Genomic DNA, 105,925 nt, shown 5'->3' on the forward strand with positions numbered 1-105,925 from the left:
CAGCTGCTGCCAAACTCATTCAGTGAACACAGAGCGAAGGCCGGGCTCGGTCAAGTTACTGAAGTGGCACTACAGCAGTCAATTTTTCTCTCTTTACCTAAAGTGTCTGAATGTATGGCAGACAAATCTGAGCACTGATCCAGCCTGCACTTTCGGTGTGGCGGATGAAAAGGAAGTCAAAAAACATCAATTCTGCACCCTGTGTGCCCAAACAACAGCCTGGAGGAATTGACCTGATCAGAGAAAAACAGCAAAAAGTCAGCGGCCGCTCTTGCTCTGAAAAGTGACATTAGCTCGGTCGTTCTCCATCCCGGTTGTCCGGAGATCACAAACCCTCTGATTCCTTCATCAAAGGCTTGTACTGATTGTCATCACCTGTAGACACACTCCAGTGTGAATGGGGAGTGTCGGTGCTGCCTTCACAGACCTACGGTACGTTTGCTGACCGGCAACGCCACGCGTTCCACACTGGCACTTTTTTTTTTCTCCTCTGGCAAAACATCAGAGGGCAACGTAATGTAACACCCTCTTGTAGAGAAGCTTCTTCCCTTTGATTATGTGTCACAGCTGACAACGAGGAGGCATCTTTTGATATTTCCTTCTGTCTGTCTGTCTTTCACACAGCCAGCCAGCATGGTATGCTAATTGGACACATGCACTGGGAGCTCTGTTGTGTTGCCCCTGGTTTGTGTTTGATTATGTATTCACTGTATCTGGTCTGTTATTGACGCGATGACAGAGGAGCCAAAGCAGATTTTTTTTTGTGTGTGTGATTATTTTTTTTGGAGTAAATCTTATTCAAATGAATCTGGATGACTTAGTTATATTTGCGACAGGTGAGCGCAGATAGAACAATATGTGGTGTGGTAGATTCATTCAGGCTTTCTGCAGAGCATCACATTGTAATGCGACTCAGTCTCAGGACCAGTTCAGGACTTTTCAGCCCTGCAAACAAATGTGAGCAACTTTTTTTGCATTCAGGATCCTTTGTAAAATAAAGTGCACCGTTGATCAAATGTCGACAATGTTGGTGTCGAGATGCCGAAAGACAAACCCAGTGGAAACTATCAGATTTCTCTCATTTTAAGAACTTCACCAGATGTGTTTGTCTCCTGCAGGTAGAGGCTGGCAGGTGCTTCGTTTATTCCCTCAGCAGTTGTTCCAGCTGCAGAGATTGCCTTCACTTACGTCTCTCATCTGTTATGTTCTCCGTCACCATTTTTCATCAGTTCAGACACAAACTTAATGTGTTTTGTCGAGTAAATGTCACCCATTATTTTCCTTGACTATTATGCCGACCTCAGCGTCTCGTGTGAGTAGCCCTGTAGTGAGATGTCACATGACAACATGAACAGCAAACATCTGTCATCTGAAGAGCTTCCCTCTCTGACGTTCAACAACTTTATCTGATGTAAAACTATTACATGTATCACTCAAATTCAAAATGAGGTCGTTTCAGAAATACTGAAGCTATGCTGCCACCACGTGGACGGCAGCGCTTATTACATATTTCGGATTTAATCGTCAGGGACGAGTGGAGAAAGACTTGAGGAGAGAATAAAGAGTTGGTTGGTGGGAACATAACTCGAACATATTTCGAAAGAAAAAATGTGGGTTTTGTAAAGATCTGAACCCCAACAATCACCTTCTGAGTGACTGAGAGCCTGAGGCCTTGTCAGCAAACATCAGGGATGTCACTAACATCTGCTGCCGGCGTCGAAAAAGCCTCTGACACTGCTGAGCCATTGGTTTTAATGTACGGGGTTCAACAACCGCACAAATGTGTGAAGTAGTATAAAGTATTCCTTTAGCTTTCCATCCTACTATTAAGTAACTCTTTTCTTTTTGTCGTCTTTATTTATCGGTTTCATTTTTACTGCAGTGCGGACAGATTTCACTTAAATACACACTTTTTTTTATTAAAAAAAAGCACTTAACTCTCATTTATTTACAATGAAAACACTTTATTCCATCATGTTGTAAGTATCATTTGATTGAAAATAAACAGACCAGTAGAAAGGAAACAATACAGTTTGAAATTCATATCCTACTCCTTGTGACATACCAGCGCAGATATCTATTGAATGGCTTTTTAATCAAGAGTCCTTCCTGCAAATCACAAAGTCATCGTCATCTGTTATCACACGTTCTATTCAATGTTTACAGTAAATAGTAACACAAAAAACCACAAGTCTACAGTAGAGTCTTGCCATACTGGCGTGGCGGGCGGCTAAACTAGCGAAGCGTCACTTGCATGCACGGTTTATTGTCTACGTAGCCGGGATGAAAAGAGAGCGTTACAGGACATCAAAAGCACCGAGAGGAAAAACAGAAAATCTTCTCTAAAACTGTGCAACTCTGTTCAATACCAACGGTCTATGTTAAAAGCTTTGCATTACACATTGTTACAGAGGTCATCCTTCAGTGTGTGTGCTCCTAGGACATACAAAATAGGCAGCTATTAGAAAGCACGTGGCACATATAACAGCTAAGAACTCTTGAAGTGATATAAGAGCAGTAACATGATAATAATAATAATAATAATAATACAGTAATAGGTGCAATCGGCCCTTCGACGTGTCTCTTTCCAATCTGTGTTAGAGCATATTTAACACACAGATCTATCACATTTGTATGATGAAGGAACTGTACATGGCATTTCAATAAAACTATTTAACAGATAATGTTGATGACTCTGAATAAATAGAGTACACAATAAGGTTATTGTTTATTTTGCTCATTCTCAGAGAGAGCGCTCAGTTTCCGATCCCCTTCCAGTTTTCACTCTGCCGGCTTTAAGAGTGTGTGTGCTGTTGTCGATGTTCACACACACACACACACATTCACACAGACAGAGGAGTATGTTGACAGAAGACACCAACTTAGTTTTTGAGAGGAAGTATCTTTTGTTTCTCTGAACTTGGTGAGGATGTGTAGCTCACCTGAGATTTCTTGTTACGTTGTGAAAACATGGTTTTCAATTTGTCATAATTCACTCTCAGCAAGCCATCAGTTAATCCAAGCTCTCTGTGAGAACGAGGCAAAATGAAATCTAGAAAGATTCTCAGCGTTTGTCTTCCCTCGTCCATGCTCGACATGAAAAATGATATGAAAGCTCTCAGCCGTGATCCATCCTCTCCGCTCGTCTCCAGCGTGAGACGAGAGCGCTGATTTATCAATAAGCAACGAGCAGGCTTATCATTACGCATAATCTGAGGATGGACTTGAAGAAATCTGGACTGTACAAGGAAATGAAACGCCACCAGGCCAAGCTTGATGTTCCAGTATAATAAGTTGAAAGGACAGGAGGTGTGCCATGCTCTTAAAAATATGGTTAAAAAAAATTCTGGTGACTGGTTTTGAGTCCAGCGATGTGTTTGTTGGTTTTACCCGACGGGCCGACGGGGCCGCTGATTTCCGACATGGTTATCCTGGGGAAGCAAGGCAGCGGCTCTCCCGCTGGTCCTTTTCTAAACGCAGGTTTTGTTGAGGTCAACTTTCACCGGCAGAGGCCCCGCCTCCTGGCTCTCCTCCGACTGTTTCATGGACACGACGATCGCGGGACTCATGTGGTACGGGTTGACTTTGTGGACATCATCCAGAAACTCTTTATCCCCGTTGATACTCAGCTGAAAAAGACACAAAGAGTGAGCAAGTTCACCTCCAGCACTTCGCCAAGCATCTTTCGCTCTTGGAGTGCTCTGCGAAGAATGCTGCAGAATGCAAAGCATGCAAACCACTGCAGACGGAGAACCCTTGAATTAATGGAGTGGAGCTGAAAGGGGGCATGCGCTCATTTGCAGGTTCATAGTTGTACTTTTCATGACAGCATGTTGACATGCTTTAATGTTTCTTGTACTGTCTGAGGGAATATATCTGTATTCCACCGCTGTCAGAAACGTTTGGTTTTAGCGCCGGCCTCTTTAAGGACCCCTCTCGAAAAAGCCCACCGTGCTCTGATGGGCTTGTGAGAAAAATATGGTGCACCTTTGCAAAGGTAGCTCTCAGTACCCGGGTGAAGGTACTCAGATGGAGGCCGGTGTATTCTAATGAGCCTGCAGTGACGCAGGGAGGGGAGCCAGATCCGAATGGCTGATCTCGGCAGCCCACAAAATAAAGTAAGTGGGTTGTTAATTTACAGTTTGTGGGTTGGTAAACACTCAAATTCCCCTTTAAGCATAAGAAGTTGCTGCATCCCTCACACGGGCATGCGTGTAAACATTGGTTGCGGGTGCTTTTCTGCGCGTGTACCTGCGTCTTGATGTGCTGCTCTGGCGCAGTGACGAGGCTGGCGCAGCTCAGCCACAACATGACCATGATGGACAGGAAGAGACACGCCGCTAAAATCCACCGCGGAAGGCCCGAACGTCTGCAGAACGAGAGGTATGGGATGAAACTGAAGACGGCTAGAAATACTGGGAAACTTAACATGAAGGCAGCAACAAATGGAACGAGCAATGTAAAACAATTACACTTCAAATCTTGTGAATTTTCGCATGTTGCATTTCATAACTACTGAAAATCACTTCTCCAAGCGTGTACGTATATAAATATAGATATATATGTTTGTGTGTGTGTGTGTGAGTGTGTGTGTGTGTGTGTTTCTGTGTGTGCAGGTTTTAGATTTTTGGATTGTATTTTTCCGACCAGACGTGCAGCTGTTAGTTTCCTTAATGTTAGTGTGGGGAACATTAAGTGAGATTATCCATCTCAGTGGCTCCATATCAATCCATCTTGTTAAATTTGAAGCTACGAGATCATCGCAAAGTAATGTGTTGGAATATGTGGATTGATTTGTAAAGCTGGCATTGCACATTTAAAGTGCGGGAATAACACAATCAGATGTGTGTGATGGAACAGCTAAATGTACGTCTCTGCAAGTTGATTGTCTGGAAACCAGACAAAGGAACCTGTGATTTGCTTTAGAAAGGATCAAAAATTATAATTCATGGGGAGAAAAAAAACATCGCTTCTCTCATTTTAAGTCTTAAATTCTCAGCAGGGCAACTCGAGCTCCAGCTCACCTTGACATGCAGCCCAGGAAGTCGTGCTCGGCTGTGGGGTCGTCTGCGTGCTGGACGGGGTGTTTCCCTTTGCCTCCCGCTTTGGATGCTCCCCTCTCGCCATGTCCCCTCACACCTGCCGAACAAAAACAGGATTTCAGTTGGACGCTGATGAGTGAATATTGCAGCAATATATGCATGTGCTGCTGTACACGGGTACATGTGTGTGTGTGTGTGTGTGTGTGTGTGCGTGTGTGTTCCCACCGTGAGGTCTCTGGGTGTGAGAGTGGACCTGAGGCCAGGGTTTGTCCGCCACGTTGGATCGGGGAGCCTGCAGCTCGGGCAGAGAGTACTCCATCTCTGGTTGGCTCTGAGGAGACAAAATAAACACCATCGGCACCTTTTGGATCCAGCCAGGCGAGCTGTGTCTCCTTGTTTTCGGACGTGTGTGCTAAGCTAGGCTAACATTTAGCCTTCCGACATAGATGGGGGTCAAACCTTGATTCTCAAATAGTCAAGCTTTTCCTTTAACATCACATCATTGTTTAAAAAAACGACACATTTTATGAAGGACTTGATGAATGTGACATATTTAAATGTAACACCCAGGTAATCGCGATCAAATGTTCAGCAACAATATTAAATCAGGACAATATGAAACCCAAACTGCTGATTTTGTTTGCTCAGACGTCCGGATTGGCCAAAAGTCTCCAGCCCTGGCGCTGGAAAAGTGTTTGACGTTTTCTCAGCCTGAAGCATCACAGATCATGATGAGGTGGCCAAGTCATAATAAAAAAGAGAAGAAAAATAATGTATGATGATAGCTATAAACATCAGCTGAAGGGATTTTCTTCCTGGCATTCAAAGTTAGAGCGCTGCAGTTTGTAAAATGCGCTTCTTGTTTCCAAAAGCGAGATGATTAATACTGTTATGAGCATTCAGTATGTGGCGTAAATTAACTAACATCCTTTGTGTATGTTGGAGTGTCTCTCGCAGTTTCTTTCTCACCCATCCAACCCAGTTAAGTAAAACCCCTTGAACTGGGACCTCTGAAAGAAACGGCTTTTAAAAGAACTGCGACACACACCCCGCTGTCAGCGAATGCGCTGTTGTGGGTTTCATTATGTGCTCAGTGTTTCTGGTTCCCCCTGGAGAACTCATTAAAAGAGGATTTTGGATCCCCACTGTTGACCCTCCCTCCGCTCGTAACAACACTATTGCTGGCCTCAGCAACAGCACACACACACACACACACTTATTTAAAGGAGTGCAGTATGTCCCACTGCAGTCGCGTCAACCTCCCAATATTTATCGATTCGGACACTAAGTGGATCGATGAACTTTGAAGCCTCTTGCTGTGTCATGCAATCCAATGCGAAAGCAGCTCGAAATCATTCCGTTTCTTTCATTCTCATGACATGAAACGATGGATCTGCTTTCTACTGGATGATTTAAATCACACATCCGGACCAAGAAAGCAGCATCCTGCAGCCGGGCCGTGGAGGCGAGGCCGTGGAGTTGGCTTCCCAAGACGCGAACAATCCTTCGAACCTCTTGTGATGAAAAAGTTATTTCACAAGCGGGTTTATTACCCCGAGCGAGCAATGTTTTCTGACAGGGCGCATTGAAACCAGATGCAGCGGCAGTGTGAAGGTTTGGGGAGACTGAGTCTCATTGGCTGCAGACTGAAGAGCTCTAACCGTCAGAATGAGCGGAGCCTGATCTGCATCTGTCATGAATTATGAGAGAGGGAATGCAAAAAGGTGCTTTTCAGAAAGAGTCAGGAAAGACAAAGAGGGGAAAAGGAAGGAAGAGGGGTTTGAGAGTTCAGAGACGTAGAGAGAGACGGGGGTTTCAGGCGGAGGAGTGGTGGATGCAATCAGACTGAATCTCACTTCACTCACGTCGTTGAATTTGGGATTGGAAACAATCTGTTCTTGAGCTTCCATGAAATAAATTGAAAATAACTTTGACTCTTCTTCACAATGGAACACTTCTCCTTACATCTTTGCGAATCCATCAAGACTGAGAGGAAGGAAATGGCGTCAAAGGGTATCCGAGGGTGTCCGGCTGTGCATGAATCATCAGACACCTCGGGGAAATATTTAGAGTAAATTTAACTTTGAAATTGGAACAATGGCGTCAAAATGATGGCCTTTAAAACCGACATATCACATACTTTTTCTCATTCATACTTGTGTTTCGGTTTTCTTCGAGAACATGTTTACATTAATGTCTAAAAACCTATTTTTTCCCCTCATACTGTTGTTCTGGGTATGTCTTCACACTATTCGAGTGTATTCCACTGAGCCGGCATGTGACACAGGAAGGCGAGTCAAAGATGATCGGATTGTTGAATCGAATGTTTTCTGTTCGGCAGCCCACAAATGAACCAACTGGGTGGTCTTGATTCACAGTTTGTGGGTTTGTAGGCGATCCAAATCTTTCATGACGTGTCCCCCTATTAAAGGGTTTAAATCTAAACGTTTTATTACAGCACCCCCATGTGGTCAATTAAGACCACTTTCCATTTCCATTTGGTGCGTTATATCATAGTAAAGAAATGACAAAAACAACAACAACACATCTTAAAGGGTTTAGCAACTCAGCACGAAAGACAAATACTTCAGGATTAAAAGTCTTGTGATATTCTGAGTTTCTCTTTTTGTCAAAACAGCTCGTGAACATACCAAAACTCACAATAAATGTATTCTACTAATAAGTATTGAGATCCTGACCTAGCTTCTACCTCCATTGTTGTCCAGACCAAAAGACATCTTCCTGCCCTAAGATGAACATGGGCTCTGCCATAAATGCTGCTTATGCTCCAGATGTGCATTCATCTGTTTCTGAGGAATTGTCTCCCCAAAAATGCTATTTACTTTTGTTTAACTGTCATTTATTAAAAACTACAATGCCAAGCGGTGTGAGGACATTAGTACGTGTGTAAAAATGTAAAAAAAAACATTACTGTGACACAATTTTGTTTGCAGTAGGAACTCATTTGGGCTGAGGGCAACAGACACAAAACAAACATCGACCATAATGAAATAACTGTAATACCATAAATCATGGATCACGTGCGTCATGCTTAAGTCACTTCAGGTCTCTCGCGCCTGGATGATGAAGCGTAGATGAGAAAGAACACCGACTTCCTTCTCAAAGTAACATCATAAGTCAAAGTCACGCTTTCTTCAAACACCGTTATTTCACTGGATCGCTCCATCCTGTTCAGGTTGGGGTTTTTCTTCTGTTTAATTAATTCGGGCAGAATGACTAATGCAATTTCCAAGAAGAAATGCGGTAGGGACTTCTCTCTTTCTATTCATCCGGGTTGAGTTTGCTCTTCAGGCTGCAGCTCGCTAACAGAACCGCAGCTCAGTTGGAGGAAGTCTTTAATCGACTCCAACGCTCTCGCTCTGTCGACCTATCGCGGGCTGATTTGTCAAAATAACAGGAGGGTGGTGAGGAGGAAATGGCTGAAGTAAAGCGCTGTGTTTTACCAATATGTCCTCAAAATTACAAGTTTTCTTTACTTCTTTTCCTTCCTTGGGGGACCAACCCTGGCCGTGACCTAAACGTGACTTACTGCACCCGTATACTGCCACGACTGTTTGCTTATGATGCACAGACGTAGTTCTTCCCACAGCAAGCACACATTGAATGTATGAAGACATTCAGCTCCTTTATGGACGTTCTCATAATGTTGGCTCCCCCCGCCCCCTCCTCCTCCTCCTCCTCCTCCTCCTCCTCAACCCTCGGCTGTCTCTCCATTTAGCTGGACTTTTTCTGTTGTTTCAACTCTCGGGAAGTCAATCTGTCAACTCGGTGGCGGTTTGCCAGCTGCCCACTAAACACAGGCCTGGTAGTCTTCTACAAAACCCCGTGGAGCCTGGCTTCCCCTCGCCGCTTCAGCCTGCACGTCACATCCATAAAGAGCAAACATCCATCACCGCGTCCGAAAGAAATGCTGGGGATTTCATGTTCTGTGGCTGCTGCGAGTCTCTGTGAGGTCAGGGAGCCCAGCGCGCACACATTATACCTAACGGTGACGTTTCAGCATATAAAGGACTCCCCTGTTATACAGTGGCTCATCTGGGATGGTTACGGTGCATAAATATACTGTCTCTTTCCATTGGGCCCTTTCATTATGGAGCTAAACATGCCATCACAGTCACAACGGGGAAAAGAGGTGGAGGACATGGTCGGATAGACCGAGCAACTCTTATTATAGCTTTAATGTATAGGTGGTTCACCTTACGTTCAAGTTCAACAAGAGAGCGCCATTTCTGCCATGGCTGCAAAAAAAAACCTGCACATTTTCCATTTCAATAATAGAAAATGCAACGAAATGTTTGATCTGCATCTGGATGAAGATTCGCATGAAAGGAGACATGAAATGACTCAAATAATTACTTTATCGGGAGCGAAAGTGTTCAAAGAAAAAGTTCAAATCCTTTAAAAAGACATCCTTGATCCAGAGCAACATAAATATCATTGGCCAAACTTTCAACCTAAAGTATGACGTCATCGGTCGGGTCTGTCAGCTCAAGTCACGTCACCTTTTTTTTCAAATTTCAGAAACTACGTCTGAAATATTTATCTGTCAAAACCAGAACGTTACTCTTTCGTGCCGTCCACTCACTTCGAAACCTAGCGGTGAGTTTTCCGACCTGAGGCGAGCCCACCACAGCCAGCCCGGCCGGTTATCAAATATGCATGGTGCTGAGGGGAAGGGACATAATATGAAAGGACATTTATAAACAATTAAAGCGCGGAGAAAAGAAAAAAAAAGGAAAAGGTTTTGCGGCTCTCTGGATTCAGCACCTTGTCCGCTCCCCGCCGTGTGCCCTCGCTCACTCAACCTTCACAGATGCACCGGTTCCAAAATGGGCTGTGAGTAGTTTTGGCGGCGGCCCAATGAATCTCCACTGCAACGCATAGCCGGCAGGATATATTTCACTATCTCAACAGGAAGCAGAGCGCAGCTCAACTCATAATCTATAAAGGTCTACTGGCTTGCTTTTAACCTCCAGTAGTTCAAATCATACCGCATGAAAAAAGCTTTGGAGATATCAATCTTATAATTTCCCCCACCATCTTGACTCAGTGAGCCATAATATGTCGTGTCGGATGATAGTTGATTCATGGAGATTACAGAATTAATTTGTCTCTGTCTTTTCGCAGCGAAGCACTTAAAAGGCCCAAATCTGTTGAATGTGCAGATATTCAGAATGACGAGGGGAAACTCTGCAGTTCTGCAGCTTCATTTGAAAAATGTTGGATGTGAGCCACAACATATGACTCTTAATTTAGTTCTGATTCATTCCGCATGGACAAAGTCTGTTACAAAACACACATATTCCCACATTCAGAGCGTAAACTGGTGGATTAGTTTTTCTCTTTGCATTTCTGTCCTGCTGATGTGTGGATGGAACAAGACAGGCTCACTTTTAAAAGTTGACTTTGCTGCAAGTGCAGAAATCATAAGTCAGCCTATTTTCTGAGAATGAAGATTAGATCAGCGGAGGTGGATGTTTTTTTTGGTTTTTTTTGTACTTCTTTTGTTTTTCTTCAGCCACAGGAAGCGTTGCTGCTCACCGCAAACACATCGTTTTTTTTAATCTCATAATTATCAGCAAACTGTTGCTGCCAGAAACACAAAAACAGGTCTAGCACATGTGCACACTTTTAGGATCTGGTTTCAGGTTAAAGCACCGTCACATTATATAAAATGTCACACGGTGCGGAAAGTGTACGTTTACAGGAATCATTACCCGCATTTTGCGGAACATAACTTGAACCATTAATCTACAAACATGGACAAGGTTTCTGCTTTTTTTTTTTTTTTTTGCGACACAAAAGAAGGATCACTGCTCGAGCTGCCGGTCCTGGACAAACGCTTGGCTGGTTTCTTACCTGAAAAACCACGACCTTGCCATCATCCGCCTGCAGGTAGAAGGTCCAGGTGGAGGAGATGAAGCTCTGGGCAGAGCTCACGATGTCGTTGCACCAACCGGAGACGGCCTCCATCACGGAGGGCGGCTTGGGGCGGAGAGTCATGGCCCTGAGCTGCGACACAGAGAGAGAGAGAGAGAGAGAGAGAGAGAGAGAGATATACTTCAATACAAGGAGATGTATGTGTGTGTGCTTCAGTATACTGTGTCCACCTTGTATTGATTTTAACACTCAGACATCCGAAGACACTTTGGCTCTTCGAGCCGCATTAGCATTTCCCCTCACCTTCCTCCTCTTGAGCTCAGGTTCAGAGGGCTGGCTGGCACAGCCGGTGCAGCAGGCCTCCTGCTCCAGCAGCTTAATATATGCCTCCTGGCAGGCTGGAGGGCGAGAGGGAGAGAGAGAGAGAGAGAGAGAGAGAGAGAGAGAGAGAGAGAGAGAGCCATAGTTGTGAAGCATGAAAGAATAAGTATGATGAAGAGGGGGGTTGAGAGAGTAAAAAGAGAGAAGCACAAAAGCGAGTGGGCACATGGATCACTGCAGTCAGCCGGGTGGAAGATGAGGAGGAATGAAACAGGTACAGGCTGTTTATGTGGGAAGAAAGATGAAGATGCGAGGGAGATGTATCTGTTGGCGCCCGCAGGGCGGTTCACTCCACGGCGCTGTGATTAAAACAGGCGAGGGGGGGGGGGGTTAGGGGGCGGGGTTGGTCCGCTGTCTGGACGGCAAATCGCATCATTGATTTCCAATACAGCAGTTCAAACAGGGCGAATAGCCTTAAACAGCCAGAAAGTACCCATCGAGTCTGCCAGCTTTTAGGAAACGGAGAGATATTGAGTGAGCAGAGCTGCTGCGTTGGCAAAAAAAAGAGTTCTGTCTTGTCAAAAGGACCAAGAGCACTGACTGGAATAGGGAGTAAGGACGCACCGACATCAGATATTGGTCTAATATTGCCTCAGAGAGTCGGATTACGTATCGGTGACAATGGAGCCAATCAATTCAATTCAATATGATATACATTACATAGGAATTTAAAATAAGTTCACACTCTAACTGCTCATGTGTTGCTGGTGTACCTTTTATTATTTTCATAACAAACAACAATGAATATCCATGTATTTATTCGTTGCATTTAGTTTTAAGAAGTTAGGTATAAGAATGTTTGAGCCTGACGTCCAATGATATCACAAATGATCCCATTCACTCCCACACAGTGAGGCATTGACACCAAATATTAGGGGTCGAGGCCTCGGCCTGCTGAGAAAAGCTGTAAGAGTCTTTCAACAGACTGACACACTGACTCACCTCCCTGACACTCCTCCCTGCTGGTATTGAAGCCGGCGTTGCCATTGACGAACTGGCAGATGGAGTAGAGGCGACAGCCGCGGTAGCAGGCGTTCATTATGGAGTCCTAGCAGCCGGACAGGGAGGAGAGAGGGAGAGACACAAAATTAGAGACGTCTCCTGCACTCTTGGATGAACTCACGGTGCGCTTGTGAGAAAAATATGATGTGCTGATGGGATGTGGCATCTCCAGATGACACGGTGCAGCCGAGACATTACAGCCTGTCATAAACAGTTGACAAGAGGGAGCGGGAGAGGAAGATGCACATTACTGTACTTGTCATAATGCATTAATTATCGGGTTGAGACAAGGAAACAGCGCCCTCTGCTGACCTCTCTGGGAACAAAGAGATTCCCTGACCGAGGACCATGAAGGTTTTTTTTTTTGTTTTTTTTAACAGCCTTGAGCTTGCCATCATCTTCACTGCGTGTCCCTGTTTATTCTCAGAGGGGTGTTTATCTCAAACCATGAAACGTTGCCTCGGAGGCGACGGCTTATTTTAACTTGTGTGTAGTCTGTTGGCCCTCAAACTCGACACACTGCTATGTGTGCATGCTCAAGTGGCTCGTTTTCAATCACAACCTTCAAAGCAGAGGACTGTGGGCCGCTTTGCAGCTCTGCTCCTGCTGCCCTGCAGGATGCCTGAACCACACCTGAAGGCAGCAGCGGAGGAGGGGGAGGAGGAGGAGGAGGAGGAGGAAGAGGAGGTGGGAAGGAAAACATCCGACACTGGAAATCTAAAGGCTCTAAAGCACAGAAACTCCTGGGGACATTCACAGCCCTGCCAGGGTCCAGGCTGGCCTCGTCTCAGCAGAAAGATGCTGTGGTATCTCTGCCAATAAAGGGTCATTCTCTCAGGCTTCACAATAGTCTCAGTGATCCTCCACAGCCCGCGCTATACGCCTTCCCCGCATGGCCCCTCTTAATTAGGGATGGAGGAGCGATCAATTATCGTCGCCATCTAATGCGAGAGCATCTCGAGACGAGCTGCATGGATGCGGCTCACTTCTTGGACGAGTCTGGAAGGTGCAGAAGAAAATGAGCTGCATCCATCTTTCGGCCTAATTGCGCGCCGTATCGCTTCCGAGAGGGATGCAGGGGGAAATCGGAGCGGGCATGAGCATTACGCACGGACATGAACACATTCCCTTTATATATTTCATATGAATACGGTTTTGTTTTCCTCCCCCCACGATGCCAAACATAATTGCGTTCGCCTGTATGTCGGTGCAGGCGATGAAATGTCGGACAGCGGGATGCTGACAATGCGCTTTCTGCAGAGACAGCCGACGCCACAGCACACAGGAATAACTTACTTTAGCGGGGCTTTTGTTTTTGATGGTGAGCTGGCATTGCCTTTTGCAGTAATTGATGTCGCCCAGCTGGTTGTCGAAGAGATCCGAGGATGCCGCCGCGAGTCCGGCCAGAAGCACCGAGATCAGGGCCGAGAAGCCGCACATCCTGCCGCCGAGCCGGAGCATCTCAAACACCGGAGAGGAGGAGTGAAGAGTCGAGCTTCTATAGCAGCACTGAGCTCCCTTTTGTGGCGGCGCTGCTGCTGCTGCTGCTGCTGCTGAGCTGCTGATGCTGCTGCTGCTGCTGCTGCTGCTGCTGCCTCAGCCAGGGTCCTGTCTGCTGCTCCACTGATCCGCTTCTGCTTGTGGCGTCACGTGCATCATCATCACCACCACGCAGAAGATGCCCCCCCCCCCCCCCCCCCGCTTCCTCCAAACACACACACACACACACACACACACACACACACACACACACACAACCTGCAGAGCTGCCTTCACTGCAGTGCACAATGTGGCAGGGTTGACATTCATAAAACATGTCTCAGATTAAAAAGGACTAAGATGCGGGAGGCAGATGTCCTGCAGAGCAGACAGATGGGTCGTTTGTTGTATTGACAGTTCATACATAATCAATGTCACAATTATCGATTGGATGTAAAGATCCTGCTGGAACACAGGAGGACCAACATATCAGCTGAGGAGGGACAGGAAAATCACAAACTGATAAACTGTTTTCTCATCGTTTCATTGCCTGATGGTTTGTTTGTGATGCACTGCGTAACTTTGCTGGTGCTTCAATAATAATACAAAAGTAACGTGATGATTATGGATATTATACAGTGTGTACCTTAAAATAGTTATCAGATATTAAAGAAGAAGAAGAAGGCTACAGCAGTAGAAGTACAAAAGGTGGTGGAAAACTTTAGTTAAAAGTTAAAGTATTAATTATGTAACATTGTCTCTTCGAGAGTTATTGTTATTTCAATTAATTTAAAAAAAGATAGATTTGAACTGGGACCAATATACAGCGATGTGTCTTACAAACACGAGTATACCTGAAGGTTTTATTTTAGTCGTCACAACCTGAAGTTTACACGTTATAACATCATGAGGAATACATAAAGTGTGTGCGTGTGTGTGTGTGTGTGTGTGTGTGCGCGCGCGCGCGCGCGCGCGTGTGTGTGTGTGTCAGGGAGGGGACACACTGAGCAGCACTAATGACTTGTAACTTCGGAAACAAGGGAGGAGGAGCGAACCGAGAGTTGGAGCAGCGAGTCATCGCGCAGCTAAAAGGACCTCCGGCAGCCAGCGCGGTGCTCGGGCTCCAGACTTCCACTGAAGAGCCAACCGGTCTGGCCCCGAGAAGAGCCGCCGGAGAGAGCGAGGCTGCTCGGTCAACCCTCCTCCAGCTTCGCACTGCAAGTCTGCCCCCCGCGCGCGCCCCCCGGAAGCCCGGGAAGCGGCGAGAGAACCATGTTCTGCTTCGCGGTTCTCCTCCTGCTGGCTCCACGTGCGCTGCTGTCCTCCATGCGTGAGTACCGCGCGACGCGCGACCCCGCTGGACGCGACCGCGTTTCTGTCGCTGCGCACCGGATGTGTGTGTGTGTGTGTGTGTGTGTGTGTGTGTGTGTGTGTGTGTGCGTGGGCGCGCGTGTGCATGTGCGCGTGTGTTAACTTAAAGACGGAGTTCCTCGTCGGGAGTCGCTCTCTGGAGGCTTCAGACCAATGACACCAGTTTAAAACCAGTATGAAGGACTTCAAAAAAAAACGTTTAAAAAGTGTCCAGCTGCTGTGTCACCGATTTTATTAATAAGAATAATGATGATAATAGATAACCAGAGAGGGTGTTTTTTCTATTAAGTCAGATAGTAGGGGAGAAAATTGATTAAAAAAAATCCTCTATCACAGTATATGTATATATTGCAATAGTCATATAGTATATTTTGACTTTGATTATGGGAAATCAATATATGATGTGTCTGGTTAAAATAACCAAATAACAACATCAGCGTCTGACCTTATGGATATTTGAATGAATATCACTATTGATTCAAGACAGACCAATATCCATAATTACCATCAACATTTCTGATAAGTACTTCTCAGTTCTGATGTTTTGTAACCAGGTAAACTCGTCTGTGCTTTCTGGTGGACAAGTTATAGGAGAAATATAGCCAAATCATATCATTATCCACTAAAATGAATCCATATGCAGAGCCCCCTCGTGAGAGATATGATTAGATGTGATTGTTTGCGTTGGTTTAGACAGAGCAAGAGCTATTAATGCGCTTTTCTAGCCTCCCCGACCACTCGATGCACTTCAACACTACGCACGCTATCATTCCCACTCTTCAACCAGGACTCCAACTCCCAAGCGCACACATTCACACACCGTGGGGTCAAGTGTGTCGCCCCAAGGACACACCGACACACCGACACACCCACGCGCTCCTCTGGATGTCCTCGGATCGAAGGTCGGCCACGGTCGCCTCATAGATGTCGCTGATGAGACACATTTAAATAACCAGCGTTCGACAGCGCTGTCGCATGAAGCAAATGCGGGAGAGATAATGATATTGCAAGTTGTTTACGCGCACCTTTCTAATCATAAGACTGAGGAAATGATCTGCAAGTGGCGTGTAAATCATGTAAGGCCCTTCGCACATTTGTAATCTTTCCTCATTTAGATTTCACACCTGTTTTATATTGAATATCACGGGAGGCCCCGAGGTCGAGCCCTCGCGCTTCCTGCACGTCGACACAGTTCTCATCGTTTCACATCAGTCTTGGCATTCGGTGCTGGAGTCGGCGCAGTGGCACATGTGTTGGAAAGCTTTGTCCAGCGGCCACCTGGAGCCGAGGTTAATACAACTCTGCCCTCGCCGCTCTGAGAGGAAGGAGCCCAGTGGTGACGTTTCTCATGGGCATCAATCATAAAGGAAAACTTTAAGTGTAAGAGGGGTCGCGGGATGGAAAAGCGCTCAAGGATTTTACCGACACAACCAGGGTGACCTTTCCGACAGATTCTACCGGGGCTCCATAAATCGTCTTCATTACTGGGTCATAAATATGTGCTGAGCCGCTGCTCTGTTGTGCTGCAGTGCCGCCGCACTCCTCAACACAAACACAAAGTTGTGCTCACGGCCGGAAAGAGATTTGGACACGGAGAGTGTTCGACACGGAAAAGAAATCGAGCTGCACAGCAACCGAGTGCGTCTGATTGAAGGAGTGGCACATCTATGAAAATGAGAGGTGGAGACGGGGCGAGGAAAGTAAGAGAAGCTGGTTTACTGCATCTCAAGGCTTTGGTGTTCTTTGCTTTTTTGTTTTGTTTTTTTGGGCCTCAAAAAAGATAGAAATGAATTTACATCTGTTGCATGTTAAGTAGGAGGCACGTAGCAGAATCAAGAGATGGAAAAAATAGAAGAGAAAGAAGTCTTCTGCACACTGTCGGCTTCTGAAACCACCCGAAAAGGAAACAAAGGAACTGAAACAATATTTAAAATCAATACAAAGAATTGGTTAAATTAGCTGTAATCTAATGAGTTGATCAAACATGTATTATGTTGAAAGATAATTACATTAAAAACTATATATATATGTGTCACATTTGCATCTTTTAAATTTGGGGATTTGCAGCTTTTCCTCGTTTTGTGTTTAAGTTAAATAAATACCTTTTGTGTTTTAGACAGACTTGATCAGGTCAAACACACAATTGTAATGTGATGGGCGTGTTGCACTGATGTACTTGAGACTTAAAGGTGCATTAAAAGAGAAAGAGAGGCTGATGTAAGATACTATATTCATGTCCGTTCCCACCGCGCAGACGTAGCGGTCATCTCCCCTCAGGATCCCGTCCTGCGTATCGGCTCCAGCCTGACCGCCACGTGCACGCTGAGCCCCGAGCTGGGCCTCCACGCCCGCACGCTGTACTGGACCCTGAACGGGATGAGCCTGTCCATCGCCACCTACGGCGTGGTGAGCCCCGAGGCCCTGAGCGTCACGCTCCACAACCTCAACGGCTCCCAGCAGCAGTCTGGAGACAACCTGGTGTGTCACGGGGCAGATGGACGCGTCCTGGCCGGTTCCTGCCTCTACGTGGGCTGTAAGTGGAGGCCTCTTCGCCGCCGTCTGCGCACTCCCATGGAAACGTCTCATTGAGATGCACTTGGGCTCAGTGTGTGTGTGTGTGTGTGTGTGTGAGATTCAATGAAAAAACACATAATCTTGTGCTCAGTCTAATAAAGTCCTAGTTTGTTAAACTATGCTGGGTTTGTTAGTTAGCACAAGCACATTTATTATGTTGTTAATGTACACCGACATGCAAACCCTGTGAAATAATAAAATAATATGTTGTTACGCACTCTGGACAAACAACAATGTTCCTGAGTTCGAAAATCTTTCAAATGCAGGTATTTAAAAAGATCCTTTCGCTCTCAACTGGTGTCACACAACCTCGAAATAACACATTTGTTGATCTGTTTATCTATTTGGGGAACCTTGATATGAAAACGTTGTGATGTGAACCCTTTCTATTTTTAGCTGTACATAAAAGCATACTTGATTATAATCTGTAGTTGCAGGTCTGTTGCTCTAGCGTTCTGCTCCACAGGAATGGAGCACATCAGCCATGTGTTGTTTTCGTGTGAATGTCAGAATAAAAGATTTTGCGTCTTCTCTTTTTTTTTTTACTCCAGGGCCTCCAGAAAAGCCGGTCAATGTAACCTGTTTGTCCCACAACACAAAGGACCTGAGCTGCAAGTGGAGCCCGGGGGGGCGGGGCGAGACCCACGTCCGAACCAAATACACCCTCAAGTACAAATTGAGGTGAGCGACCCGGACCTGCTGCCGCTCACAGGTCGCTCACCTCGTCCGACGCTCGTCCGCCTGCAAACAGAGCCAGCGTTGGTTTTTCCCCCCTCGCGTGCTCGGTGTGCAAAAACAGCCCGGCTGCCTCTTGGTGAACAGGCGTCAGAGTTTATTTTGAATCCCTGCGTTTGCTTCCGTCCAGGTGGTACGGGCGAGAGAAGGAGTGTGAAATGTACAGCACGGGGAAGCAGCGTTACTCGTGCTACATCCCCCGCAACCTCGCCCTCTTCACGCCGTACGAGATCTGGGTGGAGGCCTCCAATAAGCTGGGCTCCGCCACCTCGGACACCATCACCCTGGACATCCTCGATGTAGGTGGGTGGGCGACGGTTTTTAAAGGAGGTCTCCTTTGCCCGGTCCTTTCCCCCATGTTTTATTTCTCCTTCTTTCTTGTCCTTTTCGCCCGTTCCGTTTGTTGGTCTGCAGCTCGCCTGCATATGGCGAACACACTTCGTTAGGGGAGAGGAGGGATTTGTTTTTATGGTGCGCTCTCTCCAACCCGCCTCTGCAACAGCGTTATGGGTTCAGGCTGCTTCTCTCTAAAGGAACTGTAGCGTTGTAAAAAGTTAACCGCACATCCGATGCCTCTCCGGGAAAAGGCCTCGCAGGTTTCTTTGCGAGAAATTTAGGTCATGTGCAATTTGCTCTCCCGGCGCTGACGCCACCAGGCCTCCGGCGAGCCGAGCGCCCCGCTCTGAAAGCGCTGTTTGTTGTCCGCGGCCGGGGCATCCGCTGACCATCCATCCTCACCCCGCACACTGAGGAACAGTTGGAGAAGGGCCGGAGGAGAAGGACGAGCCTTGCCATATGGATGATGCATTGCACTTTCCCAATAACAGAAACAATAAGCTGGGAGTATATTTGTTCTGGCTTGGTTTCCCCTCTCTCCCTTGAGCTGAATGCTGAAGAACAAATAAAGCTGAAAAGCAGCGTCACGCACGCACCAGCAGGGAAAGATATCTGAGGCAGGAGGTCACGAGCGGGAAATACTTTTACAAGTTCTTTAATAAGTTCCTGCCTTTATCTCTCCGTCCACTTCATCTTTCCCTGCGTGTTGCTCTCCTTTTTAAAGCGCTTGATTTGTTTACAACTTTTTATTGCTGGAGTTTGACTGAGGGAACAACACCCTCTTTATTCTGTTGCCTTCCAACGCTGGAACCTTTTGTTTATAATGTATTCTCCCGTGTACATAAATCTGTTAACGGATGAATTAATTTGTATTTATTTTGCTCACAGCTGGCAAGTGTTCAGTCGACGCGTTAGTGTTTGCATTTATGGTTACGAGACCTTTCAATTTGTCTCCGGTTCTGGTTTGCGAACACGTCGTTGCAGTTGGTTTCGCCTCCTTTTACACCATTGCCACATTTTTCTGTACAAAAGGCAATTTCATAAAAAAACAAACATCTTTCTCATCTACATTCTCTTGTAAGTAGCGACAACCTCAGGGTAAAGATGTCTGACCAGCGTTCCACCTCCACGTCGCTCATCCTGGTTCTGGTTCTGAGGTTCTACAGTCGATCAGAGCTCCATTTCCAGGACCCGGAAACAAACGTTCTCGGGGGAGGCTGAGCGGCGGGATACCAACGAGAACTGGAGCACCCTCCCCGGTCCTGCCTTTCTCCAATGGGAACCACCGCCGAGACAGCCGAACAATGTCCAGAGCCTTCAACGCCTCAGGACGGATGTCCTCCTCGCCCTGGCGCCGAGGTGCATTTGGACTACCGCCGGGATATGAACGGGTCTTTCCCCAGGTCTTCCTCCTCCCACGTCGGTCGGGTTTAAAAACGAGCTGACCACAACTTGTAGCGGACGCTGCCACAATGGAGGCTTTGAACATGGCCCGCTCGGATCCCGTGTCCCAGCATCCTCAGCGTTCTAAGCTCAACCTCACAAACACATTGGGATTACGAGGTCTGTCCGGCAACCGCCCCCCCACCCAAACCGCCATCCGATCCAACTCCCCACCAGGTGGGGATCAGTTGCTGGAGCTGCTGTTTGATGCACAAGCCAACGCAGCAGCGCTCAGCTGGGGGCTCGGGATGAACCCCCACATCCGCCTGGCACCTCTCCGCCTGGGCGAAGGTCCAGCTCCTCTCCAGGAGTTTGGTTCCAGAAGTCTTTAGTTGGTACCGCTTCATCTCCCGCAGCAGCTCCAGGTCCCTCTCCGCCATAGAGGTGATATTGCATATAGAGCCAGTCTGCCATGGCGTCAGTAGGTGCATGCGCTTGCCGGTGAGCTGCCTTCCCAGGTCTGGCTCCAGAAAGGGACCGTGGTTTGAGGAGTTGAGTTTAAAACAATGAATAATTGATTGACAACACAACATTTTGACAGTATTTTTGTGTTGTTGTTGTATAAGAGAAGGACAGTTTGCCTCTTTCTTTGTACGAAGCACCAGTTTGACCTACACTACATGTAAATATTGTCTCGTTCAAAACATAAAAAAGGGTTCATCATTATTTTCATGATCGATTTTTATCATTTATCTTATTTGTTTTCAGGAAAGAGGAGTCAGTCAGAGAGAGGAATTAAAGAAAATGATACAAGGACAAAACCATCAAGACGAGAGGAATGTAGTTTAAAGAAATGTGGTCAAAAAACGTTGGATTTGTCAGGAAATAAGACGTATTAAACTTGTATTTGAGACAGATGGCAGTTTGCTGGCTCAGCACTGATAATCATAAAGAATGGTGAGGTATGATGCGTGTCTGCTCTCGGTGTTGTGGAACAATATCCGCTGCGGCTTTTATCTCTCTTCAGGTCATTCAAACCTCTCGTGTCTTTGCCCTGATTACTGTCCATCTGCTGCCTGCAAACCTTTCACACGTGTCCTCCTCCGCGCAGTGACCACCGACCCGCCTGCCAACGTGCAGGTGAGTCGCGTCGGCGACCTTGAGGACCAGCTGACGGTCCGCTGGGCCAGCCCCCCCGAGCTCAAGGACATCCTGTTTCAGGCCAAATACCAGATCCGCTACCGACTGGAGGACAGCACTGAATGGAAGGTGGTCCGCACACACAAACCTGCAGCCTACGCACACTTAGACTGTCGCTGTGACACCTCCGAGGCAGCCGTGGAAACATTTGAGGTGCAGCATTGACTGATCCGTTCAAACGATGAACATAAACGTTGCTCCCGCTGCATCTCGGGGCTCCTGCATGTGGCTTTCATTACAAAGCAAATCACACTTCCGTGAAAAACCTTCGGTTGCTGGGACATGTTGAACACTGGCTTTCATCCAGATGTGCAGTAGTGGAGCTTTAGGAAAGTGGTATTCTTTCAAATTGAGTCTTTTGATATTTTCTGTCCTCGGCTCCTTCTATATTTTGTCTCTGCTGTGTAGGTACTTGCAGTATTCTTTGAGTTATGGATTCAGCATTGAATGACAAGGTCAAGCTAAACATGTTTAAATATCTCGACTACAAAATATCCTTTCCTACTTGTGCTACAGGCAGATGGAAAAAAAATAAAAACACTACGAAAAGACCATAAAAATATCTGGACGTGTGGAATAAGGAAGGATTTCTTCTCTTCTGCTCCGGTATTTATTTTTTTTATCACATCTTTTTGTTCATGTTGTTTTGTCGCACAGGTGGTGGATGATGTTGGCAACCAGACATCGTGTCGGCTCGCCGGCCTCCGGCCCGGCACCGTCTATTTCGTCCAGGTGAGGTGCAACCCGGTGGGCATCTACGGCTCCAGGAAGCCGGGCATCTGGAGTGACTGGAGCCACCCGGCTGCCGCCTCCACACCCAGCAGCGGTGAGTCCACTGCAGAGAATGTTTTTTTTTACACAAGATTGAATGAACAAAAGAGATCTCTGTGTTCTCGAGACACTCAAACTTAAATCCACCAACTATTGAAAAAAAAGCTACAAGTGAAGTAGTTCCTTTCAAAGTCCATCTCGTGTCTTTAAATGGCTTTTAAATGCTTCCCGAACGTCTGTGACGCACATAAATCTAGAGCATTTGTTCCTTTCTAATAATCAACCTTTCATTGCCAATTAAAGCCAGGGGAAAAAAAAACCAACAATGTCCTTATCCCCGTTTCAACATCCTGAATAAGCAGATCCAAACCGCATGCGACTCGGGAGAAAGGAAACATCAATAGGCGAGATACCGTGATAGAAATCTCCCAGCGGAGGATTAGAGGGAAGTGAAAGAGCCACGGGGACACGCCGATAGATTTTTGTCGTCTGCTTCAAAGATTGATCAAGTTAAAAAGCTGGTTGTCAGTCCGCGCGGCACACACCGGGCCTATAAAGCTTGAGTGGAAGCAGGTTTCGGGGGCAGGAGGAGCAGATAATGAGTTACATAGGTCGTGCGGTATTTACTCCCAAAAGGGAGGAAGTCGTTATCGGGCTCTGTTGTTTGCCACAAAGGATTGATTGTAGCAGACGTACGACTTTCAGTAGACGTTCCTCCCCAGAAACAGAAGGATGGGAGATCAGCACCGGGGTTTTTAGGCGTTACACGGATAAACTGTAGCCGTAAAATGAAATTAAGCGACATGAATCATCAGAAATGTTCGAAGCGCAAGTGTTTTTGTTTCTTTACTCGATTTATTTGTGAAACTGTGCCGGAGCGTGATCTTAGGGTTTGAGACGGATATTAGAAAAGTGTCATTTCTAGCCTACTAAAGGGTGTTTGATGTTTTTGAATTAGTTATTGTCTTTTCTTCCCCCATATACGCCATATTCTCACAGTGCCCTTGTCAGGACTCCCCCCGGGGGGCACGGTGGTCATACGCCTCCTCCAAGTCCACGAAACACATGTGGACTGGACGGGCGAGCTCTCGTGACCTCTCCAACACCCCTGTGAGGGTAAAAGAGCCGGTCCGCTGTTCCGTGGCCGGGACGGAAACCGGCAGACAGAAAAAACAAATCGAACAAATGAAAAGTTTGGCGCCAGATCAGAAGCTTGAATGCGTCTGCAGAATGTCACGGCGATCCGGCCTGGCGTTGTCGACACGTTTCAGTCCGGGACCAAAATGGCGCGCCAACCGTCAGACAGACTTGACGTTGCGATCTGCCCGACAGCGGAACCGTTTTCCGGAGAGTCTCGTCGCACTTTCGGTGTTTACGCCTCGAAAACGTCGAGGATCGCTACTGGAAACAAGTGTCCAAAAAAATAAGAAGCATATCAGTCCCACTCACGCTGACACATTAAAAAGCAGCTGGTGCATAATCCATGCACCACCTTGCACTTACGTCCTCACGATAACCTTGATGCTGATCTCCCATCCTCCCTCCTCACTACCTCTTCATCCCCCCTACCCCCCTCCTCCTCCTGCCCTCCCAGAGAGGCTGCAGAGCGGCTCCTGCGACCCGAAGCCCGGCGAGCAGAACTCCACCCTGCGACGGGAACTCAAGCAGTTCTTCGGCTGGGTCCGCAAGCACGCGTCCGGCTGCAGCGGCATGTCAATCAAACTGTACGACCAGTGGAGGGTGTGGCTGCAGAAATCGCACAGAACGCGCAACCAGGTAGGTAAGCAGAATCTCTCCCGCTCCTTCTTTTCATTATCTCTGCTGAGCACACGCACACACACACACACACACACACACACACACACAAACAGCCACTGCTGCATTGGAGCACTGAACTGAATTTCTGAACCCTGCCTTTGTTTTTTGCCATGTGGTCATCATTTTGACAAATCGCAAAGAGGACCGATTCCTCTTGAACTGGCTGGCTCTGGGAAGTTTCAGCCCGTTTACTTTATGATCAGGTGAAATGTGCGGTTTTCGACTCCCAGCGGTGGGAGCACCAAAGTAGACGCTCTCTGATTTTTATAACATACTTTAACGACGTCGGCTTGGATCTGAAGCGGAGGACCACAACAAAGAGAAAGGAGCACGTACATGCAATTAACGGCCCGCTGCAATGTGTTCCCTTTGTTTGGGCTTGGCGAGGCACGAAAAAAATAACTCGGGCCGAATAGGCAGGCGGAGCCTCGGCGTCTTCTCTGCGTTGACGTGACTTCGCGAGGAGTTCAGGCGCTTCGGCCACATCCTCTGCCGCCCGCTCCGTGAACTCACAGCAGAAACCCGTCGCTCTACCTGACTCTATTAGCTCGGCGGGCTCGAGTGTTTCTGTGCTTTGCGCAGCACACCCGGGCCGTCGCCTGAATAACGTCTCTCTTCACGCGCCGTGACAGCTTCCCATTGATTACCGAGAGAGAGAGAGAGAGAGAGAGAGAGAGAGAGAGAGAGAGAGAGAGAGAGAGAGAGAGAGAGAGAGAGAGAGAGAGAGAGAGAGAGAAAGAGGTAGCAGGGGGCTGGGAGCGGTACGCGGAGAATAAGAAGGAGCTGACGCAAAGAGAGAAGAAGAGTGGAGGGGGGTGGGGGAGGAGGGGACGAGAGAGAAGTGGCAGCCAGACTGAGCGATTATCGTGACGATTGTAAATTACTTGCTTCATCCCAGTATGAACCATCTGCTTTTTGTCTTTTCAGATTCTACAGGACGATAATTTATAGCAGCGCCGCTCGGCACCGCCGCGGTGTTTAATTCGAGCGCAGCATCAAGAAACACTGACGGATAACGGGCCCCGAGGGTCCCGGCTATATGAGAGGTCCAATGCCCCGTCTGAGGGATACTGCAGTGTGTGGTCAGACAGCCTGAGCTTGAGTTTAAAGGGCCCGAGTGGAAGATAACTGGAGAGAGACAATGCAACCCTTTTTTCGGCCTTTTTTCGCTGGCCAAATGTGTCCGTTAGTCCTGCGTATACAAAGGTTAAAAGGCCCTCAGGAACTGCACTTTTATTGTGAAAAACAAAAGTTAGCGTCACAGTTTAGACCGCTAATCTTGTGTAAGACGACTCATATATGATACTTGTATGTCAAGTGATACTAAAGCATTACTGTAGGAAGTACATGTAATGGGAGAACTGGGAAGGAAATGTTCAAAACAACCCAAACTCAACTTATTATTGGGAATAGTATTTTTTTAAAGCTGTGGTTTCCTCCAGGCAAATCTGAATCTGTGAGGTTTACTCTTATTATTGGTGGCCTTTAGGATAGTTTGTCTCCAGCTTTTACTGTTGGAACTATCACTTTTAGTAGAGCTGCCTTAACCATCTTTTTCTTCATCAAATCATTTTCTGATGAATCTCAAAGGGTTTCTTCTTCTTTTTTTTAAGAATCAAACAATATGAATCACTTTCTAAAGGCCAGTCTTTAAATATATTGCCTGACAAACGTAAAGTACAAAGATATTCAATTTCAATATTTGGCACTTTGCTCCTAAAGAAATAACTTTAACAGCCGGCAATTCACTTTCTGTCCTTCGATTCAGATGAAGGTCAGTGGAAAATATCTTTGTGAAATCACTAAGGAGCTGTTTGACCACCGCCATATAAATATTATAGATAATCACTTCATTGAAGGTTTTGCTTGCAGCAGACAAAGGGAATTAATGAGCAGAGTGAATGTGAATTTTGTTACAAAAAAAATAAAATTCAAAGACGACTTTCAGCCTTCGTCGAACATGAAGAAATAAACAGAATTAACTTAATCCTTTTGGAAATACCTCGTTTGTGAGCGGTAAAGGATTACGTAATTTTAAACTCAAACTGCCACGCCTCGTAGTTCAAAAATGGCTCTTCCAGAAAGTAATCAGACATCTAGTGGCGAGGTATCTAAACGGTTGCGTGTTGACGCCATTTATAAAGTTAAATTGATATATTTCATACTGTAGCAAGTGTTTGTTCTATCTGTAAAATGCAGACTCGGTTCCATGTCAGTAAAACTTTTTTTAAGACATTTTCATAATGTTTATATTTTTACAACTGCTTATTGTAATGTTTTTTGTTTAAGTTATATTCTTTTACTTCACCCAAAGTGCCTCTGAGAATACTCTGTAATGTATAAAAACAGTAAAAGGTCAAACGTCTCTTCTTTATTTAAAAAGAAATTACGAATCATCAAGTAAACAAAGATTGTGGGTTTAAACCAACAGGGATTATCGAACCTCTCGAATATTTACATTTCTTTCTTTTTTTTGCCGAGGTATGCATTAACAAAAACACGTGACTGCAAATAGAAACACACAGAGCCAGAATGAGAAAAGTCCCCCGGGTGGAGTAAGACTGCTGCAGCGAGCAGGGCGGAGCCACAGAGATCGATAAGCGCAGCCGAGGAGTCAAAGATGGAAGTTGCAGCAGAGCCGATTTGCCCCCGCCTCCCGGGAGCCACCTGTCAATCAAACTCCTCAGCGTCATAATTAAAGTCCTCCATGATTTCACTCAGGGCCTCTTTGTTCTTGATAATCCTGGAGGAAGGAGGAGAAGAAAAAAACACATCGGGTGTCACGTTACAACCATTCGTGAGCATCTTTTGACAGTGGCAGTCCGTTAAAAAGTATCCGAGGAAATGGGAAGTCCTCCAGAGCTGACAGCGGTTTGATGGTGAGTGAGTGGCTAGGTCAGCAGGGAGCGGAGGCAGTAAACGGAAGGTTGGTAATAGCTGCTCTTACTCGTGCTTGATCTCCTGAATCTGTTCTTGACAGCCCTCGTCCTCCGGGTGATCCTGGGCCCGCTGCCTGGCCAGCTGCAGCTTGGCTGTCTGTTGAGAAGGCACATCAGATAGGATTTATGCAAACCATTCATCAGCGGAGGACGGAGGGGAGACGAGAGAACGCTCTCTGAGATAATAGGAGCTTTATGACATTACTGGCAGAAAGGCAGCCGAGTCGGTATTATGGGAAGGAGTGTCAACCTTCGTACAACCTCTGAACACCAGATGTACGAGATGTGGACCGTTCAAGAATGTGGGAAGCGCCGAGGCGTACTATTTTAACACCGACCTCAGACTGTCTGTCCAATCACGGGGAGCGTCACAGGCGTACTCGCGTGTCACTGACTTGAAACAGAATCCCAAAAATCTGAAGCCTCATGCATTATTCCTCCATGTAGTGGAGACACTTTATGACTTGAGCTGCCAGCGTGATGAGAATCTCTGAGTCCTCAACATGACAGTGGTGAAAGCAGCACTTGAAGCAAGAGGGAGCTTATGAAACGTTTTGCATTAGAAGTCTGCCTCCTTGTGGTGGGACAGAGGGATAGCATCACGGATTTAAAAAAGTGTGAACTTGTCATAGAATACTTACATTATGTGATAATTATTTATTATAACATTATTGGGGCTCAATGCATGGGTGGAATATGTTGTCAAAAAATGTAAGTTTAAATAGAATTATAATTGTCAACAGCTGCTATTATTGTTTATGAACCCCTTTTTTACAGGGTTCATACACATTTTGACCAATGGATTTTCATGACTTAATTAATAAATGACACAAATGAACGAGAGACAATAGTTTGATTAAAAGAATAAACATTTATATTAGATGCCTGTATGTGTGCCTGCTTATATTTTGAGCGTCTTTCTTTTAAAAGCATATTAATTACTTCAAACTCAGAGTAAATGAATGTCATGAACATATAATTATAACACATTTACATGACTTTTACAAAACGTTTGGGATTAAACATTTTTCAAGGACTTTTCCAGGTCTGGAAATAACTATTTTAAAATTCCATAACTTTTCCAGGTTTGCAATGACTGTACGAATCCCGTTTAATAGTGTTGTCTCTTAATTATAGATAAGTTAAAAAATAAATAGCCTCACAACTATGTCCATGTATTGGTAAAAAAAATTATGCGTGTGTATTTGTCATCAGTCTGTATAGAGATACACTTATTACTACAAATATTGTTATTGTCTTGTACAATGGTGATTCCTGGATTCAACATAACGTTCTTGTCTTTTACATACCAGTTCTAGTTTCTGCTTCTCTTTGCTCTGCAGCTTCTCAATGTGCTCAGAGAGGGCCGGCCTGTCAAAGTCGTGGTGCAGCTTTCCTTTGATGTCCAGCATTTCCGTGGAGATGCCGCAGAAGGCCTGCGTTATCTCATGGACCAGCTGCCTGTAGTGGTCGAAGTCATAATGGGGCCCTGTCCTCAAGTAGGCCTCGTGTCCTCTGGAAGGCAGTAAACAACACCCATGAAAAACACACGCGGAGATGAACGAGGCGCACAATTCAGATGTATATGTTCACGTGCCCGAAATCAAGGACCGTGGTCCCTGGAGACGTATGCGGAGACATAACAAGAGTCAGCGTGGTGGTGGGTCATACGAGATACAAACGTACTCTTCAAAGAGCTGGTACGTCTCCACGCGCTCAGACTGAAGTTGATAAAACCTCTGGATCAGAGCTTTGAATTCAGTGGGGACCTACAGGGATGGGAAAAGGGAAAGTTAACACATAACATGCAGAGAGAATTAACAGCAGAGGAGTTCAGTCACATGACTTGGTCTCAGACACACTTCAGTCACAATTGATGACTTTAGACTTGACAAAATCATTGGAGACTTGCAACTTAACTTGGAGGTTAACACCAATGACACATGAGGTCATGTCTCCTTGAGCTCTTTGAAATAAAAACGCTAAAAAAGTATGTAATGTAAAAAGTGTGCCATGAATCAACTTCATTTATAAAGCAACTAATGTTTTCAGCAAGTCAACACTCAATTCTCCACATCCATTCAGTTTGAACTAGTCCGATAGTATAAAATAATATGTAATATAGTATTACTCTGTTGTTAAATAGGCATTACGTTCAGTGAAGAGCTCATTGTGACTTGTTAAGGACTCAAAACTCAAAAATTTGAGACTTGGCACCTGACTCCAAGCTGTTGTTGTTATTATTATTATTATTATTATTATTATTATTACTGTGGTCTTCACTTAAATCAAACTGAAACAAGTATGACGATTATAGTTAAACTCTAGCTCACAATCAATGTATCCACATAATTATGAACCTTTAAAAATACTTTTAAAAAAGCACTTTCCAGGCTCTCTTGTACACGTTATTCTAAATTTATATGATTATTTTTATAACTTTGCATCATGTTAAGATACTAGATTTGATGAAAATGAAGGCTTGTCACAAGTGACTCATCTGCTTAGCTTCAATAAAGTTAGAAGTGCGTTAGCCTCCACTTAGCTTTCATTAGCTTAGCACATGTGGAAGTCTTAGTTCGAGCCTCTCAGACATTGAACAGAAGTATAAAAATGGCGGACACTCACCATCGTAACCTGCCAGGAAGTACTGTCGCTAAGTGTCCACGGTTTATTACAGTGGCATGTTTATATTTCATAAATACAGGACGCTGTTTCACTTCAATGTGTGAATCAGCACCCAACTGCCCTGCCACCCGGAAATGACGACACTACGTAGCGTAGATCGTTGGTTTTCAAAATAAAAGTTCTTGAACAACAGCAGACTTGCACAGTTCCTGACGTATTCGTTATAAACCTGAAGCTCTTCCTGCAGCTGGGACAGTTTTCATCCATTGAAGCCAAAGCAGCTCGTGAGTTAAAAAGCACACTATAAGTCATAACAGAAACTATATTTACAAAATAAGTAAAGAATAAAGGGTCCTAATAAAACAAGTATGCACAATTGTTTAGATTAGATTTCTTTATTTGTCTCGCAGTGGGGAAGTGCATACAAGAGTATGTGTGTGTGTGTGTGTGTGTGTGTGTGTGTGTGTGTGTGTGTGTATGTGTGTGTGTGTTAATACAAATTTGTGTTAGGTGATGGTTGGTTGTAAAGTCTTCAGCAACCTGTTGTTTATTCAATGTCATTAAAAGACAGTCAACATATCGTAGTAGTAGATTAATAGCACTTAATTTATTTTCCTAACTCGTGTAATTAAGGGGAAGATAGGCGCTGTAATTAGGTAATTAGTTTCGGAAATCAGTGTAACTGTCCTCTGTAAATGAGAAGGACAACAACAACAACAACAACAACAACAACAACAACAACAACAATCTCACCACAAAAGAACTGCTTCTGGAGCTTTCTTTTTTTTCAATCAAAATGATTATGTTTTGCCAACATGGAGGATAAGTCCTTTCAATAGATTTAGTTTTTAGTTGAACATCTACAACTCCCATGACAATGCATTAACTAGGACATCAATTAATGTACTTTCAGCAACACTGAAGGTTTTATTTTGAAAGGGGTAAAACGGATTGACCGCCACTAACCAATCACATGTTTCTCTCGTCCACACAATGGGAAACAGTATGCTTTTATATTTAATTACAGAGGATGTATTGTAAAAAGAAAAAAAGGATCAACAATAATACATGGAGTAGTGTTTTATAAGCACAATATTTTGGGGGGAAAACAATCCTTCCTGCATGCAGCAAAGACTATACCTGTTGCCTTTTCATCTTGCATCCCCATCACGCATAATTACACACCATCCATCCCTTTTAATCGATTAGAACACGTTATTCCAGTTTGGAGGAAAGAGGTCGCGAGGCAACTCCTGTGCAGACGCGGGCACTCCTACGCCTTCAGCCTCCCTCCGCCGCTCATTGGTCCATTCAGCATCTTCAGCACCACGCAGGCTGAACAGCGACACACAGCCGTGCAGCTTTCATCAAATGAGGATGGCGCGCGGCGGATACGCTGCCCTGCACGGTCACTGTGGCACTGTTTTACTAACATCATTTAGCCGCGATGCCGTCGCTTCGTCATTCGACGACATGTGTTGACGGTCGGCTTATTCGTAGCTCGTGTTCTCCTTGGTTTTGATCGGGAGCGAGCCGCCTGTGTCGTCTCAGTCCGCCGGAGGGAAGCTGCTATTCCTGTCAGAGATGCTCGGACTCGGATGTTTTGCTCGTTTCACCGGGTTCCCCTCCCGTCGAGTCGACAGGCATGACGGACGGTAACGCCGCCGCACAGGTTACAGGCAGCAGCAGCAGCAGCAGCAGCAGCAGCAGCATCGCATGCACAGTGCCGCATCAACAAGCCTCGCCGCCCGACCACCGGGTCCCCCTGCCGGCGCCCCGGTGTCCGCCGGTCCCCCGACGCCTGTTGTGACATGACAGCTCGGGGAAGGAAGAAGAGGATCAAAGGTTACGGACAGGGGTTCGAGCAGGAGCGCACACGGGTCGGATCCTTGCGGAGAGGGCCCACGGAGACGCACGGTGTGCACTGTTTGAGTGGAGAGGATACACCAATTCCCGTGTCAAAGATCCATGTGACGCGTTATTAATCCCCGCAGGGTGTTTCTCTTGGGGCTTGCAGCCTCCAGAGAGGTCGGAGCACCGGGGTTAGCACACGGAGCAGCGCCCCTGGAGCCGGTTGACGTGCCCATACATCGGCAAGGCGGGTCCAGGGGGATTGAACCTAAAGGTCTTGGTCTCACTGGACCCAGTTGCCCCCCTCGTATGAGCTCACTGAAGCCTTATTTTGATTCGGATCCGGGCCTACAGCGTGGAAGCACCCACCTTTGCCTTACAGTTTCATCTGATGCACGGCCTCATAGTTTTGATACTGGTCGAGTCCCAGTCAGCCGTGCGGTTCCCCAGGCCTGGCAGGCTCACTTGGCTGCTCCTGACCGTCACCTTCACCTGCACAGCCATGGGCTGCATCCAGAGCATCGCCTGTAACAAGTCGCGCATCAAACGGGAGAACATCGTGGTGTACGACCTGTCCGCCACCATAGACCACTGCCCGACCGTCATCGAGGAGAACTCGCCCATAGTGCTTCGATACAAGACGCCCTACTTCAAAGCCTCGGCGCGGATTGTGATGCCCCCTCTCCCTCGCAACGAGACATGGGTGGTGGGCTGGATCCAGGCGTGCACCCAGATGGAGTTTTACAACACCTACGGAGACGTCGGCATGTGAGTGCAGTTCACACCTCTGTCACCTCTGCACCCCCATTACGCTCTCGTGACGTGTTTGGTAGGGGATATTTAAAAAGGAGAGAGTGCGCGAGCAGCTTTTCCCGCACACTCCGCGTCCGTGCTTGTGCATCACACTGAGTTGCAGAGGGGGAGCGTTTGTGCACGCAGCAGGTTAACTGTGCTTGTCAGCCTCCTTCATTCAAACGCCCACCGACAGATTCTGTTCCTGTGACTCTGGCACCCAAATAGAAAAGCTGCTATTAGAGGAGCTCAACAACAGTTGATGCTCTCACATTCAAATTGTGCCCACGGAGACATGTCCTCCCCCACACCCCGACACACACACACACACACACACACATTATCTGGAGGGCATATGCGTGGGGGTGTTTAATCCTGCTGGGTTTAGGGAGTGGGTGTGTTTCGGGGTGAGAGATTGGGGTTTAGGGGGGGGTTGAGGATTGGACATGAAAGCACAACACATAGATGGTAGGGGGACACCAGACGACAAAAAGTGTTTGGCACAACAATGAGATAATGGTAATCCACTGACATACTGAACCAGTAGATATCATTTACAGGCGGCTGTTGTAGGCTCGTTGCCAGCTGGTGTCTGGATGAGAATCTTAAAGCCTTTCTGAAATGATCTTGTTACTTCTGTTATTTTCCTTGTAAGTAGAAAAAGCGTCACAACTTTTCACACCTCAGACACACGAGTGTAAGCCAGCAGTTCCTTTCTCCACATGTGACTTAGAGAGTCACCTCACCACCAACATTGTGAAAAGTGGAGGTGACATCGGGTTAAAATGAACTGGCAGCTCATTTATTATTGTGTCTTGCTGTGAATGGAAGGCTGACACGAATGACGATCTTTTAGGCAAAAATATATATGAGACAAATAACATTTTCATTTCCCCTTGCTTTATTTGGCAAACGAGTCTAAAAAAGTACAAATTGACAGAGTCACAGAGAAACGCAAGATAAATAATACAAGTTAACACAATAGTTGTCAAATGTTCTTTTGATTGAGTAATCAACAGTGTCAGCATTATAGTGGAAGGGGTTTTCTGAGACGTCAGGATTTATTATATTCAATTATCAGATGGGAAACTCACAAAGTGCCGATTATAACATCTGTAGGTCCAACCGTATGAGAATTTTCTGCTGACCTGTTTAAATACTCACGTTGCTGCAGTGCTGCGATACATGTTAGTAGAATAAATACATTTTTGGTTTATGGGATTTTTTGATGTTAGTGAAAATATAGAATATCATCTGACTCTTTAGATGAATGGCACAAAAGTTAGAAGACCCCAAAATGTCTTTTTTTTCCAGTCTCACTTTTTGCCTTCCAATGTACACTATCATACAATTTAACATGCCAGAGAAAGATTTAAAAGGTCCCAATACACAGTATATCAAATGCAGAATGCCAAAAACAATACCAGGACGTCCTGCTACATCTGGTCAGGTTTTACAGTATTCAAGCCAGCACGCTTGTCTCGCTATTCTGACCCACAATCCTCTGGGCAGCAGAGATATACGGGCTTCAATATATGGGTTCAAGTTGCAATGTAATGACGCAGTACACGTTCTATTGAATGCATACTCCGAAGAGTACTTTGTGAGGGCAGCTTCTGTACGCACTAATAAGAAAGAGTATGCGATCGGACACTCAGTGATGTCTGTCTCCCTCCAGGTCAAGTTGGGAGCTGCCTCAGCTCCGAGAAGGCCTGGTGAGGGCCATCAGCGACTCAGACGGCGTGAGCTACCCCTGGTATGGAAACACGACAGAGACGGTGACCATCGTCGGCCCCACCTCCAAGCCGTCGCGCTTCGTCGTGAGCATGAATGACAATTTCTACCCCAGCGTCACCTGGGCCGTGCCGGTCAGCGAATCCAACACGCCCTTACTGACTAACATCAAACGAGACCAGAGCTTCACCACCTGGCTGGTGGCGCTCAACACCACGTCCAGGGAAAAGATCCTGCTGCACACCATCAAGTGGAGGATGAGGGTCGACGTGGCGGTGGATCCGTCCCTGCCTCTGGGCTCCAGGGCCCGCCTGTTGGGCCGGGTGCACCAGGACCAGCCGCGGGTGCTGAGCCGCATGGAGCCCATCCCTCCTAACGCCATGGGGAGGCCCAACGCCAACGACGCCCAGGTGCTGATGTGGAGGCCGAGGAGAGGGCCTCCGCTGGTTGTCATACCGTCCAAGTAGGGCGCCGAGAGCATCTGATTGGCCGTTTGTTATATCTCATCGTAGTGGGCCATTAAGCAGTGGAACGGCTCAAAGCGGAATCAGAAGACAAAAAAACACAGACAAAAGGAAGCTCTCCACGCAGGCTGAGACTTGTGACAATGGCACGAATCATAGGCGCAGTCTTTTTGCGTGTAAACTCTCGAGGGGACAACTGCCTTAATTCCCCACCGCTGCCTTCGACGATGCAGAAAGTGTGTTGGTGCGTTGGGTTTCGGGGCCTTCACTGGCGCCCAGCACAACTGCGCAAAGCGAGCTTTGAAAAAAAAATATATATAAAAATGCGCCAGTAGTGCTGGAATGTAACGCAAACCTGTACCGTAGCTACTCAGGCCCAGAGCGCAAACCACCGAGCCCAAACACAGACCCTTCTCTGAAAAAGGTTGTTCAGCCTTAATGACGACGTACTACTGGCCTGCCCTGTGCCGTGCAGTGAAGTGCTGTGTAAGAGTGTAACCAAGGAAAGGCGATTGTGTTTATATGTGTCATACAACACTGCTGCGGGGTGTATTCATTACGGACAAAGAGAACTATAATATCAGCTGAAGTGTTACTGGATGATGTGCTTTTAGAGATGATGTGAGTGTGGTTGTGTGTTTTCTATAATGGAGACCCAGGGTTGGGTCCAGGCTTGCTGCTTTGTCACACCAGACTGCCTCACACACAGACACAGACAGACACACACACACACACACAGACACACACACTATGGGGCCTCATTTGTGATTATGTTACAAGGCGGGATATTTTTCACGATGATTTAAAATCAGATAGCTCGCCAGCATACAGGCATCCTCAGAGCTACTTTGCTTTTTAAATATCACAGACAAATGTACAAATCACAGCTTTTTCCGGATTTCATGATGTGCGCACGATTTGTGCATTGAGAAGAATCTTGAATGAAGCCCTGCAGCGGGATTTTGTTTTGTTGTTTTGTTGTTTTTCCAAATCACGAATGGCCAGTTCATCCAAGCTGCAGAGCGCCTCCCTCCCTGCCTTTTGAAAGCCAGTGATGCCTGTGTTGGCGCGAGCCTTCCACAGTAAAAACACAACGTAGTCTTTCTAATGTCCCATCAAATCAGATTTGTGAGGGTAAGAAGCAAGGTTGCTTTGTTTTACAAGAAGTGAAGTGAGTCTGCAAGCGGACCAACGGAGCTATACGGCATCCTTATCCAGTCAGTATTTGTCTTTTAAGAGCAAAGATTGTGGCGAAGGACAACTGATTTTACACAGAATAGGTTACAAAGAAAAAGTATCTAGCCATGCGGATTTGGGGGGATTTCATTTGCCCATGTTTGGAAATAGTGGTCAGTGAGATGTGTCCCTCCCAACCAATACAATGGAGGTGAATGGATTTTCTCTGGTGTGCTCACCGGAGTTCAATAAACCGCAACAAGACAAAGGTGTACCGCCACGCCAGCAGCTCATAACGACAATGCTTACATGCGGATGTTTAGCCACCATCTTACTTTAGCGTGTTAGCTATAGTAGAAATGACTTGTTAGCGCGCAGTCCGGCCGAGGCTGATGGGAATCTCGTGCTTTTTTTGTTGTTGTTGCAGTTATTAGATCATAAAACAAAGTGATGGACAAATACAAATTTGGACGAGGATGCCGGTAGAAAAGTATTTTATTCCTCTGGGCTTCATGAATACCTCACTATTATTATTATAGCGGTCACGATTTATTTGATTAAAAGCCAAATATGTCGATACCTGGTCGAGCTGTAGGAAGCGTTATTTAGCAATCGGGACATATGGTCTTGGAACCATGAATATCTGGACAGAATTTTTGCTGATCCATCAGTAGTTGTTGAAAGTGAGCTCATAGTGGTGGACCGATTAGGGAAGTGGCAGTTGGCCACTTCCCTAAAGTCGTGGCTCAAGATTTATCAGCAATTTGCTTTTACAAAAACAGCTTCTCCGTTACTCTGAATAGTCCACAGACTTTGTTATCAATAGTTCTGATAGGAGGAGTTTGAAGTAGAAAGTATTTACACTAAAGGTTCTGGAGAGATGTGTTGTATGGATCTTTAAAAAGGAATTGGTCAAATCATTCACCTCCATTGTTCTGGGTGGGAGGCAGACATCTCACTGACGAATATCTGGAAACCTGCAAACATAAAACTGAAGCTTTCTACACGTCCAGATACTGAGAGAATAAGAAAGTGGTCTTTTTGTCGTTAGCGTGGAGTACAGTATTTGGTTTACACACAGTCTCTTGTGCCATTATGATTTTTTTATTTTTTATAAAAACGTGTTTTTATGAAGACTCACGACTATGGAATATTGTGCTGAGTCTGAAAATGTTGCGTATTGTTTCCCAGACAGGTCTATACGTTGTATTTCTGTTCATACACACTCAGCACTCGATGGGCCGGAGAAACAGGTCACGCTGAAGTGCTGAGCTGGTTCCAGATGAGACGGAGATGAAGAGAGACGGAGGCTGTAACCACGTTATCTTACCCATGCTGCTGCTCATTACTCCTGGTGCAAACCGAACGAGCCTTCACACACACACCCACACACACACACACACACCTCATCCGGAACGAACCCCCGGTGTGTCGTACGCCCTGATACACACCTCCGAACAGAGACACGGACACTGGATATCTCAACAGCTATTGTAGCCACGACAGGAGCCGTCTGTGAGGCATCGGAGCGCCGACGATGACAATCAAGGGAAACATCTAGAGCAGCACTTTTACCCGGAGGATCAAAGTAGGGGATTATCAGAGGATTGAGGCTTTTACAGGGGGAAAGAAAAGCGGAAACTTTTTTTTTCCCCCCCACACGTTGCCCCAATTCAAATTTAAATGTTGTCGAAAAACACGTTTATACTTGACCACGAGGTCAAGGGCCTCAAGTGTCTTTTACAGTAACAGATGTGCCTGAGGACTGGAGGTAGATGGTACACGCCCCCTCACGAGGAGCTGGACTCATCAGTTGGAACTTGTTCGGCTGGAGTCTAACGCCGTTATCGGTTTAAAAATGGCTGGGTAATCGTGTTTCACAGTGTTATAATGTGAAGGACATGAAACTGTTACATGAAACTGTTACGGTCCGTTCTCTCAGACTGTCTGGCTTTTGCATGCAGTGTTTTTAAAATCATTAAAACAAATGCCAAAAATATGATTCAAAGTGTGTGATTTATTTATGTCATGTAGTTTAGCCGTTCAAAAGGCAACGCGCCAAGCCATAAATTACACAAGGTAGACTTGTTATTGTGCAAAAGAATTATCTAGAAGACAGACAATGTCGTTGAGACAATTGTGTTTGAATGAATGACTCCGAAGATGTTTTTTTTAATATATATATATATGAAAAGAAAGCTTTTCAAGATATAATAGTGCACGTTTTAGTGTAGAGGTTTGGGGGGTATACAGTGAAATCAACGCAATAACACATTCAGAAACGTTCTAGGAAATATTTTTCTTTTATAAAAGATTCACATTTTGATAATCATAATAATAACATTATTAACTATACCCGCTTTATCCCAAGAAAAAAAAAAAAACACCCTAGAAGAAAAACAAATGTAGTCAAAATGTACACCGTAAGATGTAAATAATGATGTAATCAGTTCACTTTTGATTAATTTTGCCACAAAATCAACAGCGTATATTGTTCCACGAGCCCAGGACATAAAAAGCTGGATGTTTATAATCAGTGGCTTTGAAACGTGAAAGGCTAATTAATGAATAAGTTAAACAGACAATTCAATTCGATTTTTTAGATCATTTAAATGATGCTGATTATTTACGCCCCCAGGTTAACATAATTTCAAGTTGTAAAAAATGATATTCACCACATAATCACTTCATCGCTTTTATTCAGGCATTCCTGTAACACCCAGAGTGTAAAACATTGAACTTCACCAGACACAGACCGGTCATACCCGTCTGTCACTGTATTGAACCAAAGACGTCCCAATGACGACACGTTGCTTTGCAACAAAAGCGGTTTCCAAAAATAGCTGAATTTTTTATTTTTTTTTAACATGGGAGCCGTTATTAAGGAAACAATACTAATTATGCTCAAAGAGACGACCCGTGGTGTAAAAGTGAGTAATGCCTCCCGGGCATCCTAAACCATTTGACTGTTAGAGCCACAGTTGTACACAGAGGACTGATTCAGCGTTGGAGGCGGGGCCTAATTCCAAAGGAATTCGCTCTGTGGCGCTTTTAGCGAAACAAAGTTTGAATTACTCCGATCCTCTGGCGATCTGCTGGATCCATATGGCCCATAGAGCAGGTGCACTCGTGTTTACGTTGGACCCGCCTTCCAGCCTCATTTACATGAACAGTGGAAGGAAAAACAACTCTGGATTCATCTATTGCTGAATTTCAGGACCTAATGATAAAAAAAAGAGCTCTTTAAGTTTTTGTATTAGAAATTTTGCGCATGTGTGACCGTGCCTTTAGAGCAAACAATGTTTGAGAAGGCTTATTTTAGGGGAACATGGCTTAAAACATGCTCTGACAGCTCAAAGTGTGACAAAAAAAAACAAAAGACTGCACCTCTGGGGTGGACAAGCCAACAATGTTGGCTATAAATCACACTACATCTTAAGAAACTGCTCCTTTCATCCTTTATCGTTGTGTAGGTGCGACTGATGCGGCAGTGACCGTGAATGGCAGTCAAACAGGTTCGAGCGAACACAATCACTCGGTCCTGCTGAGAATTTCTCTCAAGATCTCCAGACATACAGGAACCAAAAAAAACAAAAAACATACAATCCGGTTTCGACAGTTTTCTTTTCTCATTGGGTTCCCTTCTCAGCTGAAGGCACTTTTGGTGTGTGAGACCCATCACAGCGTTGCGCTTGCTTTTTTGTTTATTACAGTCTTTTCCCCACTCTTCCCGTCCTCCGTTCCCAACCTGCTTACCTCCTCTCATATATGATAAAGACCTTTCCCCTTCTTTTTCTCCAGCTCTCTGTCCTCCTTTCAACTGCACGTCTTGTCGCTTCAACAGGACCTCCTGCTGCGGCTGCAGTGTCAGCCCCGAGTGTCCTACGCCCTGCTGGGGTTGGGGGGTGACCTGCCCTCGTAGCCGTAGAGGAAAGTGGCCGCGATGACCAAAAGGGCCCCCAGGAAGAACACGCTGTGGACGACAGCAGACAACACCGTCAGCTCGAGAAATTGTGATTATGAGAAAGGAATGAGACGGACGGTGACAAAGAGGTAGTGACTGTTTCCTCTACCCGGTGGGGTCGAAGTCCTGCAGCCAGAAGTACGATATGAGAGTTGACAGGATGATGGAGAGCGAAGTAGCAAAGCCCTTGAGGATGTTGTCTGCATACTTGATGACCGCTGCTATGACCAGACCACCCAGCGCCTGGAGAAACAACAAACACACGGACACAGATGGACAAAGGCATGACCTGAGCGGGCCGAGAGGGAGTCTGAGTCATGAAATATAAGAGTCTGTTACCCCAGAGGCTTGGGAATATATTTGGCAGTTAGGTGGGAAAACATATTAAACTAGAAGCCTTCTTATCATGCCAAATCGGGCCAGGGGCGTAAAGTGGCCCCCTTCCTCATTTCCTACCTCCTTTTACTGTGCCCTTGCGCTCCCCAACCGATCCCACCCATCTTCTAACTCGACCAGTTTTGTGATTAAATCTCTCAGGTCAGACAGACATGTATATACATAGGAGTCAAAACTGCAGGCAGCTCCTGCAGGACCACGTTGATACACACCCACACACAAACCCACCCACACACACACACACCTGCAACGCTACAACAGACCAGGTGACCGTGTTGTATCCCTGGAACATTCCCGATTCCTTCACCCTCTCTCCGTCGTAGGCCAGCATCCCAAAGAGGCCAAACACCAGGCCGAACAGCCCTGGGAACACAACACATCAACTCATTAAAATAAAAAACTAAACTTCGGTTTGAGAGAGAAATACTACCAATAGTGCCGTGTGTTAAGACAGAACTTTAGTTTAGCACGTTAGCATGAAAACCATCTCAGAAAATATCACAGTAATACATCATTCATTTTTATATGATTCGTATTAGTTACAATGATCCTATTGAGAACAGAACGTGCCAACTACTAAATAAAAATATCAGCTGTGAGCTGTTAAAATAATGTCCTATTATTATTTATAATGTTCATGTACTGTCGCTGTGCAGACTGTTCCTGTCTGTTCCTTTTAAGTCACACACACACTCTCTCTCACTCACTTATGTCAGTTCTTTTCACGGATAAGCAAACGTACAGGGTGTCATAACGGTCCATTTTAATGCCGCCGTATCCAGTTACAAGCCGAGTTTGCCGTCAGATGTTATAGTTTAGAACTGCACTCTGAAATTGCTTTTGTACGACTAAATGGGAAATTAATTTAATTGAATCCCAGGTCACGGCGAGGCTTGCCGTTTTCCCGTTTCCAGTCTGACCGTTGGAGTAAACAAAGCCAGCGTTAACCCTCTCCTCGCTCCAGCGTCTCATTCAGGGGAAGTGAGATATTAATCTATGTCTGGGCAAGAAAGCAAAATAAGCATTTTCTGAAAATATCAAACTAATTCTTGTAATATTTTGCCGCAGCTTGTAATCCAACAACGTGGCTTTTCTCATGTACTTTCAAAATAAGGTTGTAACCGACATTAAATCCGTTATCCTCCTTGTACCACTTTTACAACAACAACAAAAACATGCACAACATTTTCTTCGCTGCCCTCGTTGCAGATTTAGGCTCCAACACTTAAAGCAGGTGAAAAAGCTGCGAGCTCACGCCAGGAATCGCAGGAGACTTAACACACGCCTCACACGCTCCGGGGTAAAAATAAACTAGACAGGAACATTCATCTTAGCAGAAACCCATCGGAGGTAAAAAGCCCAGCTGTCTCTGTGTGCAGGAAAGAAAGGAAACTGTGCGCATACACACACACACACCCACATACACACACACACCCACATACACACACAATAGCTCACTTCAGAACATGGGCGGAGTGCCTTTTTCAATTGGTTTTCACCATCTCACAACATTGTTCTTCCGCTGATGGACATTCATTGATTAAATGTCGTGAACTTTGGTTTCATATAAAAGATAGCTGGCCGGCTCTTCAAGACTGATATACCGACCTAGCTGAATGTTGCGGACCCAGACGCTCTGCTTGCTCTCCTTTAGGATCTTCTCAAAGTAGACACCAGCGAACCCACTGGAGCAGCACGCCACCAGAACCGCCGCCACGCCGACAAACTGGGAGCCGGTAGTGGGGGCGTCCTTCTCTGGCGCCGCTGTAGATTCAGAGGGCCACTGCGAACACAAGAGAGATACTTGGATTTGAATAAACTTATGAGCTGCAAAGTTAATCCCCCCCCTCCTCTTTCCAGATAGATCATCTGCATCCAGCAGTTTTCTCCAGATGAAGATAGCTCAGTTGTCATCACATACTTATAACTAGAAGGAAGCAGAAGGAAACTGCACCATATGCACCCTTTTTTGCAATAGGAGATGATCAAGACAGAACTTATTAGGCACTAAATGTCTGCGTATGAATAAATATGCCAATGAGACTACAACTATTTAGTACAGCCTGAAATTCATACAAAAGGCATCGTCACAGCTTTGCAGAGTTGTAGAAATGCTGCGGACTGTGAGTTTTTGCGTAATGTGCGGCTGTAAGCAGGAAAAAGTGGTGTACATGCAAAAAATAAAAAAAGGTGATGATCTCTGGTCAGGCAAATTCAGAAAAGTAATGTAGCTACACTGCACTTTTTCCCTTTGGATAATCCCACAAAAGATTATTTTGGAACAATTTGCCGTTCGCCCGCCACCTCTATACTTCCTCCAGTCGCCAAAACAAACCCCGCTGAGTGAGAACTAACAGCGTAAACCTTGAAAATGAAAAGTTGCCTCGATTCAAAGGGGCCAATTATTTCTTAGCAGCTGTCTTTTTTTCGCCTGTTTGCAAACAGGCTCCGTGTTAATATCATATGTGATGCGATGATCCGTTAGTCGAGCCTTCCGGAGGCGCCGTGGACGAACCGCTGTTACATCCACACACAGTTTAGGAGTAAATGTTGCCACCAGTCTGGTCCTGTGGATTTATGAAGGTGTGTGTTTTCGTGTCCTGTTCCACCTCCACCTCCCGCCCCTCCTCCTTCGCTTTCATTGTTCTTCCGTCTGAGTGCTCAGCCAGGACTAAGATCACATCCGGCTTGATACCGACTGACTGGCATTTTCTTTGTTTTTCTAAGGAGGCGGAGGAGGTGATACCACAACAGTCTTTCCTTTTTTTATGGCACTTCATCATCAGCACTTCCCTCGTCACCACTGGCGGCCAATATTTATTCAATGTTCCAGTAGAGGCGTCATTATTTTTGTTTTATTTATCGAACATTTCTATAACCACATGACTCCCACTGAGACTATGTTCTTCATCTGGCCACGAGAAGAAATTTGAGATCCCAGAGTTAATTAAAAACAAACAATAGGCACACGTCCAACACACAGCAGAGTAAACGCTTAATTAGACAAAGTGACACATTCTCTTGCTTTTTAGATTTAAAAAGGCACTAATGAGATGGATTTTCGAATGATTTTCAGTCTGTACAAGCATAAAAAAAGCAATGTGAGCGCAAAGAGGTGGAGGAATAATACTGAGAACTCCACATGGAAGAGTCCGACAGCAATGTTCAGCTCTGCATGGGCCAACTTAAGAGTATATTGACTCTCAATAAGATCACAACTCAGCTTTAAATGCAGTGTTTAATAAAGTGTGTAGTTGTTTTGTCTGTTTCACCAACAGTGAAAAACACAAAGGTCTTCAGTTAACCCTGATATATAGAAGAAAGAAAACAGCATTCCCCACATACGAGAGGCAGGAACAAGAGAAGGTTTGCCAAATATGGACGTTACAGAAAAAGGAAGACACACATTGAATGTGTAGCTGCAGCTTTTTCTTTTTTTGGAAGACGCAAAGCTTTACGTTTCCCCCTTGGGGAACCGAACTACAGACTTGTGTCTCCTCAAATACAAGCTACCTAACGTTAGCAGACGTTTTTGAGGAAACAATCGATAGTGATTAAATGGTTTAGTGCTGAAAACACAAAGTTCAGGTTAAAAGGACGGTTCAGACATTTGTTCATCTCATACTGTCTCCTATCAGCAATGAAGACCACTATCTATCCCCAGACTGAATCATTACTCTGAACAAGGCCCTCTTCATACCAAAACGTTTAACCCGATTATTAGTGGAATGAAAGGCTCTGTTTAAAATGCTCATGAGTCTCCATGTGCTCACAATTATTTGTCTATCAAGACGAACCACCGAGAGGATGTTATGCAGCCTATTTCTACATGATGGAGAAATGAATGTGATTTTCATTCAGCAGTTAACAGACAAGAAGTTGTACTGGACCTGCACGAGAGCCACTCCGCCCATAAGAATCAGCAGCGACAGCCACTGGTAGACGCCAAGCCGGCGGCCCAGCATGGACACCGAGAACAGAGCCGTGGTCAAGATCTTCAGCTGGTACGTCACCTGATGGAAACGAAGTGAGACGGACCTTGAATATTATATGAACAAGGACTGGGTTGCTGAAAGGCTCACAAAGACACATTCGGTCGTGCACCTGGTAGGTGGCTGCGTCCAGGTTGGACAAGGCGACGTACAGCAGGTTGTTCTGCAGCGTGTAGATGCCGGAGGGAATCGCCAGCTTCAGCGTCTCGATGGGTTTGTGGATGATTTCCTGACGCAGAACGCTGTTGAGAGCTCGCATGCTGTAACCTAAAGAAGACCACGGTTAGTGAGTTAGTTAGACCGCAAGATAAATAGGAATCCAGTCGGCTTTGACAGAATGTAAATAATCTAAAACTTGCTGTCTTTTGCATGTCTGCATGTTTGTTACATCGTTTAATTGTTACAGATAATAAAGGCTGTAGGACAGGTAAAATTCAAAGAAATTTCTGAAGTTCTGTACCTTTTTGGTACTGTATTCTTTGATTAGACCAATTTGGACCTAGCTGCGTTTTTTTTGCTTCAACTGCATTTAACACGAGACTGCTTTGGATTATTTCTTCCAAAGTTTTCTACACCATGTTTGTGTTTTCTAAAAGACAAGTATCACAAAAAAAGTGTTTTTTTTTATAAATATCTAAATTTGGCTATTGCATTGACATTATAATGTAAAAAAAAATCAAATTACAGTATATCAAGCTGTAGTTTGTGTTTCATCCCCTTCAAGTTGGTTGTATTATATTATTAACTTTGTTTTTAATGCAATATTGCTGTGGCCGTTTTTCATGTTTTTATATTTGACATGGTTTTATAAATATTATCAGATAATAAAATCATGCTATAGTTTGGGGCAAGATTGATTGAATAAGTGGAATGACATAGTCAAAAACTATTTTGATATTTGAATGAGGACTTCTGAATCTCTCTCTCTGTATGTATGTATGTGTGTGTGTATGTATGTATGTATGTATGTATGTATGTATGTATGTATGTATGTATGTATGTATATATGTATGTATGTATATCTCAATGTGTTCAGGTGCACTCACTGTGCTCCTTGAAGACGAGCAGCACACAGGTGAGGATCTTTATCACCTCGGCCACCACCACCGCTGAGGAGGCCAGGTACCGCGGGCCCTCAGCCTGCAGGGTGCGGGAGTACCGCATGGTGAGCACCAGGGACGTGGTCTGGAACACCAGCACGCCCAGAGAGAGGTACTTCAGCCGGGAAGAGGCCATGACCTCTGGTCGGTGTGAGGCTGGACACAGACACGGTACAAAAAACAAAAGAAATTAAAAAAAAAAAAAAGCGATAGTTACAAATGTAAATAATGTATGGAGTTGAATACAGAGCTATAGTGAGAAGTGGAGAGGAACAAAAAAGACTTTTAAAGACAGAAAGAGGTTTTTACTCACAGATTAATACACCGGTGAGAAGAGAAGTGGCTCTCACCTCCTCTCTGCTTTCCTGTCAATGGCGCTTTAGAAGCTACTTCACGGATGTGGGGATTTGTCTCTGTATTCAAATAATAACCACTTTACGGTTTAAACAACGGCTCGTGTCTGGTCTCTGCAGCTCTCTCTCTCTCTGTCGGGCGGACGGACCAGGTACTGGAGGCTCAACCCCAGCTGTCAAAACAGCAGCTCTTCACGTCCTGCTCTGGCGTCCATTGACCCGGACTGGATATCCGCCGTCTGCTGTTCACGCCACGTTATCTTAACGGGGTTTCCACGCCGACTGCCCCATCGTTAAGCGCACTTAAGGCTGACCGACAGCCGAAGAAACGAGTTATTTACACCAAGAAAGTGTCCAGCAAGAAAGCAAATCTTAAGCATATGACATCCTGGATGACTTCCGTGTACAGATTTCTTCCTCGTCTTTTTTTTTTGTCACCGTGCGACACAGCGCCCCCCGCTGGGCTGGCAACAGACCTGCAATACTTCTATTTATCTGAAGCTGAAGAATGAACTCAATGTGGAATAATAAAGCACCATGAAGAATTACGAAATATTTATGAGCAAAGTCACACTACATAATTATATTTGAATGCAAACGGTTAGTTGAACATCTTTTAGCAATTAGTGAAACACTAATAGTAGTAATTTAATGCTGCTGAAATATTTTTATATGTTTAATGATGTCTAAAGCCAAGCGATGCGTTTCTGTCGGCAACATTGTTTCCGTACTGTAGTAATATAGTAAGTAGTGGTATCAATATCACTGTCCATGATATTGAATGTGTTTAGAGGTCATGGCTTAACCACTGGCCCAAGCACATTGGATTTTAAATTATCAGAAAGATGCAGATTTATAGAAGGATATAAAATATTAAATCCGAGGCTCTGAAAGGCAAAATAGTATTAGTTCAATACTGTTTTTTTTCTTCGCAAAACACAACCTGCTTCCATTAAATTACTAGATTACTCATCAAACCTGTATTTGTACCCTGAGAAAGCGGTAAGGAGTAAGGAGGTTGACATCTGCAGATCTGAGGCTTAGGGTGGGAGCGTGTCGGTGCAGGAGGTCAGAGAGGTATGAAATATGGGCTTTTTAGGTAATGAGGAGAATCTTGAACTGGATTATTTGCTGTATAGGGAGCCAGTGGAAGTTTTGGTGGACTGGGGTGATATGATCTCTATGGAATGAGTTGTTGTCCTGAATCTTTTTTCTATACTTTCGAAAAGTATGATATTTCCATCCATTTAATTTAATTCTGTCATATTCGAATGTTCCATGTGAAAACCTGACAAAACTATTTAAAACACTAGCTAAGTGTCTGAACTTAAAAATAAATACATAAATTACATGACATGACAGTACACAATTAAGACAAAAGCAAAAGTCTACGAAGATCTGGGCTTTATTTCAGGAAGCACATTTGGTTGATCATTTGGGTTTTTTGACAACATTTTTTCATCAGTTTTAGTTCATCTACCTTTTACAAACATGGTGACAACTACTTCATATAGCATGTTTATTATAGGCTATTTGGTTAACAGAGGAAAGTACAAAAAAACAAACATTTTATATACAGAAAATAGACACATAGCCTTGCATATGAACGGGAACTGACATGCTCAATTCTTAATAAAAAGGGCCGACCGACACTCCAACAGTACACATGTTTCGGTAAACTACAAGGACATCATGAGGAAAGAGAAGAAAAAACAACCCTGGTGAATCCTTTGGTTTGTTCACAGAGACAGTTGGAGTAGTAAACCAAACCAAAACATTTATTGGTATTGGATGTGTGTCATGTGTCCGTCGTCAGGGCACAACAAGGTCAACAACTGATATATTTGGACATGATGGACATTTTTTGGCAGAAAAAAAATTGGTCTAAATTGATGTTCTTTTTTCTTCTTCTTCGAAGTTCAAAAAAATAAAACCGTGAAAGATTGTCTGTGTTTACAGAGCAGTCACACAAAGCTATGACCAACATCAACTTTAACAAGGATGACGAAGAAAAAAAATAAAAAATACTTTATCAAACCGTACTTGACTTGGTTTATGAATCATTAGAATTAAAAAAGGTGCAGAGATACACTGATTGTAGTTAAGCAAAATGGCCAAACTGGTTAAATGATTTTGGAAGAGAAAACATCTTGCAAAGGAGGCAGTTTACAAGTCAGAAAACATGCACCTCTGTAACATTCAGAATCATTCAAGAAGTGCGAACACAAGTCATATAAAAAAAACAGAAACAGACGTTTTAAAGTCGACATGTCTTTGCCAAATCGAGCTCAGTAATAACAAGCAGAATGTGCTTGAGTCTATGTACATTTTTTTTTATCCTACAACATACTAAAACTAATGTATGTTTTTGCATAAAGTTTGTCAAGCTTAATTAATCCCTCAACAACACATGAAATATAGTGGTACCGCCTGTGGCAAGACATGGTGTAACTGCATCCACAGTAACTTTCTTTTGTTTTTCTGTAACAGTAAGTGCCTTCAGCACACACACTGTTCTCACTGCTCCTCCAGCATGCGAGTACACACTGCATTCATTGAACCGTCTGTGTGTTCAGACATTTGATGGGAAACACTAAGATCTAGCAACTGTAATCAATGCAGTAAATACATTTAAGTTGTTAGCACAAGTGGAGAGCCATTTAGTAACAACATGCATGTGTGTCTGTGTGTGTGTGTGTGTGTGTGTGTGTGTGTGTGTGCATTTCTATATCATCTGTCATTTACTTGATGTTTGTCTTTCTAGTCATGCAACAGCATTAACAAAAATTCCCCCGTTAGCACATTTAAAAACAATGCATGAATAAAAAAAACAAAAACAATAAGGCAACAACTAGGTAGTTTGAATGAATTAAAGAATCAATTGAATGTGACCCATCGTATATAAAAAAAGTAGAGTGAACGGTTGCGACGACGAGTTAGTAATCACATTAAACTACACGGACGAGGAGCGACTTGCAGAGAGAAGTGACACTGTCCTCCAAAACCGGCAATATCAGTGCAGAACGCCCTCTGCCTCGTCTCAGTGTCGTCTGAACAGTCTGTTTTTCTGATGCAACACCAGCCGGTCGCCATCTGCTTGGCACTTCCTCGTTGATCCCTCAATAAAACAGTTTGTGTTTGGGTGCCAAAAGGCCAAAAAGAAAAGTCTTGACTTCGGCAACTGAGAGCGGAGGATGCTTGTGCTGGCAGCACAGGATCGACATGGAAACAGATTTTTCCCTTGTGATGGGCAGCTAACTGCTTTCTTTTGGGATACTTTTTCATATCGCTGATAATACTCAATGACGTTTTAGAAACTACGCAAACAGTTTTCGTAAGTGCAAAGAGGAGATAAAACATGAAAGGGGAAGTGACCAATTATTATAATGAAGAACAGAAAGAGAATAAACGAGACACGAGAAAAAGCATTGTATGAGTCCACGTGTTGTGAACGACACAGATCCCCAAAGTCAGTCTGTTTATGCTTCCCTCTGGCCGGCCTACGCAAACACCTGCATGTTACCGAGCTGAGGCTGTTGAGAGGCCTGCTGCATCTGCTGCGACTGCGGCTGCAGCTGCACCTGCTCTGGAATGTGTGTGTGGTGTGAAGACGGCAGTGCGTGGTGGGGGTTCCCCAGAGGGGTGGGGCTGGTGGTGACGTCAGACCAGTCCGAGTTGGAGTGCGGCGAAGAGGACGACCAAGGGTCCGGGGACTCGGGCGAGGGGGTGAGATACGGGTGCTCGCTGGGTGGGTGGGCAGAGTGGGCCGGGGTGGTCCCCTCTGAGCCAGTGGTGGTGTAACTGTGCTGGGAGGGCGGGGTGGGGTACTTATCCACAGGGCTCTGCATGGGTGGATAGGAGGGCAGCGGCCGAGGCTGGCCCTCAATCCCCCCGTGGCCACCGTGGCTGACGGTGTGGGGGTGCTGCAGGGTGTGGGAGAGCCCGTGTGCCATGCTCATCTGCTCAGGCATCTGGTACATCATACCCTGGGAGCATCGCAGGCGGCCCGGCCCCTGCTGGGAGTGACCCTGATTCTGGCTCTGCCCCTGGGACTGGGTGACCTGGACCTGCCCCGGCTGAGGCTGCTTCAGCATGGCCTGGCTTCCTCTAGGGGCCATCATCTGGAACGTGACAATGGGCGGCAGCTGCTCTCGGCTCATGGTGACATTCATGGGAGTCAGCATCGGGCCCTGGCTGTGGTGTTGGCCCATGCCCGGGTGAGATCCGCCCATCTGGTGCGACACGAGGCCGAACATGTGGCCGCCGTAGCCGTGCTTGGTCATGCCCACCCAGCTCTGCTGCTGTCCCAGCATGTGGCTGACGGGCGGCAGCATTGGTCTGGAGGTCGGGCTGCTCAGGAGGGGAGGGGAGTTCGCTGTGGTGGAGACGGCGCCGGACACGTCGCCTGTGTACGAGTGCGGTGATTCCAGGGAGTCAACAGGTGACATGGTGACAGAGCTCTCTGGAAGTCCTGCTGCCGCCTTGACGCCATTCGCGTTCCCTCCTGCTGTACCTCCTCCTCCATTTCCTCCACCTCCTCCTCCTCCTCCTCCCACTCCAGCAACCACACCCGGCCCCTCTCCTCCAGCGGGCTTCTTTCTTCTCTTTGCCTTCATGTCTTTTAGCTCCTTAGCTCCGCCTCCAACGCCCCCCACCTTCGCTCCACCTCCACCCCTCCTGCTCTTCTTCCCCTGCGGCCCGGGGCGCATGCCAATGAAGCCCACTCCGTTGGCCCCGCACATGACGGAGGAGTTTCCTCCTCCACCCATGTGGTTCGGGCCATTGTGTGGACTGTGAACCAAATTGTACTGGTCCAGCAGGCGCACTATGTCGTGATGCATGCGTTCTTGAGCGGTATCGCGGGGCAGCCGATCCAGGTGGTCGGTGATGTCGCGGTTGGAGTAGTGGTCAAGGAGAACCTGAGCCGCCTCAAAGCTGCCTTCTCTGGCTGCCAGAAACAGAGGAGTCTCCTCCTGAAGGAAACACAGCAAGCAAAAAAAAAGTCAGATGGGAAAATATTGTATGGATTAGCTATATATTTGTTTCAGTCCAAGTAGGTTTTGTAAAGAGTGCATTTAACTTTTATTTGAGTCATATTCATCAGTACAGCAACAAAGAACCAACCTTATTGTCTTGCATGTCCCGGTTGGCTCCGTTCTTCAAAAGCACGAGTGTTGCCTCCACATTATTAATTGCAGATGCCCAATGAAGAGCAGATTTGCCTAAAATGTTGGAACGGTGAGAAAAGACAAAGAAGCACACCCGTGTTAAACAGAATGAAATAACTACGAGTTGTTTTTTTCTCTGTTACATTCTATTCAACAATCTTTCTGTGGTTAGTTAGCGCTTCAAGTCATCAATGTTACCATCAAAACAGATTTTGAAGGACTGAAGCAGTGTCTTAAAGGTTTACTAACATGAACACGTGAAATTTGTATGGACGGGTCTAATGAGCTTGTCCTGCTTACCTACGAGCATAATTCCTCACACTAATAATGCGGTGTCAATATGTGTGCCTGATATACTGTAATTTATACACCAGATTTACAGTAAAGGAGGAGTAACGATATGAAAAGGTTGCTCACCGTGGTCGTCTACAGCGTTGATGTCAGCATGGCAGTGGATCAGCTCTTCCACCATGCCCTCCACAGCCAGCCGGGCTGCCAGGACCAGTGGAGTAGTGCCGTCATTCATCCGGGCATCCAGTTCTGTTGCACGATTACGGATCAGTATCTGAGAAGACAAAGACACAGGCACATGAGATATGATGAAAGGGCACATGAAAGAAGTTAGCAGTGTTGCAGATTTCACATGCAATGATCTGTTAGTGATCATTTTCTTTAGCTTTTGTTTATTATTGCAGTTACTAAGTGTCCAATCACAACATTGTTTTGGTTGACCAATATCAAACTCAAAGTTTAGAACCAATTCTGATCAAATGGTTTTCTCACCTGGAAGACCCCCTGGGCATCAGCTGCCACGGCAGCATGCAGAGGAGTTCTGCCCATGTTGTCATGAGCGTTGGGATCAGCTCCAGCATCCAAAAGTCTCTTAGCGGCGTCAGCCCTGGCGTAGCGGGCAGCCAGGTGGAGCGCCGTTTCCCCCGTACGGTCGGTCTGAGCCATCAAAGAAGCACCCTGAGCGATCAGGTCTGAAATGACGCTCGGACCCGGTTCATCTCCTCCGCTCTCCTCCTCTTCCTCTCCTCCATGCAGGCTGCAGTCCGGGCCTCCACCATTACGCAGCGATGCCAACATCAGTGGGGTGAAGCCATCTGAGAAAAAGAAAGAAAACTGTTATATAAGGAAGCTCTCGGGGGTTGATCAGATTTAGAAGTGTAGTTTTTATTTCTTCCTCACCAGGTCCCTTGACATTAACATCTAGACAATCAGCATCCAGGTCGGCCTGTGGGGGAGTGAGCGAGATGTCAGCAGCCTTGCGATGCTGCAGGGTCCACTCCCTCCGGTCAACACCTCCATCCATAGCGATGGGCAGCAACGGTTTGTCTTCAGTCTATAAAAAGCAACAGAAACTGAAAAAACACTCACAAAAAAAAAACTTTCCTAACGGACATTACCCAATGTAATTTAAACTACTCCAATCCATCAACTTTCTTTTTTAACAATGTTTTTCTCTCTCTCAATTCACTTACTCTTGGTTTCTTGGGTGGGCCCTCGTCTTCCAGCCACCTCTGACTCTGAACTCCATCCATCATGGCTCCATCCTGGGTCTTGAAATTCCTGAAATGAGAAAAAGACAAAAGTTCAAGCGATAGTACAATTTTCATTTCACTCCACTTATATTTATTCCAGGCCACAGAATGCACGCTTTGTTCCAGCTACGCTCTGTTTAACACTGAATCAAACAGCAGTATTGATCAATGGAAGCTGGACAGTACAACCAGTGTTCTACTGATGCATTTGAGCGCTCAGCTATTTAACATAGAGTATCGTACACAAACGTTTCTTAACAGTAGCAGAAATACTTGTTCACTTTGCATCTCCCAAAGATCTCACTCTGGTATGAATACCCACACAGTAGCCGTTGTTAAATCTTGTTTTAAATACTTTCCAACACAAGATTTTGGTCTGTATATCCACTCACTTCATGTCAAAGTCATCCTGTCCGACAGGCTCTCTCCTTTTGTCATTCTTATTGGCCAAGAAGCCATCAGGCAGCCACAGGGCGCCATGTTTGTGCTTCCTCTTGGCTGCTAGCATCCCAAGCACAAGGATGAGCAGAATAATAACCACCGCCACGCCAACCAGGTACATCAGAGGCGTTGGAACTGGTGGGTCAATTGTCGGCTCACCTGGAAGATACAAAAAGAAGTCTGGTTGTTTTTTCTAGTTGTTTTAACAGTTGTTTTGTCTTTATTTGATTTAGGTTTTTACCTTGAAAACAAACCATTAACTACTTACTGTTAACAGACACCAGAGGATAAGGCAGTTCAGCCTTGATGTGTGCTGCTGCAAGGAATGACGCGGCCTCATCAGTGTTGGAGAAACAGTCGACCGAGCTCTGGGAACATTCACGGTTATCGAGTTCCATGTGCACCACAGATCTGCGCAGATGTGAAAATTCAAAGACTGTCAATGACATGCAGTTTGCTCATTTCAAACTCCTGAGTATTACAAGAGAGCTTAAAGGAAGAGAACTTATGTGAGAATCCCATCATTAACTATTCTTACCCAATAACCTCCCTCTCCAGCTCCCGCCTGCTTCTGCTCCTCTGTACATGTCGTCCATGCTCCTCCCCATAGTACGGGTAAACCATTGGCTTATTATTTTTATCGAGCTTCACTTGCAGGTTGGTGTGCAGCAGGGCTCCCAGGGAGCGCAAGAAACCCTTCAGATCTCCAAGCAGCTCCTTCGGCTGCAGCCGGACCACGATGACCAGCGTGCCATCTATCACTTTGGCTGGAGTGTCAGTGGAGCAGTCCAGGCCGTCCCAGCCACAGGCCTCCGTGTGGCAGCTCTGGTCACAGATGCCGTTCCCAAAGTGGTCTGCGCAGTACCTGTCATACCTGAAAATACACAGTTTAAGGACGATGGCTGTTTAGTGATTTGTCTTCAACGTGGACTTTATTTATCTTTTGAATGCAACAGCAATGACAGCATGAAGAGAAGGGTCACATACTTGCAGGATGCGGGGGTCTCCTGGCACTCAAAGCTGTCAAAGAGGCACCCAGGGTTGTCACACTCCTTATCACAACGTCCGTTCTTAAAGAGATCCCAGCAAGGAACACTGGCGGTGCAGTTAACCCAGGGCTTCTGCCAGTTGAGCGAGCAGTCGCCGCCATCCCACTGACATTCATGGTTGTTACATTGATCGTCACACACTTTGTCCCCTGAATGCTGCTCACACTGCACGTATTGGCACGCTGGAGTGTTTGATAAGACTAGTTTGTTATCGCAGTACGGTCCTGAGAAAGTATTGGGACAGCGGCAGCTGTATTGGAACGGGTTGGATGGGTCTTTGATGCAGGTTCCTCCATTCTGGCAGTTCCATGGACATCTCTGTTCATTCTCACAGTGTGGTCCACTGAAGCCCGGCTGGCACTGGCAGTACAGGTGGCCAGGTGACTCCACACAGCGACCACCATTCTGGCAACGTAGCTTTGCACAACTGTAGCCCTCTATTTCGCCACAGTTAAACCCAGTGAAGCCCTATAAGAACATAGCAACTTGTTTAAGCGTGATAGAAATACAGTCAATTTAAAAGTTAGGCATGGCTACACGTCTGTAATGGGCCAATAAAACGTTGCAGCTAATGGTTAAAGAAACTAACGACTAACTCATTTACACCTAGGTTTTACTGAAAATCTGCTGCGTGTCAACCATACCTGAGCCATGGTGTGGCCCTCTGAAGCAAGCATGAGAAAAAGAGAGGGAGCAAGAAGTTAGTGCAGAGAAAAACAAGAATTTAGTGTGAAGAGATGGATGCTCTAGTAAGAGAGAAAAAGAAAAGATTAATTGTTTATATATATATAAACAATTAATCTTTACAATAAGCAGACAGATTGACGTCCAATGCGTCACAAACTTAAGTGATGATTAAGCATCAAAAACACTCTGAAGATGTTGTATTCTGTGGAAGACTTCATGGAAATTGGGGGATTGTTTCACTTTTTTGTAGAAAGAAATCATAATGATGTATTTAACATAGTTCTCAGAAGGCTGTGTTACTTATTAACTTAAGCTGACATTTGTGCTGAGATATTGTAACACAATCCCTGATAGTCCTGCAACCTAAGTGTTTTGTTTTTTCTTGCATCACTGCTAGCTATGGTGCTTATTCTTCTCAGACGCGCTAGCTCGCATCCGGTTCACATTGTGAGCTTTGTCGGATATGTGCCAAGATCCAAACACAGAACAAAAGGCAAAATGATGCAGATATTATTGTCTCTTTCAATAGTTACTTGAAAGATTCACAAGCGCAGCACTGTTAATCAAGACCTTAATTTAAAAACAGAAAAGTTTGAAAAACAAAGAGCAATGAAGAGAAAAGGTGATATTCACAAGGCAAGCACAAAAGAAGAAAATCATTTGAAACCACTTTATCTTCTTCCAGCAGAAAAAGAGTGGTTTTAAAGAAACTTACAGCAACACAAGAGCAGGTGTAACCATGTACTGAGCTCATGTTCATGGAGCAGACGCCCCCTTTGTGGCACGGCTTAGACAGACACAGATCCACCATGGACTCACAGTGACGACCTGGGAAAGAAATAACAATTACCAACTGAAATACTTTGCAGGGTAAGCCAAATAATTTAGATTAGATTGAAACAATTAACACAAAAGCACTGACGCCGTGCCGCTTTTCTAGCATACAAAATGTCTCAACATGTTGCTGTTATGTCCCCGGGAGCGCTGGTACGAACATACCCGTGTATCCAAGGCGACAGCGGCACTGGTAGTCGTTGACCAGCTGCACACAGTCGAGGCTGCCGGGGGCGTGGCAGGGCCCAGACAGACATTCATTGAGATCCCCCTCGCAGTGTTCCCCAACGAATCCTGGAGGGCAGGAGCATGTGTAACGGCCCACGCCGTCCACACACTGTCCTCCATTCAGACAGCGAGGCTCAAAGGAGCCGGGCTTGGGGGCGCAGTCATCCTCGTTCAATTCACACTGGAGCCCTGCGCAGCAGCAAACAGACGAATATCACTCACGGTATCAGATGAAGCATATCATCCGCTCCATGAGTATCAACCTGTGATATGTCGACTTACCATGTGCTCCAGGTCGGCAGGCGCACGTGAAGCGGTTGATGAGGTTGATACAGGTTCCACCATGGAGGCATGGCCTAGAGTGGCATTCGTCAACATCATACTCACAGTTCACCCCCTGGTAGCCTGGTTTGCACTGCAACAAGAGACAGAGGTTAGCTCATTGTGTGCTTTAGTAACGCTAAAACACATAAACCTACACAAACAGCTGAGAATGTACTTACTATGCACTCGTATGTGCCCTGATAGTCCTTGCATGTAGCTCCGTTGCGACAAGGGTTTGACTGGCACTCATCCACCATCTCTTTACAGTAGCTGCCCGTGTATCCTGGCTGGCACTGACACTGGTGGGATTTGCCCACATTCACACACCGCCCGGCGTTCTTGCACACATTTTCCACCTCCAGACCTACAGTCATTTGGTAAAGGAGGCACATAAAGTGAATAAAGTGTGAAGATGCATCGGATTTTGTCTGATAAAACTCGAGGAAGGAGTTTTGCAACTTCCCTCTTGTGATGACTTGTCAATAGTAAATATTGTGTTGTTGGGCCTCACCCTTCCTGGCAGCAAAGTCCTGGCAAGACATGTTTGGGACGTCACAGTACAGTCCCGTCCATCCCATTTGACAGTGGCAGGTCCAAGAGGTTGATGTCTGAGAGCAGGAGCCGCCGTTGTGACAGCGCACTTGGCTGCAGAGGTTCACAAAGTTCTGCAGAGAACAAAAGGAGAGTGAGTTGCAGTTGGCTGTAAATGTTACACAGACAGAAGGAACTACACCACATCCAGCAACCTTCTTGAGTTAAAGACTTTCAGTTTACGGCATCTAACCTGACCAACTTTCTTATCCAATATTATCAGATAATCATAGAAACCAGACGCAAACAAAGCGTCTCAAATGTTCCAAGATAAGTTCTGCAAAAAACTGTGACAGATATGATATTGTTTGAGTTTCACAGTTAATTGTTGAGATAAACAGAAACCATTTTTAATTTATAAGTAAATTTAAGGATTTTTCTGTTTCACTGTGGTCACTTGGGGAAATTATTAAATCATTAAAGTACGAAGTAATCATTAAAAACAAAAAAAGTAGGTAAAAATTAGGTAAAAAGGTAATTCGACCAAATTCATTATTTGGATGAATTATATCAAAATAGTATCCCTCCATATTATATTCTACCCTTCAAATAGCTTTCAGTCTCAAATAGGTTGGTATAAATGTTAAATTATATATATATTATTATATGTATAAAAATAAATAACTTCCTTTAGGACCAAGCTCAGGCCTATTAACTGCAGACCCACACTGTACACTTGTAGTGACACACAAACATTGTACCTGGCAGTTCTGTCCATTGTATCCCACGGGGCAGGTGCAGCGGTAGGCACCCAGGCCATCGGTGCAGGTGCCTCCATTCTTACAGGGCTGAGAGTCACACTCATTCTGCTCGAACTCACAGAAATCCCCGTTAAAACCAGGACGGCAACGGCAAGAGAAGGAGTTGATGTCGTCAATGCAAGTCCCATTATTCAGACAGGAGCTGGACGGGAGGAGGAGAACTAAGTGGTGAGTACAGACTCTCCAGGGTGCTGAATATAAAATGAACAAGGAAACAAAAAAACTACCAATGTCATACGCATAAGATACACAATCTGCAATTGTGAACCTTGTATCAGGCCGTCAGATAATTGCAGTAGAAATCATCCAGAAGGAATTCATTGCAGAACAAACCAAACAACTATAGCTTTTACTTTTGTCTGGATCTTGCTTTGAACCAACGACTCACCTCTCGGTACATTCAAGGATGTTGCGTTCACACAAGATTCCATCGAAGCCTGGTTGGCACTCGCAAACAAAGCTGTTGACGTAGTCCCGGCAGATGGCACTGTTCCTGCAGGGCTGGCTGGCACACTCGTCTACCTCAGTCTCACAGCGCTCCCCTTCAAAACCTGGGCGGCAGTCACAGGAGAAGCTCCCGACATCGTCCACACAAGAACCTCCATTCAGACATGGGTCTACGGAGGGGAGAAGACAGAAGGGATTCAATGAACAACAACTGAATTTACTGAATAAACAAAGATACAAATGAACAATCGGCCAGCAGTCTGGCTGAAACGTTGGTTTTACACCTTTGTATAACTCAATTATCTTAAGGCACTTTCTATGCTTCTTTCCACAAGCGCTTGGGATATCTCCAGCTTCCAATGATAAGTCAAAGACTATTTTAAAGTCGCCATAGTCCAAAAATGCAGAAGTGAGGCTGCCACTGTGTGCATATAGGCACTAATGAGGTGACTGAAGTAGTTGAAACGGAAACTCACATGGTGAGCAGTCGTCAATGTCTGTCTGACAGTTGTGTCCACTGTATCCGGGTTGACATTTACACGTGTAGCTGCCCGGGCTGTTCATGCAACGACCATTGTTTTTGCAAGGGTTCTTTCTGCATTCATCAACATCCTCACTGCAGCGGGTACCTACACAATTGTGAACAAGCAACAACATATTAGCACAGCATCAATCTAGCAGTATTACCTAATATTCTATAGGACTTTGCTCTCAGGCACACGGCCTCATAGTTTCCCTCTTTCTCGACTCACACCCATACAAACCCAATCAGACAGACATATCTCACAGATACTATCATACCTTGCCAACCAGCAGGACACCGACAGGTGTAAGAGGTGTAGTCCGCAGACGGACGACACACTCCCCTCTCACACGGATGAGAGGCACAGGGAACCTGTTCCACCTCGCAGTGTTTACCTAATTTGACATAGCATACATTTTGATGTTAATAGGCTGAGTTGACCGCTGCGAAGGCATGCTGTCACATTACTAATAAGTGCATGTAGATTTGGTGGAAGTGTTGTTTCACTGACCTGTGAATGGTGGACTACATATGCAGGAATAACTGTTGACTCCATCTTTACAATTGCCTTGGTTCAGACAGGGCCCGGATGCACATTCATCTATGTTCTTCTCACAGTTCACACCTAATGTAAAAGGAGGAGTGATTCCATGTTTTAGTTTTTATATTTAGTGCCATTTACTTTATTGATTGCCATGTCTTCAAAAAAATGCAGTGCTAAAATATAATAAGTTGCATCATTACCTCTATATCCAGGTTGACACTGACATGTGTAGCCATTATGTCGGTCCACACAGGTGCCACCATTTTGGCACGGACTGGGCTGGCACTCATCCTTTTCCTGCTCACAGTGTTGTCCCACCCAGCCAGCTTCACACTCACAACGATACCTTGACACAAAAGAAAGGCCAGCAGGAGTTTAAAATTAGCCGCACAGGAAAAATAACGGCAGCTGGTTTTGGGGCCGAAGCTATTGCTGTGTCAGCGCGCACTGTCCTATGTGTGTGTGTGTGTGTGTGTGTGTGTGTGTGTGTGTGTGTGTGTGTGTGTGTGTGTGTGTGTGTGTGTGTCCGTGTGTGTGTGTGTCAGAGAAGCAGTATCAGGGTATCAGGTGGACCTACCCGTGTTGCTGTTCAATACATTCTCCGTGCACACAAGGCTGAGGAGCACAGTGGTCGGTCCCAGAGAGGCACAGGGGGGCGTGGGTGCTGGGCGGGCAAAGGCAGAGGAACCCGTTGACCTCGTCCATGCAGGTTCCCCCACTCAGACATGGGTTTGAGTTGCACTCGTTGATCTCCACATCACATTTAAGTCCTATTCGAGAGCAATTCAAAGTGGGTGTTCATTATTGATTATTCAGTTGATTTCAGTAACAACAAACAGTATATGTTGTTTTTTTTTTTTTATCGTGCCTCAATGCTGAAACATTTTCTACTGTTATCATATTGACTTTACTAGGATACGCGAGCAAAACATACCTGTATATCCTGGTGTGCACACACATTTGAACTCGTTAATTCCATCCTGGCACTTTCCGTACTCACAGGGATTGCTCGCACAGTCATCTTCATTGATCTCACAGTTCACTCCTGAGTAGAAATAATTTATAAATTCATAAAGGTCAACAATAGCCAGGTTATGTTTTCTCAGCTTTAAACATAGCACACTAAAAAACATGAGGGAAGAGTTGCATAAGAGGAGAAGCAAGTGGCTGTTCTAAAATATGACAGTTAACTCATTTACCACCAGGGGGGGTGAGAGTCCATAAAAAACGGAGCTCCTCAAGTCAGAAATGTTAACAAAAAGCTTTAATACAGCGGAGGCCCACTCCAACTCGAGTAGAACATAGTTATGAATCTATCACAAATAACATGAAAGGAATGTGAGAGAGAACGTGAGAGAGGAAAAGGATGAGTAACAGAAAGATGAAAGTGACAAAGAGAAGGCTAGACAGAGAGAGAAAAAAACGCACGTTCAAAGAGGGGAAGTAAGGGCATGAAACCAGAAAACGAGACGTGACAGGGTGACCTGTGAATTTTTGGTTAAGTGAGGACAGTGCAGACTTCAGTACCAGGTCTCAGGGTGGTACAACTTACTGAACTGAGCCTATTTAATCCACAGAGCAACGTGGGTAGCACCGCTCGGCCCTTACTTGTGACCGCTATACACACAAGTGCTCTGCAGTTTATACATCGAAAGTTAGACAGGAAGCTCCAGACGTGGGGGATGGGGGTCTTTACATTCAATTCAAGCTCACGGGAGCTCATTAATGTGATCTGGCTTATACTCTTTTAAATAAGATTCTGAGTTAACTGATCCTTCAGTCTAAAGTGCCAGAGGATCGAGAACTCATCCAATGTTTTGTGTTTACGGTTTAGTTTATTTTAAACCCGGTGGCAGTATGTTTGAGGAGAAAGTGTCTGAAACTCCTTTCGCACTAGTTAGTGGCATGGAAGATACAGACAAACATCTAAATTAGAGTTGTACAACTGCATCATTTGCGTGCATTTACTTGTCCCACTATACAGGCAATGGTTTCTGTAGCTAACACCAAGTGGCTTACCTGTGGTTCCTGGTGGGCAGTTACACTGGTAGGCATTGACCAGGTCAATGCAGCGTCCTCGGTTCTGACATGGGTTGCTGTGGCACTCCTGGACCTGGATATTGCAGATGGAACCTGTGTATCCCGACTGGCACTCACAAGAGAAAGTGGCGATGCCGTCTTTACACACACCGTGGTGACATGGCTCTGGTACGCAGTCGTTGATGTTGTCCTCACAAAGTAGACCGTTGAAGCCTGTAAAAGGACATTTTCTCTTAGGAACATGACATGACATGACTATTGCGTCATAGATCAAGTGACTATTATTTTCCGGGTTAGAAAAGATATAGGGTTTAAAGTGATGCAGTCTACCCTTTCCTATTTTGGAGCACAATAGCAGAGCATTAAAATGAGGTCTGAACATGGGGTTATTCCTTTTACCTTCAGCACATTCACAATCATATCCGTTGGGTCGGTCGATACACTTGGCTCCATTTAAACAGGGTGTGCTGGAACACTCGTCTATGTCTATCTGGCACATTTCTCCACTAAAGCCTGAAAAACGGAACAACATGATAAATATAGTAACAAGCGCACACGTTAAAAGGCTTCATAAGCCAGTCATTTTCTCTCTGATTGGGTTGAAATCTGACAAATACATGAACATAGCGTCATGAGTACCAACCTGCTGGGCATTCGCAGATGAAGCGGCTGACCTGGTCCAGACATTTACCCTGGTTCAGACAGGGTGAACTGGTGCACTCGTTTATCTCAATCTCGCAATGAGTCCCCTCAAAACCTGCATGCAAGACAAGAAACAAGTTTGTTATGATTTCGCAAAGGACATGTTTTTAATCCCATTCCTTTGTGGTTTCATTTTAACCTTCAACTCCACCAAAGAAGTTGTCTTTTTGCTCAATATTGTCTATTTGTTAGCAGGATATCCCAAAAAAAAGGTAACAGATCTGAATGAGATTAAAAAAGGTAAACCATGGGCCATGGAGTAAAAGACAATTTTATGTAGATCCAAATACAGGAAATTAAAAAAGAAGACTACATATTTTTCAACATTTTATAATTATTTTCTCATGAATTCCATACACTTGTTTATACATTGTGGCACATGTATCATGATAATGTTCATCGCTTCATGTCTTTCAGATGATTGGTGGAGTAATGTTCTCTTTCTCGCTATAAATAACAAACTGTAATCAAGAACATGGCTGGCCGTTTCTTTCAAATTCTGCACTTATTCAAAGCTTATTTAGAATAGAAAGTCCGACAAAACGGGTTAAAATATACAATAATATTAAATTTCTCAGGAAATGTACCAGGCATGCAGATGCAGGTGTAGTCCCCGATGCGATCCAGACACGTGCCATCGTTCTGGCAGGGGCTGGAAGCACACTCGTTGACATCTTGCTCACAGCGTGGCCCGGCATAACCCCTGACACAGTTACATGTGAAGGAGCCATCGGTGTTCACACATTGACCCCCGTGCTCGCAAGGGTTGGTACCTGACGACGAAGAGGACATAGGCGTGCTTGAAAGCCAACCAGACGGACAGGGACAGGAATTATGTGTGATCAGAACTTTTGTCTTTCTCACCAATGCTGCATTCGTCTCTGTCGATGTTGCAGGTGCTGCCCACATATCCAGGTGCACAGTTACAGTTGAACATGCCATTGATGGGGTTGGTGTCACACTGAGAACCTTCCCTGCAGGGGTTACTGATACAGGCGTCATCTCTGTGGCAGAGCAAGCCTGAGAAGAACATTGTGATGACAAGGAATGAGAAAACTAGACATGGTCGTGAGTTCCAGAGTTAATCCCCAACCTGTCAACTAATACCATCTCGCTGAAATTAGTTCTAAGAATTCTGGGAACAAAACGCAGCCACGTGGTTTAACACAAGCTAATGCACAGTTTGTTTTGCAGGAATTTACTGATGTATTATTTTCTACTTCCTCCTCATAACATTTCTTGTTGTCTATTGGCGATTTTAAAATTATTTATTTTTGAAAGACCCGACGGACAATTCAAAAAGTCCAACACTCAAGCTCAATATGTAGTCGTAGTTTGGAGTAAAACACAGTCAATACAAATTTGCCACTCTGCCAGAGATATATTTTTAAGGCAAGACTTAGTCTACATTTAAGAGCATATGACTAACCGGCAGATTGGAGATTCAAATCAATTTAAGTGGTATAATTTATGCATTTGACTGTTTGAAATGGATCACATTAAGCACAAAAGAAATAGCTTTGATGAGTATAATGAAATGATCTGCTTAAGAAAACATCTATTCTGGTTGGACTTGTTCCACAGAAGTTGGTCCATTGCAATACAATACACTCTTTCAACAGAAAATAATCAAAACCAGCTGTAAAAAGTTACAAAACATACAGTTTCAGTGTAAAGACCAAAACTGGTTTATTACTCTATTCACCGTTTACATTTATATTTCTCTTTTTTTTTTAGTTGTAAACAACACCTAAAGGCAAGTTAGGAACTATGACAGAGAGTCACCGCAGTTTTGCAAAACAAAATAATGAAACACATGCTGCACTTCTGGCCTACCGGTCTTTCCGTAGGGGCAGAGACAGACAAAAGACGCAACACGGTCGATGCACGTGGAGCCCGCGGTGCACGCAGCTGTAGCGCAGTCGTCTATGTTTTCAGAGCAGTCGGGTCCACTCCAGCCATTAACGCACACGCAGACATAGCTGCCAAACAGGTTGCTGCAGGTACCTCCATTCTGGCAAGTGTTTGGCTGCAGACGACACTCGTCCACATCTTCAGTACAGTGCTGACCTGTGGAGAGGCAGGGAGGGAGGACAAGAAGAGGAGGAAATGCAAACATATTCAGTTAAATCTTTAAGTCAATACTCCATGCTCTACTCCAGCATAGCTCAAAGTGTGACTTTGTGGATTTTCCTGTGTAGAAAACTAAATATTGACCCATTTTTTAAAAGGTATTTTAGATGCTTCTCGTCTTATTTAGAAAGCTTCACTTTTCTAAGAATACTACTTATCCACTGTGGCCATTTTTAAATACCCTGCTCACGTTGACTTTGCTTTGTCTGGTTGGATTAGTGCTACATAAACTCAGATAGGCACAAGGAAGCTTATGTATGCGTGTTTGCTTTGTAAACGGAAAGCTTGCGTATGCTACACAACTGTGTGAGCACAGACACGCCTTGTGTGAAGTACGCGGCTCCGTAGCATGAAGAAAAAATGCAGAAGACTGGTAGGAAGTATGATATTTAAACAGAAAACATGAAAGGATCGAGTTTATTAGAAATGTTCTCAGCACCAAAACTCATTCCACCTCACTGCTCAACCTATACACAGAAAATGTTTTATTTAAAAGTAGAAAAGATATTTAAAAATTAAGGAGGTAAGGACACAAACAATGTGCCGTCGATATCATTTCAAACGTGCAAAAGACTAACATGACATCACTGCAAGCAGGTGACTCAAGAACATATAAACAAACAATCAAACACACAAATCCCTTACCTGTCCACTCTGGCGGGCACTGGCAGTTGTAGGTGTTGACTCCGTCCATGCAGGTTCCTCCATTGGCACACTGATGACCAGGGCAGTCATCAATGTTGTGCTCACAGTTAGTCCCGTTGAAACCTGGCACAAATGATTGGGGACATGTGGTCAAACACCCACATTGTAGTATGATATTCTCGAGTGTACATTAATATTATGACGTGTATACACATCAGTTGTACATGTGTTTGTTGTGTCTACTTGGCAACTGTTGCAGGCTGACGGTACTGGGTGTCCAACACAACACAGCAAACAGGATCTGACTGTTTGCACCTCAAACAACATAATGTAACAATACAGAAACACAAAGCTACATTCGTGGAGAGATAAATACCAGTTACAGGGTCACTCTTTTTCTCTTCCTAATTCAATTGTGTTCTCTTCAATTCCATCTCTCTTACCAGGTCTTATTGTCTTATATCTCTGTTAGTGTTGGTGGTGGTTTAATTTTTCAAACGTGGTATTTGTTTTGTTTTTTTCTTGTTCACATTTAGCTTTAAAAGGACTAACAAACGGGTAGTTCAGAATCTGGATCCCCTACCTGGAAGGCAGTGGCAAGAGTAGCTGGTTTCAGTGTTCTGGTGGCAGGTGCCTCCATTTAGGCATGGTGAGGGTGAGCAAGGGATGTATGAGCTTTCACACTGTCTGCCTGTAAATCCTGGGTCACAAATACACCTGGAGCAACGACAGAGTACATTTCATTCAGTCTTGTTATGAGCATTGTCCAGATAGTGGCATATTTCACGTTTGGTTATTACAAACTAGATTCTCACTTGTATGAACCAGGGTTGTTGACACAATGGCCTTCATTCTGGCATATAGATGGTGTGGCAGCGCATTCATTGGTGTCATTAAGGCAGCGAGGACCCATGTAGCCGGGAGGACAGGAGCATGTGTAGCTGCCGGCAGACGGAGAGCTGCACGTTCCACCGTTGGCACAGGGGCTAGAAAGACAGCTGTCCTCATGCTCACACTGCGGCCCTGGGAATGAAGAGGAAGGAGAAGAGCAGAGCATTAGCGCTTTAGCTATCCCGTGTGCCATTCATCAACGTGTCCTCAATCTCTGGCTTAGATAATAGAGGACAGATGTATGCAATGATGGATATTGTTGAGGTCCTCTAAAAGCACTTGATATCACATGTTGTACTTTATACAATGGTACTTGCAGTACAAGTAAGATTTGCACTCATGTTGCAAAAACATCTCACATTGTGGTTTCAGTAAAGGAAAATAATCTTTAATCACCTTCTGGATTCATTTATACGTTAAGAGATGTATACTGACAGATAATCATGGGATACTTGTACCAGATATCTTTTTACTTAACAGAGAACATTGTATTAAGTTTTGCTTTAACTTATCATTAAGAAGTTAATGCTGATTGCACAATGTTATGGCTATAGATTAATGGCAACATCTTTAATTAAATAGATTCTCTATAAGCTTCATTTTCACCATGCAATCCTGTCTCAAAAGAGCTGAACTCTCTTCTAAGGAAAGTAGCTTGCACTATCTGCAAAAGACTGTGATTCCTCTGCGCAGTGTTGAGAATGATTTACAATATAAAATATTTTAAATACATTTCTTGCCTTTTTCCCTGGTGGTTTGAATATACTACTAAAACTATTGCAAGTCGCTTTTTAGAACTAAAGTGAAAAATTGGGTTCAAGTAGCTTCTCGGCCCAACATCTGGATCTCGCTTCAAGGCCTAACTTTTACTTTTACTGTATATGTTACGACGATTTAGGGTTCAGCAGTCTTCACAGTTAGCATGTGTATTTGCATTCAGTATCTATACAAAATAAATGAGTGTACCGGTAAACAAAAGTCAGATATTACTGCCCTAATGGCAAATTTCTGAGAGGTGATTAAACAGTATCTCACCTGTCCATCCTCTGGCACAATCGCACTTGTATTTATCGAGGGACAGCAGGGTGCAGACACCCTTGTTTACACAGGGGTTGTTGGGGTAACACGTGGAGTTCTGGGGAGTTTGGCAGTGCGGTCCGGTGTAGCCAAGAGGGCAGGTGCAGGCGGCGCTACCTGGCACAGGTACGCCGGCTAACATCGACACAGAGCAGTTCCCTCCATTCAGGCAGAAGCCAGGGTGACACGGGTCCTTGTGGTGGCAGTACTCACCCAGAAAGCCCGGTGCACACCTAGACACACACACAAACGCGGAGAAATCAATGATGGAGCATGGAAAGGCACACACAAGGATACAAACCTAATCACCCCTCAATGCAGACAATGCATGAAAAAGATGAATTAAACCAAAAGGTTTGACAGAGAGGTAAACAAACAAAACAAAAGAGTGTGTTTCAGTCAGGTGCACACACTACACCACATCAGACAGCAGCATTTAGTAGCATCTCTACTAGAGTCCTTCAGTCCACATAGATCAAACGAACAAATGAGCCAGCACAGGTAAACACTTGTGTCCAATGCACAGGCTTGCCACTGATGTAATGTGATCCAAACAACAGTATGTGGGGATCTAAGTAGGAGTATAAGCAAAATGTGTGGTTATGCATTGTTCCATTACTATTAAATGGTTAATAGACTGCATTTATGTTGCGACATGAAAGTACACACACACACACACACACACACACACACACAGACTAACGGGGCCTCGAGCTGCTTGACAGAAGAAGTCGGAGCATTGTGTCTTGCTGAAGGACATTCTGACATGCTGTTAAGATGTGACCCACCAACCTTATGGTTACTGATATGAGATACTCTGAACCCCCGAGCCGATGCCCCATAAACCCTGTCACATAAAAGGGGGAAGCTGAGCTTGGTGAAAGGGTTAAACTGGGGTCATTGACAGAAAAGAAGAAGTCCAAAAGTAGAAGGATGTGAGGTGGAGTCGTATGAAAGTTGTTGACAGCAAACTAAACACAATTAGTGGAAAGCACCAGCCATTCTTTGGGCAATGAAGAAGATGAACAATATTCATAGCAACAGAGAAGTAATGTCATAAATTCTACAGAACTGTGTCCACAGTAAAGGTTAAGAACTTTTCTTGACATTTACCAGTTGTTCACAACCAGCTGTATAGGGTATGACTAAAAGAAAAGCAACAGTCCATTGAGTTATGACCACATTTGGTCTGCAAATGGTGTCTGTTTTCTTCCTCTGCTTATTCATCACCCCTTTCTTTCGATTTCTCTTTTTTCTTCAAAGTGGTTCAGCCACATGTTGAGCAGTGTGGAGGGTATTACAATATTACACAACATCTACTAGGAGGTCTTATTAAAAACAGAGAGCCTTTTGTCACTTTCTATTCCTCTTCCACTTCTCCCCTATGTGTGCGACAGCAATTTGGTCAGGGGTGTGACTGAGCAAAAAAATGCTTTTCGTCAGGTAATTTCCCCCGTTCGCTATTTTGATCAGCCGTCCTTTGTATTATGCAGCACATGGCTCACACGCCGTCGAGGGACTGTGGGCGACGGAGCGACCTGCTGCCTCTTACGCAGGCCTCTAAACCCTCCTCTCTAGAGGGGCTCGGGTAACAGAATAGTAGAGATACACCCCAGAGTATCGTGGTGTTAATAGTTTTCTATTTGTTTGAAGTAGATTTGATAGGTGTGGCAATATGAAAAAAATGACATATTGCGAACAATTGAATTGATTCTTATAAAAAGTATCGTCTTTGTAGCAAATCAGTGTCTAAAAAGAAGAATTGAGTGACACGTCTCTTGACACGTTGTCGTCTTCCGCCTGACAAGGTCTTAACACATTGTTGTTTTTAATGTCAGTTTCTATAAACAAAACACAGATTATTGCCAGATTAGTGACATAGGATCTTCAAAGAAAAGACAGACTTCGTGCCTCTTCACATCAGCTCTGACAGATTAGACATGGCCACCTTCCCTCTTTCCCGTCTCCGTTGCTGTATCAGCACGTCTGCAGTGCAACCCCCTACTCACATGCCTATACACACACACACACACACACACACACACATAAATACACAAACACAAAGACGTCCCTCCCCTACTCCGAACACAAACACAGCTTGGTCATGATATCACAACAAGACGGCCGTCGTGGGAATTAGGACTGCTTTCTTCTCCGGGACAACCTCTCCGCCCCCTCTCAAGGAGGAATGACATGGCCTTCTGCCCCGAGTCATACATCACATTAGCAGGCCTTCACGCGGAGAACGCCGTGTCCAGGTTAATACAGGGTTTACGTTTCACTGGGAACATTTCACACATTTTCACAGTTTTAAAAAATAGGGGGGAATATGAGAGCTATTTTCAAAGTCAAGTATATCCACTTCAGAAAGAGAGAGAGAGAGAGAGAGAGAGAGAGAGAGAGAGAGAGAGAGAGAGAGAGAGAGAGAGACAGAGAGAGAGAGAGAGAGAATGTTAAAATAGTGTTGCTATTCCTATAGCGTGGTCTTGCATCTCTACTCCACCCGACAAGAATTACTTGCAGCTTTGTGATTTTTGAGAAAATTCCAAAGCGCTGACAGGAAAGATGCACAGTAATCTCCATTAAATTCAATCGCCGCTATCCAACCAGTGTTGACAAAACCAAATGCCATGGCTTCAGGAAATGATACCACCCTGTCCTTCAGGTTTCACTCCCAGATAGAGAGTTCATTATTTCGCCTCCGGCTGCATCGGCGGAGCCTGAGGCGAACAGACCAGGCCGTGCATGATTCACATTATTGTCGGGGAGTGGTGTCTCACTGCGGAAGAGATGACCCAACACACTGACACACTGGTGTCACTGAATGCAACGCGGGGCTTGAAGTGGGATTCTTCAGACATGTTTTCATACACTCAAGTATTTGCACACAGACAAACGCTCCGCTCTACTTTTCAGAAGAAATGTGAGCAGAGGGTTGCTCTGCAGCCAAAGTCATCTATGGGATTCTTTGTTTTGCTCCATGAGGACTTTTTTTCCTCCTCTTTTCCCCCATCATTCTCTTACTCTGTGCAATTTCCTGCAGCCCTACTTTCCCTCCCTTTCTCACTCCTCCACCTCTCATTTCTAACCCACTCTGGAGGTGTCAGGTTTCTACAGCTGGTTCACATTAGCGCCCCCATCTCACGCACACCCCTCCCTTTCTCTCTCTCTCTCTCTCTCTCTCTCTCTCTCTCTCTCTCTCTCTCTCTCTCTCTCTCTCTCTCTCTCTCTCTCTCTCTCTCTCTCTTTCCCTCACTCTGCACCCCTTCTCGCCTTCGTGCTCTCTACCGCCTCCTCCTCCTCTACCTCATGCTGACCTCTGCCTGTCCTGGCTGGCCGGCCGTGGGGTTTTCAATCTCACTCACTCATGTAATGTCTCCCACGTCTTTCTTTTCTAATTTCTATGTCAAGCTCCATGCGCTCTCATTTCCAATCTCTAATTCCCATTTTCTTTTGTGCTAAATCTCTCTGCCTTCCTCTTTACCTTCCTCTACTACAATCCCACAACTACCACCTTCTCTTCCTCCTTCTCCAGTCTGCATACTAGTCTCAGCAACGCTTAATAACTTCATCATGCTCTCCCCCTGCGGCCATCACAGAGGAACAGTGTGAGAGCATAAACCCAGCTCACATTTCAATCCCCGGATCATTCCCCGGCTTGGCGAGAGCATAGGTGGTCTATTCACTGTACTGTCGTCCTCTGTGTGCGTGAACGAACATCACAAGTCAAGTGCAGAACACGTTACTGCTGGCTTTGCTGTTGCTTCAATCCACGGCTATGTTGATAATATCATAGCTCGAAGATGCCTGGTAGATTATCTTAAGAAAAGAAAATAAACTCATGAGTAGTTAGTTTATAAAGATCTGTCGCCATTCTGTCAGACCCGGAAATCTGATCACAGGAGTTAAGTTTTAAAACTGCATTCTAGTGCTTGGTGATATGGTGGAAATCACTATAATTAACTCAGATATTGATATAAAACAGTCAAACAGATGTTCAAAGCAATTAACTGTGTTAGTCATTACACAAAAGCAACATCCTTAAAAGCGTAAATCAACTGGGTGATTGACATGAACGCTCACAGTCATATCAGACCCAGAAGTGACAGAAACAGAGATGCACTTTCTGGACCTTAAAGGTGATCGGGCGAGCCTGATCTGGGAGCTCCAAAGATGGGTTTGCGTGTGGTGGATTATATCTCAGAGGGGAGGTGCACCAGCATGGGTCCTTATCTGATCTACCTCGACGCGGTGAAGAATGCTTTGACACCATTTCCTGCAGGAGTTCCGGTGAATTGCTGTCACTACTGTACACTAGAAAGACGGAAGCCTCATTTGCCTTACAGAGGCACCGGCGCTGTAGGTGTTGAAATTACAAGAATTGCAAAAGAAAGAAGAAAAAGATCAATACCAATGCAAGTGCGGGCAGGTGGCTAGTCCTTACTATTTTCCCTTCTCACTTGTCGTCTACTTTTTCTGAAAATATATGTGGCCAATCTAAAAGGAGGATGCTAAATACTGACAGAAATGTGAAACGGTTTCTTATAAACACCACCGCCGAAACCCCAGCACCCGAGATTCAGATATTATTTGTTCCATTACAGATCTGTTTCTGGTACTCGATAGGTCTGGAATGGGGGTAATGTAACATTTAGGCCCGTACATCGGCCAGCGCCACAGAGGAGAAGAGGCCTGTTCTACATTGGGTAAATAAATAAAGAAAACCACTTAAATGTAGCTGTAAAGGTTAAATTATGGGTTCTTTTTCAAGGGGATGGAAACTATGAATCCACTACTTCAGAAATCATTAGTAGCGATGTCGTTTTAGTGGTTTGTGTTTTTGGCACGCTCCACTTCTCAGCAACATTCTCATACGGGAGAGCTTAACATCGGAGGCGGGCAGAGGTGGTCTGAGAGTGATATCAAAGTTGTGGAGGAAGAAGGACGCGCGAGAGAGAGAAAAAAAAGAAGAAGGTGGATAAAGTGAAGAGGTGCAAATAAAAGCCAGAAAAGTAACGAGAGAGCGAGACATGCTGCGAGAAAAGGAAGCCAGGCAGTCAGTGTGTAGACAGAATAAAGGAGTGCAGAGCAGGGTGGAGTCCAAATGAGGGACATGTGGTAAAATCTCAGACTGTGATCAAAAAGACTCATCTGAGTGGCTGTGGTGCACAGCACAGGAACCATTTTCTCTCTCAGCCTGCCTCTCTGTGTCGTTCTGTCATTATCCCGTTTCTGCGGTTGCTTAATGTGGAATCTCCAATAATAGGTCTGACGGCCAATAAAATATTTTTCCCTCTTTAAAATGTGCGACAAAGTGTCCACTTTAGCTTACTTTTATTAACCGAAAGGCGAGCGTTTTCACTATTTGTATTGCTGCGGTCCACACCAGAGCGTTTGCTTGAAGCGTCCCACTGCCACATGATCATTTGGAAATTAAGGTTTTTTTCTCTCTCTCTCTTTCATGTTTTTTATTGATGTTTGTCTGTTGATAATTGAATAACTACAAGTTCAAGCTGCTTTACTAGTCCTTATTTGTGATGATGCGATAAAATGCACAGAGCTTTAACATTGTGGTGCATGGGTAGAGAATGCGTGACCTTGTGACAAAACTGAGATACGTTTCGACCCCTCAGTGTCATCGCCAATGTATGACAGAGAGCCACTTGTCACCTCACTGCATGTGGGTTTATGGTCTGGTCGCTACATTCCCCACTGGCTCGTAAGGCTTCCTCTTTCTGAGTGCGGGTTTGAATCTCCAAAACTCCAACCGGCCTGACGTTCATCTTGCACATTTGGATGTTTTTACGGTACCCTTTGTTCATTTTGGTAATAATCAGTAACGAAAATAGTCTTTAGTTGCAGTCGTCCGAGATAAACTGTCTATTTGTCTCCTCAACTAGTCCCTCAAACATACACTCAAGAGAACTTCTACATGTCCACCTTTCAAATACTGAACTTGGTCTGAGTGAAGGGATAGTTGGGATGCGTTTTAGGTGGGGAAGTATGAAGTACATATACATTTAGTCTGTGTTTTACCTAAAATAGATGGTGGCACAGCACCAGTTTGGATAAATAAACAGGAGTAGTGGACTGCTGTGGACAGGGGCAGCAATAAAATGTATTCCAGCCACCTGAAAAAAGCAATATCAGCTCACGGGTATGCTATGTTGAGAATATTTCCATTGCTTTACTTCGCCAGGCGGCCCTTTCTGATGGGAAACTGAAGCCATTATATCTATCTATCCGCTCTTCAACACCACACGACTCCAAAGACAAAATCAGTAATTCTACCTTGCAGATTTCTGGAGTTCCTTTGAGGGGGATAAAATATGTTTTGCTGCAGTACATTGCTTTGCACCAGTGCCAGTATTCCTGTACTGTTCCTTCAAACTGTAGTTAATACACCGACTATGGATAAGTAACTTATAAGAAAATTGAAACTCTCCCTTTAACTGAACTTTAGACCTCTCTGTGCCATTATGTGAACTTGCCCTGGGCTCAAGGTGCCCCCGAGATGCACAGACACACACAGACACAAAGAAACTCTTATCATTGTGGTGCCAGCCTAAACCAAATCTACGGCGCAGCGAGCAGGACTGTGGGAAGGAGATAAGTCTTTAGAGAGTAAGAGCGGGAAATCACTGCTGTGGGTTCCAGTCTGCTACTCTAGCTTTTGTTGACTTTAGTTCGGATCATATGCCTTACCCACTCAAAACCTGAGTGTGTGGGTGTGAGTGTGTGCGTGTGTGTGTGTGCCTGGGAGAGTGAGTGAGTGCTGCGTCTGCTGTGGAGGTGTGGAGCAGAGAGGAGGAGTGACTGGTCTAAATTTTCTGCCAACTATCTTCTTTGTCTGTATTGTTTTCCCTCTGTACACACTGAAGCTTTCTGTGAGGTATTGGGGTGATCTCACTCCCAAAATGAGTGAGATAAAGCAAGTATCGCTGTAATAAAGGCAAGAGGGTGAAGACCTAAACAATAATAGAGGATTTGGGAGAAGGATTAAGAAGCCTGGTGAGTTGTGTCCAGAGGATAAATCCCTGAAGCAAAGGGAGGGAGAGAAGCATGGATGGATGAGTGACAGTTTGATGAAGGAGGCGTAGCAAGAGGGAAATTACACTCCTCTCTCGTCTCCCTTCCCCCTCCCCTGCTCTCTCATCATTAGTAAGTAGTTGTGCTCCGAGGTATTCCTCCTCAAATTACCTGAAAAAAGACATCCTCTTTTCTTTTGGCCCCTTTCTCTTCCTCTGTCTGCCCCGCAGGTAAATTCTACCTGTCAGATCAAACAGGCAGCGGGTCTACACAACACAGTGACTCTCAGCCCTCACTCTTAACAAAAACTCAGTCTTTTTTTTTAATAAACATAAAGGGCATGACAGGGACCACAAGAGAGAAAGAGAGTGAGAAAAAAAAGGGGCCTTGAGAGGGAGGGAGAGTTAATCAGTTTGCACCATGCCCCAACGGCAGACAAAGAGATCTTGTTCTGGAGGGAAATAGGGTTTCAACAACGTAATGCGTGTAGAGCCTCACTCTTACTTGGACTGCTCAGGTATTAGGTCAATGAGTCAGACTCCATGTTGTGCTGCATTCACAATAAACCAGGTAGACGGCAGATGGACAACTAAACAGTCAGACACCAAAGGCAGGATGATCAAACGAAGCCATGGTGATGGAATAAAATATGTTAAATAAGATTATTTTGTGTCTACCATTTTACGTGCTTATTCGTAATACATGTCGGTATGAAATGCATCGTCCTCTTAATGTTCTATTGCAAAATCTAACAACTTTCTCTGGTGAGGGAGCTACTAACGATCCGTTTGGACGACAAAAAGTTAAATAACTTTAACTTTGGACGTCGAAGCCATCCACTGTTACCAGCATTCCCTACCGACCTCACCCAATTCTTTTGTTATTTTCCCGCTCTTGTCCGCCACAAACATGATTTTGTGTGATTGCAGTATTAGTGTGAGGAATCCTTAGCCAACAAACTTCGCCAATATCTCACCAGAAAATGGTTGCAGCAATGAAGCAAGTTGCTTAGAAATGCTTCGCAATCAAACTTGTGACGTAGATCTACACAGAGACACACTCATAACCACACACCTGCTTCTCACACCCAAGGCCAATGGCTTGCAGTGCCACCGGTTTGACGGCTTCCCTGCACCCAGCCCTGCTCGTCAGCTCGTCTACCTTTCCCATGCACTGTTACTCTCTTACAACAGTCTTCATGTCCAAAATGAGACACCTGGGCGTCATTACATACAATTTCCCAACATCAATGTGCCATTGTCTTGAGGGGCAGGATCTTCCCTAAAGTCTCTTTTCCCTTCCCCTTATTCTTATCTCTCTTGAATGAAAAAAGTATCAAAACATTTCAAAAAGGGTTCCAAAAGAGGAAATAAAAGTTGTGAAACGGACTCATACACACGACGAGAGTAGTTATATGTTTTCCAGAGTTTCCAGAAGCACAGAAGCTCATTCTAATGCCAATCAAAACAAGGGGCCCCTCTTGTCCACTGTGCCGCGATTTCATTGCGTAAATCAAACAACAACAACTACGAATAAAGGAACATGATTTTCGTGTTGCTACATAAATTCAGAGACGTTGATGGCATGATGACGCTCCTTCTTCCCGCTCTCAGCGTTAAAAACAGGCTAGTTAATTGAATGTCATGAAAAACTCATTCATCAGTATTCCATCGTGGAAACTCACAAACTGCTTAATCATACAGTTATTCCCAGTGTGACCCCAGGTGTGACCCATGTGACATGATTAGGCTGGACCGAGCCAAAAGGCCAAAGTAACTGTTGACTTACAACCGGCTGCATTTAATACACTGAGGAGACTAATAAACACATAATTTGATTTTTACACAATGAGTCTTTTCATCAGCAGCTCGATGCAGACAGAGCCAGACAGGCCTGTGTGAGTGTGTGTCTGTGTCTGTGTGTGTGTGTGTGTGTGTGTGTGTGTGTCTGTGTGTGTAGTTCATGTTTACTTGTGAACAAAAATGAAATGGACTGACTAGTTAATCGGTCTAACAGTAGGCCTGCGCTCTGTCAGCTGACTGAAACTGAGAGACTCATCTCTGTGTGTCTTCAGGACACAAAGGCCCCTTTGCGGTCTTCTAGCATCAATATCATCGTTTAATTCATAACAATAAAAAAAATAGGACTTTAGTTATGGAGACAGCTACACTGAGCAAGAGTGCGAATAAATGCTGCTGATATATGACTTCTTAAAAATAAAAAATAGCTGGTTCCCTAGAACAAAAAATAAACAGGAAAAGATCAAATGTCCTATTAATATTTACAACTGCAATTAAATATAAGAAACGAAAGAAAGAAACGATTTTAAAAAAATCAAACCTGAGAGGATGCGGTTAAACTGTTGTCTCCTGGTACTGCCTGCCCACCACCGCCACGTATTGAATGGAGCAATATACATTTAGAGCATTGATATTCAGTTATTTTCTATGTAAGGAAATAGTGGAGACAGTCTACCTGAGTCACTCTTCCACTGTCTGTGTTGCAATAGGAGCTGCTCCGTATTTTTTGTTGACACAGCCGGGCCGGCCGGGCGTGCTTTCAGTGCACGTGGGTGCATGTGAGCGAGTGTGTATATGTGTGAAGCTCACGACCACCGCTCTGCACTACTCTTATACAGTGGTTACAACTGATTTAAATACGTTTTTCAATGAAAATGTGAAGGATAATGTGCAAATGATCATCAGTGAAAATAATTGCGATTAGGCCGGGATACTTTTTCCTAAATCGTTCAGCCCGACACACACACAAACACATTCACACAGAAACAATGAGCCAGTTTGCACCTGCAGTGCAACGCCCATCTGACCTTCAATTAGACGGGGAATGTCAAACACTGATTATGGAATGTCGAATGCTGCTTTTCTTTTTACAGAAGTTCCAGTGTTGAAATTCCAAAAGCGCTGGGAACAGACACACAGTGCGATTCACAGCGCATTTGATGAAATATGAGCAGGTTCATGAACCAGCGTTGGTGTGTTTGGCTCGGGAGTGGCAATACAATTATCAAGATAGCAAAGTCTTAATTACAAACGAGGCCGAGCTGTCAGAAAGAGGAAGGCATAGATCAAACGGGCCACTGCTCTCCTTTACACTGCAGCACTATTCCCTTAATGATCTGATTGCACCCTCGGTAGCAGAAGAGACTTACTTGCAGGTTATTTCAAGTTTCCACAACAACACTAACATGTGTGGTACCAACATTAACTGATCAAGTGTCCGATTTTTTTCTTCTTTTTCTCTAATTTATTGGACTGAATAGACTACTTTCTCACCAACAGAAATGTCTCGTCATCGCCTCGGCATCCCCCAGGAACAACAAATCAGTAGGCAGTAAAATGTGTTGGCAACGCTTTGAGCTATCAATTCTAAAGCAACAGGAGAGTAAGTAACACGACCCCCAGAATTGTACTAAATAACATATTGAAGCTGGAAATGTGTGTATTGGTATTGTTCCCAGTACTGGTGTACTTTGTCAGACAGAGCAGTCTTTTATTCCCGCTTCCGTGCCTGAGAAAAAGCCGTGTGGTCCTGTGGTTGATCTAAAAAAAAAAAACCCTCTTTCTGTACTGGCTTTCACATCCAATACCCTCATGAGGCCTTTCTATCGCTGTGTTCACATTATTGTAACAATGTTGATGACGGCATGAGTTGAACTGAAAAGCCGGGCACGGATCCGGCTTGTCGATCTTACCTGCAGTACTCGGTGCCATTGCTGAAGGTCAGACATGTAGCATTGTTCACACAAGGCGCCTTATCGTTCATGCATTGCAGAGCTGCAAGAGACGAGAGAAGAGAGTTAGAGAGTGGACAATTAGAGGGACACTTCATCTGTAAACACAAATAAATCATATTAATGAACCATTCATAAACACAGGTTTATTTTGTTATTTCAATGTATTGAAATGCTGTACCACGTAGGGCTGTGTCCTTCTTCCCCTCATTGTTACGGAGATAAACCAGCCTGAAATCAGCCAACAGTCACAGGGAGGCCAGATGGGCAGGCAGACCGAGAGTTGCCTCAATGATGACTACAAAGCCCAACTATCTCATTGCCATTGGAACACTTATGGCCAGACACATCGGCTATTGTGTGGCCCACCAGAAACACATGGCTCAGTAGTCTTCGGGCACACCATGCCAGCATGAAGTGTAATGTTCTCAGTCCAAAATAAAAGGAGCCACTGTTTGTTAAGTGTGTGTGTGTCTTTGTCCGAATAATTAAACCCACTATAAATCTCTAACACGGACTGCAATAATGTTGCTACATTAAAAATTTTGGTTCATTCACAGCCTCACATGTCGATACATCCCCACTCTGCTAAACAGGACTCTGTGTGCAGAACTGAGGGCAGGTCAGCTGATTTCAAAGAAATGGCAACAATGTTCACAAAACAGTCATTGCATTACAGGAAGTGCATTGAACGATGGTGTTACTTCCTGCGCCTAGATTAATCACAGTGTCACTCAAGTTGAGGAAACTTTGTGAAGACACTAGCTATTATTAACCCGACTTGGTATAATGTTGTGGTGTTTTTGGTGACACAGTTTGTTTTAATGTGATGATTATTCATGGATCAGTCTCCAGGCTGGTTCAGTGAGAGAGCGAGGGCAGGATATTGCCTTGGAGTCAGGCTGACAGACATAGTCCATTAGACACGGGGATAGTGAACATAAACCACTGTGAAATTCATAATTCCAACAAGCACGCACACAGGCTCGTGCCTCTATGTGCACAACTGCACAGTCACCCACTGTAATAAAGTATGAGTTGATATCAGGCTCTTGCTGCAGTACAAGATACCACAGAAAACACCGGGCTATTTTCGGGGCTATTTCTGGACTGAGCAGACTATGCACACTTGCTACGAGTCAACACTCAAAAATCATGCACACATAATATCAAAACGTAGACAGCAGAAAATCCGATATGCGGTTTGGCTTGTGACACAGTGGAACTTTCACTTTTGGTTTTGATCACATTTTAAGTCAAAATCATATTCAAATCCATGTTAACTATGCTTTTGAATAAAATCACACAAAAAAAGGATCATCATCATTAAATATGATTGCAGTAAATCTGGGTAAAACACATCATTGGGTTTGGTATGATACCAGCCGCCTCGCAACAAACAGACAATGGCAAAATCAGCCCAAAAAATAAGTGGGAGTGATGCTGAGGGGGAGGAGGGTGACGGGCCGAGAAGGCCGATGCATCAGGCACAGGGAGAGAAATAATAGAAGCAAGACAGCAAAGACCGGAAAAAGATACTCTCTTCCTCCAACTGTTTTGACGAGCTTCCCATGCACGCTGTCGTCATGCCAGACAAAATGATCTTTCCAGATTTAATACAGCTGGCCATTGAGCAGTTTTACACACTCAGACACACACACACACACACACACACACACACACAGGTTGAAAATTCTTTGACTGAAACTTTGGAAAAGGTTTAGGCAATCCGTCTCCCTCTCCAAAGTAAAACAAGCAAAATGATTCCCACACATTCCCATTCACTGAGCAGTGTGCTGTGATCCAAACTCATACCAACAGCATTGTATCCTCTCTACCTGGCTGTTCTCACACTTCACTATCAACAAACCATGGACAAGAAAAATTCCCAGGAATGAGAGCCTTGATAAGGCCTAATCAACAAAGTCAACAGTGAAACTACAGGCAGATGGTGTGAGCTGAGAAAAAGCACATGGATGCATGACCTAACGATAACTGTAATTTGGACCATTCCTGAACAAATGTCACTTTGCTTTCCTTACTCACCACCACCACATCTTCCTGCTGGTTGTGTTTGTTTATGTGTGTGTCAAGGTGATGAGGAGAGGGGGGGGATTTAAGTGGAGAACAAAAGCGGAACAAAAGCAAGAGATTTACGATGTCTACAGTCTAGGGGGACTGGGAGGAGTGTGTGTTTCCTGCTGATGGAAGCTGTTTCTGTAAAGATGCCATTGTACACAGTGTGAAAAATGAGAATCTTCATACGCAGATGTCAAAGTGCTTTTCTCAAACATTATATTCACATTATTTGTATCGCTCTTTTTAGCTAAAAAGTCATCCTGAGGCAACGGACAAAAGAAACCTTTAAAATATAAACGTTGAACAATGAAAATGAGAACCTCTACTGTGAGTTGCAGTATGTAGATGTGGCAATGGAAAACTATTAAATGTGGGGCTGCATGGAAAATCTGAAAGGTCATCCAAGTTGTAGCAGATCCAGATTCACTTTGTATCGCCCTCTATAGAGGAAATGTTCTTTTACCGTTTGTCCACAATCAAACACTCAAAAAAACAGGGTATAAAACCAACAAGAACATCACCCACAACACAGGTCTGTTACAGTGTGCCTAGGCTGTTAAAGGGAACAAAACTTGTAGTTTCCTTCATCTGTGGCGAGATAGAGGGGGGAGGAGGGGGAAGCAAGATTAGAGGGGATGCCAGGGGCTGTGTGTAGCAATATGTATGTTTCCATTCACCTGTTTTTAGGAAATTCCTTCAAAGGCTTAACAAAAGCAGAAAGCCCCAAAGCAGAAAATAGCAGAAGGTGTCTAACCACAAAGTTAGAGGCGGGGGGGTCGTTTTATGTCAGCCCACCCCCTATCATCGCACGGCAGACAACAGCCCCATAGGCTACACAAAGATCAGAGGAGATTTCTTCAAAAAGGAAAGATGCCAGCTTTGCCTATATCACGCTACACACAACGTTACTGTACGTGTTGCAGTTAGTTGGATTGTTATCCGCCGCTATTCAGTAACATATGCGTTCAGGACATCGGCATTTATGTTTTTCTCGTTGCCAATATCTGATAATGTTACATTGTGAACAAGCAGCAACAGAGTTTAAATTGACATGAGGAGAACAAAGGTTCTGTACTAGAGTTGGATTACGAGCCGTTTAAAATACTTCTAAACAGTTTATAATACATCATTAAAACATGACATGATTTGTTGTAATCCATAAAACCACAATCCTGCATTTCCTTATTATTTGAATTGTGTGTTTTTATGGTAAAAAAATAATTGTCCAGAGTCTTGGAGACCGGCTGCTAAAATCAAACAATTAGTATCGGTGGCAAAACAAAACGTCATCAGGGATTAATAAAAGTACATTTTTCGCTCTTTTTTTATTTGTGCTGATCCGATCCGTGATAGGATCCGACCCATGAGTTTTATGATCCGTTGAACGCCCTTGTTCAACCCCCTAATTGTTGTTGTTGGATGTGTGCGTGAGTAAACATAAGTAACACAGGAAACAATCTACATGATCATCGTCAACAAACATGTCACTTCTGGCATGTTTTTGTGACAAAACATCTTCTAGTGTGCGATCCCCTGCTGATCTTCTATTATATGTGACCTGCAGTGCGATCGGTGAGTCTTGCAGTGAGAAAACCACAAGGACTTAAAGACTCCAGATTAGAAGACAGCACGTTGTGCAGCGATCTGACGACTTTGAAAGTCGTGAAATGTAAACGTGACTTTAGGTGGGAAGCAAGAATGCTACAACAAGCCTTGTAACAAAACAACAGTGGCTTGACAGTGGAGCTATTGAACTTAGCACAAGTTTTTGACAATGTCAAACTTGGCAATCAAGCAACGATTATGTGACATATTGACCTAATCCAGCCGCAGAGGTTAACACACAGACAGAGTTTATTGAAACATGAAGAAATGGTGTCCCGTCATTGTTGGCATCAACACAGTTCAAAAGAGGACTGCCTCGTCTAAATGCTCTGAGGCAACTCAGACAATGTTTCCGGTATTTGGTGTTACCCTCTCACTGCCTCTTGTGCCACACACAGGTTGACATTTGTGGTTTCTATTTAAACATCTTGTCAGCTGTGAAATTTGGAACAGACATCTGTGGTTGATGACAAAATTTGGATCCATCAACTATAACTATTATGAGTCCAGCATTACAGAGACGTTAGCAAGGCCGTAAACTCTTAGTCTTGGTTTATAATTGTTTAAACAACTCTTGTGCATAATCATTGTTTTCCTCTTCATTTAACTTTTTTGACTTGAAACATTTATTGAGCTGTCCCCATTGCAAAAGGTCTGTGGTTGTTATAAACTGCAGTGAACGACAGCAACCACAACTACTTTAGGATACATGGTGACATAAATTCTAAGTAAAAATGTGTGTAAACCATTCTCCTCTTTTTTTAACTCAGTGTTTTTCTGTGAGAATCTTTTAAAACTGAAAATGCCGAGCTGTTAGTGCGAATAAAGTTTTAAAAAAAGAAAGAAGAGAAGGCCGAAATCACAGCCTTTGAAGGCCTATAGCTCGAAAAAAAAAAAAAAAAAAAGGGAGCGAGAGAGAGACTCTGCTTGTTGTGTTCAGCTGGCATTGCGCTGGTTCCTCCCTCAGCACTCGCCACTGCTTTGTCACCGACACCATAGCGAGTCCCTGGAGGGGTCAAGCCGTGTCATGAGAAGAAAAAAGGACTGTGGTGGATAGAGGAGTGGAAAGGGGAGGAGAGGAATAGATGGGCTTTAGAGCTAATAGCTGAGGATTGAGATGGGGAAGTAATTACGAACCTACAGACAAAGACTACACACGAATGGGTGTTCCTGAGCCCTGGCACACATCCACGCAGCGGAGGGCAGGAAGTTGTTCGCGCTGAGTGAGGAAGTAACCCCATTTCCTGGAATTGCTGTACAAGCCTCTATATCCAGCAGGCCGAGCAGTCGTCGTGGCAACTCGCAATAAAATACCCGTAGCTCAGCATGGAAGGAGGGAGATGATGCTCAAACTAAACACCATTACCCCGAGGGTGAGCTTTACTGGCCCACACAAACAGCAGACGAACCAAACAGGGGTTTTTTAAGGCTTTAGTCTCCCGGGTCAGCTTCAGTTTAGAAGAAGCAGGTAGAATACTGTCAGAAACAGTTCGGTGCAAACAGATACAGCAACGGTGTGTGATTACAAAGACGGTCTCAAGTTAATCTCCTGGATCTTTATCAGGGCAAATCAAGACATTTTTAAATGCAATAGTAGCTGCATTAACCCGGATCTATTTCCGATCCTTTGTTCAATGCAACACACTGCAATCTTGGTAAACCAGCTGTCAAAAGCAGGGTAAAGAATCACTCGCCGGCGGGCCGAGGCATAGGATGTTTTTTATAGTTTAAATCGCTTTCAAGTAGTAAACGCCCTTGAGGAATAACTCTGTGTAGGTTGAGTGTGTGAAAGACTCATGGGAGAAAGTTGACTTTGGGGCTTTCTGCCAGAAAGAGGTTTAGGCAACACAACTGCTCAGTTATGTTTAGAAAAATATCATGATTTGGGTTCAAATTAACCTTTTCTGGAAGAGAGCAGACATGGGCGCGTAACGTTAGCTAGTGTGCTGTCAAGAGAGACAGAGAAAGAGAGAGAGTGCAAATGTGTGTGTGACAGTGATTATGAAGTTAGGGTTAACAGGGTTTGCCCAGGAGTTGGCCCAGGCTCTGTTTTGGTGGACCGACCTTGAAATTGGACCAGATATTTAGAACCACTGGATACAAACGAAAAAGCTGCCTGTAGTCTCAGTTGATGAAAGTGAAATTTAGTTGGAGGACCAAAATCTCCACAGGGACAGCCCCAGTGATTTCCCTCCCAACAAATGAGACGAGACGGTCGCCTTGCTGTTGTAATCACTGGGAAAAGTTTGGAGGAAGAGAGAGAGAGACAGAGAGAGACCGACAGACACAGGGAGCAGACCAGACAAGGCCAATATAGGGACTTTCCCTTACTCAGTCAAAAATAATAATATTATATATATATATATATATATATATATATATATATATAATATTATTTTTTTTTATATATATATATATATATATAATGAAATGAAAGAAAACTACTGTGTGCACACATGTTCATTGTTGAGACTTAATAAATTCAGAAGCACATAGTACAATGCCAAACTCCCTTTCTTCCTATTAAGTCAAATGTTTGTTTCAGAATGTATTTGAGATTTCAGGCTGTGACAGATTCCAGTAAAATATTTTTATTTATTTTATAAAAAACACTCATTATTAATGTCAATGATGAAAAACTATATCTCGATCGACATAATAATTATTTTCTCATTTTGAGACACATGTTAACCAATGGTTCACCAAACATAACGTCATCCCTCTCCCTTTGTGTTTCTTTCATCTAACTATTGGGAAAAATCTACAACCTTTTCATAGTTAATCAGAGTAGAAATAGTGGTAGAAAAAGTGGTTTCCTGACCAGAGCCAATGTTTGTTTCTTGACAATCTTTCCTGTCAAACTCACTGCCAACTTTAATGAATAAAAATGTAATGTTCAAAACAGAGAACTGGAATGAGAGTTATTATATGGCACGAACTACAACTGGTTCTTACATAGGACTAAACTAATACTGCGACCTATAACAAAGTATTCCCATCTCCTACCTGATGGCCCTGCTTGGTTCATTACTCCATGCGCCCTGCCCGCCTGTCTCCAGGATTACGGGGCTGTGTTGGCCAAGGAATGCAGGCCTCAGTAATTCCCTGTTAATTTGCTAACCTGTTCAACAGTGCAGACACAACGCTCTGTAATCCCCTCGACCTTCACAGTCACTAACACCACCTCTGATAGTAACAGTGCTGGCGGTTCATGCAGGGCATGCACCGAAATCCATTCACATTTTGACTGGTATTTATTTAATGCGGGAAGATCAAAGTCACTACGAGCAAACTGGTCAAGCAGGCGCTACCGCTGTGTTGGTGCCGCAAACCAAAGCGGTAACACGGGCCATTGACTGTGACTTCCACCTTGTCTGTTGTGCATTTCAACTTCAAGACCTTGATCACAGTAGGTCTTGAAGTTTAAGTCTATTCTGTGCCAGCTTTGCTGCATAGAATTGCAGACACCCACCATGCATCTGGAGCACGGTACCACAGACGTTCCTCCACTGACTCATTCGGTTTGACTCATTATTTACTACTTACTCCCACTACGACATAGAAGTAAGGGACCGAAACACATGTGGAGGCCTGGCTCTTTCACTCCACTACCAATAGAAAGGGTGGAGGAGACTGAACTGACTATAAGCTGAAAGATGAGCACAGAAGCTAGAGCAGAACTATCATATTGAGACTACGGGGAGCTAATGAGAGAGAGATGAGAGAGAAGCCAATGGGAGAGCCCAGAGAGTGTCACAGAGAAGACGTCTTAAGTCACATTAGTAAAACAGCCACAAAACAGTGGGAAGAGCTGGTGGTCAGTAAATAATGCAGTAGTGTGGGCAACTCAATAAATATCTTTGTATCCATAGCACACGGCGTAGCACAGGGCGAAGCATGGCGCAGATAAATCACATTTCACACCAGGCTCCTACTCGGGTCAGATGCAAGTAAACCATGGGCGGCACAATTGCTGGCCTTTGTAAGTTCATGTCCACAACGCAGCACATACACACACACACACAAATAGATACGCACACTCATGTCAGCTGTCTGCTGTTTGCACTGGGCAAATATATGCAACGATGCGCATGCCCACGCCATAGGGGCAGCGCTATGTCGTGTGCCACAAAGATGGCACCTACGCTTCCTCCAGATCAGATAGATAAATAGAATCTGTAACAACACAGTGGAGCACAGTATTATTAATCATTTTCCTGCATCACCTGCCTTTATAGGCCTTAAACTATGTTTGAACAGCAAATATGCATTTATTATTTTTGAGGAGGAAGACTGTAGCAATGTGTTCAGCTCAATTAGCAAAGTCAACCACTGGAACTTAATGGCAAATGCCAATGCACCCTCTGGTACCCTGCGACTGGTAGTTTAAGTATGTGTCACAAATCACCTTTTCCAGTCAGAACTAAGTAACACTGAGCAAAAAGAAAATACAGACAATTTCATCTGCTTCAGACAATAAAGGTCTAATGTCCACCGACACAGGAACAACACACTTTAGCGGCTGCTGAGCCGCCGGGGGTCATTGTTGCCCTGCTAAAACTTAGTTTATACGTGACGTAGCGAAGCCTCCTCTGCATTGTGGAGGTTGATTTATGGCTTTTTGCAGGTTACGCCGGGTTACATTTATTGTCTTTTTGATTCTTCACAGTCCATTTTGTTTGTACGCCCTCTGGTGTTTTGGAGAATAATGCAATGAACCACCTGTGCGAGTACAAACAAAGCCTTAGGAGTAAGTTCAAACCGCTTCTTTTCAACTCTGCTGTGATGCACTAAATGGATTGGCTTGAGATCTGGCAGGCCATATATATTTATTTATATTTTTTTATTTATATATTCAGCTATTTGCAGCTCTTTTAAGATCAAGTCTTATGCACCATATTGGAGCTGTGATTGGCAGGTTAAGATAATATCAACCCCTGCTTAAAATTAAAATATTTCAATTGGTAAACAATTGGTTGGCTTTATTGTGAAAAAACTAGAAGACATGTATTTTTCACAGCGGTTAGCAACAGACTGCCAACTCATGACATTATTGTATTAATATTGACGCAGGCTTTTTGGCATGGTTTGTTAGCGAATCATTTTCAACAAGAAATTGTAAAACAAAAAAAAATGGGTAAAATAAAAAGCTGCAAACTGCAGGCACTTATGGCAGTATTGGTGAACCTCAAACCACCCTCATGTCATTATGGTAAACAACACCTTATTCCATGCCATCCTGTCATAATAAACCACTTGCGCTTTGCACGAACCACAAGCTGTGATCACAGTTGCTCTTACGGCACAATGTTCCAACAATTTGGATGTTCAGCTTTATGCTTTGTTTATAGTCACGCAAGGCACCGTGGCGCGGGCCTCTACAGATGGCGCGGGCCTCGTCAGATGCCATGCAGGCTACGATATTGCAAAAAGACATTCATGTTCATGGTTGTAGTATTCTACAAGATGCCAGAGGCTGTGCAAAAAAAAAAATACTGTGAAGAAGCAAGGAGTCAATGAATGTTACTGGCAAAATGCCAGAAACTAAACAAGGAGGAATTGTAAATAACTATTAACTTGTAACTCATATTCAAGAACATGCTTTATCACCTTTATATAATCCTAAAAAAGTATAAAAAGTAGTCAAGAATGAAATATAATAAAACAAAGGTTGAAACCTGAATGTCCTTTGATTTGGCTGGACAAAAACTTCCTGTTTCTAAAGCCGATAAAAACAAATTGGCTGATGTGTTCGCAATGCGTTTAACACTAAACTATTTGTCTGAAAAGTCAAAGCGACGCAGCAGCTGGGTTTGCCTTTGCAATCAACGCAAAAGCCGAGATGACGTTGTTTTCTAGAGCAGGCACCTTGCACCGACGTCGACAAGCATAAACCAAGTGGCACAAAGGATAAATGAAGATGGAGAGGAAAAGGGGAAGAAAATCATGGTGCTCAAAGTGTGTGTGTGTGTGTGTGTGTGTGTGTGTGTGTGTGTGTGTGTGTGTGTGTGTGTGTGTGTGTGTGTGTGTGTGTGTGTGTGCATGTATGTGTGCGTGTGTGTGTGTGTGTGTGTGTGTGTGTGTGTGAGTGAGAGAGAGGCTGAACAGAAAGGGAGGGAGGAATGTCAAACACCAACAACATTCCACTGCCTCTCCTTGCACTGCCTGCAGCCCTTTCACATTGTCTTTTCTTCTTTTGTGTAACTTCTCTAGTCACCTATAGTCCATGAAAAAAGAATAGCAAGGCTGCATGTATCAACTCTGAGCTAAAAAGGCAAGAAAGAAGACAAAAACATGGGAGATGAAGTCAGTTTTACTGCCTTGGCACCCTTACTTAAAGGCTTAAAGGGCTACAGGCATATTGCACATTTCTCACAGCGAACACATAAACTTGCATGGGTAGGAAAAAAAAGCATGATTGTATATTATTGGAAATGATGAGAAACATAACGACATAGTCACGAAAAAGATCAAATTCAATTGCATTTACATAGGTATTAATTCCCAGGAAAGTAAAAAATATCTTACCTAATCTTAATCAGAAACAGCTTACACTCTTTGTATTAGAAGCACAGCTTTACAATAATATCAGGCTTAATTGCATAAGGCTTAACTCATACTATGAGTTATGGAGAAACAAACATCCACACAGTGTTGCTTTGGTATATTTAACAATATTAGTTTTTTTTGCAATGCAAAAGAGCCTTTCATTTATCTGAGTCATTCCTCATCCACAGTGAACTGAGTACTTTTGGATTAGGCTACTGGCCTCCTACCAATCGAAACTAATTATTGCTTAATTAAAGAGCAGTAGAAAACCATTAACCCTATATGTGCCATGTTAAATACATACAGACATTGCTGGTGACTTTATGACAAATAAACACCTGATTTGAGTGGTTAATATAGTTTCTAATTGCATCAACTTCTTTTTTTTAATACATCACAATTATTTCCCAATTTCCAGACACTTCCTCGCCTCGTGACTGAACCAGACTGACTCAAACATGATGCTAACAGTTGATATTTCGTGTGCTCTACTTCATCTCTGGCTCTTAATTCAGCGGGGCAGGCTAAACATAGTGAAGTGTCCATTTTGAATAATTTCTCTCGCTCAACATCTGGGCAGCGGTGCGACTCGGCTCAGACTGAGCACCATAGTAGTGAGTCATAGCATCACCCAGACCTCAACCCGTTTGAGTGAGACACAGGGCGGCGAGTGGAGCCATCAATTACACCCTCATAAACTATGTGAAAACGTTGATAATTTATCAGTAATAACAATAGAAAGGTACTAGAGAACAACGTTCCTGAATATTCGTTTTGCAGGGACACGCTCGACGTAACGCCACAGCGTTAGTAACGTCAAAGTAACGTAAAAGTAACGTCATGTTAGCTGGCGTATGTTTTAAGGACGTAAGTTAAAGTCAACGTGAAGTTATCCAACGTACCTCTCCTCAAGCAGCACAAGCGACACACTTTCAACCAAAATACGGTTAAAATACGTTCTCTACGTAACCCTGCCATCCATTGAGACTTGTAGGTACCAGCCTGGTTTTGCTTTTCCCAAAAGTCCCTTTTTTAACTTCTCAGACACAAAGTGTGGAAGCAGTGTGTGTAAGTGTTTGAAGAGATGCGACGTCCGCAGATGCAACAATATGTGATCATGACAACTTATGAATTATGAGAAACAAGAACAGCGCAGCCTTTTTTTTCTTCATCAACTTACCCAAAGAGAGGCGAATGAAGCAGAAGACGAAGACTAGTGATTTGCCCGAGGAGAAACCGGGAATCTGCTCCATATTTTCTGTAAAATCCACATAAGGTCGCCAGCCCAAAGTGGAGCCGTCTCCCGGGACGGTTAGTTCGAAAGAAGTCTCGTTGGAAACGGCGCTCGCGCAATTAAAATGAGAAGAAAAAAACTTATTGCAGCGCCAAAAATTACAACATTACAAGATTGTTTTTAAAACATGTATTTAACTACAAGACGTTACGTAAAAAAAACGTTTAAAAAATAGACAATTTAACTTGTAGTAGTCACACACGGTACCTAAAAAAACAGTCTTCCACCTCTCTGCGCTCACCAGTCACTGAAGTCACTGAGAGTGAAGAACCCAAAACACATATCCTTCCGCTGAAGTCAGAAGAGGATCTATCGACAGGTTTAAAGGGTTGTGAAAACTACACGCTTGTTTCTAAATGAGAGTGTTTTTCACCGCTGTAATAAATTTGTCTTTACTCAATATAATCATTTAAGCTATCACGGACACAACAAACACACCAGAAGTTAAAGTATGCTTTCTCTGTGTCGCCGCGCGGCGGAGGAATTTTTCTTCTTCTCATTTTTCTACTTCTCGGAGCCTGGTATGACTCAAAAATTAACCCGTTCAATGTTGTTGTTTTTTTAATTTCTTTTCTCCTTCCATGAACTGCACGTTTTTTCCCCGATATATCTTTGGACGCCCACTCTTTACTTACTTTTTTTCGTTGTGATCATAACTGTTAATGCCAGTCTGTGTGCCTGGGTTCATTTTCTGCTGCGTTTTCACTGAAAACTGGTTATGATAATCGTGACTGTGACATACTTTGTACAAGTAGACATACAAAAGTGGGTAAACATTGTCTTCCAGTCATATTCAATTCATTCCATTTGATGTGGGTGATGATGCACCTGCGTGATTTTGGTGAGCCATGACATCAGAGGAAGGATCTTGCCTTGCTCAGGTGTTGAGCAGGTTGCAGGTTAGTCACCACTTCCACAGATTCAGATATAGTTCAAGTTCTGCAGTAGTTAGGGTCCACAAGGTAAATGTCTACTTTGGTAGGGGGTCTTTAATATTCATGTTTGAATAAAAAAATATATATCTTAAGAACGTTTAAGAAGAATGCAAGTTTCCTAAAATACAAATATGCAAAATAAAAATAATCTATATCGATTCATTTGTCCCAAAATAGAAACATTACCACTATTACTCTAGTTTTTAATGCTGTTTTATTCATTTTGTAATTTTTAAGAGCTGGGTTGATTTCTCACCCAGACAACGTTCTTCGGTTCCAGCATCTCAAAATACGAAAATCAGTTGTTTTGAAAAAATATTCATATATCACTATTAATTGATTGAATGACGTTATGTTGTGCTAAAATCTAAAACACGAGTGAAACCCAACACCCATTCAACTCCCTCACTCGTGTGCAGACATACGCTCACACTGGCTTTTCTAAACTGTTAGTGACCACAGTAATCCCAAACTAATTATCCCATATCAGCCTGAATGATCCAGGTGTAAATCACTGGCTCATCACAACAACAAGGCCACGTCTCATCCCAGTGATTTGTTTGTCTTTACACCCCGCTAGAGAAACATTGCAGAGCCTCCTGCTGCTGCGACCGGCCCTCTGTCCCCTATTCAACCCTGCTGAAAGGCCTGGAACCGGAGGGGAGCAAATTGATCTCCTCAGGGGTCCGGACTGACAATGCTTTTGTTGCTGCGGCCAATGTCAAGCTCTTGCTCTGCATGCGTGGTTGGGTGTCAGGTGCTGGCACCACAACAAACGTTGTTCAGGCATTTGGTCAGATGCTGGTTTCTGTTGATGAGCCACGTCTTGTCTTGGCTTATTCTTATCTTTCACTCAAACGTTTGAATCTACCACAAATGGGTCGCCTTTCTGAGTTGTGTTTTACATTAAATTTGGAATAATACACTTAGATACTTCTCTTATTTCATGGTTGGTCATGTGAGCCGTCTGATGATGTTGTATAAATCACATCAGAGGACGACTTTTTGTCTGCAGCGCTGTTTTCCCAGTGATGTCACTCCAGATGTGGGCCTCTTGGGGAAGATGGGGTGAGGAAGGGTGTGGATCAGCCTCGTGAGCAGAAAACGCTGATTAGCTCCTTCTTGCCATTGCGCTGATGGAAGGCGTCTACCAGCGAGGCCTGACACAGTTTCAAAGAGGAAAAATAAACAAAGTGTTGGGAAGGCTCAGTCTCACTGATGCTTTAAATCCCTTTCAACCACCTTTGTAATACAAACATTAACAACTGCAATCTCTTGTTTTAAACACCTCAAGTTTATCAGACAATACAATTAGATAACATAACTACAGTTTTGTTTCTACTGAAAACATTTACAAAGCACATCAAACAAATTATGTTTGCAGTAAACACTGTCAGGAATTCAAGGGAATCAATGGGTGTGTTATCAGAGCATCAGCTTTAATACAGCACATTTTAAATCCGCTTCATGAGCATGGGTTGTTTTTCTGTTTGTTGATATTTTCGGTTTTGGATCTGAGCCGTCGGCTTCTGCCACGCTGGTTTGAGAGCTGCTTTCATCAACGTTGGAGCTCTTCACGCTGATTTGGAGCTCATCCGTCAGGGTGAGTCCGGCTGTCAGCCTGCAGATTTATAGTGCAGAACATAGCGTTTGCAGCATGGATGTAAAGGGCAGATAGTAATGACTGATTGCACTAGGGAGGGCGTGAGTGTGTGTGCTTGTGCACTCTCCTTAACCATAAACACGCCATCTTCCCCCAACTTGATAGCCATGGGAAACCAAATCAGGGCCTGTAATTCAAGGAGAAGTGACCCGGCCTTTACGTTCTGAGCTGGCAGGCAGGAGCGGCCGTATGAAGTGTATATATGAGGCCTTTCTATAATTAGTAGTGGCAGGGACCGATTCACTTTTCCCAGCTGTGACAACCAATTTGCCAGCACAAACAGTCGCGCATAACCGAGGCAGGTCTTGGTGTTGGTTCTGGAGGCCTAAATATGCGCTTCAGAGACACTTTATACTTAATATCAAGCTTTTCGCACCGTAGCATTTTGCAAACCTTGAAGGCAGCTATGTATGCGACACTGGGATCAGGTTTACAAGGTGGTCACAAGTGTTGACCAGCAGGCATGTCTGCGCTGGCTTTGCTGAGATGAGCATTCGTGAACGCTGAGCATTGGGTGTGAAGTTTTTATTTCCCCTTGTGCCCTCTCCAGCCGGAAGCATCGGCTGTCGTCTTCGCTGGGTAAGCAGATCTGGGGGACAGGAAGCTAAAGGGGGTATATTTAGGGTTGATTATCACCTCTTTTCTCACGACATGCTGTCAAAATTTTTTTAAAAAGCAGAGCGTAAGAAGGCTTTTGCATTTGCGTGACATGTGCAATAGGGTAAAAGGTTTAGACTGAATCAGCTGGGGCAGAAGACGGTGATCTGCTCTGCAGCCGCGACCACGATTGCAAGTAGTACTTAAGAGCGTATCGCTTCAGCTGAGTTTCAGATCTCCTTGACACAAGCATCAACAGGGAAGGGTTCGGCCACTGGAGCCGCGCAATCAAGATGAGAAGCCACATGGTGTGTAATTTACAGAGAGACGCAGAGCTGATTTAAGGGGTTGCCAAATATTTAATCACAGTCAGTCATTTTTTCTTGTGTGAACTTGAGGTTATATGAGTCAAATGTCAACATCGGGGTCGATAACGTGCACACTTTAAAAAAAAAAGCACACAGATCGGCACTAAATCAGTGTAATCATTTACTAGGTGGGAAGTAAACATATCTGTGCAAGTTTGGTTTTTTTTCCACTGGTTTGGGTTATCATCATTTGCTGCAGAATAGCCATGCGTAAAACATTTCATCGTGTAATCACTGTGTGTAATTGTTCACTATACATGCAATTACCCTTCAGAGGAGGCTGTGTAATCATTTGATTCCTTGTCGAGCTGATTAATCACTTTGTAAACCCCCCATGACTCAGCCGACAGCGGCCTGTTGCAGGAGAGATCATTAGTTGTTAACGTTCTGTAGCTTTTTCACACTTTGGGCATGTTACACTATAAAGTAGTGTTTTGCAGACGTCAACTTCTTTGAGGAAAGCAGGGATTTTATGAGTATGTTTGTGTGAAAAACCAAGATGATGTGTGTGTGTGTGTGTGTGTGTGTGTGTGTGTGTGTGTGTGCGTGTGTGTGTGTGAGAATCATGCGTTCCATTGTGGTCTAAGGTGGAGAATCAGTGAGCGCAAGGGCCCGATGTCACCAAGCGTACAGAGACCTCAGCCAAGGGGAGTTGGCTGAGAGGTGAGGAAACAGATGATAAAATAAAGGTTTGAGGAGGAGGGATGTGTGTGTGTGTGTGTGTGTGTGTGTGTGTGTGTGCGTGTGTGTGTCTGTGTGTGTGCGTGTGAACACTTCCTGTAAGTGACCTATAGGGCTCTGGCCGGGCCAGGTGGAACGGGAATGTGTGCTTGTGTGTGGATGGGATCCTCCCTCGAGCGCCCCTGCCTGCCCACCGTCACCCCACACTAGCAGGCTATTTATATTGCACTGTGGGAAAATTACGGCCCCCCGGCAGTGTCATCTGGACTCTGCAAGGTTTATACTGTACACCCACACACATACACCGCCACGCTTCCCGACTCTCTCAGTCACAAACAACTTCAGGATCAAATAGAGCAAGAGTATATTCCTTGCTGGAGCGCTCTGTCATTGTTAAATCGTCTTAAAACAGGATTCAGATGGTTTAGGACGCTTTAGATTTGGGCAGAGGAGCAAGTCGCCGAGCTAAAAACTCAAGGCAACGTGATGGTTTGTAATGCCTTTCGGGAACGCTGATGCAATGATTAGAAAACTGATTTTGAGTACACAAAAACACAGGTGCAAACACACACAATGCATTCATGCATGCAAGACTCTCATTTAAGGAGAGCAAACATTACTCGGTGATCTAGAACTGTGCTTCAGGAATGAATGTAGTTTCACTGTCTGCCGCAGGGAGCAAATCTGAAGCTAAAATGAAGACAGAGGTGTACATTTTGTGACTAATATAAACACGCAAACAAGCAGTAACTGAAAGGATCCGTAACACATCTCTTGACTGACAAACATTTTTCCACAAAAGGCCAGTAGGACTCACATTCTGAGTGATCTCTTCAGCGTCTCGCCTCCTGCAGCCCAATTCAGTGAGGAAGTAACACATAATTAGCATGATACATTTTTGTTTTGATGTTTTAAATGACCTCATGACAAAATAACAACAACTTTTAGGAAAATAATAACAATCGTAGTGAAGGTTGTTTTAGTGTAGCACCTGACCTCTGCATGTACGGGTGATATTTGGTTTCGAGAAAGGTCTCGGTGGCAAATTCAGTCCTGCCAACTCCCACCCAAGGTCGTCTGAACATAAATACATTAGGAGACGCACATGTAAGCACAGATGTATATGCACACTTGTGCATGCGTCAAAAGATAAACACAGAAAAATACTGACACCCGCTCCCCGAGGCCCACGGGGGGGCAGGAGGTCAAACTAATCTGCCGCAGCCCATGATGTTCACCGCGCTGATGAGAACAGCCGGGACCGGGTAGCGAGGAGGAGTCGGACTGGTTTGGTTTCATTCTGCCATAAAAGAATAGATATATAACATGCTTGCCCAGATATTTTTTTTTTTTTAAAACAGATGAACTGGCAAAAAAAATGAACAAATTCAGATTAAAATCATATGAAACAGAGACCATCTGAGGCGTGACACATCTTTACATGGTTGAGCCTTTTCCAGCCTGTGTCCACGCTCAATTCATCACATCTCTGCACGCTGAAAGTTATAGAGAGTGTAAAGTGAGTGTGCTCGGCATATCTTCCAGGGTTAATTGCATCATAAATTCACAAGCTGCGAAAAGACAGGCATGGCTGGAATTCACACTCGAGCCCCTCACTTTCTCACAGCCGCAGCTCTGCATTGTGTGTGTGTGTGTGTCTGTGTGTGTGTGTCTGTGTGTGTGCTTGCGTGTCAGACATGACACTATTAATAAACCAACGCTGTTATCTGTTTGGAAAAATTTGGGAGATAATTGGGAAACGCTGGGAAAAGACAGAACGTTTGTAAAGAATGTCACTCAGGGTCCTTTGCAAGAACTTTAGTGGTAAACAATTCAACATTGCAGAGAAAAATTGTGTTTTCAAGCATTTCTTTCTTCCCACTCTTCATCCTGTTTTTGTTTGAGGCATATTCATACACACTTAAAGGGCAATCACTCAATATGAGGTGTGGGTATCTGTGTAGTGGTGGGAAAGAAAGGGTCGTTTATTACGTTCGTTTTATTACAGAGTTAAAGGTCTGCTCTTTTTTAGATAGACTCATGCAGTATTATGACGGTAGGTTGTGTGTGTGTGTGTGCGTGTGTGTGTGTGTGTGGGGTTGGGGGGTCGTCCCTGGTCTGTGATGAGGTGATAAAGAACACACGGAGCGCAGAGCCGGTCCAGGCCTGTGGAAAACACTCCACACTGACCCCCCCTGTGAGAAGTTCCTGGTTCCCAGGACCCAGTGTGTGCGTTTGGGGGGCAATAACTCACCAGGTCCCTTGACTTCCTCTTTCGGCCTTCTGCGTTTTATGAGCCTCTCCTCTGCCATACAGCTGCCGTCTCCGCAGCTTCCCTGTGCTCCGATTGGACGAGACGGGAGTTTGAGGGAAGAGGATGAAAGGGAAGAGACGGGGAAGCAGCTGGGATGAGGTGGGAAGCAGGTTTGATGTGGGATGGAACACGTTTATTTTTTTATTATTATTATCATGGCCATTACAGATGACTAGATGGACACAACTTCCTTTTTGTTGTCCACTTGAACCTTTCCACCACATTAAAATGTACTGAGGGAAACATCCAGCCTGATATTCATCCCAATTCCCATTTTCTTCCCCCATTGTACATCATTTATATTTGAACGGCTGAACAAAATTTTTATGTGTAATGTTTTTTTTCTCAAGTCCCATTCTTTAAAATCTGCAGGGAGAGAAAGAGTTTCGATTGAGTTTCATTTAAACTGTCCATGGTGAATTTATAGGAAATCATTATTAAAAGCCTCTTTAATAAAATCACTTTAGGAGAAAAGTTACACAATTTGGTCAATATAGCAGCTACTGATGGGTAGAAAACCTCTCATGACAGTTGTTTTTGACTCTTTGTGTCGCAATGTTGGCCATTCCCTTGGTCTGTTAATTTGATCCAGACTAAAACATTTCATTATGTCATTATGTATTGCTGTGAAAGTTTGTCATGACACTCATAGTGCTCAGAGAATTCATCATGAAGACTTTAGAGTTAAATATCTCAACACCTATTGAATGGTTGCAATGAAACTTACAACAGATATTAAAGGTCTCAAGAGGATAAGTTCTAATGACCTTAAAGACATATAAATGGATTATTACCACATGTTGTACATATGTTTATGGTTTATAGATCAAGTAACTCGGTGAAACCCTGACTTTTCTTCAACAATTCTGTTTTTCATTTAAATATCTTGACAACTTTTGAATGGATTCCTGTGAAATGCTCAGACATCCACGGTCCTCTGAGGTCGGATTGTGAAAACTCTGTTCCCTTACCTTTCACCCGGGGCCATTATCAGGTCAACATTTCTGTTTGCCCAATACTTAAGTTTATGACCAAATACCCGTAAAACTAAGGACATTCCCATCTGCTTGGTGTTGGGAGCTTATTAGCCAATGTTAGCATGTTAGCATGCTAACATGCCAAACGAAGACAGTGACCATGGTAAATGTTGTGCCTTTGCATGTGCATGTTAGCATTGTCATTGTGACCCTGTTACCATGCTAATGTTGGCAGTTAGCTAAAAGCACCGCTGCACCTAAGCACAGCAGACTTGTAGAATTGTGTATTCTCTGCAGTTTTGTGCTGACAATTAATTTGTCACAGTTGTAAGGTAAAACGTGTGCTTGTTGTGTTGCATATGTGTGTATAATCTGTTTATAGATTCAAAACTGGGTCAAGCTAACCTGGTATTGTGTCCGTGCTTTACTGATTCAAACAAGGTCTGTATTTAACCCTGTGATTTAGCATGCTAGGAGTGTGAGGGTGTCTTTTTTTGTTTTTGTTTTTGTCACATCCTGTTAGAGATCAAGTGCTAGTCGGTCTCGGGGGAGAAGATGAAGATGTCAGAGTGGGACAGACCCCTTACAAATATGTCTCTGCTGTGGCCTCATTCGGCGGATAAGGGCAACCCTCAGGAACAACTGAACACGCTGCGCTACCTGCTGCAGAAAAAGTTAAAAGCTCACGTGAAGCTGCAGGAAACTTGACTAGTTAAACTGTCTGAATTTGCATGCTTGACTTTTCCTGTGCCGGGGAGGAGAAGTAGCTGCAGGTCACGGTCACGGTCACATTGTTCTTACGTCCTGTTTCTTTGAGGTAGCACAAGACTCGGGAGACGTCGAACGTAGGTGTATGGTTTTGTGGTTATGTCTGCACTTCTGACAGGAAATCTAATAAAGAGGAGGTAATGAGCGTTCACTGGGTGTGAGCAACACGGCACGTCACATGCTCCTTAATTAAAACGGATAAATGTTGGCAAGGCACCGCAACCTTTCGACCGGTCTTGGTTTGTGACTTCGTGTGTGCGTGTGTTGAAATCAGGCTATGTGTGTTTAGTACATGCGTCGTATTCCTGACCCTTGATCACGCAAAGTATTTTAATCCAATCAGCTTCGTCTTGCACATGACTGTCACACACTCGCTGCTGCTATGGTAACCTGCAGAGGAAGGGGAGAAAGTGCTGGAGTGAGAGAAAGGTATGTTGTCCTCTCTTTAATCACTGTGACATTCACACACACACACACAGACACACACACGCACACACGCACGCACGCGCACAGACACAGACACACACACATAGATTGTACTCTCACTCAAGTTTATTTTTACTTCCTTGTTCCTTCCGTGACAAAAATTAAAATCTTGCTATTTGAAGAAACTTGAAAATTAGTGAGGAAGAAACGACACTTTTTTCAAGTTCAACCATGTGGGACGATAACAAAAAATCCCCCTATTTCTTCCTCTCTTTTGAATTTGTGTCATGAGTTGTTGTAAAACGAATGTCTTGGAAATCAATTAAAAAAAAAATTAGCACAAAAAAGAAAATGACTCGTATACTGAAATATAATGAACGAAATAGAAGTGTCTGGAAAGTCCGGCTTAAAGGCGTACAGGTTTAAACGTGGAGAGAATGGCTGGGCATGTGGCGACAAACACAGGGTATGACTGAAACTGACAGGAGGGAGACGGCTGAACATGTGAGCGCGGTGTAGTATTTCAGAGACACAATTACACATAAGTAGTCATCTCCGACAGAGGCAGTCAATCAAAGGTAAGGTTTGCAAAACAGAAAGATGCTTTCCTGTAACAAGATTACAAAGAAAGATAGCGATCGCAACTGGGTCCAAACTCACAAATACTTACTTCCCTTGAGAGGTGAAAAGGTTAGTCTGTGCCCTGTGGTGTGTTTTTGGCACGCTACCCGCTGCCGCTTCTCATTTCTCCTCTGTTGTTTCCTGTTCCACATCAGGTTGAAGAGTCGGCTCACAATGCTCGTATTTGTTTCATCGACTGTTATAGCGCTACTAAAACCTGCATCTGCAAGTGATTTTTCTTCTTTTCTTTCATCCCAGAGGGTGCAGCCTATATTTTTCCGTCCTTTTGAAACCTATGATTTGGAGCTCGGCTCGCAGAAGGCCACTGTCAGCAGCAGAAGTTGCAAGTCAGGGAGATTTTGGGCCACTTTTTTTTTTTTCTCCTTCAACTGCATCAGTGCAAGTGAGGAAAGGACTCTTCCTGCTGGTCAACAGAGGTATCATCAGTCTGCGTCTGGTGGCAAAAACACCATTAAGTAGCAGAAGGGCGAAGTGAAAATATTTCGGGAAAATACCTGGAGGTGCCCTCTGAGTCACAAAGCATCCTTCTGAGAAGACGTGGTTGACTACGCTTTTTTTTTAATTGATGTTTTATACAAAGAGAGTTGTTTTACTGGAAGTGTTTTGCATTCGGTATATTATTCAGCAGGTCGTAGGAAAACCTCTCAAAGGTAAATATCAGGGTTTTTAAATGACAAAGTATGTCAAATTGTAACTGCTGTGGTGAGTTCCTGTCTCTGATAATAATTTAAACGGGTGGCTATGTGCTGTGTATTGAGCAGAGATGGCTTCACCAACAGTGAGAACCTCAAAACTTTATAACATAAAAAGATAAAGAACATCTGACCAAAGTCTTCGGACAGACAGGAAGCGTGTTTTGTGCAAATGATTTTATTCATAGATAGCAGACAAACAAAAAAAGGTGTCCTTTCCAGACGAGAGCGCCCGTGTCTCTCGGCCTGAATTCACTTTTAAATCGAGTCTATACGTGTGAAAAATCAAAGGACCCCGCCAGACATCTTATATGGTTGTATGCCTGGTTACAGAAAGGTGCTGGTCCACACAGTCACGGTACGGTGCAAGAGAAGGTAAAAAGGAGTCGGGATACACTCTGCTGAGGTCCAGTTAGGGACTGTACCAAAGTCATTGGAGGGTTGAAGAAACAAGGCTTCTTCCATCATTCATATTTTCTCTAGCCTCTCCCCTATGAATATTCCAGCCACCCTCTATTTTAGAATAAAGACATACTAACTAGTAGGCTAAACTTATATAATAATATTGGCCAACTTGATATGGCACATGGCGCTTTGTTGTGATGAAGGCGAAAGCGAAGGAGGTCACAAGGTAATTTAATCAGCATTAATTGCACACACATACATTTCCATATTCTGATTCTCATCATTTATCCTATTAGCTAGTTGAGTGTGATGGGAAAAAAATTTAAACAGACAGGATAGGCATTTATCACAGCAGCCGTGTTGACATGTCACAGCAAGGTAAACACAGGGGTAATTAATAACATTAATTATGGCCCTGTTATTGATTCATTCAGTCAAGTATGTCCATGTCAAAATGGCTGCAGTGAAAAGAGCCGATTGTTATTCTCTGCGTGTGATAAAAGGTTCCTTTATAACCCACTGTGAACACGACAACCATGTTTGTTACTATTTGGTTTGAGGGCTGGAATCTAAAAGAAAAAAAAGAAAAAAGGGTGCTCAAATACAAACTCGGCGCCCATCTGCGATTGAGGAATTGGCAACATGGGAGTCGACAACAGTGCGGATGGAGCTGACAGCGTTTACCTGAGGGGGGGAACCGGAGGGCGGAGCGGCGGCTACGAGCTAGCCAGCGGGGCACGCACACACACGCACACGGACACACATACATATATGGACGCACGCGGGGGGCCAGACTGGCTATGTAAACGGAGCACAGAGAAGCTGGGATTACAACACACGAAGAGGGAGTGCGACTTCATTCTCAGCTCTGGACGCCATGACGTCACTGTGCAATATTAATGCTCTGAATTTTCAAATTTAGCACCTTCAAATGACCGTCCGCCGCTCGACCGAAAAAAAGTCAGACGTCTTATCGGCAATAAGAAGACAAAATATATACATCATCCTCCCTCTTTTCTGACCCCCCTCATAGTTTGTATACAGTCTAATTTTGAGACAGGTGAATTAGCATTTTGCTTTCATACAATACATTAGAAAAAAATAATAATCTCAATATAACTAAATGACTTTTCCCATTTTGTTGCAAAATGTGTGTGACTGATCCGTACTGTGTGTTGTCCAGGCCCACCAAGCCATCACTACTGTGTGTATAATATAAATGAATGCAGATGCTCATATGATGTGCTCAGGATAAATAGTTATGTTTTTCGGTATTGTTAGACCGTATGCGAGATTAAATCAGTCCCGTGACTGTACAGCTTTGGAAACTCTCAAAAACAGGAAACTTGTCTTTCGCTTCATTTTCTTTCCACACTTCAAAACCAATCACCTACAATAAAAAAAAAAAACAGAGCAATCATCCCACACAGACACATCCACTCATTTCCACTTATGTCCAGGGCAACTACGAGTGCACTGTGGAATAACTGTTAATAATATTATGTAATCATGTATATTCAGATCACACATCCATGGGACAGGTGAGAACAAAATGGGCGGTGCTATGTCTGCGAAGTCTTAAGAGCAGGCATCCTGTTTTTTTGTGTGTTTTTTTTTAGTGTCTGCAGCTCATTTTCCACTTCAATACCTCTCTCGCTCTCCTTTCTCTCGCCCTCTCAGAGCCACCAGAAGCGAACATAGACAATGAGCATGATGAAAAACACACCGCCGGCTGCCAGCTTGGCATAGGTGGAGCGGGTGTTCAGATACTTGGCGTCGCTCCTGTACTTCTTCGACAGGCTGGACAAGTTGCTGGCCTTGGAGTCCAGCGCTGCAGCAGACGGGAGGACGAGTGGGGGAGGGAGAGAGCCAAACAAACGAGGAGAGAGCGAGAGAGAGAGACACAAGTGAGGATCACAGCGTGAATATGAGGAGCGTTAATCCTCACGTTTAGCATTCTAGCAGGAAGAGGACACGCTGCATCGACGTGGACTTACCAGAGAGAGCCTCTCCTCTCTGCAGCACCTCCTCTATGTTCGCCACCATGATCCTCTGGACGTCCTGGAGCTCCGTGTTGATGCTGCCCAGATTCCTCCTCGCTCGGCTGTCAATGTACGACTTCTTGGTTTTCTGGATGTAGGTGTCTGAGGAGGGACAAAATAACACAAAGATGTTAAGGGGACAGCTCCGAAAGACAATCGTTTCTTTGAATTAGATTAGATATCCCTTTATTAGTCACGCAGTGGGGGGAATTTGCAGGATAACAGTCCCCACACTATCTGATAGATTTAATCAGTGCCATAATAAACGAGAGAATCATTTGAGTTTGCGTCTAATGACTGTTTTTCACAGCAGGTGAAACGACAGTAAAAAGTTATAAAATGTTAAACGTAAGCAATCGAACGCGACGGAGGCCTGGAGGCTCTGCCTTGATCTGCCAAAAACTGACAAATGAGGAAGTGATGCAGTGGCGGGAATGTGAGTTGTTGGCCACAGAACAAACAATATAATAAAAAAATAATAATAATTTCTTCTTTTTTTCCGCCCGCAATGCACTGATCGGCCCAGAGAAGCAGCACATCAGTCGCTCCTGACTCTCTCTCACCGAATTCAATGAAGGAGTAGGGCCGGGAAACAGTGGGGACCTTCTTTCCGTGCTGCTCATGAAACTCTGCCTGCAGGTCTTCGAGGTAAGCGAAGGCCAGCTTCTTAGCAAAGCTGGCTTCACACAGCACAAGATAGCACACTCCCTTCTCTATGAAATAGCTGCAAGGAGAACATAAACATGTGAAAGAGATTACAGGAATCCACACAAGTATCCTATATGTATTTTAGTGTTCTATGCCACTGTTTTGTAATGTTAGAAAACAATGTTTTTCACTGTATTCATGTACTTCATACTCACTGAAATGACATGGCGCCAGCCTCTAAAGTGCAGCGCGTGGGACTCTGTTCATTAAGTTTCCTGAAGAGCTGCTTAGCTTGACTCTGATACTGCTGGAGGTCCCGACCCAACTGAACAGACGGGTGAAAAAAGCAGATCAGTAACAAATCGACTCACTCAAAACTCATTTAGAAAAAATATGGTGTTTACTCGGGGCAAGAAATATACTTTAATATGCTACGTTAGCAGGTGGCGCTCACAAGCAAATGTCACTATTTTAAATATGAGTGTGATTTCTTATTTTGCCGAAGTGCTTAACGAGACAGACAAAAATAGAAACCGCTCCCGCCAGTCCAGATTTCACACTATTTCCCTTGAGTGCATTTCTTGCCCTGGAAAGTGTGCTTGAAATAAAGAGTTGGCACAAAACACTACAGACAGACTCAGCAGAGCGATGCTTCAACTGAGACTGAAGAGGCAATGTTTGTGTGTGTGTTGTTTTTTTTTAAGAACAAAAAGCCAGCCCAGCTGTTTGTGGTAAAGTATGGTCAGCATTTGGATGGTGGATGGAATTCATTTCCTGAGTGTGGTAGACTCTAGCAAATGACAGATTATTTACAGCAGCACTGTAGCGTCACAGATATACAGGTATGATGTTGAAGCACAGAGCAGAGACACAACAAACCTTTTCACTTCCCTTTATGAGAGCAAACAAGAGAGTGGAAGGGAAATATGTTAGACTCTTGGTAGGTCATGCTCAAACATAATGCAACAACTTAACATGTCACAATGCCGTCCAGTTTTAACATTTCTCATATGTTAAGTTTATGTTTGTGTCTATTTGGAGTTTTGAGGCGGAATTATTTTTTTTGTTGGTTCATGACTTGATGCAATTGAACAAGGGACGTTGCATCTGAACCACTTGGTCACCAAGACATTCTAACATTTGAAAGTGTTTCAGCCGGTATTCTTAAAAAATTAAAAAAAACACTTCTGATTAGAATTTTCTTAAATTTGGTGTCTCAAAATGGCAAGTCAGACATCTCCTGAGCAGATCATTTTACAGTTTAAAAAGCATGCTGGCGCCCTCTGGTGGACATACCTTGTAAAGGCAACACTGTTTTTACTGTATGTCAAACAACTGATTCTGGTTTCTTATGGGTGCAACATACACACAAATGCAGATATGTATGATCAGCTAAAATCTGAAATATGTATTTAATTGACTTGCAATCTGAAACGTTCTACTTGGAAAACAAATGCTCAGTTGTGCCTTTAATTAGGTGTTACAACTTAATTATTCAATTAAAACAGATTTCTTTTTTAAAAAGCATGTTTTGGCAAACCCTCTTTGCTTTTGTTTTTTTGGTACAACATATAGATGTGTATGACTGTGGAAAGCAGATTTTGAAGACCTGAACTGGACCGTTTAAAGCCTCACGAAACTTACAGGTGAAGTTAAGCAAAGCTCAAATGACTAGAAGCTGCATCTGAATAAAGGTCCGGGTTCAAACATGGGGAGGCGGCCGCTCTATGTAAATAAAAAGGCTGTGTACGTGTTAACGGGCCTCGAGCAGCTACGTTAGCTAACGTGTCAGTGTAGCATTTGACCAATTTAAGAGGCGTTCACGGGCTGCACCGACAACAGCAAACAGACAGCTAGCAACACACACAAAAAGCTGATATTTTAACCTGCTCGTCCTCCTGCATTGAGGCGGCTAACGGCAGACCGTCAGCCAGCCGAGCGATCATCGTCAGCAGCACCATCTCTCTCCGCGATGTGTTTCTCCGCGGCCCAGTTGAGCGTTACAGGTAACTGGTACCAGTGTCAGACGGAACGTAAACTGACAACACCGCAGGGCTGTCGCGCTGAGCTGGCCGGAAACGCAAGAGCTTTGTGTGTCACTGCTAAATACTTCCGTAGTCTCGTAACGCGGAGCCGAGTGCCCGCAAAATGTTCGTTCCGTCTCTTCAGAGATTGGACGTGTTTTGTGTTTATAGTGCTTTATTTGTACTTTATTTAATTTATTTATAGTTGTACTGTATTTGTACTATCGTCATATTGTGTAAAATGTACATAATTGTCGTTAGTAAATGACTAAATACGTAGCTCTCGGCGCACTACACTTTTTAGGAGTAGACACGTGACCACATCTTCTCCAATATGTCCGTCCACTGAGGAAGACCATGAGATGCGACTGAAAGCACCAGAAAAAACACATTGAATGGATTATTTTTGACTGCCTGTTTTCATGGTCAATCACGGTTAAATCAGCATTATTAATTGGTAATAATTATCAATAATTCGTTTTTTTATGAGCTTTAGAAATACAAATGTTCTATACGTCTCATATGTTAACATTTCAAACATTTGTTTTTGATCCTAAAACTATTTACAAAGTGTATTATTTTAGGCAAAAAATAAACAATTTGGTTGACCAATTTGCTAATGATTTAAGTGTTAAAATGCAGTGCTGTATGCAGATTATTTTTTGGGTTCATTCTGTCTGCCGATATATACATATTTCTATGTGAATATTTTAAAGAAATTATGCACTGTCACTTCAAGAAAGTATGAAAATTACAAAATTAAAACCAATTGTGTCTCCCCTTTTGCCTTTTTTTTCAAGAAGGCCACAGTACGGCTAAGATAATGTCGTAATCAGCTCTTCAATGCGGTCTGTCAAGTAAATGATGCCATCTCCACAAAACAGCTTCTTGACTTTAATCATTACATAAGTAACCTGTCCATTTCCCTTCTGCTTATTGCACGGAATTATATCACTCTTACTCATCGAACGCTTTATTTGTCCTTTACGCAATCGAGCAACCAAAGCAATGAGCCCATTCATATAGCAGTTGTATGTGCAAAGAAACTACAGCTGAGGGCAGCATTGATCACTTTTAGGGAAAGCATCACTGAGAAAAGCCTTCTCTACAACATAAAGAAAGTAACTTCATTCATAAGGTTGCATTATGTCGTCTCTTAAAAAGGCAAATTCAAGGCATTGCTCTGGATTGACTTTTCCCATAATACCCTGATGTGCAAACAGCTCATTTGGAAATGTCAGATGGCGCCAGCAGCTCCACAGAGAAGACGTACAGCAAATCATTTGAACTCTTGGTACAACGGCCAGCAAGATCACACACACACCTAGGCTGCACTCACAACCAACCTGTGAGACCCTGTGTAACGTAAAAGGGAGAGTCTGCTCTTCCAAGCTATGGACTGTTGGGAGATGATTGTGAGGGAGTCAGGTGGCGAGTCCACAGGGACGGAGTCGCTGTGACAGACTGAAGCTCTGACATGGCAGCCCTCAACCAAGTGTCCCCCGGCGTCTGCCACACAGCATCTCTGCTGCCTGTCTGACGGTTCATGGAGGCGAGACATGGCACGAGCTGAGAGGAACAAAATGGAAGCCTCAGAAGTGTGAATCCCATGTGGATATATTTAATAGAAAACCCAGCCGATTTCTTTGTAAATCTTTAAAAATGATGCTTCTGTGATTTGATCCTTCTTCTGTATAGGAAGAAGTGGATAGGAGATATTTAGGAAGCATGTCTAAAGGGAACTGAGGAGGGGAGCAGAATATTCAAGGACAACAGAACAATGTGAAACCGAGGCATCGAGTAGAACAAGAAGGATCCATGACGAAGAAGTATGGCAAAAGCTTTATGACAAGTTCGACAGGGGAAGCCCAGTCTCACTACGTTACCTTCTGTGGTGGTGGATATGGCTAACTAAGAGTGAATTGGTTTGGCTCAACAACACACAGCTCTTTGTTGGCCTTGATGGGATGATGCTTTGCACCGCCTTCATCTGTTGCTACTCATGAACATACGTGAACACTCAAAGTCAGCTTTATTGTCAATTCTTCGACATGTGCAAACATACAGAAGAGTTGAAACAACTTTAAAGTGCAAATAGATTAAAAAAAGAACATGGAGACAAAATATGTTAAGAAAAACTATACATATATATTAAGAAAAACCATCAGTCTGTAGTTTAGCAGCAGTCAGACATTGAGTGTTCACTGTACCCAACACGGTCGTCACCGAAAACTACTGTAGTACACAGCGGGACAGGCAGCCTGAGAGGATCGCTGCACTCGTTTTGGATCCAGATGTTCTACTCGAGAAGCAACTCACGACGAAACATGGCGAGCGGCAGTTGTGTTAACGGAAAGCAAATCATTTTGGAGGCGAGGCAGTTCCACACAGCTGCAGGCGATGTAAGTGCTGGTTCTGTCTGTCT

General features: G+C 44.2%; 7 protein-coding genes across 9 annotated transcripts; 2 read left to right on the forward strand and 5 right to left on the reverse strand.

Annotated features, from left to right (window-relative positions):
• Window positions 1-1,941: 1,941 nt before the first annotated feature.
• tmem59l (transmembrane protein 59-like) lies at window positions 1,942-13,878 on the reverse strand. The gene is made up of 8 exons (XM_068591691.1): window positions 13,623-13,878; window positions 12,267-12,372; window positions 11,247-11,341; window positions 10,923-11,075; window positions 5,268-5,373; window positions 5,025-5,139; window positions 4,252-4,369; window positions 1,942-3,629 (listed from the first exon to the last, which is right to left on the reverse strand). The coding sequence occupies exons 1-8, from the start codon at window positions 13,785-13,787 to the stop codon at window positions 3,471-3,473; spliced, it is 1,017 nt and encodes a 338-aa protein (XP_068447792.1). The 5' UTR covers window positions 13,788-13,878; the 3' UTR covers window positions 1,942-3,470.
• A 1,199-nt stretch (window positions 13,879-15,077) lies between these two features.
• crlf1b (cytokine receptor-like factor 1b) lies at window positions 15,078-25,006 on the forward strand. The gene is made up of 8 exons (XM_068591612.1): window positions 15,078-15,135; window positions 17,431-17,709; window positions 18,302-18,431; window positions 18,616-18,788; window positions 21,316-21,473; window positions 22,062-22,230; window positions 23,770-23,951; window positions 24,921-25,006. The coding sequence occupies exons 1-8, from the start codon at window positions 15,078-15,080 to the stop codon at window positions 24,942-24,944; spliced, it is 1,173 nt and encodes a 390-aa protein (XP_068447713.1). The 3' UTR covers window positions 24,945-25,006.
• A 1,345-nt stretch (window positions 25,007-26,351) lies between these two features.
• Window positions 26,352-29,693, reverse strand: rex1bd (required for excision 1-B domain containing). The gene is made up of 5 exons (XM_068591586.1): window positions 29,561-29,693; window positions 28,619-28,701; window positions 28,243-28,447; window positions 26,941-27,029; window positions 26,352-26,736 (listed from the first exon to the last, which is right to left on the reverse strand). The coding sequence occupies exons 1-5, from the start codon at window positions 29,561-29,563 to the stop codon at window positions 26,664-26,666; spliced, it is 453 nt and encodes a 150-aa protein (XP_068447687.1). The 5' UTR covers window positions 29,564-29,693; the 3' UTR covers window positions 26,352-26,663.
• A 1,564-nt stretch (window positions 29,694-31,257) lies between these two features.
• Window positions 31,258-37,551, forward strand: fam78bb (family with sequence similarity 78 member Bb). The gene is made up of 2 exons (XM_068591128.1): window positions 31,258-32,179; window positions 33,882-37,551. Exons 1-2 carry the CDS (start codon window positions 31,803-31,805, stop codon window positions 34,402-34,404), a joined length of 900 nt encoding a protein of 299 aa, XP_068447229.1. The 5' UTR covers window positions 31,258-31,802; the 3' UTR covers window positions 34,405-37,551.
• Window positions 37,552-38,258: 707 nt separating this feature from the next.
• Window positions 38,259-45,777, reverse strand: slc35a3a (solute carrier family 35 member A3a). Of its 2 annotated transcripts, none has more exons than XM_068591778.1 (8): window positions 45,380-45,777; window positions 44,976-45,185; window positions 44,042-44,196; window positions 43,828-43,950; window positions 41,546-41,720; window positions 40,182-40,300; window positions 39,651-39,784; window positions 38,259-39,550 (listed from the first exon to the last, which is right to left on the reverse strand). In XM_068591778.1, exons 2-8 carry the CDS (start codon window positions 45,163-45,165, stop codon window positions 39,460-39,462), a joined length of 987 nt encoding a protein of 328 aa, XP_068447879.1. In that variant the 5' UTR covers window positions 45,166-45,185; window positions 45,380-45,777; the 3' UTR covers window positions 38,259-39,459. The 2 variants fall into 2 exon arrangements, with proteins under 2 accessions (XP_068447879.1, XP_068447878.1); XM_068591777.1 differs by having other exon boundaries at window positions 45,343-45,777.
• A 2,963-nt stretch (window positions 45,778-48,740) lies between these two features.
• notch2 (notch receptor 2) lies at window positions 48,741-88,531 on the reverse strand. Of its 2 annotated transcripts, XM_068591222.1 has the most exons (35): window positions 88,205-88,531; window positions 76,753-76,834; window positions 65,970-66,244; window positions 64,859-65,066; window positions 64,627-64,760; window positions 64,044-64,166; window positions 63,102-63,335; window positions 62,130-62,285; window positions 61,853-62,038; window positions 61,207-61,320; window positions 60,963-61,076; window positions 60,543-60,776; window positions 59,458-59,568; window positions 59,101-59,293; window positions 58,724-58,869; window positions 58,491-58,604; window positions 58,258-58,374; window positions 57,933-58,085; window positions 57,398-57,626; window positions 56,950-57,151; window positions 56,169-56,322; window positions 55,837-56,021; window positions 55,616-55,748; window positions 55,271-55,522; window positions 54,987-55,099; window positions 53,523-54,052; window positions 53,074-53,409; window positions 52,804-52,946; window positions 52,487-52,694; window positions 52,035-52,122; window positions 51,742-51,895; window positions 51,334-51,656; window positions 50,968-51,115; window positions 50,507-50,604; window positions 48,741-50,355 (listed from the first exon to the last, which is right to left on the reverse strand). In XM_068591222.1, exons 1-35 carry the CDS (start codon window positions 88,275-88,277, stop codon window positions 48,883-48,885), a joined length of 7,536 nt encoding a protein of 2,511 aa, XP_068447323.1. In that variant the 5' UTR covers window positions 88,278-88,531; the 3' UTR covers window positions 48,741-48,882. The 2 variants fall into 2 exon arrangements, with proteins under 2 accessions (XP_068447323.1, XP_068447324.1); XM_068591223.1 differs by lacking the exons at window positions 48,741-50,355; window positions 50,507-50,604; window positions 50,968-51,115; ... (4 more) ...; window positions 52,804-52,946; window positions 53,074-53,409 and adding an exon at window positions 54,229-54,248 and having other exon boundaries at window positions 53,881-54,052.
• A 10,470-nt stretch (window positions 88,532-99,001) lies between these two features.
• Window positions 99,002-103,544, reverse strand: sec22bb (SEC22 homolog B, vesicle trafficking protein b). The gene is made up of 5 exons (XM_068591616.1): window positions 103,363-103,544; window positions 101,692-101,801; window positions 101,392-101,552; window positions 100,784-100,930; window positions 99,002-100,617 (listed from the first exon to the last, which is right to left on the reverse strand). The coding sequence occupies exons 1-5, from the start codon at window positions 103,435-103,437 to the stop codon at window positions 100,463-100,465; spliced, it is 648 nt and encodes a 215-aa protein (XP_068447717.1). The 5' UTR covers window positions 103,438-103,544; the 3' UTR covers window positions 99,002-100,462.
• Window positions 103,545-105,925: the final 2,381 nt, after the last annotated feature.

This window comes from Clinocottus analis, unplaced genomic scaffold (assembly GCF_023055335.1).
Source record: "Clinocottus analis isolate CAN_PGR_092001 unplaced genomic scaffold, fCliAna1.0.p SCAF_25, whole genome shotgun sequence".
In the NCBI taxonomy this organism is placed as follows: Eukaryota; Metazoa; Chordata; class Actinopteri; order Perciformes; family Cottidae; genus Clinocottus; species Clinocottus analis.

Coding starts and splice junctions, on each gene's coding strand:
- sec22bb (XM_068591616.1), bottom strand. CDS start 103,437: ATGGTGCTGCTGACGATGATCGCTCGGCTGGCTGACGGTCTGCCGTTA. Junction 100,931..101,391: donor CTACTCCTTCATTGAATTCG/GTGAGAGAGAGT, acceptor GTCCCTCCTCAG/ACACCTACATCCAGAAAACC. Junction 100,618..100,783: donor GAGAGGAGAGGCTCTCTCTG/GTAAGTCCACGT, acceptor CGTCTGCTGCAG/CGCTGGACTCCAAGGCCAGC.
- fam78bb (XM_068591128.1), top strand. CDS start 31,803: ATGCACGGCCTCATAGTTTTGATACTGGTCGAGTCCCAGTCAGCCGTG. Junction 32,180..33,881: donor ACCTACGGAGACGTCGGCAT/GTGAGTGCAGTT, acceptor GTCTCCCTCCAG/GTCAAGTTGGGAGCTGCCTC.
- rex1bd (XM_068591586.1), bottom strand. Junction 27,030..28,242: donor AGAAGCAGAAACTAGAACTG/GTATGTAAAAGA, acceptor CCTTCTCAACAG/ACAGCCAAGCTGCAGCTGGC. Junction 26,737..26,940: donor ATTCAGGAGATCAAGCACGA/GTAAGAGCAGCT, acceptor TCCTTCCTCCAG/GATTATCAAGAACAAAGAGG.
- slc35a3a (XM_068591778.1), bottom strand. CDS start 45,165: ATGGCCTCTTCCCGGCTGAAGTACCTCTCTCTGGGCGTGCTGGTGTTC. Junction 44,197..44,975: donor GCTCGTCTTCAAGGAGCACA/GTGAGTGCACCT, acceptor GGTCTTCTTTAG/GTTACAGCATGCGAGCTCTC. Junction 39,785..40,181: donor GGTCTGTTGTAGCGTTGCAG/GTGTGTGTGTGT, acceptor TTGTTTCTCCAG/GCGCTGGGTGGTCTGGTCAT.
- crlf1b (XM_068591612.1), top strand. CDS start 15,078: ATGTTCTGCTTCGCGGTTCTCCTCCTGCTGGCTCCACGTGCGCTGCTG. Junction 18,432..18,615: donor ACCCTCAAGTACAAATTGAG/GTGAGCGACCCG, acceptor GCTTCCGTCCAG/GTGGTACGGGCGAGAGAAGG. Junction 23,952..24,920: donor CGCACAGAACGCGCAACCAG/GTAGGTAAGCAG, acceptor TTGTCTTTTCAG/ATTCTACAGGACGATAATTT.
- tmem59l (XM_068591691.1), bottom strand. CDS start 13,787: ATGCTCCGGCTCGGCGGCAGGATGTGCGGCTTCTCGGCCCTGATCTCG. Junction 5,374..10,922: donor GCAAGGTCGTGGTTTTTCAG/GTAAGAAACCAG, acceptor TTGTCTCCTCAG/AGCCAACCAGAGATGGAGTA. Junction 5,140..5,267: donor TCACACCCAGAGACCTCACG/GTGGGAACACAC, acceptor TTTGTTCGGCAG/GTGTGAGGGGACATGGCGAG.
- notch2 (XM_068591222.1), bottom strand. CDS start 88,277: ATGGAGCAGATTCCCGGTTTCTCCTCGGGCAAATCACTAGTCTTCGTC. Junction 56,022..56,168: donor GGACTTTGCTGCCAGGAAGG/GTGAGGCCCAAC, acceptor AAATGACTGTAG/GTCTGGAGGTGGAAAATGTG. Junction 53,410..53,522: donor GAGACCCCCGCATCCTGCAA/GTATGTGACCCT, acceptor GTGTATTTTCAG/GTATGACAGGTACTGCGCAG.